At 38.4% G+C, this 142,371-nt stretch overlaps 6 protein-coding genes across 8 annotated transcripts; 3 read left to right on the top strand and 3 right to left on the bottom strand.

Annotated features, from left to right (window-relative positions):
- The first annotated feature begins 615 nt into the window (after positions 1–615).
- Positions 616–6,097, top strand: LOC125238711 (E3 ubiquitin-protein ligase RNF113A-like). The gene is given in 9 exon segments (XM_048146118.1): positions 616–883; positions 1,136–1,252; positions 1,255–1,280; positions 1,637–1,789; positions 2,586–2,713; positions 3,555–3,616; positions 4,592–4,695; positions 5,494–5,567; positions 5,809–6,097. Coding segments are annotated over 9 exon segments (927 nt in total). The 5' UTR covers positions 616–789; the 3' UTR covers positions 5,978–6,097.
- A 46,764-nt stretch (positions 6,098–52,861) lies between these two features.
- LOC125238972 lies at positions 52,862–79,082 on the top strand. The gene is given in 16 exon segments (XM_048146473.1): positions 52,862–52,951; positions 53,794–54,011; positions 54,852–55,376; positions 57,925–58,030; positions 61,280–61,437; positions 72,001–72,309; positions 72,535–72,831; positions 73,243–73,527; positions 73,753–73,996; positions 73,999–74,048; positions 74,461–74,745; positions 74,971–75,267; positions 75,679–75,962; positions 76,044–76,050; positions 76,188–76,484; positions 78,376–79,082. Coding segments are annotated over 16 exon segments (3,831 nt in total). The 5' UTR covers positions 52,862–52,944; the 3' UTR covers positions 78,838–79,082.
- Positions 79,083–80,143: 1,061 nt separating this feature from the next.
- LOC125238739 (E3 ubiquitin-protein ligase RNF113A-like) lies at positions 80,144–88,770 on the bottom strand. Of its 2 annotated transcripts, XM_048146161.1 has the most exons (9): positions 88,752–88,768; positions 88,567–88,675; positions 88,167–88,312; positions 87,657–87,809; positions 86,736–86,863; positions 85,834–85,895; positions 84,718–84,821; positions 80,674–80,747; positions 80,144–80,432 (listed from the first exon to the last, which is right to left on the bottom strand). In XM_048146161.1, the coding sequence occupies exons 2-9, from the start codon at positions 88,658–88,660 to the stop codon at positions 80,264–80,266; spliced, it is 930 nt and encodes a 309-aa protein (XP_048002118.1). In that variant the 5' UTR covers positions 88,661–88,675; positions 88,752–88,768; the 3' UTR covers positions 80,144–80,263. The 2 variants fall into 2 exon arrangements, with proteins under 2 accessions (XP_048002118.1, XP_048002117.1); XM_048146160.1 differs by having other exon boundaries at positions 88,567–88,770.
- A 4,552-nt stretch (positions 88,771–93,322) lies between these two features.
- Positions 93,323–115,713, bottom strand: LOC125238731 (chitin-binding domain protein cbd-1-like). Of its 2 annotated transcripts, none has more exons than XM_048146152.1 (6): positions 115,559–115,713; positions 104,490–104,593; positions 99,069–99,182; positions 97,195–97,333; positions 95,419–95,530; positions 93,323–93,587 (listed from the first exon to the last, which is right to left on the bottom strand). In XM_048146152.1, exons 1-6 carry the CDS (start codon positions 115,563–115,565, stop codon positions 93,416–93,418), a joined length of 648 nt encoding a protein of 215 aa, XP_048002109.1. In that variant the 5' UTR covers positions 115,566–115,713; the 3' UTR covers positions 93,323–93,415. The 2 variants fall into 2 exon arrangements, with proteins under 2 accessions (XP_048002109.1, XP_048002108.1); XM_048146151.1 differs by having other exon boundaries at positions 97,177–97,333.
- Positions 100,447–104,452, bottom strand: LOC125238732. The gene is made up of 2 exons (XM_048146153.1): positions 103,793–104,452; positions 100,447–101,419 (listed from the first exon to the last, which is right to left on the bottom strand). Exons 1-2 carry the CDS (start codon positions 103,941–103,943, stop codon positions 100,962–100,964), a joined length of 609 nt encoding a protein of 202 aa, XP_048002110.1. The 5' UTR covers positions 103,944–104,452; the 3' UTR covers positions 100,447–100,961.
- LOC125238730 (uncharacterized protein CG4449) lies at positions 106,107–111,244 on the top strand. The gene is made up of 2 exons (XM_048146149.1): positions 106,107–107,579; positions 110,903–111,244. The coding sequence occupies exons 1-2, from the start codon at positions 106,433–106,435 to the stop codon at positions 110,968–110,970; spliced, it is 1,215 nt and encodes a 404-aa protein (XP_048002106.1). The 5' UTR covers positions 106,107–106,432; the 3' UTR covers positions 110,971–111,244.
- Positions 115,714–142,371: the final 26,658 nt, after the last annotated feature.

A 142,371-nucleotide genomic window follows, 5' to 3' on the forward strand; every position in this document is an offset into this window, starting at 1 on the left:
CGGTCCCTGCCACTTATCGGCTTGTTTTTCCCAGAGTCCGGCTCCCGGCGCCTGCCACTTAACGGAATGTTTTATAAAACGACCGTGCCACTTATCCCCTATGCAACTTGTAGCTCCGCCACCTGAAGGGGTAGGTAATAAAATTCTGCCATCAACAAGTTTTGGTTAAATTATACCTGGCACTCCCAAATCCCAATATGTCAGTAGAAAAAAGTTGAAAGTTATAAAATGTGAGTGCAAAGTTTTGTCCTCGTAATTTGAATTTTGCGCCTTTTCTACTACAAATCGGGCGTGCCAAACCCGTGTGCCAAACAACCAAATAATTATTTTTCTAAACTACCTAATTTCTGCAAAAACAAAACGTTTTAATGACAATTTGACAGCTCGGACAACACCGTTCATAAACCAAAATATGTAAAATTTTAAACTATTCTTTGAACATAAATTGACATAAATAGGAACAAAATATTCATTTACTATTCATTGATTTAGAAATCTTATAAAATATGGAATTTTGGTTACATTTATAATGTGGCCAAGTTAATCAATAATAGTAAAATCATTATATTTATGCTCTGCTTATGTGAACTGTAGGTTTCCGAACACGAACGCTCCAATTAGCGCAAACACAGTAGTGTCAAGAGATATAATTAATTGTAAAATTGTAATAAAGAATAGTTATTGTGTATCAGAATCTGGTTTGTTGCGAATAACAAGTTTTAAATTCATACCCAGTGACGCTAAAAAATCATATAATAATAATAATTTCAATAGGTACTTCACATTGAGATGTCCGATGCAGAGGATGAGGTTCCTTCCACCTTTAAGAAGAGAACCATTAAGAATAGAGGAGGTCGAAAACGCAAAAACTCCAGCTCAGAAGGTAAAATGTGTCCTAAGACCTTATTCATAAGTTTTTAGTAATTTTATTCGTAAAATATTTGAGGTTATGTTTTGGTTTTCGATTTTGGTCTTTTGAAATGTTTTGAGTAGCACATAGGTTATGGAGAGTCCACCAATATCAAAAATTGTTATCAGTCATTCTGTCTTGCGTATTCTAGCTACAGAGAGTTCGATAACTTAGGTACTTTTGACACTTGACACACACTTTTTTTGAACTTTCAATTTTTTTTAGAAAAGAACAGTTCAGATTCCGATGAGCAGACAGTTGTTTTGCCAACTAAGAGGCCTCTGAAGGCCAACCCTAACATACAGTCTACAGGCACAAAGAGACAAAGGCCCGAGATTCATGCGTTGATAGCAGTGATGATGACGGCAAAGTAAGTTAAATTGTGGTTTGTAATATTTTTTTTAGGGTTGAATTTTAAAATCTAATATTTTCACAATTCTCATTTCTTAAAAAGTCAATTTTGAAAGAGAAGAGCCTTGAAATAAATACATACTACAGCTTACCCTTTCTGCACAGACTACAAAGATTTTTTTTTAGAAAACCGAGTCTCTTTATAGCAAAATTGAATAGGCTTACTACTATTGCCTTATTATGGTGTCTCCAAAGGTGTGATAGGGCAAACCACCCGTAAAATGGTAGTAATAGTGGTAATTGTTGTCCTATAATAATAAAATATAATGATTTACTTTCCACCCAATTATTTACTTTGTTTTTTTATATTTTCAGCCCAAGCAGAACCTGACACTATCGGTTCAGCAGCAGAGAGAAAACGCTACTGCCACGTATGAGCTAGATACAGAACGCGACCGGGACGCGCAGGCCATCTTTGAGAAGGCACAGAAGATCAATGAGGAGTTACAGGGGCAGGCTGATGATAAGGTACGTTCAGACTTTGGGGGCGTCCAATCACGTCATATGTTTTTGGCTTATTTAGAACCCATGGTGATCTTTAGGGATTTCTTCAGGACCGTCCTCCCCTATACAGTATGACGTGATTAATGAACCCCCCCTTTTGGAATAACAGAATTTCAACATCAGTCTGTTTCGATGTGTTTCCGCTTTATATGATAAGTAGCAAAAACTAAGATGTAAAATAGTCTCAGTTGGCCATAGTATTGGTTGGACTAATACTGTGGATGACATCCCTGATCTTAGAAAATGGACAGACTTAGGGTTGGAAAAAACGGTTTTTTTTCTGGCTTGAAAAAAAAACCAGTTTTTTTTCTGGAGTGTGTTTTTTTTTCTGGAGTGTGTACGAAATCTCAAAATTTGCAAATTCTTTTTTATACGATTTTTTAGACTTAATGTTAACTATTAAACGAATGTAATCAAATAACTTTAATTTCTGGTCTTATAAAAGTAACATTTAACGACATCTGTAATTGGTAGTTATCACTATATATTTACTGTCGGCCTCTACACGCTTTCGGGGATTCCCCAATAAACGTTTGTATACTGAATGTAAATTGAATTAAAATGTACGTTATTGTTATTGAATGAAACACGTTACAACTCACGAAAAACCATTATTGTCAAATTATTTGTTCATCTGAAAAAAAAAAAAAAAAAACATATTTAGAAAAAAAGCTATGGTGCTCGGTTTTCTTTTGTTTTTTTTTTCATTTCTATTTGCAACCCTAGACAGACTATACTAAATTGTGTACTGTTTGCTTAGGTGTACCGAGGATTGAACAACTACGCTCAATACTACAAAAAGAGGGATACAGCGGCAGGCAACGCTAGCTCTGGCCTAGTGCGAAAAGGCCCCATCAGAGCACCCGCTAATCTTAGAGCCACTGTCAGGTATTTGTGTTATAATTGTCAATTTTTTTTCTTTACTTAATCAAAAACTTGTTAACAGTACTGAAGTGCCGACTGAAACTTTTCAAAATTCTGAAATTTTCACATAGGAAAACTTTCCATACTTTGTATGGGCAATTGTATGGATGGAAACTTACCATTTCATAAATTTAAATTCCCTTTATTTTTCGTGAAAATTTCGTTAACTTTTCAAGAAATTTAAGATTCTTTTGGGAAGTTTCCGCAACTTGCACATCACTAGTTAACAGAGATGTAAAAATTTGTAAAATTTAATTTTCAGTACATAATGGTGCTTTTTTACGTACTAGTGCGAGAAGTGGTTCAATATATGCCAGGTCGAAACTTCGGAGGGCCATCTGTACTGAAAAACGTCGTACGATACATGTGCGAAAAGGAAATTCGTAACTCGTGTCGATTTAAAACACTCTTCGGTCGTGTTTTAATTTATCGCCTCTCGTTTCGAACTTCCTTTTTTTCGCACTAGTATCGTAATGTTCTATTAATCGCCACACGCTTCGAATATTTTTCTGGGCACTTGCATTGTAATGTCACACGTCACAGTATAATAAAGAGTACTATCGTACAGTATGGCCACTCCCGCTCCCCGCTGAAAGCGCCGCCCACCCCCTCTCGGTTACCTCACAGTTACCGCCTGTCAAAAACGCGAACAGTCGACCTGTCATATCTCACTCATACAAGCATGGTACGCGTTCACCTACACGAGCTTAGACTGTGTGCTAGGAACGCGCCTATTTCATATATTTGATCGCCAGTGTCCGAGGTGTGGTAATGTGTAGATTTCAATTTTTTTTCTTGATTACAGATGGGACTACCAACCTGATATTTGTAAAGATTACAAGGAGACTGGATTCTGTGGTTTCGGAGGTAAGTTGGTTTCAATTTAAGAGCTACTTATAGCTATACTAGTTTTTGCCCGCGGCTTCGCACGCGTTAGAAAGAGACAAAAAGTAGCCTATGTCACTCTCCATCCCTTCAACTATCTTCACCTAAAAAATCACGTCGATTCGTCGCTCCGTTTTGCCGTGAAAGACGGACAAACAAACAGACACACACACTTTCCCATTTATAATATTAGTATGGATTTATCCCTCTCCCTCTCTTATGTAAATTATTGAACACACCCCTTTTCGTCTGGCTCGATACTCATGACGTCTAGTGTCGCTGTCGAGTAGCGATAGTTCTAAATCCATTACTTCTACATGTCATGTGATTTAGTTATTAAAACAGATGTCCGGTTAACATATTATGTATAGTGCGATACAACATTGTGGAAAATAAACCAGAGCGCCACAAGGGACCGGAAAACCCTTTCGTTTAATTAATCCCCTCGATGCAGTATCCCTTTTCAAAGTTTTACCCTGACGTTATGGTTACCCTATGATTGGGTAACCCTATGGATATGGCAACATTTCTGGATAGGCTTAATCCTTTTCAATGTGATTTCCAAATAGAATGGGGTGAAGATAGCTTCACTTGAATATTTACCGCTTACCGATTAATAGGGTTACCCTATTCCCGTCTCTTTTCCGTGAAGGTACAACTCTATCAAATACTCGAGGTATTTCCAGTACCTGCTTTGATGCCTATATTAATGAACGTAATGAGAACATTTCATACTATGGATGAGAAATACTCATTTTCAAGGATTTCATATCCGATTCTTTTATATGGGATTTTAAAGTGTCTGTCTGTCTGCCTGTGGCATCGTAGCTCCCGAACGGATGAATCGATTTAGATTTAGGTTTCTTACCCATGTTGGATGGAAATCAGTCCACTATGTCGGGGGTTTTTCCAAACTGTAAATTTTGTATTGCGGTTATATCTATTATGATTTTACAGACTCCTGCAAATTTTTACACGACCGCTCGGACTACAAGCACGGCTGGCAGCTAGAAAGGGAAGAGGTGGCCCCCGAGGGGGGCGGGGGAGACTCCGATTATGAGGTACACCACTAATATAAAAATGTACCTACTAAGAAAAACTAACCAAAGCCTCCAGTTGCCCTGAGCTGGAATCCAACCAGCATCCACTGTTATCGCCCAGGTGGCATTCGACCACGGCACGATCACGATCACGGCGACACTTAGGTATTTTTACTTTTTTTTTGCTAGCCTATAATTGTGTCCTACTGCTGGGCAAAGGTCTGGTTCTTCCGCCACCCATCACGATTTGCCGCCTGCTCCGGTCAGTCGCTGCAAAATGCGTCGAGGTCATCCCGCCATATTTTCTTTGGTCTACCTCTACCCCGGCTAATCGATGGTGTCCAGTCGGCCCACCTTGCAGTGGCGGCTGGTGAAAATTTCTGCTAGGCAACACTGAGCTAAAAGAAACCTACCTTAACATTAGGTACTTTGCTAGTAAACAATTTTAGGCAAGCCGGTGGGAATCGGCTTGTATGGACCAGCCGCTGCACGCTGCTGCCACCTTGGCCCAATTTGGCCCACCGATCTGGATGCACTTGGGCCTTGCAGACTTAACACCCTTATGTATTTTTACTACTGGAAGCTTGTGTCGCAACTTGGCCACCTGAAGTAAAATGTTTCCTCCTTGTAATAAAATGAACTCAGGTGACTTCCAAATGCCTTGTACGGTTAAGGTTCGGTCCCATAACTCCTTGTTACAGAATCCTGCAATCATTTATAGCATTTGTCTGTACAATTTACCATACTCATATTTTTGCTCTACCCGTGTAACCTGAGTGCGTCGCTAGTAGAATTATAATAATTTTATCAACATTACAGATACATAGTGACGACGAGTTACCGTTCAGATGTTTCATATGCCGAGGCAGTTTCACAGACCCTGTGATCACAAAGTAAGTATTGATTTTTGACCATTCTGATCCTATCACAAAAAAAAAAGAAAAACTTGTTAATATCTTATCATTCAATCTGAAAGCTTAGAAAGCAAAGCAAAACACGCTCAGTTCAAATGAAATAAAAAAAATGTATGCCTTGTGTGAGATTTGAAGTCACGGCTTTTGGATCGATAATCCATTCACTCTATAGGTACATATTTATTTCTTTCTCGTTACTTGAACATCATTTGTTTTTCAGATGTAAACACTACTTCTGTGAGAAATGCGCCTTAGAGAACTACAAGAAATCAACCCGATGCTTCATTTGCAACACACAGACCAACGGAGTGTTTAATCCGGCAAAGGAACTGGAGGCCAAATTGAAACAGCGACAAGATGATGATGATGATGACGACGATGACGATTGATAATAAATTATTTTAAATTAGTGGCATTTTTATATCATTACATTCTGAATTCTATTTTAGAAATTAACGTGCTTTAGGGACCGATCCACACAATCCATACTAATATATTGGGAATACATACAACCTGTTTTTATTGAATTCCGTTAACTTTAAGGCAAGGTTCTTTAGATCAAATACAATTAATTTCTCTAAGAAACTAGAGTCTTAACTCTTACGGTTATCGAGTTATTAAAAAAATAAAGATAATTACTGTACACGTGTGTGACAACCTTTACCATAATTCCTAATGTTATTTGTTTTGACATGTGCCGTCAATCACTTAAAACTAACTTGAATGTTATTCTTAAGAGTCTCTCACACTAATAAATTCATTTATTATCTATGAAAATGATGAAAAAATTTGACTTTGCCGTAGGAAGAGGTAACCCTTTTCGTTTAAGCGGTTCTCGAAAGGGTAACCCATTCGTGTTTCGTATGCTAGTGATAGTTGATTACATTTAACCCCTCGTGTGCGGCCTGTTAATTTTGATCATTGAAATAGTGACCTTGACATTTAAAACAATATATTAAAATTCCCACGCACGGATCCGTGTCTAATCATACGAGGGATTAAGTTGTCCATTATTAAAACGTTGTCAGGTTTTGTAGCAATTGCTACTAATACGTTAAAAAAATTGTACGCATCAAACTATTATAAAAAAAAAATATTGATTTATTAATGATCTTGATCTGTAGGTAGGAGTAGTTCTCGAGACAATTAGGAATGTGACGGACGAACAGACAGAATCTTACCATAAGGGTTCAATTTGTACCTTTTCGCTACCTACCATCATGCACCTTTCGGTATGGAAATAAATGTGCCGTACTCAAGCAAAAGGTACCACAATATCGCTCAACCTTCTGTCAGGCAATATAAAAATACGAGTAAATGTTGTCCTAATGTTAAGCGACAATTGACAATGTTGTACCATTTACTTGACTTCGCTAATTATAGGATAGCCTGTAAAATTAGTGAAGTTAAATTTTGCATCATATAGATTTCGATTTATTTATTTCATAATATTAAATTTCAATATAAATTATTTTACACTAATCTATCCGAATTAATATTATGATCGTCAACAACTAAGGTAATACTTAAAATTTAAAATAAAATTAAAAACAATAATCTTATGTATGATACGAAATGTTTATTTTGTCAACAATATTAAAACGATTTTATTTTACAACAAAACCGTACAATATTACATATCTTCAGGTGTTCAAAATGAAATAAATTTGATATGAATATAAATTCGGTATTAATTTAAGTAGATCGTAATATAACATTTTGTTACTTTGTTACATTTTGTTACTTTGCATAAATGTAACAATATGGCCTTGTTTAAGCCACAAGTCCTTTAGGACAGAACCTAACACCTTAATTACCGTGGTTCAAGTATTTCAGCTCACCAAGATATAAACTTCTGATAGTGCTGTCAACCTTGTCCCAAGGCAGGAACAACTTCAAACCCTCCTTCGCTGGAGTACTTTGGACATCATCCCTAACACATCCAGCGTTGCAGATGAAATCGCAAGTCTTAGTCTGAGCATTGAAGTGTAGGCCTTCAGCGCATGTGACTAATACAGCTGTTTCTCCGTCGCATCGCCAGAATTTGTCACAGTCGTGTTTGTGAGCCCATGCGGGGACGTTGCAGGAATTTTTGCACTTGTCAGATTGCTCTTGACTGCCATTTTCACCACTTCCGTTTCCTCCAGATTCATGGCTGTCTCCGCTGCCCTCACCGCTCTCTTGACTCCCATTCTCACCGCTGCCGGATCCCTCACCAGAACCTTCTCCGCTTCCGTTTTCACAGCCAGCTTCTTCTGGATAGACGCATTCCTAAAAAAAAAGTATTTTTTTAACTATGTTCCACCAATACAGTTATTTATCAATCAAGCAATCAATATCATTTATTGAAAACCATGGTATTACATTAAAGATGTTGCAATACGAAGGTCGCATGGCACCCCGGTAGGGTATGACAATATATTCGACGGGCTGGCGGCAGAGCCAGGCGCTACGCGCACCTGATGCCTCCGCCGTAATGGGCTGCGCGGTGCTCCGGGGGAGTACCCGTGCCTAAACGCCCACGCGAATGGGGGTGCCTGCCCAACTGGCGCCCAAACTGCATGCGGCCAGTAGGCCGCCCGCCGGGGTGTACGTGGTGGAATGCTTATAGTGACCCTGCGACACTCCACCCAAGGCGGAGACGGAATTCGTTGGTGGTTTTAGACGGTAGTCCTACATTGGTTAGTCCGTCATCGCCACTGGTCCCCCGGACAAGGTGGCATGCGTAAATGCATTTCCCCAACGTTAAAAAAAAAAAAAAAAAAAAAAAAAAAAAAAAAAAAAAAAAAAAAAAAAAAGGGTATGACAATATTGGCAATTATACATGGGGTCTCATCCGGAACAGTGCAAAATTATTTCCAAATAGAAATCATAGATGGCGCTAAGTGTCACGATTGACGATTATTATTTTTTTATCAAATAGATTTAAAGGTATTTGAAGCGTCATAAATTAAGTACATTATAAATTAAATACAAACATCGATGACAACACAAATTTAATGCATTATTTTAGAAATTTTCAAAGAAATAATATCACGTAATATATTGCTACTGACTATGACGCAACAACGTGAACAACCTGCGCGCGACAGTATCGAGCTACCTAAATTTTATTGCATATTGTCACTAGATGGAGCTGTCACTATCTACAGTATACTGCCAACGAAACGGTGCGATTGTGTGCGTTCCGTTCATTGAGATATATGTACTACGTACTATAGGCGACGTTGCCAGACGGAAACTCTGCACAAGCTGACAAATGCGCGGAGTGCGCGAAGCGGTAATTTACGCGTAGAGTAGTAAGTCCACCATCAGATGTGACACATTATTATATTCCGCCTGTCAAAATTATTTATTTATTTATTTACAACTTAAAAAATACAAAGTAAGCGATCACTGCCGCCCATGGACACCCGAAACACCAGGGGTGTTGGAGGTGCGTTGCCGGCCTTTAAGATGGATGTACGCTCTTTTCTTGAAGATTTATCTTCTTCTTTAAAATACAAATATATACTTATATATAATAATATATATATATAGTGCGGTCAGTTTTTTGGACAAAGCGTAGGTATCCATTGTTCTCTTTTTTCATGACCAGGCCAAAGAAAACAGCAAAAAGTGAGCGTGCTAAAAATACAATTTTACTCAATAACTGTTAACAATCAATAAACAAATTAACTTTTTTTTTATATTATAGTAACATAATTCATAAAGTAGTAAGTAGTTACCTAATAATTTTCCAAATTGAAATAAATATATTTCGCAAATCTATTAGAGGTGAAACACATTAGTAGGAACAATGAAAATGGCACATCTGCGCGGTTAACTTTTTAGTCTATGATTGCGTCACCAAAATCGCGCAGCCTCGCTCCCGCTCGCGTGTTCGTAGAATATTCAGCTGTCAGCCGATAATATTTGTTTGTGTACGTTAATAATGTAGGTATACGTTTGTAGTAGTGTGCGTGACAAAAATGTCGTCTATTTCTATTAAACAGCTGCCAATGATCGAAATTCAAATTAGTTGAACAATTTCCATTGAAAAAAAAAAGTTTGTAATGCATCGGTCCGAATTGTGGATACTAGTTTTATCATCTTTTAGTAGATACAATTGAATGTAAAATTATTTATTTTGCCTGACACTCTTGAGTATTTTTTATGCCGTTATTTTAATTTTACAATATAATATTTGGAATATAGTGCTTATAATTATTAAATATAAAACATTTTTTAAATACTTTTTGATACAAAATCATACTTCATTGATTTGGAACAATGCTTTTTATCGGACCTACAGTCAACCAATTGGAACCCTAGGCCACTGTAGAACTATGTCATAGTAACGTTATAAATCAGATTGTAAGAAACCTCTTACTGCTTGTCATTTTGACATGGTTGTAGAGTGGCCTAGGGTTCCAATTGGTTGACTGTACATCCGACACTATCGGAAGCGTTTATCGGATGTAGGATGTCGATCTGACACCCGATATCGGATCGGATAATGTGAAAACGGCCTAAGCATTAACCGTTAGTGCGTTTTCACATTATCCGATCCGATATCGGATGTAGGACCGATATCCCATACATTGAAGCCGCCATCTTTGATTTTTGCCTTTGAAATCCTTCCGACATTTGCTACATGCACGACCGATGCGATGCATGCGAAATCAAACCTTATCGATATGGAAGTATGAGACGCGACGATTGCCGACTGGCTAGGATTTCCGAACGCACACGAATGCGCGCTCGGTCGCCGATTTGCGGCGGAGTGGGCCTAGACCTCGACGCGACGCCGCACTTGCGTCGCGCGAAGCGCAACAGCATTTTAAAACATTATTATTGTACAAATATAATTATTTATTAACCACATCAGCCCCCCCCCCCCCCCCCCCCCCCCGACCAAACCAAACCAAAACACACTACATTTTTGCATTTTTCCCCTCGCTAGGTCGGAAACACGCGTTTTGTCCTTCAATACCAGCAGGTAAAAACCCACTAGTGGATAAAGTAATTTGACCTTGAATATAGTCATATAGTGAATCTAGTGATGACGATATGTTTTACCACCTGTGGAACTCCTGGAAGCAGTGATAAACGCGTTTTTTGCGTTGTACTTTCCTCGCTATAGTGAGGGAAAATGTTGTTGTGTATCGTGGTTCAACTATAGAATACTTTCGCTTGCTCGTTTTTCAATTCCACACTCGCCGTTAAAATACAACTTTGCACTCTTGTATAACAAATAACTATGTATTTTATATTTTTGAATATATTTTTTCAGACTGGCACTTAAAAAGAGTTTAAACGTTTTTTTTTCTAAAAACCTAAATTTTTCAACAAAGGTTTTACTTTTCACTTTTCGACATCTATCAATGAGAAAGGACCTTTTGTAGTAAGAAACAATACGATTTTTTTATGTAAAAACGATAATGTAAAAACGGCCTAAGGGTTACCAAGGCTCGATCGGCGCGCCTAGTGGACGCCAGGCTTAAATTGTCTGGTCTTGGTGTTTTAATAATTTTATGTGTTTATAGTCGTAATTTATTTGCGAAGTATTAATTTTATATCTGTATTTTTAAATTACACTATGTTGTGGTACCGGGAAGCATATTTTAACTTAAAAGGACGTAATGACAACATTTCATACCATGTTTCAGAAAATAAATAGTTTCGGAGTTTAAATTAAGTTTGCAGTGTTTGCACAATTTTATGAATAAAAATATTACTCTCGAAAATGTTTTATCAAATACGTACTTTACATTTTGTTCATTATGTTTACTACATGTACATTCTTAGCTATTATACTTATGTATTTCTTACATAATAATATTCATTTCCATATTTCTAATTAACTACGCGCCTGCTTTAGAGTGCTTTAAATTTTAACAAATCAATGCATCCTTTGGTCGGGGGCTGGGGCCTCTCAACTCAAGGTCGCCGGCGCCGTGGTCGCGGGGCGCGGGGCGTGGGGCGCGGGGTGGGGCGCCGCGGATCTCGTTCATTCAATTCCGCTTGCATGTGTTGCGGACAGAGCGAGTATATTATACGTACGCGGCGAGCACACATACAAGCCGCACGGCAACGCCATCTAGTAATGTTCGACTTTAAACGTCCATGTGACGTTATAGGTTTAGTGCGTGAAAGCTAAAACAGATGTCGCAAGATGTTGCAGTTTGATGACTATTTCGACGTAGGATACTGATAAGAGTTTTGTTGGCCACGCGTGGCTACTGGCGCCATCTAGCTCTTTGAGTGTGGATTAAATTTAGCCTACAGGTCTAGAATACTTAGGACGGCGCCCATTTTTAACACGCTTTTATTAGGTCGTCGTGTATGTAACTATGTATGTAATGGAATCTAAGGAAGCTAATTTAACCATCTTCCAGGAGTCGTAGCGTAATGAAAATTGGCAGCTATATGTAGTTCCGATGACAATACAATAATATGGTACTGTTGAGCTGATCTGATGATGGAGTCGGAAGATATGAACTGGAACTACATGATGGAACATCGTATCATAGCCGTTTTTGGGTTTCTTAGAAAAGTCTTGTAATGAACTTTGACTACAATTAGGTTTCAAGGTCTGATGATGAAGCCGAAAGATATGAACTGGAACTACATGATGGAACATCGTATCATAGCTGTTTTTGGGTTTCTTAGAAAAGTCTTGTAATGAACTTTGACTACGATTAGGTTTCAAGGTCTGATGATGGAGCCGGAAGATATGAACTGGAACTACATGATGGAACATCGTATCATAGCTGTTTTTGGGCTTCTTAGAAAAGTCTTGTAATGAACTTTGACTACGATTAGGTTTCAAGGTCTGATGATGGAGCCGGAAGATATGAACTGGAACTACATGATGGAACATCGTATCATAGCTGTTTTTGGGCTTCTTAGAAAAGTCTTGTAATGAACTTTGACTACGATTAGGTTTCAAGGTCTGATGATGGAGCCGGAAGATATGAACTGGAACTACATGATGGAACATCGTATCATAGCTGTTTTTGGGCTTCTTAGAAAAGTCTTGTAATGAACTATGACTACGATTAGGTTTCAAGGCCTGATGATGGTGCCGGAAGATAAGAACAGAAAAAAGGGGGGGGCTCGAGGGGGGAGCATGAAAGAAAGGTCAACGTAGTATTTAAGATAAGTTGGGTTAGCGTTTTCTTGTGACCTTTAAGAGCAAACAAAGGGGGGCTCGGGGCGAAGCCCCCGCATGAAAGAAAGATCAACGTAGTATTTAAAATAAGTTGGGTTAGCGTTTTCTTGTGACCTTTAAGAGCAAACAAAAGGGGGCTCGGGGGCGAAGCCCCCGCATGAAAGAAAGATCAACGTAGTATTTAAAATAAGTTGGGTTAGCGTTTTCTTGTGACCTTTAAGAGCAAACAAAGGGGGGCTCGGGGGCGAAGCCCCCGCATAAAAGAAAGATAAACGTTGTATTTAAAATAAGTTGGGTTAGGGTTTTCTTGTTACCCTTAAGAGTAACGAAAAGGGGGGCTCGGGGGCGAAGCCCCCGCATAAAAGAAAGATTAACGTAGTATTTAAAATAAGTTGGGTTAGCGTTTTCTTGTGACCTTTAAGAGCAAACAAAGGGGGGCTCGGGGGCAAAGCCCCCGCATAAAAGAAAGATCAACGTAGTATTTAAAATAAGTTGGGTTAAGGTTTTCTTGTGACCCTTAAGAGTAACGAAAGGGGGGCTCGGGGGCGAAGCCCCCGCATGAAAGAAAGATCAACGTAGTATTTAGAATAAGTTGGGTTAGCGTTTTCTTGTGACCTTTAAGAGCAAACAAAGGGGGCTCTTGGGGGCGAAGCCCCCGCACGAAAGAAAGATCAACGTAGTATTTAAATAAGTTGGGTTAGCGTTTTCTTGTGACCTTTAAGAGCAAACAAGGGGGGGGGCTCGGGGGCGAAGCCCCCGCATAAAAGAAAGATCAACGTTGTATTTAAAATAAGTTGGGTTAGGGTTTTCTTGTGACCCTTAAGAGTAACGAAAAGGGGGCTCGGGGGCGAAGCCCCCGCATAAAAGAAAGATCAACGTAGTATTTAAAATAAGTTGGGTTAGCGTTTTCTTGTGACCTTTAAGAGCAAACGAAAAGGGGGGCTCGGGGGCGAAGCCCCCGCATAAAAGAAAGATCAACGTTGTATTTAAAATAAGTTGGGTTAGGGTTTTCTTGTGACCTTTAAGAGTAACGAAAGGGGGCTCGGGGGGGGCGAAGATCAACATAGTATTTAAAATAAGTTGGGTTAGGGTTTTCCCCCGCATGAAAGAAAGATCAACGTAGTATTTAAGATAAGTTGGGTTAGCGTTTTCTTGTGACCTTTAAGAGCAAACAAAGGGGGGCTCGGGGGCGAAGCCCCCGCATAAAAGAAAGATCAACGTTGTATTTAAAATAAGTTGGGTTATGGTTTTCTTGTGACCCTTAAGAGCAAACAAAGAAATACTTAAATTTTGTTTTGGGGGCGAAGCCCCCGCATCAAAAAAAGAAAGATTAACGTAGTATTTAAAATAAGTTGGGTTAGCGTTTTCTAGTTATTGTGACCTTTAAGAGCAAAAAAGGGGTATTTCTCTAAAAAGTATCAAATAAATTAATAGTTTAAAAAATCCGAACTTCCTGGCGAATGAAGTTGCATAAGAACATAACGTTTACATATGCCGCCTAAGGGTTACCTAAGAGAACCAAAGATATCTCGTCCACGAACAAGAACTCTGCATCCTGTCACTGTAGACACTTTCCCCTTTTGTACTTTGATTACCGGAAAAAAGCGGCGTTCTAAGTGTCGGTGACTGTCGACTCTCCTCGCTACTAGCGCAAATTTTGTCAGAGTTCGACAAACTGGTACCTACTTTGAACACTGACTTTTAATTGATTTGACTGTTTCATGCTGCAACTCCAGTTAGCGCGTCAATCTGTGTAACCTCCTTCCCGTAACATAGCATAATTTGATTTATCAGCAAGTTATACAAAATGTCTTTCCTGTTCCAGCGCCCCACGCTTTTACAATCAAATATTATAATTAAAAGCACATAGTTTTTAAACTTCAGCTCACAAATAGAGACAACTTGAACGATCCATAATTTATTATTGGCTTTTACGTGCATTTATAAAAGCGTGTTTTATAGTGTTTTTTAAACTATTAATTTATTAGTATGGGATTAGGTATCTGTACTAGTATTATTTGATCTGTGACTACACTCACGCTTTTACTAGCTCACCCATTCAACCCCTCACTCTCTAAGTGATTCCCTCATTCACTAATATTCTCTTACTAACTATTTTCGCTCAATGATCCAAAGTGAATCTTGACCTCCGAAATGAGAGATCGCCACCTGTCCCAATCCTGCGCAGCTTCTTGCCAGTCACTATTCTACTTTACTATACTAAAAATATTCTCTAATTCTCCTATAAATTTTCTTGTATAATTTTTTGACGACCGGTTTGGCCTAGTCGGTAGTGACCCTGCCTGCTACGCTGCGGTCCCGGGTTCATCCCAGTTATATATATAACCATCCCAGTAAGGGCATTTATTTGTGTGATTGGCACACATATTTGTTCCAGTCATGGATATTTTCTATGTACTATCTATTTGTATATTATATAAATCGCTATCTGATTACCCATGACACCAGCCTTCTTGAGTTTACCGTGGGACTCAATCAATCTGGGTAAGAATGTCCCATAATATTTATTTATTCATTTATTCTCACTCACTATTTTATTCACTCACTGACTTACTGATTCATTCAAACACACTCACGTGACCGGTATGCCCACCACCGCACCGTCACCACCCTTTCGGTCATAGAGAAATAAGTAAGTAACTCCATACATCAGTAAACGCGAGTTATTTGTAGAGGCATAGTTATAGTGACATCTAGCGACAATCACGCGTCAAATAGCGTGAATTATCAGTACCACTACTCGATACTAGGTGTCACGGTGTCTCGTCCTGCCAAATATTTAATATTAGAACAGTTTACATTACAACTTAGGTATATTACAAGCAGAAGGAATTGAAAACAGAATACTGATTTTTACTATTGTACCTAATGTTAGGTAAAAATTGGTGAGCATTAGACTCTTCGTTCGTCGCGACATATAGATGTCAATAGTGACAAGTGGCAGTACTGATAATTTACGCTAGTTGACGAGTGATTACGCGTGGTTGTCGCTAGATGTCACTTAACTATACAAATAACTCGCGTTAACGTATGGAGTTACAACTCTTTCCTTATATTACAGGGGCCATCTTGGATGTTTTTCCATTGAAATCCTTCCGACATCCAATATCGGATCAGATAATGTGAAAACGGACAACATAACGGGAGGAAAATCCCACTCATGCACTAAAAAATCACTTATTCACTCATCACTCATTCTGCCCTATGAAAATGTTTGCCATTAACTTATCTTGGTTTTACTCTGGAAGCGCTCCGCAAAATCTGCGCAGTAACATTTTAAAATTCTGATTAGTTGCCGAATTTCAACTAACGTTAAATGTTTTTTTTTTTCAGGTTATGGAGGCCAATGAATGCGCAGACAGCCAGAACTGAGGGAAAATGGACATATACTCTATCACACCATCTTTGTTAGTAGAAAAAAAAAACATTTATGTAATGTAAGACGCGAACGGTTGTCTCCGCAGAAATTTAATTTCGCGCTCTTTTATACGAAGAGGATGTGTCTGAATATTTGTTAATTGGAAAATGGGACCAAAAATGTTGTAAACTTTAATTATTTAGGCGCTAATGTCAAATTATAAATATTTTTTACCTACTAAGTGAATTCCAATAACAAATGAGCAAAAGTCAGTTTTGGATTTATACTAATTGACTAGGTACCTAATTGTATGCTGTTAAAAAATGGAGGTTTATTCCAAATAATATAACCTGACGTCATAATGTGTTGTATTGTTTTTAACACGTTCACTGCGGAGCCGCATTGTGAACTCGCTCTCAGTGCGTTACAACCCATGAGAGTCCTGTATTGAACTTTCTCTCAGTGCGGTACAAGTCAATCACAGCCTGTAAGAAGGGTTATACCTTTCATGTAATTTGATTTTTATATACAACAAAAACTTTGAACTTTGCACTTAATATTATTAAAAAAAGATTTATAGAATTTTTAGTAAATGGTGTACAGCAAGCAATTTAAACTTTTTACAATATATTTTTACGTTTAATAATGTTTAGCAAAATTGTAAGCGTTTTGCGTATAAAAGCGTTATATTGTATTAAACGAATTTCATTTAAAACAATCGAAACACATTTTTTCACCAAAAAATAACGTGTGGTTAAAAATATGGTAACAACACTAATGCATTTTGCACTTTGCTCCAGTGCTATACAAGGTCGTGCGTAACAGGTCATATAGGCCCTGTTCCGCACTTAATAACAAAAGTTGATCCCTCAAAGGGATAAGTTCGCCTTTGTACTTCACATCTTAATGTATGCTTTTTTTTTAATGTGTTTTTGTACAATAAAGAGTTACTACTACTACTACTACTAAAAGTTTAAATCTGGTGCGAACAGGACATACGTGACCTGTTTATTAATTTATATGCTGTCAAATAGAGTGTAAAATTACAAATATAAACGTATACTTGACTATATACAAATAATAAAATATCACAACGTTATGGACTTCGCACTAGGGTAAAGTTGCGCATTTCTGTCGCCGCACCAGGGGGAAGTCCAGAACAGGGTCAGATCGTTTCACAGTTAACGTGTTAAGCAATAAAATATAAATAATATTAAATTATAAACAAATTTAAACGCTGTCCCAATATGTTTAAGAAATAAACCCATTTTCGTATTAAAAACATATTATAATACTCGTATAAGAAAGGAAAATAAGTCGTTTTATGAAAACTTGCAGTTATTCTGAAGTCTTGTAGAAGAAAAGTGATATAAGAACATACCTAAAGTACAAACTAACTTTTGTACTGAATTTTATAGATTATAAGTCATATATTTTATAAATTATAAATTGTAAATATTTGTTCATATAAATACTCGTTTTTGGTTTGGATGCTTTTGCGTTAGCTTCTTAATTATCTCTTATTTTGTAATTTTAAGTGTTATGACAATGAGATACTATACAATAAATTATTATACTAATTGGCCAAAAATTATGGTGCTATTTATGAAAATAAAATAAAAAGGTTATATTTATGTACTTAGCGTTTTATTTTTTAAATCTCTTCATCGTAATAAGTAAGGGAAGAGTTGTAAATCCATACATCAGTAAATGCGGGTTATTTGTAGTGACATCTAGCGACAATCACGCGTCAAATAGCGTAAATTATCAGTACTGCTACTTGTCAATAGATGTCGCGATGAACGAAGAGTAATGCTCACCAATTTTTGACTAATATTACAATAGTATTAATCAATATTCAGTTTTCAATTCCTTCTATTTGTAATATAAGTTGTTAATTGCTTCTATATTTATATAATTTTTGGCAGACGAGACACTGTTGACACCTAGTACCGAGTAGTGGTACTGGTAATTTACGCTATTTGACGCATGATTGTCGCCAGATGTCACTAGAAATAACCCGCATTTAGGTACTGATGGACGGAGTTACAATTTGACCATTCCCTTAAATATTCCTCTATGGTCTACAAGGCTGGGAACCGGTTTATTTTTTACCGGTTAAAACCGGTTTATTTCGATTTTACTCCGAACTTTTTAAAGAACGCGAACGTTATGAGAACTTTATTTTAACCGAAATAAACCGGTTTATTCGACGAGCGGCGAGACGCACTTAAATACCAACGTTCACGCAGCGAGTTTTTTTTGGTTAGAACAGTATTACCTCATGCTGCGGAATAAACTGGTTTATTTTGTTCTAAACCGGTTAATCGAACGAAACCTTTATGAAAGAGTTCTCATAGATACCGGTTTAAAAATAGCGGTTTTTCGAGCGAAAACGAAATTTAAAGGTTTGTCCGCAAGTACATGATAACGGTTTGAAAATTTGACCGGTATCCAAGCCCTGGGTCTAAGCAATCATACTACAAGGTTTTTGCTAGAAATCCATATAATTCTAATTAATCTGGCTTAAGAGGTTAATTTGTAGACTAGTCGTGTTGCCCGAAATAGAAATCAAATATGAATCTTATAAAACGGATCACTGAAGTTGCAATCCTATTCACGTGTATTATGATCCTAATACGTAGTAGAACCAAGTAGGCAAGTACTTAGTGTGACTGGGAAATGCTTAGCACTTGCCTCTTGGACACTTTGGCCCTAAGCATGAGAGGAATATGTAAGGGAAGAGTTACTCCATACATCAGTAAATGACAGTTATTTGTAGCGACATCTAGCGTCAATCACGCGTCAAATAGCGTAAATTATCAGTAGGTACCACTACTTGACACTAGGTGTCACTGTCAACAGTGTCTCGTCTGCCAAAATTTTAATATTAAAACAGTTTACAACTGATATTACAAGTAAAAGGAATTGAAAACAGAATATTTATTAATACAATTATAATATTAGCTAAAAATTGTTGAGCATTAGACTTCTACCGTAAAACACGCGTCAACTAGCGTAAATTATCAGTAGCGCTACTTCCCTTACTTATTCCTCTATGCTGTATTAGACAATAACCTAATTGACGCTTCGAGCCTTTGGTCCTACGTGGAGCTCAGCCGTCGGACTCCGCATTTCTCGGCATTTAGTCGCTGTTGTTACTGTGTTCGAGCACTTTCGGCTTTCCGCGGAGCTCGGCCAAACTTTCGGACTAGCTGCCTAAACCACGTTTCACATAAAACATTAAGCAGGGTTGTGTTCCTGATATGGCCCATTCTCATTAATTAATAGGGAATATGCACGTAACTCCAAAATGGCATAAATATTTCGATTTGTAATATTTATTGCTAAAAAACATTTATTTACAAAATACTTTTGAAATTTATCGTAATTTAACAGTGGAATATTTTTAAAAGCGGGTTTTTTTCTGAATTCCTGCATAATTTTTAAAAACGCCCGTGACGTCATGATACACTTGACGTTTGTAAGTGGGAACGAGAAAGAGTTATTATTTTCTCGCTCCCACGCGTGTGTACGGGCACGGGCGTACGCGTGACGTCAGATTACGCTGGATCGAGCGCGCCAAAATGGCCGCGTTTAAATTGCCCGAAAACGATAGTCGTTTTAATCTTTATTTCTACTTTCTTAGTGTTTTTATCTCCTTTATTTATTTTCCTTCTTAAGTTAGGTTTTGTACAATATGAGTATAAAAGTAAAATAAAAATAACACTTACAAAACAATATAAAACATATAAACACATTATAAAAAACCTAACCTAGGGTGCCGCCAGCAGCGGGGCAGGGCCCAAGCTGCCGGTGGTTAGGGCTGCAGAGAGAGGAACCGTCGGACTATCCGCGCCGTGTCCAAGATCACCGCCTTCTGCATCTGGCCCTTGATCCATCCACCTAGCGAGAGTCTCTTAAGATGGTGGTCGAGACTCTTCGCTATGAAACCGTTCGCTGAAACGACTATCGGAACAATGATCGTTGAATCAACATCCCACATGGCGGTTATCTCGTGAGCCAAGTCTAGGTACTTACTGGACTTGTCCTTCTCGGCTTTCACGAGATTCTCATCATGGGGGATGGTGATGTCAACGAGCACGGCCCGGCGTTGCAGTCGATCTATTATCACAATGTCAGGCTTATTGGCTACAATAGTCCTGTCGGTGATAATAGATCGATCCCAATAGAGCGTGGCACGACCATTTTCGAGAACTGGCGCAGGTAAGTACTTGTAATACGGTACTTCGCGGTCCACAAGGTCGTATTGAAGATCAAGTTGCTGGTGAATAATCCTGGCTACGAGATTATGTCTGTGCAAGTACTCGCCGTTAGCTAGATGAGAACAACAGGAAATGATATGCCTGAGTGACTCTCCGGGACGGCGGCATGCCCGACAAATGTCGACCGTACCGTCCTTCAGGATATATTTCCGGTAGTTGTTCGTCATCATAACTTCGTCCGCGATTGCACAGGCAAAACCGTAATCGTAACCAGTTCACCGATGCGAGCAGATCTACATCGGGTCCCGTGAGGGCCTTGTAGAACCGCCCGTGTAGCTGCTTGCTCTCCCATACCGCCTTGCGGTCCGCAGTACTTAGTACCACAGGTTTGCGCCAGTTCTCTTTCGCCAAGGAGAGCGGCGTGAGGTTTCCGTCTACTGTCACCACATCACGATGCATCCCACACTCGTTGTTAAGGAAGTAATTCCTGAGATTGTACACCTCACGGTTGTGGAGATTTTTGGCGTTTAGGAAGCCTCGACCTCCGCACTTCCGTGGGATGTACCTACAATCTCATAACAGACGAGCGCGGGTATAACATACGGTGTGTGGTAAGCAGTGACCGGACCCTCCGATCCAGGGTGTCCAGCTCGGTCTGGGTCGACCTTAGTATGCCAAAGGAGTATGTGAGTAGAGGCATTACCCAGGCGTTAAAGGCGCGCACTTTATTGCCTCCTGACAAAAGACTGTTAAAGACTTTTGTGAGCCGACTGAAAAAGCGCTCCTTCACCGACCGTCTAATGCCAACATCCTCAATACCCAACGACTGTGACATACCAAGGTACTTATAGGTTTCTGATTCAGAGATAGATTTACAAGCAGTCAACAAGAAGTGTCATGTGGAGTGCCTCAAGGATCTATCCTTGGGCCACTTCTCTTCCTAATTTACATTAACGACATAAGTCAAATTGGCTTAAAAGCTAACTGTAAGCGACAGGCTCAGCGTCGGCCTCCTTGGTCTGCCAAGCACCAGGGAGGTTCGTCGGCAGCGCGCGCACTGGCCGTGTGCGCGGCGGCCGATTATAGTTTTTCTTTTGTTTTGTAGTTGTCAAAATTTTCTTCTCTAGCAATATACTGCTACGCAGCACTTTATGTTGATTTTTGTTTAGTTTTCGTCTTGCAAAAAGTTATTCCATATTGTAAATCTGTGTAAATATATATTGTGAATTGTGCCTAACCTGTGACTTGTAAATAAACTGTATATAGAACCTTGCGTGTATATAATTTTCATCACCCGCGGCCCGCACTGTCTACAAAAGTGGTCAACTTCGAACCGGAACCCAATGTTAAGAACGCCACCAGCCGCAGTGATGAAAACGCGTTCTGTTGCGCGTAAGGAGCTCGAACAACAAGTCCAGGTACCGAAACCAAACGTCCATCATCGCGTAGCACAAGGAAGTCTGTCTCTGTATCGACCTCCATTGAGAGCAGGCGCAAGCGGCTCGAGCTCGAGGCAGCGACACAAAAGGCCGCAATTCAATTGGAGCTCATCGAGAAAAAGTTACAGGCAGACTTAGCAGAGTTAGATGAAGAAAACCGTAGTAGGCGATCACAAGCGGCCTCTATTAGCGACGTCAACGAATGGCTCGACAAACACGAACAACCGCAGCAGGAACTGTATGAGGAGCAGCAAGACCACGCTCATGGGATTAACTCGGTCGAGCTGCGCCGCCCGGCGTGTGTCGCCGGTACTCCTGCCGGTAATAAGTCGTCTGCGAACGCAAATGACAACGTAGCCGCCGCCTCTGTAAGTAACATACAGCACCCTAATGACCGCCAGTCGGCGGTAGTCACTACTGACAGTGTCGCGATACTAGCGAGCGCTATCAAAGACTTAGCCGTCGCCTCTGCTAACAATAAACCGAATGCCAGCCTACTAAGTAGAATCAGCACTTCGCGAGACCTGCCTGTGTTCTCCGGAGACCCGATGGAGTGGCTGCAGTTTAAACAAGCATATATTGAGTCCACAGAGGTGTGCGGTTTCAGCCCGGCTGAGAACATGTGAAGGCTGAGGAAGTGTCTACGCGGTGCTGCAAAAGATGCTGTGTCAGCTCTTTTAATCAGTGCTTCCTCGCCCGACAAGCTCATCGCGACATTGGAACTACAATTTGGTAATGCTGATACTATTTTATATAAATTGATGCACGACATAAAGAAACTTCGCCCAGTATCGCCCGAGTATCACAACGATATAGTTTCATTTTCTGTGAAGATACAAAACTTTACTGAAGCGATACGCGCAGTCGGCCGCGAAGTTTACATGCATGATGTGACTGTCTCATCAATCGTACTGTCTAAACTACCATCAGTGCTGATTTCGAAGTGGTCCGATTACAGTTTTATACCGATAAAGGCTGGCATAAAACCGCGATTGGAGATATTGTCCGAGTTTCTTAGCCTGGAAGCGGAAAAAATATCGGCCACGGCGAACGCAAGTTTAATGTGCACTATGAATACTACGCAACACAATAGTACTAAACATGTTCCTCGGCCGCAAGCTGTACTAGTGCAATCGGACAGCCGGGTGGCTAGCGTAAACTGTCACTATTGTCACAAAATGGCACATAATCTGACCGAGTGTAAGAAATTCATGAAGGCGCTTCGTAAGGATCGCTGGCGATGTGTGAAACGTAACAATGTTTGCTTCAAATGTTTGATAGCTTGTCACGGGGCCGAATTAAGTGGATGCAAGACTTCGCAGAAATAAGCGTCAAATCTAGAACTACTGCTGTGGATACGGGCGTCCCTCAGGGATCCATACTAGGCCCAATCCTATTTATTTTATTTATAAATGACATGATACAGTATATGTACAACAGTTTGCCGTGTATTCAGCTAGTAGTTTTTGCGGATGACACAAATGCTGTTATTTTTGACGACACAATGATTGAATTGAGTGAGAGAGTAACAAAAGCACTTGATTTGTTCAGTACTTGGTTCAAAGAAAATAATCTCAGGCTCAACTGCAAAAAAACAAATGTATTACTTTTCCGAACCACAGCAAGAAATAATGATCTGCTGACTATTCATTTTGATAGTGCTATGATCGACCAAGTAGAGACTGTTAAATTTCTAGGCGTACATATTGACTCACGGCTTAGTTGGAAGCAAGAGACGACTTCGCTGACTGCCTCACTTAGTTCAGCTTGCTACGCACTCAGAAGCTTACGGGATGAGCTAATGTTGTGTCAACTTAAATCGGTGTACTTAGCGTTAATGGAATCCAGGATACGTTATAGTGTTAAACTATGGGGCAACAGTCTCAAGTGCAACGTACAGTCTGTTTTTATTTTACAAAAGCGAGCTATTCGAATCATGGCAAAAGTTCCTCAGTGGATCTCATGCAAAGAGTTTTTTAAAAGTTTTAAAATACTGACTGTGCCAAGCCTTTACATTCTGGTGGTTCTAACGGATTTGGTAAAGCAATTGTATGACATTGAATCTCCTGAAGAAAGGACCACAAGACTGGCCACAAGGCTCAAAAATTTGCCCCTTTCAATTGTTAGCCGTCTGAAAGTTGTGAAACAAGCAGAATCATACCAGGGTATAACTCTGTTCAACAAGCTGCCAATAGACCTTAAATCTGTAGCATGTACACATAAGTTTGCAAATAAACTAAAAAATATCCTGCTAGACCAGTGCCTATACTCAGTAGTGGATTTCATGGCGAGTACCTAATTAATGTTGTGACATGATTTAAATTTAATTTTAGCTGTAATGTGATTTGAATTTAATTGAATTGGATTATGTATTGGTATAAATAGTGTAAATACAAGCATGCTTGATCTAAATGTGAAATGACCTGTATAATAATAATCATGAAGTTAATGTACTGCTTGCTCTAGTTTATATATTTTTAGCATATACAAATTGTCTTATATTGTCTATTTTATGTCCGTGATTTCAAACACAATCATGTATTGTTTAATGAAATAAATGAAATGAAATGAAATGAAAATCCTGCTCCGCTCCTGTATGTGACGTAGACAACTGTGGCGGCGAACATCATCGGTTGCTGCATTTTATTGGGCGCAACAGCGATACTCCGCCAAGCACGGAGTCGACGGCAACTTCAACGACGGCGTCGGCTGCTACACCCACCGAAGAGACCGTGAACCACGTGAAGACGGCCGACACCACAGTGTTTTTAAAGGTAGTTCCGATACAGTTTCACGGCCCTAAAGGCGTTTTCAATGTGAATGCCTTCATTGATGACGGATCTTCAGTGACGATGGTCAGTCGCGAGCTCGCCGACCGCGCCGGGCTGCGCGGCCGCCGCGAGTCAATGCTCGTACGCGGTGCGTGGAAAGGTGACGACTCAGTGCATGACGCTACAGTGTTCGATATTAATATATCAAGTGAAAATGGTGAAGTGCATAGCATTAAGGCCCGTGGTGTATTAGATTTAGACTTACCACAACAAAATGTATCCCATATAGACTTTGATAAGTATTCACACCTAAAGTCACTTAAAAATAAGTTGTCACATGCTGTTGATTTGAAGCCCCAAGTATTGATAGGGCAAGATAACTGTCACCTGTTTATTCCTTTAGAGGTGTGTGTAGGAAAACGTAATGAGCCGTTAGCTACCCGAACACCCCTAGGTTGGTCTGTGCATGGTCCAGTCCCACACGTAAAAAGCTCAACTTCGCAAGCACACACGACGCTGCTCTTGACCGGCGCACGTGTGGCCGAATCGGAACTCGGCCTCCACGATTTGCACGAGATGGTGAGGCGCTCTTTTAGTATAGAGGCCATGGGTGTAGCAGGTAAGCCAAGGCAGAACAGCGACGACGTGGCTGCCCAGGCAAAGCTTGAGGAAACTGCGACGCTCATCAACGGTAGGTGGCAAGTAGGATTACCTTGGAAGGACAACAGCTGTAATTTACCAGAGAGCTTTCCTATGGCTTTCAAAAGGCTTCAAGGCGTTGAACGGAAAATAGCTGCTAATGAAGAGTTCGCACAGAGGTATCGCGAGCGCGTTAGTCACTTATTAGATAATGACTTCGCTAGGGAAGTGAAGGAGCCACAGCCGTCGCCAAAGACCTGGTATCTTCCTCATTTTGGGGTCGATAACCCAAACAAAAAGAAGCTCAGACTCGTGTTTGATGCGGCAGCTAAATGTGAGGGTAAGTCGTTAAATGATCATTTGCTCACGGGGCCAGATTTACTTTCATCCCTGTTCGGAATTATGATACGATTCCGTGAGAACAGAGTGGGGGTGACTGGTGATATAAAGGATATGTTTTTAAGGGTAAAAATTAGACCTGAAGACCAACCTGCCTTGCGTTTTCTATGGAGAGGTACGCCTGATGAGCCTGTAAAAACATATTCTATGACCTCACTCATTTTTGGAGCCAATTGCGCGCCATTCATTGCGCAATTTATTAAGAATAAAAATGCGCTACGGTTCGAGTCATCACATCCTTCAGCCGTCGCTGCTATTTGTGATCAGCACTATATGGATGACTACATACAAAGTCTACCGGACGAATCTACCGCGATTGACATGGTAAGGAATATCATTGATATTCACAAAGAGGGTGGCTTCGAAATTCGGAATTTTACAAGTAATAGCTTGGACGTGTTAAAAAGTGTGCCTGCCGCTTCACTAGGTGACGCTGCCGTAAAATTCAAAATAGGTCAGCAGTACGAAGGCGAACGAACGCTCGGGCTCCTCTGGTACCCAGGGACGGACGAACTTGGTTTCGACGTGTCGTTGAAGCGCGTGCCTCTTGATATATTGAAGGGTGAACAGAGGCCAACCAAAAGGCTAATGTTGAAAGTTATTATGTCGATATTCGACGTGTTTGGCTTTTTAGCACCTTTTATTATACAAGGTAAGATAATGCTTCAAGACACTTGGAAATTGAATGTCGGTTGGGATGACGCCATTCCTGATGCCATATATGTTAAGTGGCAAAAGTGGCTCGAGCTGTTGCAAGTAGTAAATAAAATAAAGGTACCTAGATTTTATCATCAGGCCGCGATAACAGGCAGCGTAGCACCGCTACGGGATCCAGACGCTACAAATGCTACGCAATCTCCAATGACAGGAGGCAACCTAAGTGCAGTTGCAGCAAATAATCTGCAGTTGCATACATTTTGTGATGCTTCTACTAAAGCAATGGCTGCCGTGTCGTACTGGAGATGGTATGATAAGTTTGGAAACATATGTGTTGCGTTAGTAGCTAGCAAATGTCGAGTGTGTCCAGTGAAAGCATTGACAGTGCCTAGATATGAGTTACAAAGTGCTCTCTTAGCTGCCAGATTGGCAGATACACTGTTAAAAGAGCATACACTCAAGCCAACGTGTAGGTATTTTTGGAGCGATGCCACTACTGTATTGCACTGGATAAAAAATGATACGCGCAATTATAAGACTTTTGTTGCGAATAGGTTAGGTGAAATCGACGAGCGTGGGTACGTACCTCCACTCTGAAGCGTGCGTAACGCTTCAGAGTGGAGGTACGTACCCACTAAGTTGAATATTGCTGACACAGCTACACGAGAGGCCTACGATGAAACCATTTTTCATAACGAATGGTTTAACGGTCCTGCATTTTTGTATGATGACGAATCAGCATGGCCGCAAGACTTAGTGGAACGAGGTGTCAATGTTTCAAATCTAGAACGAGTGACATTGGTTCAGGAAATTATATTTCACTCACCTGTTCTGGATCCTCATCATTTTTCTTCTTGGTTGCGGCTTAAAAGAGTTACTGCCGCAGTTCTGAAGTTTGTAAACAAATGTAAAAAACTTACAAATGAAGAGGACTGCAAAACCATGGAAAAGGCGGAGTATCTTATACTGAAACAAGACCAGCGAGCGTCCTTCCCACAAGAGATAGCCGCAATTAAAGCTGGTAAGTGTATAGATCGCAGTAGTAGAATACGTACCTTATCGCCATTTTTAGATGAGTTTGATGTGTTACGATGTGGAGGCCGAATCGACGCTGCACTTGATGTTTCACATGATGTTAAGCAGCCGGTCATCCTGGACGGTAAACATCATGTAGCGCAACTATTGGCCAAACATTACCACGAAAAGGTCGCTCACGGTCAACAGGAGACTGTAGTAAACGAGCTCAGGCAGAAATATTGGATAGTGAAGCTGAGGTCTACTGTCAAGTTAGTAGCTTCACGATGCATGGTATGCAGACTGAGGAAAGCAAATCCTGAAGTACCCAGGATGGGAGACTTACCAGCAGCGCGTGTTGCTCATCATCAGAGGCCGTTTACACACACCGGATGTGATCTGTTTGGGCCTATCGAAGTGACAGTGGGAAGACACCGCGAAAACAGGTATGGTGTTCTTTTTACTTGCATGACGGTAAGAGCCGTCCACATAGAAATAGTTCATACCTTGACAACGGATTCTATGATAATGGCACTTCGACGGATGGCGGCTCGAAGAGGTTGGCCTCGATATATGTACTCTGATAATGGTACTAACTTGCGGGGCGCTGATTCGGAGTTGAAGAAGGCCATACAAGAAATAGATGACGAAGTCTTGAAGAGAGAAGCTGCGAATAATGGAATCCAGTGGACATTTATTCCACCCGCTAGTCCCCATTGGGGTGGGGCATGGGAACGACTGGTGCGCAGTGTAAAGACTGCAATAAAGGTAATTTTAAAAGAAAGAGCGCCCAAAGATGAAACTTTGAGCACTCTTATAGCCGAGGTAGAAAATATTGTGAACTGTTGGCCCTTGACTCACGTATCTGTTGAACCCGGAAGTATTGAGGCTCTGACGCCAAATCATTTTCTCCTCGGCACGTCGTCCAGCTCACCTGTATTAGGTAGTTTCAATGAGAACGACTTACATCTCCGGAAACAATGGCGCAAGTCGCAGCTTTTGGCGGATATGTTTTGGCAGCGCTGGGTGAAAGAATACTTGCCAGCTTTGATACCACGGCAAAAGTGGAACCAGGAACAAAGGCCTTTGCAGGTAGGTGACCTGGCATTTATAGTTGATCCTGGGGCTCGCCGAAACGTGTGGTTAAAGGGCTTGGTAAGTCAAGTGTTCCCAGGAGCAGACGGTCGTGTGCGTATGGTTGAGCTTAAAACGAAATCGGGTTTGTTGAGGCGTTCCGCAACACGTGTTGCACGAATCCCAGTAGGTGCTGATGTAGGTGATGTAGGTGATGTAGGTGGTGATGAGTGCTGAGCCAGCACTGGGGTGGGATGTGTAAGCGACAGGCTCAGCGTCGGCCTCCTTGGTCTGCCAAGCACCAGGGAGGTTCGTCGGCAGCGCGCGCACTGGCCGTGTGCGCGGCGGCCGATTATAGTTTTTCTTTTGTTTTGTAGTTGTCAAAATTTTCTTCTCTAGCAATATACTGCTACGCAGCACTTTATGTTGATTTTTGTTTAGTTTTCGTCTTGCAAAAAGTTATTCCATATTGTAAATCTGTGTAAATATATATTGTGAATTGTGCCTAACCTGTGACTTGTAAATAAACTGTATATAGAACCTTGCGTGTATATAATTTTCATCACCCGCGGCCCGCACTGTCTACACTAACGTAACACTTTACGCGGACGATACTAGCCTTTTCTATTACGGCCGTTCCCTACAAGATATTATAGTCGTTGCTCAACGCGATCTGGACCTCCTCAATAACTGGTTTCAGAAAAATTTGTTAACCATAAACATAACTAAATCCAACTATATCATATTCGCTCCCAAAAACAAAAAATTGCCCGTCGTCGAATCTCTCACGCTTAATAATCAACCCATGAAAAGAGTTGATCAGGAAAAGTACCTCGGGCTCATTCTTGACAAAAAATTAACTTGGCGTCCTCATATAGAAAAAATCAAAAATAAAATAACTTCTCTTACCGGTTCCTTGCGAAATATTGTGCGATGTCTTTCTAAAAATGTGCGTTACACAATTTATAATAGTCTTGTCAAGCCCCACATCGAATACCTTATTGAAATTTGGGGGACCACCACTGCAAATAATTTGAAATTATTACAAATTGCCCAAAAAAAGCTCATTAAAGTTTTGTTTAACTATGATTTCCGTACACCAACTATTACATTATACAAGGACACGAATATCCTTAATATCAATCAAACTTACCATTACCAAACTTGCGTACTTATACGAAAAATACTACAAAAAGACCTGCATACTCAATTATCCTTCAAAAAAAAGGACACAATACAAATAAATTTATAGTTTAAAAAACTCTAGAAAAACACGCTTTTATAAATGCACGTAAAAGCCAAAAATAAATTATGGATCGTTCAAGTTGTCTCTATTGCTGGGATGAAGAGTAAACTATGTGCTTTTAATTATAATATTTGATTGTAAAAGCGTGGGGCGCTGCTGTCGTGCTGCAAGTCCAGTTAGCGCGCCAATCTGTGTAAACTGCTTCTCGTAATATAGCTTAACTTGATTTCTCAGCAAGTTATACAAAAAGTTTTTCCTGTTACAGCGCCCCACGCTTTTACAATCAAATATTATAATTAAAAGCACATAGTTTACTCTTCATCCCAGCAATAGAGACAACTTGAACGATCCATAATTTATTTTTGGCTTTTACGTGCATTTAGAAAAGCGTGTTTTTCTAGAGTTTTTTAAACTATAAATTTATTTTATACTTTTTAGTCGTTAATAATGAAATATATTTAAAATTTAAACAAAAATATTATTTCAAGTAGGCGAATTTCGAAACGCCATTTGTGGCTTAACACGTATTGCTACTTAATAAGAATTAATACCACCTGATGTATAGGTACCAAGTTTATCGCAATAAAGTCATTCATTTAAAAAAATCATAGTGCTGCGCTAATTTGAAGATTAATGCAATACAGAACTTGAGGATTTCATCTTACAGAGTAGGAAAAAGACAATCGGTCGCTCTCTAGTATATTTGCGTGGGGTTGAACCTGGATATGGAACGTGGACGCGACAGTTTGCTAAGCAACTAAAAGACTGATAGTGGCTCTGGGATCTGTAGACCTTCGCGACGTGCTTTAGCAGTGGCGTGGCGTGAAATTTTTCGTTGATAAAGCCCTTACTTTTGCCCCCCTTACTTTTGCTCTTAAGGGTCCCAAGAAAGCCCTAACCCAACTTATTTTAAATATAACATTGATCTTTCTTTTATGCGGGGGGCTTCGCCCCCCGAGCCCCCCTTTCTTTGCTCTTAAGGGTCACAAGAAAACCCTAACCCAACTTATTTTAAATATTACGTTGATCTTTCTTTTATGCGGGGCTTCGCCCCCCGAGCCCTACTTACTTTTGCACTTAAGGGTCACAAGAAAACCCTAATCTAATTTATTTTAAATATTACGTTGATCTTCTTTTATGCGGGGCTTTGCCCCCCGAGCCCCCCTTACTTTTGCTCTTAAGGGTCACAAGAAAACCCTAACCCAACTTATTTTAAATACTACGTTGATCTTCCTTTTATACGGGTGGCTTCGCCCCCAGAGCCCCCCTTTTGTTTATATACTCTTGAGGGTCACAAGAAAACCCTAAACCAACTTATTTTGAATACTAGGTTGATATTTTTTTTGCGGGGGGCTTCGCCCCCCAAATCCCCCTTAGTTTTGTTCTTAAGGGTCACAAGAAAACCCTAACCCAACTTATTTTACATACTACGATGATCCTTTTTATTGCGGGGGGCTTCGCCCCCCGAGTCCCCCTTTCTTTGCTCTTAAGGGTCACAAGAAAACCCTAACCCAACTTATTTTAAATATTACGTTGATCTTTCTTTTATGCGGGGGCTTCGCCCCCGAGCCCCCCCCTTACTACTTTTGCACTTAAGGGTCACAAGAAAACCCTAACCTAATTTATTTCAAATATTACGTTGATCTTTTTTTTATGCGGGGGGCTTCGCCCCCCGAGCCCCCCTTACTTTTGCTCTTAAAGGTCACAAGCCCTAACCCAACTTATTTTAAATATTACATTGATCTTTCTTTTATGCGGGGGGCTTCGCCGCCCGAGCCCCCCTTTCTTTGCTCTTAAAGGTCATAAGAAAACCCTAACCCAACTTATTTTAAATATTACGTTGATCTTTCTTTTATGCGGGGGGCTTCGCCCCCCTTTTGTTTATTTACTCTTGAGGGTCACAAGAAAACCCTAACCCAACTTATTTTAAATACTACGTTGATCTTTCTTTTATGCGGGGGGCTTCGCCCCCCTTTTGTTTATTTACTCTTGAGGGTCACAAGAAAACCCTAAACCAACTTATTTTGAATACTACGTTGATATTTTTTTTATGCGGGGGGCTTCGCCCCCCGAACCCCCCTTAGTTTTGTTCTTCAAGGTCACAAGAAAACCCTAACCCAACTTATTTTACATACTACGTTGCTCCTTTTTTATGTGGGGGCTTCGCCCCCGAGCCCCCTTACTTTTGCTCTTAAGGGTCACAAGAAAACCCTAACCCAACTTATTTTAAATACTACGTTGATCTTTCTTTTATGCGGGGGCTTCGCCCCCGAGCCCCCCTTTTGTTTATTTCCTCTTGAAGGTCACAAGAAAACCCGAAACCAACTTATTTTGAATACTACGTTGATATTTTTTTTTTTTTTGCGGGGGCTTCGCCCCCGAACCCCCTTAGTTTTGTTCTTCAGGGTCACAAGAAAACCCTAACCCAACTTATTTTACATACTACGTTGATACTTTTTTTTGCGGGGGGCTTCGCCCCCCGAGCCCCCTTTATTTGCTTGTAACCCAACTTATTTTACGTACTACGTTGATCCTTTTTTTTGCGGGGTGCTTCGCCCCCCGAGCCCCCCTTACTTTTGCTCTTAAGGGTCACAAGAAAACCCTAACCCAACTTATTTTAAATACTACGTTGATCTTTCTTTTATGCGGGGGTCTTCGCCCCCCGAACCCCCTTTAGTTTTGCTCTTAAGGATCACAAGAAAACCCTAACCCAACTTATTTTACATACTTTGTTGATCCTTTTCTTTGCGATGCCATGCCATGCCATCATGGAATGCCAGTGCCAATCTTCGGGCTTCATTATCAGACCTTGAAACCTAGTTGTGGTCAAAGTTCATTATAAGACTTTTCTAAGAAACCAGAAAACAGCTATGATACGAACTTCCATCATGTAGTTCCAGTTCATATCTTCCTAACCTAACCTAACCTAATCGTAGTCAAAGTTCATTACAAGACTTTTCTAAGAAACCCAAAAACTGCTATGATACGATGTTCCATTATGTAGTTCCGGTTCATATCTTCCGGCTCCATCATCAGACCTTGAAACCTAATCGTAGTCAAAGTTTATTACAAGACTTTTCTAAGAAACCCAAAAACAGCTATGATACGATGTTCCATCATGTAGTTCCATTTCATATCTTCCGGCTCCATCATCAGACCTTGAAACCTAATCGTAGTCAAAGTTCATTACAAGACTTTTCTAAGAAACCCAAAAACAGCTATGATACGATGTTCCATCATGTAGTTCCAGTTCATATCTTCCGGCTCCATCATCAGATCAGTTCAGCAGTACCATATTATTGTATTGTCATCAGAACTACATACAGCTGCCAATTTTCATTACGCTACGATCTTTGGAAGATGGTTAAATTAGCCTCCGCAGATTCCATTACATAGTTAGTTACATACACGACGACCTAATAAAAGCGTGTTAAAAATGAAACTAAGAAATTCTGAAAATCTCATACTCCGCGCTCCTCGAACTAGTTATGGCAAAAAGTGTATATTTTATGAAGGTGCGAATCTGTACAACAAACTCCCTGATAATATTAAAAATGTAAAATCAGATTCAACATTTAAAATATTACTTAAAAAACACATAAGTAGTCTAACGTAAATACTTAAATCTCAATCGAAAAAACTTTTTAATAAAAAATAAAAAAAAACTCATAAGGTATAAAATACTTAAAATAAAATTAACTCTATTTAAAACAATATACCTATTAGATTTATCCCTCTTTAAAATAATATTTAAAAAAAAAAAAAAAAAAACAAAGTAAAGTTTCTATCAACAATCTATGTAACAGTCTAACTACGCATCTGTTTCTGCAAGTCGCTTCCGCACGATTTATATCTGTGTTATCTTAATTACGTACTGTGCAAAGTACGCTCGCCCGGGCCTGCATGGTGCGCCCGCGCTCGCGTCGCGACAACATTGTAAACGAGTTGCTACGCTACGTTTTCATATCTACCTCCTAAGCTCATAATTAAGAAATTCTATTAATGCACCCGCTAGTTAAGTTTAAATAAAATTGCTACTACCAACGCTCTCACTAGTTAAGACTATATATAAGCTTATATTATATAAATGCATGTTTCTCATGTAAGTGAATTATTGTTATTCTTATTGAGAAATAAAATATCTTTAAACCGAGATAGATCTGAACGACATCGTCTCAGAAAGTTGTAAATTTTCTGAATTTACAACCTCCCCCGCTGCACATGCATGACCGCACACTTATCGACACCAAACTCCATTCTGATGGCGGTACTGAAAACTTCAGTGGTTTTCAGTAGCACCATCAGGTCTTGGGTGTTCGGTGCAAATAGTTTGAGATCGTCCATGTACAGAAGGTGAGAGATGACTTCACCCTCTCTCTCTCTTATTATTATTATAAATGGGCTTACTCTTGGACACAGACTATCCAAAGGCAAAGACGTGGCTTACGATGAGTGAGCTCGTCCTGAAGATGCATGTTCACTCAGTTTATATTTTGGATGTGTTATGATTATTTTTAGTTATGTAATAACTAGTCGAATTGTATAAAAAATCATGCATATACCCTATTGTTTCAAGAGTTATTTAAACAAAACGAAACGCCCAAATAATTAAATAAATATCTCACATTAGGTAACTGTACACTATTCCGGGATAGTAAAATGTGGTACATTATTCCGGGATACTTTGGTTTTTGTCGCAAAATAAGGAAACTATCAGTAAAATCTTAATTTAATGCAGTATTTTATTAACTATAGATCAAATAGAACCGAAAAAGTCGATTTTCGAATATGTATCATATCTTTTGAAGCCGTGAGGTACCTCCAAACGCGTCAGTCGCAACCACGCAGTGGTTTCTATGGGCGTGTTTGACGGTGAGCTTAACGCGGCAGCGGAACTTCTTAAGGGTTTACTGTGATGCGGGTAAGTTTATTTATATTAAATTTGTATCATAATTGTCTTATAGTTATTAAAAGACATTTATATCATCGTTTCAAATTAATTTAAAGCATATTTTAAATAAAATACCCGCTCCCGGAATAATGTACACCATTTTGACGCGATGTACATAATTGCGGGAGTATCACGGAATAACAGAAACACAGTCCGCAACGTTTTTATGTTTTATTACTATTTGCGGTGAAGTATATTTATATATTTGATGTAAATATATTGAGTAAAGATTACAGATTATAGTGACATAATTACGGTACATATATTTTTTAGATTTTAGTCTCATAATTGAGTACGAAATGTATACTCGTTGAGTAATACGTGCGAAATATTGGAGTGTGGCATCGACATTAAATTTGTTTTATTTCATAAAATTAAAGCACAAAGGTTACTTATTTCGATGTTTTGAGTATAATTGTTATATAATCTTCCAATGTACTAAGAAAAAAATCTTGTTTGTCTTTTAATATAGCCTTCGTTTTGACTGCCGTAATTAAGTACAAGACTTTATATGAGTGTATCTTATTTCGGTATGCCTATATTAAGTATATTAAAATATAAAAACACAAAATAAGGTATAGAGACCCGACTATTATGTTTTTAAGCTTTCTTAGTTAGCTAAAAATCTTTACACCGCATATTGGTTTGTCCGTCAGTCAGTCTGTCCGTCTACAATTTAGCTCAATCATTATTAGTACTAGAAAGCTAAAATTTACATGAGGATAATACATAATAAGATAGACATATATAAATATACAATAGTACAAATTCGTCGGACAATCAATCTGTGTAAGAACGGCCTATAATATTTATTTATTGAGTACTATCTATATAATATAAAGCTACAACCCGACTGACATTTTTCAAAAAATAGGCAGAAGGGGGATCTGAAGGTGGCAGTGTTTGGTGTGGTCGTATAGAGTTTGGTCCTGCGACCCCGGATAGATCAGACCGTCGGTCTACCGGTTCCGGGTAAAAAAATGTTGGACGGCCTGGCCAAACGGCTGGAGTTAGCCGGGGAGTGTTCGACCAAATGTCATAGAGGACCCTGGGCAGTTTTTGACGCCGCCATTTTTTTTTCAAAATGGCCGACTTTTTTTTTTGACGATTTTTCAAATTTATCGTGGAGTGCTCAAATTTTGGTCGTAGAATCTCCAAGCGGCCTTGATTCGAATGAAATAAAAAAAAATTGAAAAGTGCTACAAATGTGGGAAAACTGGCCACTTTTATTTTGTATGGCAACTTTTAAACCGTAAGAGATAGCCGGGGGTGCTCGACCAAATGTCATACAGGTATCCGAGTAGAAAAAAGTTGCATTAAAAAAAAATCAAAATGGCCGACTTTTTTTTTTGAAAATTTTCAAAATGGTCCTAGCGCGCTGAGATTTGGCACACGGGTGGACGGTCGGGCTAAGATTAGTATTCAAAAAGAAAATTTTGAAAAATTCAAAATGGCGGCCTTTGAGGGCCAATTGAAATTTGAATGGAGGTTTTTCTTTTAATTACCATAGCTCCGTAACGGTACAAAGAAGTGAAAAGTGCTCAAACAAATGTTATACAGTCACCCGAGGTACATCGAATGGCATTAAAAAAAAATCAAAATGGCCGACTTTTTTTTTGAAAAATTTCAAAATGGTCCGAGCGCGCTGAAATTTTGCACACGGGTAGACAGCCACCCCAAGATTAGTATACAAAAAGAAAATTTTGAAAAATTCAAAATGGCGCCCTTTGAAGGCCAATTGAAATTTGTATGGAGGTCCTTTTTTTAAATCCCCATAGCTCCGTAACGGTAGGGAAAAGGTTAATAGTGCTTGAACTAATGTTGTACAGTTATCTGAGGTCCATCGAATGGCATTTACAAAATTTCAAAATGGCCGACTTTGAAAATTTTTTTTTTATTTTCGGTCCGAGCGCGTTCAAATTTGGCACGTGGTAAGAACGGGGGCCAAAAATAGAAATGAGAAAAAAAAAATTTTGGAAAAGTCAAAAACGGCGGCGAGAGGGGACAAAGTCAAATTTCCCTACCAGTTTGTATGGAGGTTTTTTTTTTAATCCCCATAGCTCCGTAACGGTAGGAAAAAGTTTAAAAGTGCTTGAACTAATGTTGTACAGTTATTTGTGGTCCATCGAATGGCATTTACAAAATTTCAAAATGGCCGACTTTGAAAATTTTTTTTTTTTTTCGGTCCGAGCGCGTTCAAATTTGGCAAGTGGTAAGAACGGGGGCCAAAAACAGAAATGAGAAAAAAAAATTTGGAAAAGTCAAAAACGGCGGCGAGAGGGGACAAAGTCAAATTTCCCTACCAGCCTGAAGGAGTGTTCCACAGCCCGAACGTCATTGCTCCGGTCCGAAGTCCGAGCTGCGTACAGACAGTGCTCCCAAGCAAAAAAATATAAGTAAAAGTATCTAAAAAGCGACGCGGAGGTTCGAAACCCAGCGAAGGCCGAAGGCCGAGCTCCGCGTAGGGCCGAAGGCCCGGAGCGTCCCTGAGAGGGGCGCCAACTTCGCTACAACCCCCACAGTAACTACGCGGAGGGCCGAAGGCCGGAGCATGTCTGAAGGCTCCCAAGCACGCGAAGGCCGCAGGCCGAGCTGCGGTCAGAGAATCCTCCCAAGCAGAACAATAATTAAAGTGTCTAAAAAGCGACGCGGCGGGCCGGAGGCCCGGCGCGGAGCTTCGAAACCAAGCGAAGGCCGAAGGCCGAGCTCCGCGTAGGGCCGAAGGCCCGGAGCGTCCCTGATCGGCTCGCCGGCGGTCCGGGAAGTTGGAGCTTAAACACGACCCAATAGTAAAAGTGTCTTAGAGAAGCGAAACGACGGGCCGGAGGCCGCAGGCCGCAGGCCCGTCGTGAGCTTCTCAAGACACTTTTAATATTGGGTCGTGTTTAAGCTCCAACTTCCCTACAACCCCCACAGAAACTACGCGGAGGGCCGAAGGCCGGAGCGTGTCTGAAGGCTCCCAAGCACGCGAAGGCCGCAGGCCGAGCTGTGGGCAGAGAATGCTCCCAAGCAGAACAATAAGTGATGTGTCTAAAAAGCGACGCGGCGGGCCGGAGGCCCGACGCGGAGCTACGAAACCAAGCGAAGGCCGAAGGCCGAGCTCCGCGTAGGGCCGAAGGCCCGGAGCGTCCCTGACCGGCTCGCCGGCGGTCCGGGAAGTTGGAGCTTAAACACGACCCAATAGTAAAAGTGTCTTAGAGAAGCGAAACGACGGGCCGGAGGCCGCAGGCCGCAGGCCCGTCGTGAGCTTCTCAAGACACTTTAACTATTGGATCGTGTTTTAAGCTCCAACTTCCCTACAACCCCACAGTAACTACGCGGAGGGCCGAAGGCCGGGCGTGTCTGACAGGCTCCCAAGCACGCGAAGGCCGCAGGCCGAGCTGCGGGCAGAGAGTGCTTCCAAGCACACAAAGGCTAAAGCAAAAAAGGAAACAAGTAAAGCAAAAAAACAAACAAGCTAAGCAAAGAAACAAAAAAGCAAAAAAGCAAAGCAAAAAACAAACAAGTAAAGCAAAAAGAAAAACAAAAAAGCAACAAGAAAGACCGCGGGGCCCTCGGGCCCCGCGCACCTTTAAAAAACTAGTTTATTTATATATACATACTTGAATAACTTATCACCACCACATATATGTATACGGTGTAGCTCAATGATCACCAGTACTAAAAAACTGAAATTTTCACGAGTACCATGCAATTTTTATAACCGGCAATAGTTTCTGGATTCAAATAAAAAAAAAACCCCGACATTCTAAAGCGTTTTTCATCAAACATGGCTAAGAACACTCGACTAATTCAGCTTTCAAACGAAAAAACTAATCTAAATCGGTTCATCCATTCGAAAGCGATGCCTTAGACAGACAGTAAAACTTATAACACCCTGTCATTATACCATACAATCGTTATACCGTAAAATATCATATGTCCCATCCCACCCCAACCCATCAAACATTGCCAATTATAAAAAATACACTCTGTATAAGCATCTATCAAAATGATATGTGCATTTATATATTTATGTAAACAATATTTTTAATTCGTATTTTCACATTATGCTTCAACAACGTGGACTTTAAAGGTATCCCGTAATTACGTACAACGACTCCCGGAATTGAAGCCATACCAAAATTGTATCCCGGAATAATGGGCAAACTAAGGGTTAAGTAAAACAACGGTAATTTCTATAAATTAGAAGTTACGATGCAAAATAATGTCTTAAATCCATCGTAGAAGACTTATCCTTAAAATAAAATAATTAACAAGACTAGAAACTTCGCATTTTTCTTACAATCCTCACTCAAAGTAGGAAACGTCTTAAGTTCCCGTAATATGGGACAGTTACCTTTCTTACATAATTTGGCTCTTATCAAAATAATTTGTTTTAAATTTTGGCAGCCATATTATGAAATAAGTAGCAGCTGATTAGTAGTTTTAGAAATAAGATAAAGCTATACAGTCTGGAATTTTCCAAACTTTGCTAAAATGTATTGATTAGCGCTAATTCGCTTTATCAGCGATATAACATACATATACACACAAAATATAGTAAGATTTTAATCTTATACACCCTGTTTTTATTGAATTCCATTAACGGGTTAAGTTCAAATACAATTAATTTCTCTAAGAAACTAGTCTCTTAACTGTTAGGGTTATCGAATTGTTAAAAAAAAATTTAATTACTTAACACGTGTGTGGCATCCCTTAGCACTTCCTAATGTTATTTGTTTTGACATGTGCCGTCAAACACTTGTCAATGACTTTAATGTTGTGATTAAGGTTCTCTCACACTAATTAATCCATTTATTATGTATGGAAACGAAAAAAATAATTTTTTCGAATTTAACAAAAAGCGATATACATGGTGGTTCCTGATGATGAACCTAACTGCGTGTCGAATTTAACGAAAAACAAAAAAAAAACACGGTTTATGTATAAATAAAAGTGAGTTCCAAATTCATACATAACTAGTGTGCTACTCTGCGGCGGCGCCACCATAATGAAATTCAACTAATTATATGTTAAAATGATGTTCGTAAGACGTACAGTATGTACGTATAATTTTATGACTGTACCTATAGCGGGAAACGAAATAATGGGCTTTTATTGTGGCGCCGCTGCAGAGGATGCTCTGCAGCGGCGCCACTCAGTTCTCATAGATAGATATGACATCATCTACTTTTTTCTCATGGAAATTGATGTACCAATGCTGTTTATTATGTACGTATTGAAAAAATCACTATAACTTAGTAAATTTATGTACTTTCAGTAATTCCGCATTCCGCCTGAACGGTATGAGCTAGTATGTAAGGAGGTGTACCTACGGGTAAGCGAGAGGGAGATATGTTCCTTCCCGCTCGCTCCCGCGTTCGGCGCGTTTCGTTCTAGGTTTCAATAATTATTATTAAATTTATGCCCCTGTTGTACACTTTGCTTTTTACTTCGATTGCGAGGAATTGATTATATTTTTCTCGGCAATTTACACCACGAAATTGTCGTAAAGCGAAAGAACATAATAGGTAAGTATATAAGATAACCAATTCCCGCCAACTTTTTTTTCAACATGTGATCAGAGTTTCAGACGCTTGGTTTTTTGCCAAGTCAAAAATTTTTTAAACGATAAGTAATCGAATCCTATTTTATTTAATTTACTTAATTTAATGACAGAAAATACGGAATTCTAATAAATTACAGCAAAAATAAAATAACCTATCAAAGTTTTGTCACCTACACAATTTTATTGCTCAATAAAATTGTGCAATATGTTTTAACTGTTTGTCTCTTGAGACTAGGGCTTGCATTCCGGAATTCCGGAATCTCGAAATTCCGGAATTTCGGACAATTTTTCCGATATTACAGTTCCGGAATTGAAACACATAATCTCGAAAATTCCGGAATTGAAAAAAGATATATTTTTGGACGAAAACGTGTAATATCAGCCTGGTTATTTTACAAAACTACCACCGCGTCTATAAAAGATATGTAAATTCATTAAGTTATACACTCCTCGGATTCAGGTAGTGCCTATTTTATGACCAAAGGGTTGCATCCAAGGCTAGTTAAAGCGAGATAGTGTAGTTTTAACCCGCTAATATTATACCATTGTCACTTCCTGGTTTTGCTCTTAATTGTTTTAGCTAATAAGTGAAATATATAATCATTTTAAAGTAAATATTTGTTGTAGAAAGTTTTGTTTTGTGATAATTTAAAATTACTAGCCGGAAGTTGAGTGTTATGCTCGAATACTGAAGGACAATTAAACATAAATAAATAACATTAGGTACATTATTAATATTACTATTTTATTGGCGTTATTTATGCTCAATTTATTAGATCGAACTTAAAAAGTAATAATCTAAATTAATCGGTATTAAAGCGGCATAAACTCAAAATTTTACTTCTTTGCTCATAGCACTGAATATTTTAGGCATAAAGTCTTAAGTTCAGGAAGCAAATCGTAGTATTTGGTATTACACTCATTCACAAGCATAACGTCGTAGTTACTTTATACACTTTTCACAAAGACGTGTGCATATTTTACTAAACTCTAAGATCTAAGTCTATTACCACTTACCACAAAATCAAAAGATTTGAGAAGCAAATGTATGGAAAATGATGTATATAAAAGAATGATTTATTCTTTGGTACCTAGGAATAAATCATAAAATCTGTCTTTTTGGGCTAACTTGGATATCTTTTGTCCCTACTCGAGTCTGATAAAGGTAATTCAATATTTTTTTTATTACAGTTATGTGAAGAAGACGCTATGCAGTTCTTGTAAATTATTACTTATATGTATATTATTTCCATGCTCAATGGATAAAAAAATAACTTTAACGTTGACCACTATCAGAAAACTGGCACTAAAACCTCGTTTGTATCGTTAACTGTAGTTCGAAATACCTTGCAAGACCGATTTTGACGCAAAATGGGCTTGCCTGTCAAATTACTAAAATGAAAATTTCAGTGTTATATGCTTTTCAGGTACGGAGTTCTTGTCTTAAACGTCGATTTATAACAAATTTCAGTTTAACATTGTATTATTTCATCAAAAATCCACCAGAAAACCAAACCAAAAAAAATTGTTCAATTCCGGAACTAGTTCCGGAATTCCGGAATTGAAGTCCAATCTCGAAAACCAGTTCCGGAATTGAAAACCGTCCGATATTGCAAGCCCTACTTGAGACCGATTACCTTAGTCTTAGGCCGGCACGGCAACAGACAGTCTTAAAATTCATAATCTTAAAAAACAAGAGTGTGTGTGGACTAGGGCTTCCAAATACCGGACCTTATCCAATACCGGTATTCATTCCGGTATTGGCGATTTCAATTCCGGGATCCCGGTATTGAAATCGGGAAAATATAAAAACCAAGTAATTTGCTTAAAATAACAAATTTTATTCAAAATCTCGTTACTTTTCGTGCGTGTTATATACTACAGCGGAATCTTGCCAATCCGACTTAGTGAGGTGTCAAATCGATTACATTTCCAACTTCATAAGTTTCGATTTCAACCCAAACGGTTCGCAAACTTATGTGGCCAAGTCCGTTCAACTTCTATTGTTTTTAAGTATACATAGTTCAAAGGGCTACGCCCTGTGCTCTTTATTTTTGTTATGAGTCCTCAGTCCCAAGTACGCAGTATAAAAGCAAACGGGAAAGAGCGCCAGATCTCTACTCAGGTGATTCTGTAAGTTAGATATCGCCGCCATATCGGACATTTCACAAGAAGACGCGGCTATAGCAAACCATGTTTTCTGCCAAATCGATCTCTTTAAGCTCGTGCGGAATAGAACCTTTTACATTTTAATAATAACAAGCCTTTGCATATATAACCAGATGGTTCAAACGGCATCCTTGCGACACTTACGTTTGTGGCTGTACAGCCCAATTCGATAGAGGATCCCTCGTCCGCACACACGGCAGGTGTATGCTCCCCCAGATGAGCGGGGTTTAGAGGCTTGCTCGTGACGCCTCATGCGTTTATCATTCAAGGAGGAGAACCAGGCATTGTCGTGCTTGGATTGAACGTCATGGACAACACGGCGCCACGTGGTTCGGTCTTCGGCCAGTCGTTGCCACTGGTCGCATGGAATATCAAATGTGACCATGTCACGCTTCACGCAATCTTTAAAGCGCAGCGTTGGCCTCCGACCGGTCTTTTTGCATCTACAACATCTCCCTGCGTGGCAAACGAGTCCACTCCATTCGATACACATGCCCGAGCTACCTCAATCGCCTCTTCTTTAGTATGGCTGTGATACTAGGAAGCTGCTGTGGCTCATTCATGCTGTGTTACATTTTATAGTCAGTGTTAATGGTGTAGTTGTGCTGTAGGTTTAACTATAATATCACTTTATTAAATAACAAGCATTAAGAAGCATTTCTCGATTATAGTTTCATCATTGACTTTTGAAATTAGAACATGAGATGATTTTTTTAGAAACACATTGTAATCAATATCTGTGGTACAATTTAGTGGTATTTTTGTATTTCGTGGCGCTAGAGGCGCTAATGCACTAATAAAATAAATCCGCCAAATCATTGAACAATTAGCCAAAAAAGCTGAATTGTCCGACATAGATTATCAAAAATCACATTAAGAAATAATCTATGGAATCACACATTACTTTGCGGAAATCCATGATAATCAAAATCAAAAAGATTATCCGCGGAATAGGAACACTTAATTTACGGATTAGAAAAGTATTTTTCTTGATTTTGATAGTTAAGGAGTGATTTCCCAATTTCGGTACTAAGTATAGGGAATGTTATGTACGGCAAAGTTTTGAGCTAGATAGAGTTCAACACACTAACGCACACGCATAGTAAAAATAGAGTAGCTACGGTATACGTTAGTTCGTATGCATTAACCAATTTTTTGAAAAGTTATATCTATGATATAGATGCATCAAGGCGATTTGTTTACAGAGGATTTGTGTCCTGTTGCAACTACGTTTGATGTGTTGCTCCTCTGTCACACTTACGTGCGAATTCACAAGTGCGACAAATGTGTCAAAAAATGTTCGCGGCCGACTAGGGTTGTAAATAGAAAAAAAACCAAATGTTTTTTTTCAGAATTATGAAAAAAAACATGAAAAAAAACCGAGCACCTGGGTTTTTTTTCTAAATATGATTTTTTTTCAGATGAACAAATAATACGACAATAACGGTTTTTCGTGAGTTGTAACGTGTTTCAATAACAATAACGTACATTTTAATTCAGTATACAAACGTTTATTGGGGAATCCCCGATGCGGCGTGTAGCGTGGAGAGGCGGTGGTGTTGCCAACAGTAAATAGTGATAACTACAAACTACAGATTTCGTAAATGTTACTTTTATAAGACCAGAAATTAAAGTTATTTGATTAAATTCGTTAATAGTTAACATTAAGTCTAAAAAACCGTATAAAAGTATTAACTACTTTGCAAATTTTGAGATTTCGTACTTTAGAAAAAAAACATACTCCAGAAAAAAAACTGTTTTTTTTCACGGTTTTTTTTCATGTTTTTTTTCAAGCCAGAAAAAAAACCGTTTTTTTACAACCCTACGGCCGACCCTCCTCAATGAATGCTTTTGACACGTATCTTTAATTCTTTATCTAGCTAATCATCGAAAAAACAATCATTTTCATACAAATATTGCAAAAACACCAAACAGAGAATGTGTCAAATCGAAAAACGAGAGCAAGAAGAAGATTTACGCGTGTAGTAACCATCGTGATGCAGAAATTTAACGTTTTTGATGAGTGATTTACGTTCATTTGGTAGTTACTAAAAATACCGGGATCCCGGTATTACTAAATTAAATACAGGTATTGAAATGTGCCCAAAAAAAGGCGGGATCCCGGGATCCCGTGATACCGGGATCCCGGTATTGGAAGCCCTAGTGTGGACGGTCGCGAAATTGTATGGAACTCCGTGCACTCGATCTGATTTTTGTACTGATTATGGCTTCCCACAGACAGTCTTAAAAATTCATAATCTTAAAAAAAATTTGTATGCAAATTGACACTGACAGATCTGTCAGTGTCTTGTCAGTGTCAGTTTGAACTGTCAGATTGCATACAAGTTTTTTTTAAGATTATGAATTTTTAAGACTGTCTGTGGGAAGCCTATGACTTTATCAAATTATGAATTTTAAGACTGTCTGTTGCCGTGCCGGCCTAAGACTAAGGTAATCGGTCTCAAGAGACAAACAGTTAAAACATATTGCACAATTTTATTGAGCAATAAAATTGTGTAGGTGATAAAACTTTGATAGGTTATTTTATTTTTGCTATAATTTATTAGAATTCCGTATTTTCTGTCATTAAATTAAGTAAATTAAATAAAATAGGATTCGATTACTTATCGTTTAAAAAATATTTGACTTGGCAAAAAACCAAGCGTCTGAAACTCTGATCACATGTTGACTAAAAAAAAAGTTGGCGGGAATTGGTTATCTTATGTACCTATTATGTTCTTTCGCTTTACGACAATTTCGTGGTGTAAATTGCCGAGAAAAATATAATTAATTCCTCGCAATCGAAGTAAAAAGCAAAGTGTACAACAGGGGCATAAATTTAATAATAATTATTGAAACCTAGAACGAAACGCGCCGAGCGCGGAGCGAGCGGGAAGGAACATATCTCCCTCTCGCTTACCCGTAGGTACACCTCCTTACATACTAGCTCATACCGTTCAGGCGGAATGCGGAATTACTGAAAGTACATAAATTTACTAAGTTATAGTGATTTTTTCAATACGTACATAATAAACAGCATTGGTACATCAATTTCCATGAGAAAAAAGTAGATGATGTCATATCTATCTATGAGAACTGAGTGGCGCCGCTGCAGAGCATCCTCTGCAGCGGCGCCACAATAAAAGCCCATTATTTCGTTTCCCGCTATAGGTACAGTCATAAAATTATACGTACATACTGTACGTCTTACGAACATCATTTTAACATATAATTAGTTGAATTTCATTATGGTGGCGCCGCCGCAGAGTAGCACACCATAACTAGCCTAGTCATTTCAAAATTTGACATAGACAATTAGACGTAGAAGGGCATTTTTTTTTTCAAAGTTGTCCATCCCACTTTTTTTTAATTTTGAGATTTTTACGTAGTTTCTATTCAGAATCGCGAGATCTTTCAATTGTAATAGGTGTAAAAAGTGTCCCAAGGTTTTTTCCCATTCCGTTACCATTTTTTTAATACATTTTGTATGGCGGTAACGGAATGGAAGGTTCGAAAAAATGTATCGAAATCTTGGGACATGTTTTTTCTCCTATCAGGGGGCCAATTTTTGAAGCTCACGGCGTTCGAATTCAGAAAATTGACACTGAAAATAGTAGGCAATTTCGGTGACAATTTTCTGAAATCAAACGCCGTGAGATTCAAAAATCGGCCCCAGGATTGAAAGACCTCGCGATTCTGAGTATTAATCGCGTAAAAAATACCCATGTTACAAAAAAAAGTGGGAATTTTGAAAACTAACCTAACCACAAAATTAAAATTTTGAAAAAACCCCCGACTGCGACATAGTAGACCGATTTTCATGAAACATGGCTAAGAACACTCCCAACTAACTTTCAGACAACAAAAACTAAATCTAAATCGGTTCATCCGTTCGGGAGCTACGATGCCACAGACAGACACACACACTGACAGACAGACAAACAGACAGACAGACGGACAGACAGACAGACAGACACATCAAACTTATAACACCCCTCCGTTTTTGCGTCGGGGGTTAAAAATGGTCGGAAATGTTTTATTTAATATCACATTACAGTGTTTAAATTAAAGAAAGTGGAACAAATACCGTGATATTAAAAATAAATACATACATACATACATACATACAATCACGCCTGTATCCCATAAAGGGGTAGGCAGAACACATGAAACTACTAAAGCTTCAGTGCCACTCTTGGCAAATAAGGGGTTGAAAGAAAACGAAACTGTGACATTGCAACCCTAGCTCAGTCCCTATTGAAGGTCCATAAAAAAAAATTAAATATAAATAAAATTAATATATTGCTAAAGTGGCACTAAGTTGAGCTCATGTGCTCTTCATACCCCTTCAGGAACACCAGCGTGAGTTTAATGTATGACATATTTGATTTGATGGAGCCCGATGGAGCTAATTAATAATTATTTCAACTAACTTCGGATTTTGACAACTTTTACTTTTTGTGGTGATGGGTTAAGAATTTCTCCCCGTACTAGGTCGGAAACACGTGTTTTGTCCTTTAATACCAGCGGCTAAAAACGCATTTTATCCACTAGTGGGTAAAGTAATTTGACCTTGAATAAAGTCAAATTAACTGCTTTAAAATTAATAAAAGTAGGTGAATCTAGTAATAAAGATGATTTACCACCTGTGGAACTACTGGAAGCAGTGATAAACGCATTTTTTGCGTTGTAGTTTCCTCGCTATAGTGAGGGGAAAAGTTTTGTGTTACACTCGGGTGCAAATGTATTTTACTTCTCGTGTGTTAAAAAACTCGCATGTTCAGGATTCTATTCTCGAACCACTCGCTTCGCTCGTGGTTCAACTATAGAATCCTTTCACTTGCTCATTTTTCAATTCCACACTCGGCGTTAAAATACAGCTTTGCCCCCTTGTATAACAAATAACTATTTCATTCAACCCATATTCAACCCCTTATTTGCCAAGAGTGGCACTGAAACTTGAGTAGTTTCATGTGCTCTGTCTACCCCTTTATGGAATACAGCGTGATTGTATGATTACTTTTTGCTAGAGTTCTATATTGTTCATTGCACTGACTAAAATTATAAAAGGTATCTCTGTCATTCGATCAACAAGATTAAAATAATAGGTATGTCTAATTATGATTTTAATAATAATCTAATCATAATACATGGCTTCCGTTTAGATACTAGTCAGTAGTTATGATTGATTGTCCTATTATTTCCTGAATGTCGTCAAAGATGAGAAGAACAATACCAAGAACTTCCGCGTTCCGCGTATTTTACTTAATGCTGTCTTGTTGAATTGAAATGGTATTTTTTTATCGAATGACATCAAATTCATCGGAAACGCTCATTGATAAGTATTTAATCCCTTTTAAGTAAACACGAAATGTTGAGTCCAATTATAGTTCCGTCACAAAGACATTCACAGATAAAAAAAATCGACCAAGATCATGTCGTGCCATACTCGGTATAGGCACCCCATATAACCATAATCGGTCGCCGTTCCTACGCAAATCCTCCTATTTTGTGTACACACAGGTCTTCGGGTCTCAATGCTTAGTCGCAGTACGGTCGACGTTTAGTCGCGGCGACCCAAATGGGGACGATTGGTAACAGGCACAAATGGTCACAAAAGTGACAGAAGTGTGCACTACGCGTGCACACATTGTTACCGTTTGGCGACTACTTTCCCAAAATCATTCGTTCATTTCATTCTTTTCAAATGGCGACTGTCAGAGACGTCAAAGTAAAAAAGAAATAAAATCATTTGACATTAAAATGTAATGGCGTAAGAATTTGTTAAAGATAAATATTGTTTGCATTTGTAATATAATGTGGGCTAATTACCATGGCCAATTAAATTGCTCGAGTGATTTCATAAAATAAGTCTAAATTTATCAACGCGCCATCAATTTACCTCAGTTTAACCAGTAATAATATTATTGACTACTCGGTGTTTGCGTGTTATGTATATTGATTGGTGAAGTTTTAGTGCTCCGGTGCATATACTATACTGAAATAATAAAAATAATGCCTAGAAAACCAATAAAGTTGTTAAAATATGGATTAAGACGGTAATATTCCATGTAAAAAACAGTCGCCAAACTGTCACCAAACGGTCGACAAACGGTCGCAAAATGGTCGCAGCGTACACGCGTGACCGAAAGCAGTGAATATTTATTGGATTTTCAAAATGGCTAATGTATTCATTTTTTCCAGGTATCCTCAAACTTTATAAACAATTAAATATGCCGTCGTACTCAGTCGTCCTCACTAAAGAAGATTAAAAAAAAATTGAAACGTGCGTACCGAGCTGCTGGGTTGTAAAGGATCGGGGATCATATTATTATGGTCTTCTATAGAGCAACTAGTATTTTGCGGCATTTCACAATTGACACTTGTTGAAGTAGTCTTCATTAATATTACTATCAACATTCATTTCAGCGATCTGTACTTCTTTTGTCAAGATTTTTGTATAGATAAGTGTCTACAAATTTGTAATGTTAAAGAGACATAAATAAAACGTAGTAGAGTAAATAATGTGTTTTTTTTGTAACCCAAACAAAATACTTGTAGATACGAGTGCGGAAAAGAGGAAAATCGATACGAGTAGCGATAAATTAATACACGATCGAAGGGAGTGTTTTAAATCGACACGAGTTGTGAATGTCCTTTTCGCACGTGTATCGTACGACGATTTTCAGTACCTAAATCTAAGCTAAGAGTTTCGACCAGACAAGAAATGAATCATTGCTTGATTTGCTCGCACTACTGCGTTAAAAAAAGCAGCATCTGTACTGAAAAAAACTATCATTGCGCAACAGAAATTCTATTAATATCACAGTAAATAGGTACTCTATTTCATTTGATTCCTACTTTTATTGTGTAAAGCAACACTACACTTCATTTTTATCAATAAGAATTAAAAATTATATATTTAATACATTAAGTAACTATAAAGTGCTTATCTATTTATATTATCATTCTGCACTTTTCTTAACTTTCCCACATTTCTATAAAATGTCGAAGAGTGTTTAAATGGTCGTCGTCGTTTATTATTATTTAATTCGCTCATATTTAAATGATTCAAAGCAACCAGTCCACAACTTCACAAGACAGTTTGAGAAACCTTCGTATTTCAGATTGTCATTTGCGGATACAGTGGTTTAGGAGCAGTTCGGTAATCAGACCTACACATGTGTGTACAAATTCTGTCAATGTCACTGTCAGAAACCGTTCTGACAGTGACAATGACAGCCACAAATTCGTCCACATGTTGTTACCGTTATGTGTGCAAACGTCGACTAATAAAGTGTCGTTAAAAGTCATTCTGACAGTGATATTGACAGCCACAAATTCGTACACATTTTGTTACCGTAACGAGTGCACACGACGACTACATTTTGTTATTGTATCAATACGGTCGCATTGTTTGCACGACGTTACCACGCGTTATGTCAAATTTGACAGTTAGTTACTGATTTGAAGATTTTGCGACTGAAATGGTTGTATGGGACACCTCGGACACTGGCGATCAAATTTATGAAAGATGCGCGTTCCTAGCACACAGTGTAAGCTCGTGTAGGTGAACGCGTACTATGCTTGTATGAGTGAGATATGACAGGTCGACTGTTCGCGTTTTTGACAGGCGGTAACTGTGAGGTAACCGAGAGGGGGTGGGTGGCACTTTCAGCGGGGAGAGGAGTGGCCATACTGTACGATAGTACTCTTTATTATACTGTGGTATAGGTCAGTTATCTTATCCCTCTTATTTCGACTCCGCCTCGGCCAATAATTACATATGATCATGAGTAGGTATATAATCTAAACATATATTGACTGGGATATAGACCGTGATTACCTTTTTGATTTTTGCGCGCGAATGAGGGTAGATCGCGCGCTGTCTACGCAACTTTGACATCCACCCGCCTTCTTCAGTTTTCCGTGATTATGATGCATGCAACTGCGTCGAAATATCGGGAGCTCGACAAAAATCAAAAAGGTAATCACGGTCTATATCCCGATCAATATAAGTCTAATGAAAATAACCGTGAATCATTCAAAACTCTTATGTAATCTAACTATTTTGGCTCAGTGATCCAAAGTGAATCTTGGACTCCGAAATGAGATATCGCCACTTGTCCCGATCCCTCGCTGAATGCGTGTGTTTTTTAGCGTTCCATGTGGAGTAATTCGGTTTATTCCTGGTTGATCTCAGACCTAATCTAGACGTCTCTCGTTCCAGGACGCCTCCGCCACTTGTTCACGGCTTTCCCCTAATAAAGCTAGGTCATCTGGGTACCCTACCACCTTGTGCTTGCCGTTCAGCTCCACCCCAATGTTCAAGGCCAGAACCTTCCGAACAACATGTTCTAGGGCTAGATTTAAGAGCACAGGTGATAGAGCATTCCCTTGCTTTAGACCGGCCATAACCGTGAACTCTTCCGAGAGTTCATTCCCTACTCTGACTCGCATTCTACGTTCCCTGGTTGCTGCGGTGATTATGGCTACCAGTTTTTTGGGAATATTAATGTTGATTAGAATGGAGTACCTATAGAGGTACACCTCTGTCCATACCATAGAGGAATAAGTACCGGAAGAGTTACATAACTCTATACATCAGTAAATGCGGGTTATTTGTAGTGACATCTAGCGACAATCACGCGTCAATCACGTGTCAAATAGCGTAAACTTCTCACACTTGCCGGTTTTTTTACGCAACAGCTGGGTATTTTTTTATCATGGACTTCCGGACGCACCTGGCCAACGTCACTATCGCTTACGCTAATATCATTATCGTAGCCAGCTGTTTCTATCGCTCTTCGTATTTGCGCAAAAGAAGATTGTGACGTAGGATAAGAACCCTGAATCTTCATTCGGTGCACAGACCAACCCCTATAGACATCTATTACAAGACGACTCGCGGTCGCCAGCCTTCCTAGTATTTGCACTGATATAAGCGCGGGCGCTCGCCGTGCCCGATCAGTATCGACCAAGTAACAGACCCGAAAGCAGCGCGTGTTTTTCGCACAAAAAAATTGGAAAAGGGTATTTTGATGCCTTAAAGATGTCCACCTGTAGTGTGAAATGGTGTGGAAAGGTAACAAGAAGCTCAAATTTAAAAACAGACGGCATTACATTCCACAAATAAGTCATATTTATAATTTATTCAGAGCCGGCATAGGTCAACTTACATTGGCCACTTACGCGTCAGTAGAGGGACAGTCATACTTCTGTCCCTTTTCATCTGGCGCGACTGCCCGCCGTCCTTGAAACGGCCAATCACAGCGCGCTTAACACATTCCCCGCCCGCTCCTCGCACCCCAAACACTGGTGACTCGTATCGCGAACCAAATATACAAGACTGCCACTCTATAGGAGGTTCTCTGTGATTCGGTGACAAGATAACAAGATAACAAGATAACCTAACCTCAATTTTTTTTAACCCTCTACATAGTGGACCGATTTTCATGTAACATGGCTAAGAACACTCCCGACTAATTCAGCTATTAAACAAAAAAAGCTAAATCTAAATCGGTTCACCCGTTCGGGACCTACGATGCCACAGACAGAAACACACACAAACAGACAGACAGGCAGACAGACACGTCAAACTTATCGTTATTATTACTATAACACCCTGTCGCTTTTGCGTCGGGAATTAAAAATTGTTTTTTCTTTCAGGATATAAAGCCCAAGGGTAAGAGCGTGCGACTTTCAATCCGGAGGTCGCGGGTTCGAACCCCGGCTCGCACCAATGAGTTTTTCGGAATTTATGTGCGAAATGTCATTTGATATTTGCCAGTCGCTTTTCGGTGAAGGAAAAACATCGTGAGGAAACCGGACTAATTCCAATAAGGTCTAGTTTACCCTTCGGGTTGGAAGGTCAGATGGCAGTCGCTTTCGTAAAAACTAGTGCCTACGCCAAATCTTGTGATTAGTTGTCAAAGCGGACCCCAGGCTCCCATGAGCCTTAGCAAAATGCCGGGATAACGCAAGGAGGATGATGAAGATATAAAGTAGTTGTTTTGTTTGACCCAGGCCCCCTAGATACTGATATAGATAGATAGATAGATAGATAGATAGAATACTCTTTATTGGCACACCTCAGCAAAAGATACAGTGGAGACAAAACACATGATTATAAATAGAGGCAGACAACATGCGGTCTTATCGCTAAAGAGCGATCTCTACCAGACAACCTTTAATGATATAGATTTTAGATGCGGGCCGATTTTTGAGTCTCACGCGTTCGAATTCAGAAAATTGTCACTGAAAATAATAAGCAAGTCACCGTTTTCAACCGGTATTTTAGTGACAAAATCCCGTATGCGAGATTCAAAAATCGCCCTCTTGCTCGACAAACACGAATGTTTCCGAGAAAACGCGATAGAAAACTATTTATTTTATTTATTTATTTATTTTATTTATTCACAAGAACGGTTACAGTATACCAGTTACACTTGCTACTAAAAGTAAGATAAACATATTAATCGAATGTACTATCTCTCTAAATACCTAATGTACCTACAATCATTAATTTATCTTATCGATATTGTATCAAAAATAATTAATACCTATATAATGCGGAAATTTGCAATTAAAACATCAGTTTAGTTCTTACTCAAAGACACTTAAGTGTTATAAGAGCTGAAGCTTTTAAGAACAATATTTGACGTCACGTCCCATTTGACGCCAAAATGATAGGTAAGTTAAAAAAAACTACTCATAAGCAGGTTGGCGATTTTTGAATCTCGCATACGGGACTTTGTCACTAAAATACCGGTTGAAAACGGTGACTTGCTTATTATTTTCAGTGACAATTTTCTGAATTCGAACGCGTGAGACTCAAAAATCGGCCCGCTGTTGCTGGATTTCAAAAACATTATCTTAGATTTTCTGGAAACTTAACGAAAAAAATGCCTAGGGTAAACTCGCCTCATTCGGTGACACGCCTAATTCGGTGATACAAGCTTTGAAGCACTATTCCGAAAGACAATTTTTGGTTGTTTCACAGAATTAGGCGTGTCACCGAATGAGGCGAGTTGTGTTTAGAAACTTCTCGTTTCGATTAAGAATTTAACTAAATACTTATCTTAGACTGCTGACTAGTATTTTATTTAATATTTATATTTGAAGACCAAAAAAACACTGTGCCCGTGTGGTGACGGGTTAAGAAATTCACCACACCCTTTCTTCCCGTTGGTGTCGTAGAAGTCGACTGTGGGATATGGCTTAAATTGTGGCGTAGGCTGGCAACTGTCACTGCAATGTCACAATTACGATTTCTTTCAACCCCTTTTTGCCAAGAGTGGCACTGAAACTTGAGTAGTTCATGTGCTCTGCCTACCCCTAGGATACAGGCGTGATTTTACATTTATGTATGTGTATGTATGTCAAAAATCACTAATACGATCTCTACGAATTGAGAACCTAAAACAATTGCTAATTGCGTTCTATGGCTAAAGAGTGTGATGTACTTGTGGGAATTTCAGACAAGAAAGACATTTCTGTAGAGTCACAAATAATAGTTGTTTGTTTTTTTTTAGGAAAAATCCTTATCCTAGCCACGGTGGCCGTGGCCAACGCCAGACATGTTTTAGAGCCGGAGCGAGCGACGGTATCAAGCGACCGTTGCAAACCGGGCATTCACCATCTACTGCCCCACGAGTGGGACTGCACGAAGTTCTACTACTGCGAGTATGGAGAGAAGTGGGTCACCCCTAGAGACTGCGCTCCAGGGACTGAGTTCTCGTACGAACTTCAGGTGAGATCCGTTTGGGAATTGTACGAACTTCAGAGCTTACAGCAGTTATAGCGAACAAGCCGCCAGTGGACGTCTCGCAGTGGTTAGCTCATTGAACATAATGTGCACGCACATAACAGTTGTTAAAAAAAAAAAAAAAAAGTTGTTGTGTGCGTGCGTGGTGACACTGGTGACACGACTCGCTGGTCATTTGCATGTACATGAAAATGATGCGCGTGTATTGCACAATTATTAGCAATATTATCCCTATAGGAGCGTCCATAAATATGGGCATTTTCAGAAATAGTGACCCAAAATTAGTGACAGTTGTTAACAAAAATTAATACGGTGTCAGTTTTGTGACAATTTTAAGAATAAAATTTGTTTAAAAACCAACTTTTTTCATGTTCCAAACGTAGATTATTGCTTAAGTATAGTTTAATGTAATTAACACAAAAGCAATATTCTTAATTAAATTTCATGTTTAATTGTCGTCACAACACTGAAATAGAGTTGATTTTTGGTAACAACTTTCACTAATTTTGGGTTCCAATTTTTGAAAATGCCCATAAAAATGTGTGAGTTCAAGTACTTGCAACTGGTATATTCAATACAAATCGTCCGACATGTCCAACCTCCGTCCCTCCTTCTGTGATCCAATGACATTCAAAAAATTCTTGGAAAAATTAACTGAGACAACTCATATTTTTGTGAAGAAGCGAGAGTATTCATTTCCAAATTGAAAATATTTCTTGGTTGTTTTCTAAGATGTACGCGGTATCGAAGTACGAAACGAAACAACTAAAATGTTACTAAAGAAAACTCTATAAGTTGTACCATAACGACATTGTGTTCTTGCAGACTTGTGTCCACCCTGATGACGCTCACTGCACACTATCAAGAGTGCCTCCTGCATCCGGAGAGTCAGAAAGCAACGAGTCAGCGGAAACCGAGGCCCCAACTGAGGCCCCAATCACAGAACCTACAACTACTGAGGCCCCTAGCCCAAGCACGGAGCCAGCGACGCTAGAACCCGCTAGTACTACTGAAGCCCCTAGCCCAAGCACAGAGCCAGCGACCCTAGAACCCGCTAGTACTACTCAGGCCCCTAGCCCAAGCACGGAGCCTGCGACCCTAGAACCCGCTAGTACTACTCAGGCCCCTAGCCCAAGCACGGAGCCAGCGACATTGGAGCCCGCTAGCACTACTCAGGCCCCAACAGAGGCCCCTGAAATTGAGCTGCTACCTAATGGTTGCCCCGCCGACTTTGAGGTCTACCTCCTGCTGCCACATGAGACACGTTGCGACAAGTTCTACTATTGTGTGTTTGGAGAGAAGGTCGTCAGAGATTGCCCGCCAAATACTGCTTTCAATCCTGATAAACAGGTATGTTGACTTTTTAACACACTCGCACACTAAATTGAAAACTCGTTCTCCCAAGGGAGTTAAAAAATTTCTAGTACAATACCTACTTAACTTTTTTATATATATTTTAAGGGCGTTTCCTACGCCAATGACCTTCGATTTGAATCCATTGATATAGTGATTGTTTCTAAAGCCTATCATTATTAACAGCATAGTTTTAAACAAACTAGTATCTCATAATTACTTCACAGCTCATCGTTTCTGTGCTATTTGGCATCATAGTTGAACAATTTTAGGGTAAAAACTGGGTTTTTTGGTCATAACTTTTGTTTAAATTAGATACGTTAAAATTAAAATCTCTCTTGAATTTTTAGAAAAGTCAAAGGTGAATCCAAACATATCGATTTCATGTAACATCCTTTACTAAAATCAAATTTCGATAAGTGTTTTTTAGACCATGTTTAAAAATTTATAAGAAAATAAGATTTTTTTTTTTTAAATATGGCTCTTACAAATAGAGATAAAAGATTGAAGAACCGATGGCCGTTAGTCTTATAATTCTATCCGTAGTACAAATTTAGGAGTTTCAACTCAAAACTTGCTAAAAATCGATGAAAACCGTGTGGAGCCCCTTAATATTTTTGCATTGCTGAATATTCTAAGCTCGAATCTTTAAATCGCCATCGCTATAGCGTTACCAAAGTTATTATAATATCCTAAAAATAAAATAATAAACCACAAAAGAAAATTTGTCTGTTTTAAGGGACACCTGTGCAAATTCAATCGTAAATTTTTGATAGAGAAATAAATTTTGATAGAAAAGTTCGGTTCTCGATTTAAATTTCACCTGTACCATATTGTTACATCGGACTTTGTCTCTTTAAAGTCTTTAACAAAACGGAAACTCAAAATGACTGATAGGAACCTACGATATAGTATCAATTCAATATCTTCTTTTAATTTACGTAAGTAGATATATTATCAATAGTTTTATACAAATTACGTAAGTATTATTTTGCGCACTGATGTTTAAGCCTGATCGATTATCTATCTAAATAAATATTTTAATCTCTTCCATAGATAATCAACTAGGAAACGCCGATTTTGGATTCGTATTACATTTAAAATTATAATGAGATCATTAACCCTAATAAAATACCTAATTTCAGCGTACTTTAATAAAGAATTATTAACATAAAAAAATGCAAAAATATCTATGAACTAAAGTTTCCCTAGAACGGATTACATATCTATTAACTTTTTTTTTAATCATAAAAAATACCAAAATATGCCGGCGTATCATGCTTCTAATTTTATCACTTATCCACGTGGATAAGACGTCTGTCACGCTTTAGCAAGTATGTCAGTGTGAGAGTGACAGATGTCTTATCCACGTGCATAAGTGATAAAATTGGAAGCATGGTAGGCCGGATGGATTGGATATGTCAATGACAAAAATTATGTTAATTTTTTTTTTACACTTCTCCTCGTGTCACAACACACAACATCCTTTTTTACGCATTTGTATCGTAATGTAGGGTAAACTCGCCTCATTCGGTGACACGCCTAATTCGGTGAAACAACCAAATACCGTCTTTCGGAATAGTGCTTCAAAGCTTGTATCACCGAATTAAGCGTGTCACCGAATTAGGCGTGTCACCGAATTAGGCGTGTCACCGAATTAGACGTGTCACCGAATTAGGCGTGTCACCGAATGAGGCGAGTTTACCCAAATGTACTATTCTCGCGTTCGACCCTTGTGTCTTTATAAAATAGAATGTATATTAATTACGCAATCCATACTAATATTATAAATGGGAAAGTGTGTGTGTCTGTTTGCTTGTCCGTCTTTCACGGCAAAACGAAGCGACTAATTGACGTGATTTTTTAAGTGGAGATATTTGAAGGGATGGAAAGTGCCATAGGCTACTTTTTGTCTCTTTTTAACGCGAGCGAAGCCGCGGGCAAAAGCTAGTAATCTATAATAAAAACAATCACGCCTGTATCCCATGAAGGGGTAGGCAGAGCACATGAAACTACTCAAGTTTCAATGCCACTCTTGGCAAATAAGGGGTTGAAAGAAAACGAAACTGTGACATCACCATCCAATCCAACCATCTGTTCACCTTTATATGAAATCCCACCACAACGCAAAAAATTACGAGACACTTCGCAGTGTGGGATTTCCTGTTTATCATAAAAATGATGAAATGAAACTAACCAAAACAAAAGGAAAATACAAACGTCCGGAACACCTATATGTATACACCATTTAGTTTGCATAATGTACTTAATTAACATTTTGAAAACACCCCCGACCGCGACATAGTGGACCGATTTTTATGAAACATGGCTAAGAACACTCCCGACTAGCTCAGCCTTCAAACAAAAAAAATAGATCTAAATCGGTTAATCCGTTAGGGAGCTACAATGCCACAGACAGACACACACACAGACAGAGAAACAGACAGACGTTTTTGCGTCGGGGGTTAAAAAATAAAATGTTATCGAGGTTTGAAAGTCAGTTATGGCCCAACATACCCCAAATGATGGTAATAACTGTTTCCAGATTTGTGACGAGCCCGAAAACGTAGATTGCGTGAACGCCTCCGGATCCTCAGATTCTTCAGAAGATTCTAAAGAAGACATCGATGGCAGCGGTGAGATTGACATAGGTATTATTTGATGAAATTATTAAATAAAATAAAAAAATATTATAGGACATTCTTACACAGATTGACTGAGGCCCACGGTAAGCTCAAGAAGGCTTGTGTTATGGGTATTCAGACAACGATATATATAATATATAAATACATAGAAACATCCATGACTCAGGAACAAATATCTGTGCTCATCACACAAATAAATGCCCTTACCGGGATTCGAACCCGGGACCGCGGCGCAGCAGGCAGGGTCACTACCACAGAACTTAATTTAGATAGAAGAAACAAATTCATATATTTGTATAGGGGCCGAGCGTGTCAAATTTTGTACTGAAGTTGATTCTTGCCTGTAATTTTAAATATGTCTCAGGCTCTTGATTGTTCATAATTTTTGTGTTGTTGCAATTGAATATCACGTAACGAGGCATTTTTTATGTTTTGGTTGACTTCAACTTACAAAAATTGACACCCGAAAGCTGCAAGCTGCGAGTAAAGACGGACAACTCAGTGGATTTCACTGAGTTCATTTGACGTGCTAATTAGATACGTTTGCTTGATCTATGGTATATATGACATCTGTGGTCACTACTGACTGCGCCAGATCGGTCGTCAAATTATTCTGACAATCCCGAAGGTTAGGTCTGAGTGTACGTCTAGGTATTTTGGGCGTGCGGCTTACGTGTCAAACAATTGAAGTTCACACAAGTGTCCTGAGTCGAAGCTACATATCGTCACTACTTTGAAAAAATTTCGTATCTCACACTGCTCCTCAAAGTTAAAACGCTGTAAGTCTATATGCATTCCATACATACTTACTACAATTTTCTTTTCATTGACAGACGAAGATACAAGTTTTTAGGGTTCCGTAGTCAACTAGGAACCCTTATAGTTTCGCCATGTCTCTCTGTCCGTCCGTCCGCGGATAATCTCAGTAACCGTTAGCACTAGAAAGATGAAATTTGGTACCAATATGTATATCAATCACGCCAACAAAGTGCAAAAATAAAAAATGGAAAAAATGTTATATTAGGGTACCCCCCCTACATGTAAAGTGGGGGCTGATATTTTTTTTCATTCCAGTAACTTTAGAGTAGAAGTAGAACTTTATAAAGACTTTCTAGGAAAATTATTTTGAACTTGATAGGTTCAGTAGTTTTTGAGAAAAACACGGAAAACTACGGAACCCTACACTGAGCGTGGCCCGACACGCTCTTGGCCGGTTTTTTTTAAAGTAGTGACGATATAGGGTGGACGCACGCTCGCCCGTCCCACCGAATGCTCCGCTCCGAGAGGCTACTCAACTCAAGCATTACGCCGTGTCTTGCGTGGGCGACGGTCGCGCGATCATCGCGCGACCGTCGCCGTCGCGTCTCATACTTCCATATCGATAAGGTTTGATTTCGTATGCGTCGCATCGCCGTCGCGCGACCATCGCGCGACCGTCGCCCACGCAAGCCGCAGCGTTACACTTATGACGCTCCCTGACCCTGAACTAAAACAGAAAAGTTCCACAAGCCACAGCCTAAGTGCCAATCGTTGACGCTACATGACAATCGAAACGCAATCTGCCTCTGTCGGCCAACTACATAACCTATACAGGGTGTAAACCTAATACGGGCGAACCTCTTAACGGTGGTGAGTATAGGACATAAAAATTGGAATTAGATAATTTTTACTTAAAATTGAAATATTTTTTTTATCCATACAAATTAATTCGGCCCGCAACGTAATGCAAACACACTCGCGTTAAACGCTCGTTGACAGTTATTGTCATTGATTGTCATCGCAACCACGTTTACAGTACATTGCTGCTGGGATTTTTTTCAAAAATTCATTATGGGGTGAAAATTAAGAGTAGCTCAAAAACACCTCTTAATGAATGATAACAATATTGAATTATACGCCTGGTTTCATTTATCGCCCTTATTAGGTTTACGCGCTGTATATGGAGAGCCAGCTACATAACCTAACCACAAAATTAAAATTTTGAAAAAACCCCGACCGCGACATAGTAGACCGATTTTCATGAATCATGGCTAAGAACACTCCCGACTAACTCAGCTTTCAGACAAAAAAAAACTAAATCAAAATCGGTTCATCCGTTCGGGAGCTACGATGCCACAGACAGACATACACACAGACAGACAAACAGACAGACACGTCAAACTTGTAACACCCCTTCGTTTTTGCGTCGGGGGTTAAAAACGCTTTACGAAGCGTAAGCAACGTTTATTGATAAGGAGCCTCTAATCCCTTCGTGCTATTATCATATACTTGAAAATTTCGGTCCTTGCCGCCGTGACCATCAGATAGCTGAGCGGTAACGGCCCTACAAGCGGAAGACGCTGGTTCGAATCCTATTCTGAACACTGAAGGAAAGGGTTAGGGGCAAGCACGTAGTTGTTATTGGAAAGTCTAAGAGGGATTCAAAGAATAAAAACACACGTGAGCGTAGCAAGCACACAATTTGGGTATATGTAATATGTAGGTACCTATCATACAGAGACAAATTGGGACTGTGCTCTGCAGCAGCGGCTGCACTGAGAGAAAATACAACCAGTTTTCATGTTCGTTCAACAAGTTTTTTGGTTAAAATAGCGCCTACGTGCTCTTTGGTTCAAACAACAAGCTACTTGTCATTTGAATCGGCAATATATTTGAATCAACAAGTCGATTTTATAAAAACAACCTGACACATATTGTTTTAAACATACGTTTGGCTGATTCAAACGGATAAACCGCAACAAGTCGAACTTGTTAAATTCACAATGCAAATTTCTCTCAGTGTGGTCCATACAAGCCGATTCCCACCGCGGTTTGCCTAAAATTGATTAGGTACTAGTAAAGTACCTAATGTTAAAGTAGGTTTCTTTTTGCTCAGTGTTGCCTAGCAGAAATTTTCACCAGCCGCCACTGGTGCTCTGACAGCGTCGCATATGGTTTGATGACTCAGTCGATTTACTCCTTCCCCTTATATGTATACGTCCCTGGGCAGCGATAGAGTAGTAGTAGTATTAAGTAACTAACTATGTTTGTAACTTGTACTAACACTTTAGCACCTAAGTTTAAGAAACAACAGTAATGTGAAAGGGAGCCTATTCCTGCCAACAAACTGTTCTACAGTTTGGCGGAAAATATTATGTAAAAAAACTGTTTCACTTTTATTGAATAAATATTTTTTTTTTAGACGGAGGGGATAGTGGTTTACCCCATGACCCCTTCGTAATTTTCTTCATTACATTTATTGCGTTTCCGCCACAGGTATTGACGAAATCCTGCCCAACGGATGCCCAGCCAGTTTCGATGTGCTCAAACTGTTACCTCATGAGAGTGACTGCAGCAAGTTCTATTACTGCATATTCGGAGAGACTGTTGAGAGGAACTGCGCTCCTGGGACATACTTCAACCCTGCTTTGGAGGTAAGCAAACCCGACAACCCCTTCCCAAAAAAAAAATGAAAAAACTCCCGACATAATGGACCGATTTCCATCAAACATGGCAGCAAACGTATTCAAGCAACAAAAAATAAACCAAAAAATAAGCAACACACGGAGAAACTAAAAGCAAAAAATAATACGATTTATAGTCTGAATATTCGTACAGTAGTGAAAGAATGATCCTTTAACTCTAACCATTGAAGAGTGAACCTTCCATCATCACCTCAGCCACATAAAATCATTAACATCAGGCGTAAATACTGGTGTCGCTTTGAAAAAGCTTTGTCCAAACTGATGTTAAATAAAAAAAATACACTAAAAACATTACATGTGCCTATAACATTTGAAGAGTTATTTCCCTCGATTTCTCCAAGATCCTATCATCAAACCCCGACTTGGTGCCAACGGGACCATCTCGGGGTTATACCGGTACGATAAAAAAAAAATCGGTTCACAATTCTTGGAGATATCGAGTAACATACATATAAAAAAAACAGTCGAATTGAGAACCTCCTCCTTTTTTGAAGTCGGTTAAAAACAAGGTACAAAGACGAAATTATCTCTATGAGGTCTCTTTCAGTTAACCTAATGTAGTATTTTTCGGTTAATTCTAGTTTTTAAAGATTATTTATTTTACACTATCTCTGCAAATCGATAAAATGTCTTCTTGCAAGTAGATAAATACCAGAAAACAACGCATTTCAAACATCGCTTAAGTTATCATTGATTAGGTCTGATAAGTAATCGAATTGACTGATTATAGTATTTTATGCAACTGGTGGTTAAAAGACGACAAAAAAGGCGAGTGGCGTGGGTAACAATTTGAGGCGGAGCCGAAAATTGTTAATAAAGACGCCACGAGCATTTTTTGACTCAGTTAAACACCGTTGCATACAATACTTTTTCTACGACCAAGCACTTACTTTGAAAGAAAATTATAAATTCAATAAATACCTACTTTCAGTCATCTTAGTTATCTAGTGGACCACCTACCATTTCGAATATGCAGTTTGAGTGCAAACATGAAAATAAAACTGTCTATGGTACATGGTTCTTTGAAGCCTGGCCACTAAGACGAATCGAGTCGAGTTGAATCGAGTTCTCATACATTTGAATGCGATTCGACGCGTCGCCAATGATCGCAGCAGAAAACGAACGAGTCTCGACTCTGCGAATGCCAGGCTTTATCTGACATTCTAAGGTTGGCAACAATGTACCCATTTCATACAATATTTTAATTTTCTACGATGAAGTGATTGGTTTGTTAAGTTGGTAGCAATGTATTTACTGAACTGTAACAGCTATATCGTGCTACTGCTACTAAATGTTTTCAGGGTATAGACTAGATAGACTTGTCCTGACATCTTTTATGTAGGGTTTTAAAGTACTATGCACGACCTTGTAAGTCACGAATAACAGTACGGGAGTAGAAAAAAAGTATATCCTGGTAGCTGTCGCTACCCGTGTAAAATTAATGCCTACCTACTTACCTAGAATACTAAACAATGAAAATTATTGCAAGTCAGGTCAGCCAGATATTTTCGAAACGGAATATTTATTTATAAACTTTATTGCATAATCCATACTAATATTATAAATGGGAAAGTGTGTGTTTGTTTGTTTGTCCGTCTTTCACGGCAAAACGGGGCGATGAATCGACGTGATTTTTTAAGTGGAGATAGTTGAAGGGATGGAGAGTGACATAGGCTACTTTTTGTCTCTTTCTAACGCGTGCGAAGCCGCGGGCAGAAGCTAGTTTAAAATATTTAAGGCATTCTCTACCAGCAAACCATAGGGCAAAACAGCGTGCGTAGCCGAATGCAAACGCTAACGAAACGAAACGCTCGTAGATATCTATTTCTATCGCTCTTGCGTATTGGCGCGACAGAGCCAGACTACCTTTCACGGCGTTTCGTTTTCGTTTCGCGTCGTAGAAATGCCATTCGGCTACGGGGCCTGAAATATATGTATAAGAATATATATCGTCACTACTTTGAAAAAATCTCGTATCTCACGCTGCTCCTCAAATTTAAAACGCAGTAAGTCTATATGCATTCCATACATACTTACTACAATTTTCTTTTCATTGACAGACGAAGATACCAGTTTTTAACACGCTTTTATTAGGTCGTCGTGTATGTAACTATGTATGTAATGGAATCTAAGGAAGCTAATTTAACCATCTTCCAGGAGTCGTAGCGTAATGAAAATTGGCAGCTATATGTAGTTCCGATGACAATACAATAATATGGTACTGTTGAGCTGATCTGATGATGGAGTCGGAAGATATGAACTGGAACATCGTATCATAGCCGTTTTTGGGTTTCTTAGAAAAGTCTTGTAATGAACTTTGACTACAATTAGGTTTCAAGGTCTGATGATGAAGCCGAAAGATATGAACTGGAACTACATGATGGAACATCGTATCATAGCTGTTTTTGGGTTTCTTAGAAAAGTCTTGTAATGAACTTTGACTACGATTAGGTTTCAAGGTCTGATGATGGACCGGAAGATATGAACTGGAACTACATGATGGAACATCGTATCATAGCTGTTTTTGGGCTTCTTAGGAAAGTCTTGTAATGAACTTTGACTACAATTAGGTTTCAAGGTCTGATGATGGAGCCGGAAGATATGAGCTGGAACTACATGATGGAACATCGTATCATAGCTGTTTTTGGGCTTCTTAGAAAAGTCTTGTAATGAACTTTGACTACGATTAGGTTTCAAGGTCTGATGATGGAGCCGGAAGATATGAACTGGAACTACATGATGGAACATCGTATCATAGCTGTTTTTGGGCTTCTTAGAAAAGTCTTGCAATGAACTTTGACTACGATTAGGTTTCAAGGTCTGATGATGGAGCCGGAAGATATGAACTGGAACTACATGATGGAACATCGTATCATAGCTGTTTTTGGGCTTCTCAGAAAAGTCTTGTAATGAACTATGACTACGATTAGGTTTCAAGGCCTGATGATGGTGCCGGAAGATAAGAACAGAAAAAGGGGGGGGGGAGGCTCGAGGGGGAAGCATGAAAGAAAGATCAACGTAGTATTTAGAATAAGTTGGGTTAGCGTTTTCTTGTGACCTTTAAGAGCAAACAAAGGGGGGCTCGGGGGGCGAAGCCCCCCGCATAAAAGAAAGATAAACGTTGTATTTTAAATAAGTTAGGTTAGGGTTTCCTTGTTACCCTTAAGAGTAACGAAAAGGGGGGGCTCGGGGGCGAAGCCCCCGCATAAAAGAAAGATTAACGTATTATTTAAAATAAGTTGGGTTAGGGTTTTGCTTGCGTAGGGGGCGCGGGGGGGGGCGCATAAAAGAAAGATCAACGTTGTATTTAAAATAAGTTGGTTTAGGGTTTTCTTGTGACCCTTAAGAGTAACGAAAAGGGGGCTCGGGGGGCGAAGCCCCCCGCATAAAAGAAAGATCAACGTAGTATTTAAAATAAGTTGGGTTAGGGTTTTCTTGTGACCCTTAAGAGCAAACAAAGGGGGCTCGGGGGGCGAAGCCCCCCGCATGAAAGAAAGATCAACGTTGTATTTAAAATAAGTTGGGTTAGGGTTTTGCTTGCGTAGGGGGCGCGCGGGGGGGGGGGGGCGCATAAAAGAAAGATCAACGTTGTATTTAAAATAAGTTGGTTTAGGGTTTTCTTGTGACCCTTAAGAGTAACGAAAAGGGGGCTCGGGGGCGAAGCCCCCGCATAAAAGAAAGATCAACGTAGTATTTAAAATAAGTTGGGTTAGGGTTTTCTTGTGACCCTTAAGAGCAAACAAAGGGGGGCTCGGGGGGCGAAGCCCCCCGCATGAAAGAAAGATCAACGTAGTATTTAAGATAAGTTGGGTTAGCGTTTTCTTGTGACCTTTAAGAGCAAACAAAGGGGGGCTCGGGGGGCGAAGCCCCCCGCATAAAAGAAAGACCAACGTTGTATTTAAAATAAGTTGGGTTAGGGTTTTCTTGTGACCCTTAAGAGTAACGAAAAGGGGGGCTCGGGGGCTAAGCCCCCCCCCCCCCCCCCGCATAAAAGAAAGATCAACGTAGTATTTAAAATAAGTTGGGTTAGCGTTTTCTTGTGACCTTTAAGAGCAAACAAAGGGGGGCTCGGGGGGCGAAGCCCCCGCATGAAAGAAAGAACAACGTAGTATTTAAGATAAGTTGGGTTAGCGTTTTCTTGTGACCTTTCAGAGCAAACAAAGGGGGCTCGGGGGCGAAGCCCCCGCATAAAAGAAAGATCAACGTTGTATTTAAAATAAGTTGGGTTAAGGTTTTCTTGTGATCCTTAAGAGTAAAGAAAAGGGGGGCTCGGGGGGCGAAGCCCCCCGCATGAAAGAAAGATCAACGTAGTATTTAGAATAAGTTGGGTTAGCGTTTTCTTGTGACCTTTAAGAGCAAACAAGGGGGGATCGGGGGCGAAGCCCCCGCATGAAAGAAAGATCAACGTAGTATTTAAGATAAGTTGGGTTAACGTTTTCTTGTGACCTTTAAAAGCAAACAAAGGGGGGCTCGGGGGCGAAGCCCCCGCATAAAAGAAAGATAAACGTTGTATTTTAAATAAGTTGGGTTAGGGTTTTCTTGTTACCCTTAAGAGTAATGAAAAGGGGGGCTCGGGGGCGAAGCCCCCGCATAAAAGAAAGATTAACGTAGTATTTAAAATAAGTTGGGTTAGCGTTTTCTTGTGACCTTTAAGAATAAACAAAGGGGGGCTCGGGGGGCGAAGCCCCCCGCATAAAAGAAAGATCAACGTTGTATTTACAATAAGTTGGGTTAGCGTTTTCTTGTGACCTTTAAGAGCAAACAAAGGGGGGCTCTGGGGGCGAAGCCCCCCGCATGAAAGAAAGATCAACGTTGTATTTAAAATAAGTTGGGTTAGGGTTTTCTTGTTACGCTTAAGAGTAACGAAAAGGGGGCTCGGGGGCGAAGCCCCCGCATAAAAGAAAGATTGACGTAGTATTTAAAATAAGTTGGGTTAGCGTTTTCTTGTGACCTTTAAGAGCAAACAAAGGGGGCTCGGGGGCGAAGCCCCCGCATAAAAGAAAGATCAACGTTGTATTTAAAATAAGTTGGGTTAAGGTTTTCTTGTGATCCTTAAGAGTAAAGAAAAGGGGGCTCGGGGGCGAAGCCCCCGCATGAAAGAAAGATCAACGTAGTATTTAGAATAAGTTGGGTTAGCGTTTTCTTGTGACCTTTAAGAGCAAACAAGGGGGGGATCGGGGGGCGAAGCCCCCCGCATGAAAGAAAGATCAACGTAGTATTTAAGATAAGTTGGGTTAACGTTTTCTTGTGACCTTTAAAAGCAAACAAAGGGGGGCTCGGGGGGCGAAGCCCCCGCATAAAAGAAAGATAAACGTTGTATTTTAAATAAGTTGGGTTAGGGTTTTCTTGTTACCCTTAAGAGTAATGAAAAGGGGGGGCTCGGGGGGCGAAGCCCCCGCATAAAAGAAAGATTAACGTAGTATTTAAAATAAGTTGGGTTAGCGTTTTCTTGTGACCTTTAAGAATAAACAAAGGGGGGCTCGGGGGGCGAAGCCCCCCGCATAAAAGAAAGATCAACGTTGTATTTAAAATAAGTTGGGTTAGCGTTTTCTTGTGACCTTTAAGAGCAAACAAAGGGGGGCTCTGGGGGCGAAGCCCCCCGCATGAAAGAAAGATCAACGTTGTATTTAAAATAAGTTGGGTTAGGGTTTTCTTGTTACGCTTAAGAGTAACGAAAAGGGGGGCTCGGGGGGCGAAGCCCCCCGCATAAAAGAAAGATTGACGTAGTATTTAAAATAAGTTGGGTTAGCGTTTTCTTGTGACCTTTAAGAGCAAACAAAGGGGGGCTCGGGGGGCGAAGCCCCCCGCATAAAAGAAAGATCAACATTGTATTTAAAATAAGTTGGTTTAGGGTTTTCTTGTGACCCTTAAGAGTAACGAAAAGGGGGCTCGGGGGGCGAAGCCCCCCGCATAAAAGAAAGATCAACATAGTATTTAAAATAAGTTGGGTTAGGGTTTTCTTGTGACCCTTAAGAGCAAACAAAGGGGGGCTCGGGGGGCGAAGCCCCCCGCATGAAAGAAAGATCAACGTAGTATTTAAGATAAGTTGGGTTAGCGTTTTCTTGTGACCTTTAAGAGCAAACAAAGGGGGGCTGGGGGGGCGAAGCCCCCGCATAAAAGAAAGATAAACGTTGTATTTTAAATAAGTTGGGTTAGGGTTTTCTTGTTACCCTTAAGAGTAACGAAAAGGGGGGCTCGGGGGCGAAGCCCCCGCATAAAAGAAAGATTAACGTAGTATTTAAAATAAGTTGGGTTAGCGTTATCTTGTGACCTTTAAGAGCAAACAAAGGGGGCTCGGGGGCGAAGCCCCCGCATAAAAAGAGATCAACGTTGTATTTAAAATAATTTGGGTTAGCGTTTTCTTGTGACCTTTAAGAGCAAACAAAGGGGGGCTCGGGAGGCGAAGCCTCCCGCATAAAAGAAAGATAAACGTTGTATTTAAAATAAGTTGGGTAATGGTTTTCTTGTTACCCTTAAGAGTAATGAAAAGGGGGGGCTCGGGGGGCGAAGCCCCCCGCATAAAAGAAAGATTAACGTAGTATTTAAAATAAGTTGGGTTAGCGTTTTCTTGTGACCTTTAAGAATAAACAAAGGGGCTCGGGGGCGAAGCCCCCGCATAAAAGAAAGATCAACGTTGTATTTAAAATAAGTTGGGTTAGCGTTTTCTTGTGACCTTTAAGAGCAAACAAAGGGGGGCTCTGGGGGCGAAGCCCCCCGCATGAAAGAAAGATCAACGTTGTATTTAAAATAAGTTGGGTTAGGGTTTTCTTGTTACGCTTAAGAGTAACGAAAAGGGGGGCTCGGGGGGCGAAGCCCCCCGCATAAAAGAAAGATTAACGTAGTATTTAAAATAAGTTGGGTTAGCGTTATCTTGTGACCTTTAAGAGCAAACAAAGGGGGGCTCGGGGGGCGAAGCCCCCGCATAAAAGGGAGATCAACGTTGTATTTAAAATAATTTGGGTTAGCGTTTTCTTGTGACCTTTAAGAGCAAACAAAGGGGGGCTCGGGAGGCGAAGCCTCCCGCATAAAAGAAAGATAAACGTTGTATTTTAAATAAGTTGGGTTAGGGTTTTCTTGTTACCCTTAAGAGTAATGAAAAGGGGGGGCTCGGGGGCGAAGCCCCCGCATAAAAGAAAGATTAACGTAGTATTTAAAATAAGTTGGGTTAGCGTTTTCTTGTGACCTTTAAGAATAAACAAAGGGGGCTCGGGGGCGAAGCCCCCGCATAAAAGAAAGATCAACGTTGTATTTAAAATAAGTTGGGTTAGCGTTTTCTTGTGACCTTTAAGAGCAAACAAAGGGGGGCTCTGGGGGCGAAGCCCCCCGCATGAAAGAAAGATCAACGTTGTATTTAAAATAAGTTGGGTTAGGGTTTTCTTGTTACGCTTAAGAGTAACGAAAAGGGGGGCTCGGGGGCGAAGCCCCCGCATAAAAGAAAGATTGACGTAGTATTTAAAATAAGTTGGGTTAGCGTTTTCTTGTGACCTTTAAGAGCAAACAAAGGGGGCTCGGGGGCGAAGCCCCCGCATAAAAGAAAGATCAACGTTGTATTTAAAATAAGTTGGGTTAAGGTTTTCTTGTGATCCTTAAGAGTAAAGAAAAGGGGGGCTCGGGGGGCGAAGCCCCCCGCATGAAAGAAAGATCAACGTAGTATTTAGAATAAGTTGGGTTACCGTTTTCTTGTGACCTTTAAGAGCAAACAAGGGGGGATCGGGGGCGAAGCCCCCGCATGAAAGAAAGATCAACGTAGTATTTAAGATAAGTTGGGTTAACGTTTTCTTGTGACCTTTAAAAGCAAACAAAGGGGGCTCGGGGGCGAAGCCCCCGCATAAAAGAAAGATAAACGTTGTATTTTAAATAAGTTGGGTTAGGGTTTTCTTGTTACCCTTAAGAGTAATGAAAAGGGGGGGCTCGGGGGGCGAAGCCCCCCGCATAAAAGAAAGATTAACGTAGTATTTAAAATAAGTTGGGTTAGCGTTTTCTTGTGACCTTTAAGAATAAACAAAGGGGGGCTCGGGGGGCGAAGCCCCCCGCATAAAAGAAAGATCAACGTTGTATTTAAAATAAGTTGGGTTAGCGTTTTCTTGTGACCTTTAAGAGCAAACAAAGGGGGGCTCTGGGGGCGAAGCCCCCCGCATGAAAGAAAGATAAACGTTGTATTTTAAATAAGTTGGGTTAGGGTTTTCTTGTTACGCTTAAGAGTAACGAAAAGGGGCTCGGGGGCGAAGCCCCCGCATAAAAGAAAGATTGACGTAGTATTTAAAATAAGTTGGGTTAGCGTTATCTTGTGACCCTTAAGAGCAAACAAAGGGGGCTCGGGGGCGAAGCCCCCGCATAAAAGAGAGATCAACGTTGTATTTAAAATAATTTGGGTTAGCGTTTTCTTGTGACCTTTAAGAGCAAACAAAGGGGGCTCGGGAGGCGAAGCCTCCCGCATAAAAGAAAGATAAACGTTGTATTTAAAATAAGTTGGGTTAGGGTTTTCTTGTTACCCTTAAGAGTAACGAAAAGGGGGGCTCGGGGGGCAAAGCCCCCCGCATAAAAGAAAGATTAACGTAGTATTTAAAATAAGTTGGGTTAGCGTTTTCTTGTGACCTTTAAGAGCAAACAAAGGGGGCTCGGGGGGCGAAGCCCCCCGCATAAAGGAAAGATCAACGTTGTATTTAAAATAAGTTGGGTAATGGTTTTCCTGTGACCCTTAAGAGCAAATAAAGGGGGGCTCGGCAAAAAAGAAATACTTAAATTTTGTTTTGAATTAGTTGAAATGTGACAATATTCCACCAAGTCAAACAAAATCCCACTAGCTGAGAGCTTCAAAACAATGTATGGCGAAAGTATGTCTCTCTGTCTTCAAGAAGTCCGCGATGGCACATGTCTATATTGTCTATCTTTTACGGATAACTTACTAGGTATAAACATTTTTATGATAATACCGTAATAAGAAGGTAGCCGCTAGTTATTATTAAGTAGCAATTAGCAATAAGTACACGTTAAGCCACAAATGGCATGTAAAATCCGCCTACTTGAAATAAATTTATGTATAAATGTTAAAAGTATTTCATTATTAATGACTAAAAAGTATCAAATAAATTAATAGTTTAAAAAACACTATAAAACACGCTTTTATAAATGCACGTAAAAGCCAAAAATAAATTATGGATCGTTCAAGTTGTCTCTATTTGTGAGCTGAAGTTTAACAACTATGTGCTTTTAATTATAATATTTGATTGTAAAAGCGTGGGGCGCTGGAACAGGAAAGACTTTCTTGTAAACAAATACTAATCCGAACTTCCTGGCGAATGAAGTTGCATAAGAACATAACGTTTACATATGCCGCCTAAGGGTTACCAAAGAGAACCAAAGATATCTCGTCCACGAACAAGAACTCTGCATCCTGTCACTGTAGACACTTTCCCCTTTTGTACTTTGATTACCGGAAAAAAGCGGCGTTCTAAGTGTCGGTGACTGTCGACTCTCCTCGCTACTAGCGCATATTTTGTCAGAGTTCGACAAACTGGTACCTACTTTGAACACTGACTTTTAATTGATTTGACTGTTTAATGTAGAACCTACTAGTCATGCTGCAACTCCAGTTAGCGCGTCAATCTGTGTAACCTCCTTCCCGTAACATAGCATAATTTGATTTAGCAGCAAGTTATACAAAAAGTCTTTCCTGTTCCAGCGCCCCACGCTTTTACAATCAAATATTATAATTAAAAGCACATAGTTGTTAAACTTCAGCTCACAAATAGAGACAACTTGAACGATCCATAATTTATTTTTGGCTTTTACGTGCATTTATAAAAGCGTGTTTTATAGTGTTTTTTAAACTATTAATTTATTTTAAAGTAGTGACGATATTATGTGAGTATAGCTGTGTAAGTTTAAAGCTTGGTGACCATACTTCGAACGTAAATGGTTGCAATAGCTTTAAAATGTTCCGTTGAGGATATGTCTTCAAAAGACTCATTTAACCCACATCCACAAGACGCAAATCCTTAGGTACTAATACTTTTATGTGACAAAAGAAAAAACACAATAAGTGTGCGCGCTGACACTTAAGAGACTTAAGAGTTTTAACACCGAATGGTATAAAATGGAATCCACTATCCCAGTGGTGGACAAGGTACGGCCCACGAAAGGATACTATCCAGCCCTCCGCCGGTCCTTCAAAATAGTGTGTGATGTGATATAGCCAATATTGTATTGTAGTAAGAATATATTATGATTGTGTTATTCTACGTGTGATAATGCTAACAGTATTCTCACCTAATAAATATGTTGTCAATTAAGTAAATTAAGCAGAGGCTATTAAATTTTGTTTATTTTTCTAATAATCATTTTTTATTAAGGTCCCGGTTTTACCCCACTTTCCCCTAAATATGGCCCTACTCCAGAAGCATTAATATTTTGGCCCCGGATGGAAAAAGTTTGCCCACCAGCCCACCACTGCTCTACCCAGTCTTTCTTACATTCAATCAAACTCACAAAGAATTTAAAAACATTCCACAGGTATGCGACAGACCAGAGAACGTTGAATGCGCCAACGGCGGTAACGGTGGCAGCGGTGAAAACGGTGGCAACAGCGGAAACGGAAGCGGTGAAAACGGTGGTAACAGCAACGGAAGCGGTGGAAATGGTGGTAACAGCAATGGAAGTGGCGAAGGAAACGGCGTTTTGCCCAACGGATGCCCAGCTGACTTCGACGTCCACCATCTGTTGCCTCACGAAAATAACTGTGCCAAGTTCTATTATTGCGTGTTCGGAAAAAAGGTGGAGAGGTATTGTGCCCCTGGAACACTCTTCAGCTATGCCCAACAGGTGAGCCGATTAAGAAAATTTTATCAAGAAATAAGAAATGGACGTGTATACCAATGACCGACTCGCTATTCCTTATGAAAGAGTTTTGGTTATGGCTTAACTCATCATGCGACGAAACCCTTTCCCAATGCATGGAATAAAATTATTGAAATACTTTTAAATACTGATTTACTGGATGTTAATTTGTCAGTTCTGAATTGAGGCCTTATTTATAACTTTTTACAGGTATGCGTCATGCCAGCTGACTCTGAATGTGCCAACGGCAGCGGTGAAAATGGTAACAACAGTAACGAAGTCACTACCACCGCTGCCCCCAAACCTTATCCCACTACTTCTGCACCCATAACTTCGCCTACTGAAGCACCAGAAATCGAAGTGCTGCCTAACGGCTGCCCTGCTGACTTCGACGTCCACCTTCTGTTGCCCCACGAGAGTGACTGTGCCAAGTTCTATTACTGCGTGTTCGGAAAAAAGGTCGAGAGGGAGTGTGACCCCGGAACACTTTTCAGCGCCGCTCAACAGGTGAGTTGATGAACAAAATTGCAGTTAAATGTATTGATAACCACGACACAAAATTTTCAATTTTGAAAAAGTCCCTGAATAGTGAATGCATGAATCGCGGTGATTGTGATGATACCACCCTGACATATGACATATCTTTAAGATCATTGTACCTAACTCACAATCTGACATAAACGTTTCATTTCAGTGGACCGATTTTCATCAAACATGGCTAAGAACACTCCCGACTAATTCCGCTTTCAATCCAAAAAACGAAATCTAAATCGATTCATCTTTCGAAAGCTACGATGTCACAGACAGACAACAGATAGACATGCACGTCAAACTTATAACACCCCGTCGTTTTTGCGTTACGGGGGTTACAAAACTAAGTTTTCGTAAACCATAGACCAACATTACTTTATTTTTTAGGTGTGCGTCATGCCAGCAGATTCTGAATGTGCCAACGGCAGTGGTGAAAACGGATCTAACGGCAGCGGTGGGAACGGTAGCGGTGAGAATGGAAACAGTGGCGAGAACAACGGCAACGGAAGTGGCGAAGGAAACGGCGTTTTGCCCAACGGATGCCCAGCTGACTTCGACGTCCACCATCTGTTGCCTCACGAGAATAACTGTGCCAAGTTCTATTATTGCGTGTTCGGAAAAAAGGTGGAGAGGAATTGTGCCCCTGGAACACTCTTCAGCTATGCCCAACAGGTGAGCCGATTAAGAAAATTTTATCAAGAAATAAGAAATGGACGTGTATACCAATGACCGACTCGCTATTCCTTATGAAAGAGTTTTGGTTATGGCTTAACTCATCATGCGACGAAACCCTTTCCCAATGCATGGAATAAAATTATTGAAATACTTTTAAATACTGATTTACTGGATGTTAATTTGTCAGTTCTGAATTGAGGCCTTATTTATAACTTTTTACAGGTATGCGTCATGCCAGCTGACTCTGAATGTGCCAACGGCAGCGGTGAAAATGGTAACAACAGTAACGAAGTCACTACCACCGCTGCCCCCAAACCTTATCCCACTACTTCTGCACCCATAACTTCGCCTACTGAAGCACCAGAAATCGAAGTGCTGCCTAACGGCTGCCCTGCTGACTTCGACGTCCACCTTCTGTTGCCCCACGAGAGTGACTGTGCCAAGTTCTATTACTGCGTGTTCGGAAAAAGGTCGAGAGGGAGTGTGACCCCGGAACACTTTTCAGCGCCGCTCAACAGGTGAGTTGATGAACAAAATTGCAGTTAAATGTATTGATAACCACGACACAAAATTTTCAATTTTGAAAAAGTCCCTGAATAGTGAATGCATGAATCGCGGTGATTGTGATGATACCACCCTGACATATGACATATCTTTAAGATCATTGTACCTAACTCACAATCTGACATAAACGTTTCATTTCAGTGGACCGATTTTCATCAAACATGGCTAAGAACACTCCCGACTAATTCCGCTTTCAATCCAAAAAACGAAATCTAAATCGATTCATCTTTCGAAAGCTACGATGTCACAGACAGACAACAGATAGACATGCACGTCAAACTTATAACACCCCGTCGTTTTTGCGTTACGGGGGTTACAAAACTAAGTTTTCGTAAACCATAGACCAACATTACTTTATTTTTTTAGGTGTGCGTCATGCCAGCAGATTCTGAATGTGCCAACGGCAGTGGTGAAAACGGATCTAACGGCAGCGGTGGGAACGGTAGCGGTGAGAATGGAAACAGTGGCGAGAACAACGGCAACGGAAGTGGCGAAGGAAACGGCGTTTTGCCCAACGGATGCCCAGCTGACTTCGACGTCCACCATCTGTTGCCTCACGAGAATAACTGTGCCAAGTTCTATTATTGCGTGTTCGGAAAAAAGGTGGAGAGGAATTGTGCCCCTGGAACACTCTTCAGCTATGCCCAACAGGTGAGCCGATTAAGAAAATTTTATCAAGAAATAAGAAATGGACGTGTATACCAATGACCGACTCGCTATTCCTTATGAAAGAGTTTTGGTTATGGCTTAACTCATCATGCGACGAAACCCTTTCCCAATGCATGGAATAAAATTATTGAAATACTTTTAAATACTGATTTACTGGATGTTAATTTGTCAGTTCTGAATTGAGGCCTTATTTATAACTTTTTACAGGTATGCGTCATGCCAGCTGACTCTGAATGTGCCAACGGCAGCGGTGAAAATGGTAACAACAGTAACGAAGTCACTACCACCGCTGCCCCCAAACCTTATCCCACTACTTCTGCACCCATAACTTCGCCTACTGAAGCACCAGAAATCGAAGTGCTGCCTAACGGCTGCCCTGCTGACTTCGACGTCCACCTTCTGTTGCCCCACGAGAGTGACTGTGCCAAGTTCTATTACTGCGTGTTCGGAAAAAAGGTCGAGAGGGAGTGTGACCCCGGAACACTTTTCAGCGCCGCTCAACAGGTGAGTTGATGAACAAAATTGCAGTTAAATGTATTGATAACCACGACACAAAATTTTCAATTTTGAAAAAGTCCCTGAATAGTGAATGCATGAATCGCGGTGATTGTGATGATACCACCCTGACATATCACATATCTTTAAGATCATTGTACCTAACTCACAATCTGACATAAACGTTTCATTTCAGTGGACCGATTTTCATCAAACATGGCTAAGAACACTCCCGACTAATTCCGCTTTCAATCCAAAAACGAAATCTAAATCGATTCATCTTTCGAAAGCTACGATGTCACAGACAGACAACAGATAGACATGCACGTCAAACTTATAACACCCCGTCGTTTTTGCGTTACGGGGGTTACAAAACTAAGTTTTCGTAAACCATAGACCAACATTACTTTATTTTTTTAGGTGTGCGTCATGCCAGCAGATTCTGAATGTGCCAACGGCAGTGGTGAAAACGGATCTAACGGCAGCGGTGGGAACGGTAGCGGTGAGAATGGAAACAGTGGCGAGAACAACGGCAACGGAAGTGGCGAAGGAAACGGCGTTTTGCCCAACGGATGCCCAGCTGACTTCGACGTCCACCATCTGTTGCCTCACGAGAATAACTGTGCCAAGTTCTATTATTGCGTGTTCGGAAAAAGGTGGAGAGGAATTGTGCCCCTGGAACACTCTTCAGCTATGCCCAACAGGTGAGCCGATTAAGAAAATTTTATCAAGAAATAAGAAATGGACGTGTATACCAATGACCGACTCGCTATTCCTTATGAAAGAGTTTTGGTTATGGCTTAACTCATCATGCGACGAAACCCTTTCCCAATGCATGGAATAAAATTATTGAAATACTTTTAAATACTGATTTACTGGATGTTAATTTGTCAGTTCTGAATTGAGGCCTTATTTATAACTTTTTACAGGTATGCGTCATGCCAGCTGACTCTGAATGTGCCAACGGCAGCGGTGAAAATGGTAACAATAGCAACGAAGTCACTACCACCACTGCCCCCAAACCTAATCCCACTACTTCTGCACCCATAACTTCGCCCACCGAAGCACCAGAAATCGAAGTGCTGCCTAACGGCTGCCCCGCTGACTTTGACGTCAACCTTCTGTTGCCTCACGAGAGTAACTGTGGCAAGTTCTACTACTGCGTGTTTGGAGAAAAGGTCGAGAGGGATTGTGCCGCTGGGACTCACTTCAGCTTCGAAAAACAGGTGAGCTGATGAACAAAATTGCTATAATTATAACTAACTAATAAATATTGGGGGACACCTTACACAGATCAACCTAGCCCCAAACTAAGCAAAGCTTGTACATACTATGGGTGCTCAGGAACAAAATTTAGGGCTTGCATTCCGGAATTCCGGAATCTCGAAATTCCGGAATTTCGGACAATTTTTCCGATATTACAGTTCCGGAATTGAAACACATAATCTCGAAAATTCCGGAATTGAAAAAAGATATATTTTTGGACGAAAACGTGTAATATCAGCCTGGTTATTTTACAAAACTACCACCGCGTCTATAAAAGATATGTAAATTCATTAAGTTAGACACTCCTCGAATTCAGGTAGTGCCTATTTTATGACCAAAGGGTTGCATCCAGGGCTAGTTAGAGCGAGATAGTGTAGTTTTAACCCGCTAATATTATACCATTGTCACTTTCTGGTTTTGCTCTCAATTGTTTTAGCAAGAGAAATATATAATCATTTTAAAGTAAATATTTGTTGTAGAAAGTTTTGTTTTGTGATAATTTAAAATTACTAGCCGGGAGTTGAGTGTTATGCTCGAATACTGAAGGACAATTAAACATAAATAAATAACATTAGGTACATTATTACTAGTATTATTTTATTGGCGTTATTTATGCTCAATTTATTAGATCGAACTTAAATTTCAGTAATAATCTAATTTAATCGGTATTAAAGCGGCATAAACTCAAAATTTTACTTCTTTTCTCATAGCACTGAATATTTTAGGCATAAAGTCTTAAGTACAGAAGCAAATCGTAGTATTTGGTATTACATTCATTCACAAGCATAACGTCGTAGTTACTTTATACACTTTTCACAAAGACGTGTGCATATTTTACTAAACTCTATCTAAGTCTATTACCACTTACAACAAAATCAAAAGATTTGAGAAGCATATGTATGGAAAATGATGTATATAAAAGAATGATTTATTTTTTTACAAAAAATTAAGGTGTAGGTACATTACATGTAGGTACCTAGGAATAAATCATAAAATCTGTCTTTTTTGGGCTAGCTTGGATATCTTTTGTCTCTACTCGAGTCTGATAAAGGTAATTCAATATTTCTTTTATTACAGTTATGTGAACAAGACGTTATGCAATTCTTGTAAATTATTACTTTTATATTATTTCGATGCTCAATGGATAAAAAAATAACTTTAACGTTGACCACTATCAGAAAACTGGCACTAAAACCTCGTTTGTATCGTTAACTGTATTTCGAAATACCTTGCAAGACCGATTTTGACGCAAAATGGGCTTTCCTGTAAAATTACTAAAATGAAAATTTCAGTGTTATATGCCTTTCAGGTATGTAGTTATTGTCTTAAACGTAGATTTATAACAAATTTCAGTTTAAAATTGTATTATTTCATTAAAAATCCACCAGAAAACCAAACCAAAATAAATTGTTCCGGAATTCCGGAATTGAAGTCCAATCTCGAAAACCAGTTCCGGAATTGAAAACCGTCCGATATTGCAAGCCCTAGAACAAATATCTGAGTTCATCACACAAATAAATTCCCTTATCGGGATTCGAACCCGGCTTAGCATGCAGGGTCACTATCGCCACAGATCATACAATACTAGTATCTAAACAATTTATAAACTTAGAATGTACCTAAGTATGTAATAATGTGTGTAGCTATAATAAATTTAGGAATAATCTAGATATAATTTAGTAAATAATAAATGTATAATTGCCAATATTGTCATACCCTACCGGGGTGCCATGCGACCTTCGTATTGCAACATCTTTAATGTAATACCATGGTTTTCAATAAATGATATTGATTGCTTGATTGATAAATAACTGTATTGGTGGAACATAGTTAAAAAATACTTTTTTTTAGGAATGCGTCTATCCAGAAGAAGCTGGCTGTGAAAACGGAAGCGGAGAAGGTTCTGGTGAGGGATCCGGCAGCGGTGAGAATGGGAGTCAAGAGAGCGGTGAGGGCAGCGGAGACAGCCATGAATCTGGAGGAAACGGAAGTGGTGAAAATGGCAGTCAAGAGCAATCTGACAAGTGCAAAAATTCCTGCAACGTCCCCGCATGGGCTCACAAACACGACTGTGACAAATTCTGGCGATGCGACGGAGAAACAGCTGTATTAGTCACATGCGCTGAAGGCCTACACTTCAATGCTCAGACTAAGACTTGCGATTTCATCTGCAACGCTGGATGTGTTAGGGATGATGTCCAAAGTACTCCAGCGAAGGAGGGTTTGAAGTTGTTCCTGCCTTGGGACAAGGTTGACAGCACTATCAGAAGTTTATATCTTGGTGAGCTGAAATACTTGAACCACGGTAATTAAGGTGTTAGGTTCTGTCCTAAAGGACTTGTGGCTTAAACAAGGCCATATTGTTACATTTATGCAAAGTAACAAAATGTAACAAAGTAACAAAATGTTATATTACGATCTACTTAAATTAATACCGAATTCATATTCATATCAAATTTATTTCATTTTGAACACCTGAAGATATTGTACGGTTTTGTTGTAAAATAAAATCGTTTTAATATTGTTGACAAAATAAACATTTCGTATCATACATAAGATTATTGTTTTTAATTTTATTTTAAATTTTAAGTATTACCTTAGTTGTTGACGATCATAATATTAATTCGGATAGATTAGTGTAAAATAATTTATATTGTAATTTAATATTATGAAATAAATAAATCGAAATCTATATGATGCAAAATTTAACTTCACTAATTTTACAGGCTATCCTATAATTAGCGAAGTCAAGTAAATGGTACAACATTGTCAATTGTCGCTTAACATTAGGACAACATTTACTCGTATTTTTATATTGCCTGACAGAAGGTTGAGCGATATTGTGGTACCTTTTGCTTGAGTACGGCACATTTATTTCCATACCGAAAGGTGCATGATGGTAGGTAGCGAAAAGGTACAAATTGAACCCTTATGGTAAGATTCTGTCTGTTCGTCCGTCACATTCCTAATTGTCTCGAGAACTACTCCTACCTACAGATCAAGATCATTAATAAATCAATATTTATTTTTTTATAATAGTTTGATGCGTACAATTTTTTTAACGTATTAGTAGCAATTGCTACAAAACCTGACAACGTTTTAATAATGGACAACTTAATCCCTCGTATGATTAGACACGGATCCGTGCGTGGGAATTTTAATATATTGTTTTAAATGTCAAGGTCACTATTTCAATGATCAAAATTAACAGGCCGCACACGAGGGGTTAAATGTAATCAACTATCACTAGCATACGAAACACGAATGGGTTACCCTTTCGAGAACCGCTTAAACGAAAAGGGTTACCTCTTCCTACGGCAAAGTCAAATTTTTTCATCATTTTCATACATAATAAATGAATTTATTAGTGTGAGAGAACTCGTTAGTTACTCTTAAGAATAACATTCAAGTTAGTTTTAAGTGATTGACGGCACATGTCAAAACAAATAACATTAGGAATTATGGTAAAGGTTGTCACACACGTGTACAGTAATTATCTTTATTTTTTTAATAACTCGATAACCGTAAAAGTTAAGACTCTAGTTTCTTAGAGAAATTAATTGTATTTGATCTAAAAAACCTTGCCTTAAAGTTAACGGAATTCAATAAAAACAGGTTGTATGTATTCCCAATATATTAGTATGGATTGTGTGGATCGGTCCCTAAAGCACGTTAATTTCTAAAATAGAATTCAGAATGTAATGATATAAAAATGCCACTAATTTAAAATAATTTATTATCAATCGTCATCGTCGTCATCATCATCATCATCTTGTCGCTGTTTCAATTTGGCCTCCAGTTCCTTTGCCGGATTAAACACTCCGTTGGTCTGTGTGTTGCAAATGAAGCATCGGGTTGATTTCTTGTAGTTCTCTAAGGCGCATTTCTCACAGAAGTAGTGTTTACATCTGAAAAACAAATGATGTTCAAGTAACGAGAAAGAAATAAATATGTACCTATAGAGTGAATGGATTATCGATCCAAAAGCCGTGACTTCAAGTCTCACACAAGGCATACATTTTTTTTATTTCATTTGAACTGAGCGTGTTTTGCTTTGCTTTCTAAGCTTTCAGATTGAATGATAAGATATTAACAAGTTTTTCTTTTTTTTTTGTGATAGGATCAGAATGGTCAAAAATCAATACTTACTTTGTGATCACAGGGTCTGTGAAACTGCCTCGGCATATGAAACATCTGAACGGTAACTCGTCGTCACTATGTATCTGTAATGTTGATAAAATTATTATAATTCTACTAGCGACGCACTCAGGTTACACGGGTAGAGCAAAAATATGAGTATGGTAAATGGGGGATGTCTGAAAATTTTAAAATCGCCTGATATTTTTTCTGGTGATAGGAATAAGCATTTCTATTTACAGAAAAAAGTTACAGATTTTTTGGAAGCACCATACATTTTATAAAAATAAAAACGTGTTGCTCGACTGCGCGTACGACCCACTTCGGCAGTTATGAGATTTGTCTTAGTCTTTAAAAAAATTCCATTTTGAATCTGTGCTGGCCATAGACACTGACAGTTTGTCAGCTTGACATTTTTCTCGGAGAATTCATAACCATATCTGGTGAACTATTTATTACTGTTTTCGACTCATTTTCTCTCCCTGGCCTCTGATTTTGCCTCCTTCTACGACTACCTTCGCTCTCGAACCCCGGACGTTGATTTTACTGGCTTAAAACGACGACCTTTGATATTAACCTCTGGACCTGATTCTGCTTGCATTAACGAAGACGTTTGCTTTTAAACACTGGACCTGATCCTGCTGAACTGTTTACGATCCGTTTTGCCTCCCTGACTTCTGATTTTGCTTGATATAAGGACGATCATCGCTTTTAAGTTCCGGACACTATTTGTTATAATGAATGCAAGTACATAAACACGATATAAGGATCCCAAAACATGCTTTATACCAACTTGTTCTAAAACCAACCAGAAAAACCCAGATTTAAAATTGTTCATATTAAGAAAGGAGCTGAAGGAAAGTTGGTGTCAATAGGTTGGCAGGAACTGCCCAACCAGAGTGCGATTTTGCTGTGAAGACCACCTGAGTGTAAGATACCGTGTCTTGTTTACCAACCTTAAAATGCAGTTACACGCTGGCAATAATATCATAAAAAAGAAAGCCTTAAATATCTGACACGGTGGCATTTTATAAAATGTGTATTTTTTGGATAGACCAATAGGAAAAATATGGTAAAATACATTTTTTTTTATAATTTGCAATGTCCTATAATAAAATATAATTGATTTATTTTATTGTGTTGTTTTATTTTACTTGTGTGTGTCATGTGTGTCGAGTTACTGTCAAGTTACTATCAAATTCAGTCGGCTATGGCTTTCCATATTCTTCTATGGCCCTCCATACTGTTAAAGCATGATTAACAGCACTATAGTAGATTGTGTTACGAGGGAGCAAAATTGCATATTTATAGCGAGGATATAAATTGAATTGTGAACAAAGTGAAGTATTCTATATGTAATTGAATACTGAGTGTAGTGACTGGGATTCGAAAAGAAAGGGTTATTTTCTTCCCTGCACTGCGAGGAGGGTGCAAAGAGGCACTTTTCCTCTTTGCTATTAGGGACCAAAGTGATACTTTTCCCTTCAAGGACACATTTTTTTTACATGGTTACATAACATACCATTTTTTATGTTCATATAACATATCATTATATATAAATTTCCTAAAAGTTGATGTTAATATGTGTAGCAAATTTAATTCCACCTTGTGTCTTAACACTTGAATCCCTCACTACGCTCAGGATTAAATTTAAGAATACCTTGCTACACTCAAGATATATATCCCCTGAAACACAGGGTTTCCCTAGTTCGGGCAAATGTAAATCATCGATAATTTTAAGTATTTGTTGGATGTAATGTAAATATGCAATACTTGTTTTCAATAAAAATTATGTTTATGTTTATGTTTATCTCATTTTTCTCCCTTGTTGCACAATCTACTATTGCTACCATTTGACACTTTTTTTTTCATATCATATAAGCAAAATACTAATCAGGTCTGTTGTAAAAATATTATGCACTTAATCAACACAATTTTTTTATACATAATATTAAAATATGTTACAACATAAAAATGTTCTCATAGCAATATTATATAGGTATTAAGATTTATAAGATTGTAAGTATTAAGATTTTTAGTTATTAAGAACTATATTTGCAGTGCCCTTACAGGGTTCATAGCTGTGCTATACCTACTGAAATGTACCAACTTATGTACCTATGATAGCAATAAAGAATTCCTGATTACTGATTATTACTTATGTGCAAACACTTTCCGTGGCGTTAATATTTTATACAGGCCAGACAAAGTTATTGAACAGAAAAGTGTCACTTAATTCCCTCCTAACAGGGCCGAAAAGTACCCTTTCTGAATGGGTGATGTGAAAAGCAGTAGGCGTCACACCGCAAACTCATTTCCTTTTTGAGCACTAACTACTTAAAGCAGACAATAAACCAACAATCTAAAGTTATTTGTTTAGGGCACAGGTCCTTCTCTAGTTCTCATCTGTAGGCAGGTGCGCTTATGAATCACTACTAGGAGTTAGCCTGTTTTCACATTACCCGATCCAATATCGGATGTCGGAAGGATTTCAATGGAAAAAATCCAAGACGACGCCTGTAATGTATGGGATATCGGTCCAACATCTGGTATTAGATCGAATAATGTGAAAACGTACTTATGGGTGCTAAAATGAGTAATAATGTTAATATAGATCAAGACAAATTTATGTTTATTACACTCTAATAACATGTAGTTGCACTTTTCAAAATTAATGGGATACACATTCTCTGTCCAAAATATATCTGCATCTTTCATCAATTTCTTCTTCACAGGCATTGTTTGTCGCTGTTCCACATTTTGGCAAATTAGATGAACTAGCTCTTACAAAATCGCTAGTACCTATCCACGTTTTCCCAATTCAATGGGCTTAAAAATTGTAATCAGGTCCGGGGTTCAACGCAAAGGCCGTCGGCAGCAAGCAGGGCAAGCACACGTCTTCGTTAATGCAAGTAGAATCAGGTCCAGGGTTTAAAATCAAAGGTCGTCGTTTTAAGCCAGTAAAATCACGGTCCGGGGTTCGAGAGCGAAGGTAGTCGTAGAAGGAGGCAAAATCAGAGGCCAGGGAGAGAAAATGAGTCGAAAACAGTAATAAATAGTTCACCAGATATGGTTATGAATTCTCCGAGAAAAATGTCAAGCTGACAATCAACTGTCAGTGTCTGTGGCCAGCACAGATTCAAAATGGAATTTTTTTAAAGACTAAGACAAATCTCATAACTGCCGAAGTGGGTCGTACGCGCAGTCGAGCAACACGTTTTTATTTTTATAAAATGTATGGTGCTTCCAAAAAATCTGTAACTTTTTTCTGTAAATAGAAATGCTTATTCCTATCACCAGAAAAAATATCAGGCGATTTTAAAATTTTCAGACATCCCCCATTGTACAGACAAATGCTATAAATGATTGCAGGATTCTGTAACAAGGAGTTATGGGACCGAACCTTAACCGTACAAGGCATTTGGAAGTCACCTGAGTTCATTTTATTACAAGGTGGAAACATTTTACTTTAGGTGGCCAAGTTGCGACACAAGCTTCCAGTAGTAAAAATACATAAGGGTGTTAAGTCTGCAAGGCCCAAGTGCATCCAGATCGGTGGGCCAAATTGGGCCAAGGTGGCAGCAGCGTGCAGCGGCTGGTCCATACAAGCCGATTCCCACCGGCTTGCCTAAAATTGTTTACTAGCAAAGTACCTAATGTTAAGGTAGGTTTCTTTTAGCTCAGTGTTGCCTAGCAGAAATTTTCACCAGCCGCCACTGCAAGGTGGGCCGACTGGACACCATCGATTAGCCGTGGTAGAGGTAGACCAAAGAAAATATGGCGGGATGACCTCGACGCATTTTGCAGCGACTGACCGGAGCAGACGGCAAATCGTGATGGGTGGCGGAAGAACCAGACCTTTGCCCAGCAGTAGGACACAATTATAGGCTAGCAAAAAAAAAGTAAAAATACTTAAGTGTCGCCGTGATCGTGATCGTGCCGTGGTCGAATGCCACCTGGGCGATAACAGTGGATGCTGGTTGGATTCCAGCTCAGGGCAACTGGAGGCTTTGGTTAGTTTTTCTTAGTAGTTACATTTTTATATTAGTGGTGTACCTCATAATCAGAGTCTCCCCCGCCCCCCTCGGGGGCCACCTCTTCCCTTTCTAGCTGCCAGCCGTGCTTGTAGTCCGAGCGGTCGTGTAAAAATTTGCAGGAGTCTGTAAAATCATAATAGATATAACCGCAATACAAAATTTACAGTTTGGAAAAACCCCCGACATAGTGGACTGATTTCCATCCAACATGGGTAAGAAAATTCCCGACTAAGTCAGCTTTTAAACAAAAAAACCTAAATCTAAATCGATTCATCCGTTCGGGAGCTACGATGCCACAGGCAGACAGACAGACACTTTAAAATGCCATATAATCGGATATGAAATCCTTAAAAATAAGTATTTCTCAAACATAGTATGAAATGTTGTCATTACGTTCATTAATATAGGCATCAAAGCAGGGACTGGAAATACCTCGAGTATTTGATAGAGTTGTACCTTCACGGAAAAGAGACGGGAATAGGGTAACCCTATTAATCGGTAAGCGGTAAATATTCAAGTGAAGCTATCTTCACCCCATTCTATTTGGAAATCACATTGAAAAGGATTAAGCCTATCCAGAAATGTTGCCATATCCATAGGGTTACCCAATCATAGGGTAACCATAACGTCAGGGTAAAACTTTGAAAAGGGATACTGCATCGAGGGGATTAATTAAACGAAAGGGTTTTCCGGTCCCTGGTGGCGCTCTGGTTTATTTTCCACAATGTTGTATCGCACTATAATATTATGTACTATAATGTTAACCGGACATCTGTTTTAATAACTAAATCACATGACATGTAGAAGTAATGGATTTAGAACTATCGCTACTCGACAGCGACACTAGACGTCATGAGTATCGAGCCAGACGAAAAGGGGTGTGTTCAATAATTTACATAAGAGAGGGAGAGGGATAAATCCATACAAATATTATAAATGGGAAAGTGTGTGTGTCTGTTTGTTTGTCCGTCTTTCACGGCAAAACGGAGCGACGAATCGACGTGATTTTTTAGGTGAAGATAGTTGAAGGGATGGAGAGTGACATAGGCTACTTTTTGTCTCTTTCTAACGCGTGCGAAGCCGCGGGCAAAAACTAGTATAGCTATAAGTAGCTCTTAAATTGAAACCAACTTACCTCCGAAACCACAGAATCCAGTCTCCTTGTAATCTTTACAAATATCAGGTTGGTAGTCCCATCTGTAATCAAGAAAAAAAATTGAAATCTACACTAATGGTAATCCATACCTCGGACACTGGCGATCAAATATATGAAATAGGCGCGTTCCTAGCACACAGTCTAAGCTCGTGTAGGTGAACGCGTACCATGCTTGTATGAGTGAAATATGACAGGTCGACTGTTCGCGTTTTTGACAGGCGGTAACTGTGAGGTAACCGAGAGGGGGTGGGCGGCGCTTTCAGCGGGGAGCGGGAGTGGCCATACTGTACGATAGTACTCTTTATTATACTGTGACATTACAATGCAAGTGCCCAGAAAAATATTCGAAGCGTGTGGCGATTAATAGAACATTACGATACTAGTGCGAAAAAAAGGAAGTTCGAAACGAGAGGCGATAAATTAAAACACGACCGAAGAGTGTTTTAAATCGACACGAGTTACGAATTTCCTTTTCGCACATGTATCGTACGACGTTTTTCAGTACAGATGGCCCTCCGAAGTTTCGACCTGGCATATATTGAACCACTTCTCGCACTAGTACGTAAAAAAGCACCATTATGTACTGAAAATTAAATTTTACAAATTTTTACATCTCTGTTAATTAGTGATGTGCAAGTTGCGGAAACTTCCCAAAAAAATCTTAAATTTCTTGAAAAGTTAACGAAACTTTCACGAAAAAAAAGGGAATTTAAATTTATGAAATGGTAAGTTTCCATCCATACAATTGCCCATACAAAGTATGGAAAGTTTTCCTATGTGAAAATTTCAGAATTTTGAAAAGTTTCAGTCGGCACTTCAGTACTGTTAACAAGTTTTTGATTAAGTAAAGAAAAAAAAATTGACAATTATAACACAAATACCTGACAGTGGCTCTAAGATTAGCGGGTGCTCTGATGGGGCCTTTTCGCACTAGGCCAGAGCTAGCGTTGCCTGCCGCTGTATCCCTCTTTTTGTAGTATTGAGCGTAGTTGTTCAATCCTCGGTACACCTAAGCAAACAGTACACAATTTAGTATAGTCTGTCTAGGGTTGCAAATAGAAATGAAAAAAAAAAACAAAAGAAAACCGAGCACCATAGCTTTTTTTCTAAATATGTTTTTTTTTTTTTTCAGATGAACAAATAATTTGACAATAATGGTTTTTCGTGAGTTGTAACGTGTTTCATTCAATAACAATAACGTACATTTTAATTCAATTTACATTCAGTATACAAACGTTTATTGGGGAATCCCCGAAAGCGTGTAGAGGCCGACAGTAAATATATAGTGATAACTACCAATTACAGATGTCGTTAAATGTTACTTTTATAAGACCAGAAATTAAAGTTATTTGATTACATTCGTTTAATAGTTAACATTAAGTCTAAAAAATCGTATAAAAAAGAATTTGCAAATTTTGAGATTTCGTACACACTCCAGAAAAAAAAACACACTCCAGAAAAAAAACTGGTTTTTTTTTCAAGCCAGAAAAGAAACCGTTTTGTCCAACCCTAAGTCTGTCCATTTTCTAAGATCAGGGATGTCATCCACAGTATTAGTCCAACCAATACTATGGCCAACTGAGACTATTTTACATCTTAGTTTTTGCTACTTATCATATAAAGCGGAAACACATCGAAACAGACTGATGTTGAAATTCTGTTATTCCAAAAGGGGGGGTTCATTAATCACGTCATACTGTATAGGGGAGGACGGTCCTGAAGAAATCCCTAAAGATCACCATGGGTTCTAAATAAGCCAAAAACATATGACGTGATTGGACGCCCCCAAAGTCTGAACGTACCTTATCATCAGCCTGCCCCTGTAACTCCTCATTGATCTTCTGTGCCTTCTCAAAGATGGCCTGCGCGTCCCGGTCGCGTTCTGTATCTAGCTCATACGTGGCAGTAGCGTTTTCTCTCTGCTGCTGAACCGATAGTGTCAGGTTCTGCTTGGGCTGAAAATATAAAAAAACAAAGTAAATAATTGGGTGGAAAGTAAATCATTATATTTTATTATTATAGGACAACAATTACCACTATTACTACCATTTTACGGGTGGTTTGCCCTATCACACCTTTGGAGACACCATAATAAGGCAATAGTAGTAAGCCTATTCAATTTTGCTATAAAGAGACTCGGGTTTTCTAAAAAAAAATCTTTGTAGTCTGTGCAGAAAGGGTAAGCTGTAGTATGTATTTATTTCAAGGCTCTTCTCTTTCAAAATTGACTTTTTAAGAAATGAGAATTGTGAAAATATTAGATTTTAAAATTCAACCCTAAAAAAAATATTACAAACCACAATTTAACTTACTTTGCCGTCATCATCACTGCTATCAACGTCATGAATCTCGGGCCTTTGTCTCTTTGTGCCTGTAGACTGTATGTTAGGGTTGGCCTTCAGAGGCCTCTTAGTTGGCAAAACAACTGTCTGCTCATCGGAATCTGAACTGTTCTTTTCTAAAAAAAAATTGAAAGTTCAAAAAAAAGTGTGTGTCAAGTGTCAAAAGTACCTAAGTTATCGAACTCTCTGTAGCTAGAATACGCAAGACAGAATGACTGATAACAATTTTTGATATTGGTGGACTCTCCATAACCTATGTGCTACTCAAAACATTTCAAAAGACCAAAATCGAAAACCAAAACATAACCTCAAATATTTTACGAATAAAATTACTAAAAACTTATGAATAAGGTCTTAGGACACATTTTACCTTCTGAGCTGGAGTTTTTGCGTTTTCGACCTCCTCTATTCTTAATGGTTCTCTTCTTAAAGGTGGAAGGAACCTCAACCTCTGCATCGGACATCTCAATGTGAAGTACCTATTGAAATTATTATTATTATATGATTTTTTAGCGTCACTGGGTATGAATTTAAAACTTGTTATTCGCAACAAACCAGATTCTGATACACAATAACTAATGTTTATTACAATTTTACAATTAATTATATCTCTTAACACTACTGTGTTTGCGCTAATTGGAGCGTTCGTGTTCGGAAACCTACAGTACACATAAGCAGAGCATAAAATATAATGATTTTACTATTATTGATTAATTTGGCCACATTATAAATGTAACCAAAATTCCATATTTTATAAGATTTCTAAATCAATGAATAGTAAATGAATATTTTGTTCCTATTTATGTCAATTTATATTCAAAGAATAGTTTAAAATTTTACGTGTTTTGGTTTATGAACGTTGTTGTCCGGGCTGTCAAATTGTCATTAAAACGTTTTGTTTTTGCAGAAATTAGGTAGTTTAGAAAAATCAGAAAAATAATTATTTGGTTGTTTGGCACACGAGTTTGGCACGCCCGATTTGTAGTAGAAAAGGCGCAAAATTCAAATTACGAGGACAAAACTTTGCACTCACATTTTATAATTTTCAACTTTTTTAGGGTTCCGTAGTCAACCAACCAACCAACCAACCCTTATAGTTTCGCCATGTCTGTCTGTCCGTCCGTCCGTCCGTCCGTCCGTCCGTCCGTCCGTCCGTCCGTCCGCGGATAATCTCAGTAACCGTAAGCAGTAGAAAGCTGAAATTTGGTACCAATATGTATATCAATCACGCCAACAAAGTGCAAAAATAAAAAATGGAAAAAAATGTTTTATTAGGGTATCCCCCCTACATGTAAAGTGGGGGCTGATATTTTTTTTCATTTCAACCCCAACGTATGATATATTGTTGGATAGGTATTTAAAATTAATAAGGGTTTAATAAGGGCTTATGGGAGCCCCACGAGTCAAACCGGGGAACCGGCAGACCACGTCGGCGATGGCGGGATAACTTGGACTCCTTTTTGAAAGATTGGCCAGATGTTGCTCCAAACAAGGATGAGTGGAAAAAGAGGGGGGAGTCACGAGACACAGTTGCCACCTAGTATCGTGTAGTGGTACTGATAATTCACGCTATTTGACGCGTGATTGTCGCTAGATGTCACTTAACTATGCCTAATACAAATAACCCGCATTTAGTATGGAGTTACAACTGTTCCCTTACTTATTCCTCTATGGTACTTAGTACCACATTTTTAATATTACTAGCTTTTGCCCGCGGCTTCGCTCGCGTTAGAAAGAGACAAAAAGTAGCCTATGTCACTCTCCATCCCTTCAACTCCACTTAAAAAATCACGTCAATTCGTCGCTCCGTTTTGCCGTAAAAGGCGGACAAACAAACAGACACACACACTTTCCCATTTATAATATTAGTATGGATGCACGCAAAAGGAAATTAAAAATCCAACTTTGATTCTGCTTTTATTTCGATAAATTAAGGGCAATCAACAAAACTAATATATTTATTAACAAGTTTTATTATTTAAATAAACAATACAATAGTGAAACCAGTACTATTCTTAATACAAATGATTGCGAAGTGTAAATATTCAACAAAAATACAATATTCATCAGAATTTCTGAGTATAACATAGATATTTTGCGAATAATATGTACTCGAAATCATGGCTGTCATATTCTAGTTTTTCAATTTTTTGCACAAAAGCTTTTCTAAAAGTAAAGAAGGTAATTAGGTGTAAATTATATTACAATAAAAACATAGAAATAAATAAAATACTTCTAATAAACTATATGTGAGTGTGTTTAGTAAAACGTCCCACTTTGTCGGTTACCATTAAGGCAAGACTTACTTGTATATATCTTTATATGAATAAACTGACAAAGCGGCTTTACAGCAACCGACAAAGTGGGCCGTTTTCCCGTGCACACTCGCATACAAATACTATGGTTTACATCTAGCGTAAAATATTTGTTTTACATAGTATATTTTTGTACAATAAAATCAAAACTATATTTATGAATGCAGCCCCTCATCTGATTTTTAGATAATTTAGATATATCAAAGTTTCTTAACTAACTATATACTTAAATTGTAATATCGCCTATATTAAATTCATGTGATCATTCAGCGTTCCATATTTTCAAATTTATTTATTTTAAAATCTGAAAATTGGTCAAATAACATCTTTAAAACAATATTAAAAGATTCAAAAGTAATGAAAATACTAAATAATCACACAAACTCACAAGTATCTAGTTAGAGATTGCTCCTAAAGTATCGATAAGTTATATGAGGCTATAGAAGACCAATAGAAGTACATAGAATGCGAAAAGGGTTTCCTTCATATTTTTCCAGAAAAGTTCGTATTTAAGAGTTTTGAATGATTCACGGTTGTTTTCATTAGACTATTGCCTGCAGAATTAAAGAACACATTGCTGCAGTCAAAAAGAACGATACTCGCAAGTCTGCTATTGCTCAACATCTCATTGAGTCGGGTGCAAATCATTGGATCGAGTTGCATAGTCCTAAGGTAATTTCGACGGAACGCCACTACATACCGAGATTGGTAAGAGAAGCCATTGAGATTCACAAATATAAAAATTTCAATCGTGAGGATGGCTTCAAACTATCTAATGTATGGAATCCAGTGATTTGTTTGTGTAAAAAACCGGTGAAATCAGAATTGAACAAACGTAGTGACACTGTGAGTGTAGTGTGTTTGGACAGACCATCGAGTGTGAACGCGACCAGTGGTAACGCTGAAAGTGAACGCAGCCGACGCGCGCGAAGGAGGGTAGATCGCGCGCTGTCTATACAACTTTAACATCCACCCGCCTTCGTCAGTTTTCCGTGATCATGATGCATGCAACTGCGTCGAAATATCGTGAGCTCGACAAAAATCAAAAAGGTAATCACGGTCTATATCCCGGTCAATATAAGTCTAAAGTTCGTATTTGTCATGCTAGTTCAGTCAATGTCAGTACATCTTGTACTGAGACTGACTGAAATAGCATGACGCGTTCGTACGTTTCCGTAACAATACGAAGGCAAATCTTTTCGCACTACATCTGTATGAGAATCTGTTATTTTTAAAGTCCTTCCAAAAGCGAAATGAAAGTACTACAGTGGCCTAATTCACAATAGTGACAAATTGTCGCCCGCAAGTGACATTTCTCCGTTAATTTCCTGTTCAATAAAGAACTATCATCGATGAGAAACAATGGTACTAAAGATGCAACGAATAAATGTTTGGCCGGATACCGGATACCGAATATTCGGTCTAACCATCGGCCGAATATTCGGTATCCGGCCGCCGAATATTCGGACAGCAGAATTTTACCTACAATACCTACAATTTAAGCAGGGAACGGGCGCGTCGTGCAGGTTTTGATTTGTTTGGTAGGTAGCTTCGCGCGGAGTCCGTTTTTGTTTAAATGTTTATTTTTTTTAATAACAAAGGGCTATGATTATAAGTATTATAACATTTAATTTCTTTACCCCAAAATCATTCAATCAAAAATAGCACATCCGGCCGGATAGTACGTCACTATCCGGTATCCGGCCGAATATTAAAATAAGGGCCGAATAGGCCGGATACCGAATAGTAACCGAATATTCGGTGCATCTCTAAATGGTACTTTAGAAATTATCCAAAAGTAAACACATTAATCTTTGTTATTTTTCATTCTCTTTGCACCATTTTTACTTGTCTCTGTTTGGCCCGATGGTTGACTGGTAGAGAATGCCATTAGGCATTAAGTCCGCCATTTGTACATTTTATTTATTTATGTGCAATAAAGTTTAAATAAATAAAATAAAATAAATAATTGTCAGCGTCAAATGTCACTTTGGTAAAATAGTCCACTGATCATTAACACAGCTCGCGTTAAGTATAAGAGCGTTTTCAAATTATTCGATCCGGTATCGGATGTAGGACCGATACCCTATTCCAGGGGTCACCAAATGGCGGACCGCGGTCCGCTTCCGGACCGCCGACCTACCTCATATGGACCGCATTTCGTTGTCCTGCCATCCAGAACGGATCAATATGGTCGTTATTCTTACAATTAGGACCCCTGAAGAAACTAATCAGTGCCTTATGCATTAAAGGCGACATCTTAAGTCAACAAACGCTCTAATAGTCTCCAATAGGCTACTGGACTCATATCTAATTTGGCACAATAAATGATTGTCTTCTGTAATATTTGACATAAGAAACCAATTTAATGATTTTGGGTATAAAATGTGTACACAATGACTACGTATTTTTAATAAAAAAAATTAGTATTTTTTTATTCAATTTTGGCCACCGAAAACGCTGTAAGCGATGTATGTGACGTCATCGAATTCGAACCTTACTGCATGTTACAACAATCACTGACATATTGAACTTTATGCCTTCATACTTAAAAAGTCAGAAATTGTTGTTTTCGAATAGAATGACCTGATGCACAGAATAATGTATAGATTAACAAGACTGTGTTGTTTTTGCCTGATTACGTAAAATTCTTTAAAAATATTTTTTGCGGTTTTTGTCATAATAAAATATGATAATATTTTATTTCGGTTAATTGGACATTACTTAATCATATAAGACAGACTTTAAAAAAAGTTCAAGTAGCCTATTAGGAGTTTCTTCACAAACTAATGAGGGCCTTATGCATAAGGCGGCATCTTCAGTCAACAAACGCTCTAATGGTATCCAATACTGAGCCGAACCGAAGTTAATTCTCACTTAATGGTCTTCCAATCTCACATAACTTTACTTGTACTCTATAAATTCCCCGCCCAGCTCGTTATGTTGTACATCTGTACACTTGCTATTGGCTTCGAAGTCGCACTGTTGCGTGCGCTCGTTGAAGAACAGGCCGTCGGAACAGAAGTAAGCTTCGGGGACGCCGTTGGAGCAACGCCAGTAACGCTGGCAGTCACCTCTGGAAACAACCAAGTTACAATTTTAAATTAAAAAAAAAACCGACAGAGTGGACCAAAGAGGATCGAGTATTACAAAGAGTTACTGTCAAAGTAAAATGTGTAATTACAGTGCATAGACTGCCATCTCTCGACACAAGCTTAAAACTTTTGAACCTGTTTTGACAATTTGGTCCATATTCTTAGCTTGATATGTGTTAAAATGTCAAATATTAATATTAGCGCCATCTAGCCAAGCGTCCCCCAAAGGTGTATCGCCATCTAGGTCACCGTACTTTTTTCTGTATGGTTTTGAGGTACGTTTTTTTGTTAGACTTTATCTGCCTATACGGAGTTACATATGTCTTTTCAGTGGACCGATTTTCATCAAACATATTTAAGAACACTCCAGACTAATTCAGCTTTAAAAAACAAAAAAAAACGAAATCTAAATCGGTTCATCCGTTCGAACCATATAGGATAAGTAAGAAAAAAGTTGTAACTCAATACATCAGTAAATGCGAGTTATTTGTAGTGACATCTAGCGTCAATCACGCGTCAAATAGCGTTAAATTATCAGGGTGGCTAGCCGAATGGCACAATCGCTCACGAAACGAAGCGCTAGTAGATATCTATCTCTATCGCGCTTGCGTATTGGCGCGACAGAGCCAGCGGCGTATCGCTTTCGTTTGGCGTCGGAGAAATGCCATTCGGCTACGGGGCCAGTACTGTTACTTCTCAATAGATGTCGCGGATAACTGATTATTATTACACGACCAAATGGCAGGTTACATATCTAATTGTATTTGGTTGGTTAATCGACAAATGTTGTAAGGTACACTAGGGTAATTCCGAAAGTCGTCTAATTTTGTAAGTCGAACAAAAATCACCATTATTCCCATCATATCAAGATTCCCCTTTCGGAATTACCGGAGCATTTTTGTCATTCAGAATTACCCTAATGCACCGTAACTACCCGAAAATGTACAAATTACATATATGTTTACGTTCTTTTAAATACCTAAAAGTACAGAGTATAGTTATAGATAGTCAAACAAATCTTGTCACTAAAAAAAGGCGCGAAACGAAACCCACGGGAATTATACCTTTGCCTCTAAATTTTCAATCAATGAGGAGGCTCACTGACGTTTTATCCCGCCAGACAGCGCCTGTGCAAATGTCACTGTCATTCATATGTGCAGAGATATGTGTGAGAAAGAAAAAACCGGCCAAGAGCGTGTCGGGCCACGCTCAGTGTAGGGTTCCGTAGTTTTTCATATTTTTCTCAAAAACTACTGAACCTATCAAGTTCAAAACAATTTTCCTAGAAAGTCTTTCTACTTTTGTGATTTTTTTCATATTTTTTAAACATATGGTTCAAAAGTTAGAGGGGGGGGGGACGCACTTTTTTTTCCTTTAGGAGCGATTATTTCCGAAAATATTAATATGATCAAAAACGATCTTAGTAAACCCTTATTTATTTTTAAATACCTATCCAACAATATATCACACGTTGGGGTTGGAATGAAAAAAAATATCAGCTCCCACTTTACATGTACCCTAATAAAACATTTTTTTCCATTTTTTATTTTTGCACTTTGTTGGCGTGATTGATGTACATATTGGTACCAAATTTCAGCTTTCTAGTGCTTACGGTTACTGAGATTATCCGCAGACGGACGGACGGACGGACGGACAGACAGACATGGCGAAACTATAAGGGTTCCTAGTTGACTACGGAACCCTAAAAATATCTTCTCGCTCTCATGCATGAAATTCTTTATCTGTGCAATGGACTATGTATATCTCTATTTAAAAGCTTGTAGTAAAACTCTCTAATTTTCTCATACTAACCTGTACGGTAAGCGTCTGGCAGCCGACTCCGAGTTTTCGCAATCCAAGATGGTGCTGAAGGCGTGCGCTTCCGACGGTTTGACTGCGGCCTCGCTCAGCAGATGCATGAGACCTGGAAAAGGAGATCGTCATTTCAATCCCAACCATGATTTAGATTTAGATGTCTTTATTGGTAAATTTATACTTAATAACATTTACAAGTCAATAAAAGGTACAGTATAATAAAGAGTACTATCGTACAGTATGGCCGCTCCCGCTCCCCACTGAAAGTGCCGCCCACCCCCTCTCGGTTACCTCACCGTTACCGTCTGTCAAAAACGCGAACTGTTGACCTGTCATATTTCACTCGTACAAGCATAGTATGCGTTCACCTACACGAGCGTAGAATGTGTGCTAGGAACGCGCCTCTTTCATATATTTGATCGCCACTATTGCCAGTGTCCGAGATGTTAAAGGTGCTCTTATACGGGCAATTTTTGCCCACCGACACATTGCCGAAATTAAATATAAAATAACTTATGTACCTATATTACAAACAGAAGGAATTGAAAACAGAATACTGATTTTTACTATTATAATATTAGCTAAAAATTGGTGAGCATTAGACTCTTCGTTCGTCGCGACATCTGTTGACAAGTAGCAGGACTGATAATTTACGCTAGTTGACGAGTGATTGACGCGTGATGGCTATACAAATAACTCGCGTTTACTGATGTATGGAGTTACAATTCTTCCCTTTTTTTTCCTCTATGCCCGTACCCACATTTATAATATGTAGGTATGTCCCATCATACAATCTCCTTACCACAGATGTCATATAAACCATAGATCAAGCAAACGTATCTACTTAGCGTGTCAAATGAACTCAGTGAAATCCACTGAGTTGTCCGTCTTTAATCGCAGCTTGCAGCTTTCGGGCGTCAATTTTTGTAAGTTGAAGTCAACAAAAACATTAAAAATGCCTCGTTACATGATATTTAATTGCAACAACATAAAACTTATCAACACTCAAGGGCCTGAGACATATTTAAAATCACAGGCAAGTAACAACTTCAGTACAAAATCTGACACGCTCGGCCGCCATACAAATAAATGAACTCGTTTCTTCTATCTAAATCTAATTCTGTGCTCCTTACCAACATGGGCGTTGTCCTTCGGAGACAACGCAACAGTCCTTTATTCAATGTTCGCTTTTACCATAAACCATAGATTCAATTCATTCAATATAAGAAGATCATACCATCCCATACATTAAAATGCGACCGCCTAAGAACACGCATACACTACACCACACATAGATGGCGCCATAAACAAATGTCTTGCAGCTTTCGATTATACTTGTAGATGGCGTTAAGTGTCACTTTTGACATAGACTTATGGCTCGAAAGTGACACTTAACGCCAACCTACAAATAATTTCAATTTCATTTTTATTTCACAAGTAAGAAGACTCATACAATTTGTTAAGTAGTATACAATAATTAATCTTATCTCTAGTCTCTAGATGTGTTAGTAAATACAAGAAAAAACTAAACTAAACATGGTATATGCTGCAGGAAATGTGCATCTCACAGCAGTGCCTCAAGTATGGACAGTCATATCTGTCCGCAATTGAGCGCAGGATGGTGTTGGGGCTGGCATAATCGATGGCAATAAGGCATTTTTTGTGGCGTCATCTATGTATGGTGTAGTGTATGCGCGTTTTCAGATGGTCGCATTTTAATGTATGGGATGGTATGATCTTATATTTAATGTATGCCTAATTTTACTCCCTCACCAACATGGCCGTTGTCCTTCGGCTTCGGATGCCAGAGCTCTTCGCTGCTGTCTCCGGATCCTTCCACAGATTCTTCGCTGGAAGAATCGTCTTCCCGTTTGCGAAGAACGCACGAAGTAGCCCAGGACCAGTTGCAACCCTGAAAATTAGAATGCATTTGAGTAACTAAGGCTTTAAGTCCGCCATTTGTACCTAGAATTTTATGCCGTGTAATAAAGTTACGAGTAAATAGGTATGTAAATAATAGGTAAGGTACAACGGGGCAAATCTCGACTGGGGGCAATAGAGATGACGACTACATTAAAAAAATGGCATTCTGTTTAGTCCGTCCGTTAGGTCGTCCAAAAATACTGAAGACATATTTTTCGCTTTTTCTAATTAATGAAAAAATACAAAGATATGTATAGAGCATCACAGTTCCGGAGCGAGGGCTTGTGAATGGATGTCACTTTTAAGTAAAAATTGTACCTAGGCGTGACGTCACGCGAAACTTCAACGCACTGTACCGTCGTAATTTTTGGTTTACGAGAAAAAAGAAAAAATACTTGTCTAAAATTCTTTGATAATCTAACTGACTAATTCGTTTTTTTAGTCGTCTCGCCTATTGTAATTAATCCATTTTTTTCATTATTATACACTATGAATTTAAACATTGTAAAACATGGGAAAAATGGACCAGTTACATTTGCCCCCTGTCGAGATTTACCCCGCTGTATCTTACCTAGTTATTTGTATAACAAGGGGGCAATGTTGTTTAACCGCGCGTCCCAATATTGACACCCGAGCACGCGAAAGATTCCAACATTGAACCGCGAGCATAGCGAGTAAAATGTGGAATCTTGAGCGTGGTGAGGGTTTCAAGGCACGAAGGTTAAACAAATTTTGCCACCGAAACACAACATTTTTCACCACACGAAGAAAACAGGGAAATATTTATAAAAAATTCATAAACTTTAACATGTATGATTCAAATCAAAATCATCATTTTAATCTGTTTTCGTGTAATATGTGTCTTTGCTATTGCAACGAGAGCCTTTACCAGTTGGCGTGGTGAAAATATACACCCTGTTTTTATTGAATTCCGTTAACTTTAAGGGAAGGTTCTTTAGATCAATAGTTATTTGTTTTACAAGGGGGTAAAGTTGTTGTTTAACCGCACGTGCCAATATTGATACCCGAGCAAGCGAAAGATTCCAATATTGAACCGCGAGCGTAGCGAGTGGTTCAAAAAGTGGAATCTTGAGCGTTGCGAGGTTAAACAAACTTTGCCACCGATTGAAACACAAAATTTTTCACCACACCAACACGAATAGTGACTATAAAACATCAAAATAAATCTGATCCATCAATTTATTCAATATTTATGATTCAAAATTATCTTTTATAGGTAAATCTATTAGTCAGCTTAAGACATCAAGTTAAAATTTGTATAAAATTACTTTGCACTCTTGTGGATAAAATGCAATTTTGCTATCTGTTATCGAATAGCAAAGTAAGCCTTTAACAGTTGGTGTGGTGAAAATACTATTAATTTCTCTAAGAAACGAGCGTCTTAACTTTTACGGTTATCGAGTTATTAAAAAAAAAAAGATAATTACTGAACACGTGTGTGACAGCTTTTACCAATTCCTAATGTTATTTGTTTTGACATGTACCGTCAATCACTTGACACATGCTTGACACTAACTTCAATGTTATCCTTAAGGATCTCTCACACTAATAAATTCATTTATTATGTAAGAAAATGATGATTTTTTTGCGAATTTAACTAAAAGCGTTATACAGGGTGGTTTCTGATAATGAACCTAACGACGTGTCCAATTTACGGAAAACAAAAAAACACGGTGTATAAGTTTATCTTTGTTACAACTAACCTGTTCTACGAAATCAAAGATGGTTTCCGATGGGCAAACCACTTGGACCTCCTTCCCGTGATCGCATGTGTAGAATTTATTGCAGTCTTCGTGGTGAGGCAATAGCAGGAAAATCTAGAAAAATACATTTTTTATTATTATTATTATCAAGGATATAGAACTAGCTTTTGCCCGCGGCTTCACTCGCGTTAGAAGAGGCAAAAAGTAGCCTATGTCACTCTCCATCCCTTCAACTATCACCACCTAAAAAATCACGTCGATTCGTGGCTCCGTTTTACCGTGAAAGACGGACGGGAAAACAGACACACACACTTTCCCATTTATAATACATATTAGTATGGATTTACAATCTTCATACTAAGAATCGCACCTCCATTTTTTAGCGCCACCTATTAACTCTTTTTTTTTTACACAATTTCACACAATTCATTTTTTTAAATGTGTAATTGACATATTATTATATTAAAATAAAGAAATATGTTATTTGTTCTTATAAGAAATAAAAACACGCAAAATTATTTTAAACTTTTCACCGGTAGCGCCATCTATTGTTAAGTAGCAGTACTAATAAAATCAGTACTTGTCGCTAGATGTAGAATACAAATATAAAAGATAAAGCACTATCCTTACTTATTTGTTTTTTTTTTCAATCTTTATTTGGGGGCTTTTTCGATTCACGCTCTATGGTTTTATTGTATTCTGAGTGCGTTTTCACATTATCGGAGCCAATATCGGATGTAGGACGTAGTTCCAATATCATATATAATAAAGGAGTTGATTTTTGCTTCTTAACATCCTTCCTACATCCGATATCGGATATTATAGACTCAATATTATTATGAACAATAATTACAACAATAAATTGCTCTGATAATTAGGTTAGATTAAGATCATAATATATATGTAATGAACTATTCATAAGAGCTTGTAACTAGGCCTACATGAATAAAGATATTTTGAATTGAATTGAATTGATCGGGTAATAAATGTGAAAAGGCCATAAAGGGACAATCCATACTAATATTATAAATGGGAAAGTGTGTGCGTCTGTTTGTTTGTCCGTCTTTCACGGCAAAACGGAGCGACGAATCAACGTGATTTTTTAGGTAGAGATAGTTGAAGGGATGGAGAGTGACATAGGCTACTTTTTGTCTCTTTCTAACGCGAGCGAAGCCGCGGGCAAAAGCTAGTGATGAATAAACAACAATAAAACTTAATAATAATTTAAAATAATTTAATTTGAACGGTGTACCCCTTACATTTCATTAAAGTGTCGAAAGGGCCTCTACGTGTTGGCTTCGGCCCCGCGCACGCCTCCCAAAGGTCCGGAATACCATTGTTCCGTGATGGGAAAGACATTTAAAATAAAACACTGTAGTTTCTAAATACATTTTATTTTCTGATTGCCTATTGGTAATTCTGACAATATTTATCTTCATTATTTTAATAATTTTTTTGATTTTTTCCCCTATATTACTATTTACTAGCACTAGCATGAATGGACCTCTTTAGGCGAATTTTTTGCATTATTAGGGTTATCACAACATGAGATTCCTTTGTGTGCACAACTGGAATTTTGACAACCCTAACTAGCCAAAAGGTGTAACACAATCCCTAAATTGTCAAACTTCACTTTTGTACCATGATTAGACCACCACACACACATAAAATCTTAGTCCGTCTGATCATTATTTTTCTCTGAATGTGAGTTGTCTACAGATGCCTCTAAATCCGTTGAAAAATTTATCGTTGACGAACAACTTAATCTTTCTAACTTAGTTGCCACCATAATCTCATATTTAGACAAAATATTGCTCATCTCCAATTTAGCTGTAGCTCTCTCTATAGGCGGTAGATTCCGTAGAACTTCTTCAAGATGCCGACAAAACAAGTCTATATCATCTCCTTTTTTCTCTTCGTCTTAAAAAGGGTACTTCTTTCATCATCCCGTTTGTGCACATTAAGGGAATCATTGCCTTCTGGTATAATTTCCTCCATTGCATCAATACCGTTACCGTTACTTGAAATACCGAACATTTGCACATCATTGTATTCTTCTTTAATGGTTATATCAGGCATAAACTTTTGTGCATCTGAATCATTACTTAGTTCCGTATTTTGTTCTCCATGCCAATAATTTTCTTCTTCTAACATTTCTTGGTTGCATTCGTGAGGATCTCCCAAACCCCCTCCCAATGTTCTTGGTGTGGGGGGATAGGTATCAAGAAAGGACAGTAAAATATGTCTTTTATCTTTCGTTTGTTTTGGAACAATACCTGTAGCTCTGATTTTCTTTTTGTATCTGTGGTAGGTGTCTCTTATGCATTTCCATTTCTTTTTGCAATCGGCACCTATAAGCAAGAAACAACGTCTTAATGTAAACTGTATATGTTACTGTAAAAACACGAAGCAGGCTTCATATCATAGAGGAATAAGTAAGGGAATAGTTGTAACTCCATACATTAGTAAATGCGAGTTATTTGTAGTGACATCTAGCGATAATCATGTGTCAAATAGCATAAATTATCACTACTGCTACTAGTCAATAGATGTCACGATGAACAAAGAGTCTAATGCTCACCAATTTTTAGCAAATATTACAACAGTATTAATCAGTATTCTGTTTTCAATTCCTTCTGCTTGTAATTTAAGTTGTAAACTGTTAATATTACATTTTTGGCAGACGCAACACTGTTGGCACCTAGTGTTGAGTAGTGGTACTGATAATTTACACTATTTGACGCGTGATAGTCGCTAGATGTCACTACAAATAACTCTTCCCTTAGTTATTCCTCTATGCTTCATATAAGTGGGGCAAGCTTTTCATACATCTTTTCAAAAACTTCTGCCTGATACATTTTACCGACTGCCGCGGTAAGACCTAGGTTTTACCCAGTCAATGTCCGTAAAAGCCCGAAGTAAACAACTAATATTTCTCCCTTCGGGCTGTTATCACAGAATTATAATTAAACCAGAATGAGTAGTTAGGCCAAAAAGTGTGTCCACATGAGAGGTTAAAGTTGGGGCTGGTGTCCCTCTCGCACTTATTACCACTATCAAAATCATTTGAATGACGTCATCACTGTCATCATTTGGGGATACCAGTCAATATTCAAAGTTACTACCAAATCTACTAATACCCAATTAAAGGTTTTTAATAATTGCGCAATTTTTTGGTTTTATGGCTTCATAATAAAGATAAAGATAAAGATAAAGATAAAGATATATTTATTTGCGAAAATGTAGTGTTAACCATAGGTGGACAGAATTAATAATGTGCGTACATTTTGCTTGAAGAAGCATGCAAAATATTCTTATAAACTAGGTACTAAATCTAATCTTTATATACAAAAGTATGTTGTACAAGCCTAGTCTACACATATTAGACATTATTAATTCAATTATTCATATTAAAATTCTGATTACTGTTAATTCATATTATTATTAAAATCCTATTATTATTATATTATTCATTCATTTACAGATGCCAAATATTCGTCTATTCTATAAAAACATTTTTCTAAACAAAATTTATACAATTTACATTTAAATTCGGGCATGTCAGAGTTCCTTATATCTAGGGGTAGATGATTAAATATTTTAATTGTCATGCATAGTATGTTATTTGAAAAAAAAGCTGTCTTAGAGAGATAGGGATAACATAAATCAGAGCCGTGTCTAGATTGATAAATTGTGGTTGATGCCTTATTTTTGAATGAATTTATGTTCAATTTGACAAAGAGACTAATCTCATAAATATATAATGATGGCAATGTCAACACTTTTAACTCGTGGAAGAGAGGTCGACAGGGTTCTAGTTGATGCACACCACATATAGCTCGTATACATTTCTTTTGTAGCAGAAATACCTTTTGCATATTGCTACAGTTACCCCAAAGTACTATGCCATAACGCAAATTGGACATTACGTGCCCGTTGAAGGCTAATAATGCAGTTTTTTGTGACGATATTTGAGAGATCCTTCGCAGGGCAAATATAAACCTGTTCAACTTGTCAATGAGCATTTCGGTGTGTTCTTTCCAGTTTGTGTGGCAATCTAAAATAATACCCAGGAAACGAATTGATGACACACCCTCTATTGTATGACCGTCGTAATTTATATTGATATTCTTTGGTTTTCCTTGCGGTGCATAAAATTCCATAAATTTTGTCTTAAGGAGGTTAACCTTTAAATTATTATTAATTAACCATACATTTACATCCTCAAAAACTAATGACTTACCAATTCGTTACAAGGTATTAATACCCTTGCCTCGATATAATACGAAAATAATTTAAGTAGTTTATAAACTTAGTTATCATACAGGTAAAAATACTACTACTATAGTAATTTTTTAACACTGGTCACACGTGCGAGAGGGACACCAGCCCCAACTTTGACCCTCTCATGTGGACACACTGTTGCTAGTCTGTCAAGAACGCCTTTATGCGCCGGTGATAAGGTTCAATTTAGTATGGCAAAAAAAGTGTGAGCTCAGTCCCTATTGTAGGTCGATGGCTGTTATTGATAGGCATCGGTAAAACCTAGATATAACGCAAAATAAAACACAAAGGTAAACACAATTAATTTCACTTGTTTTGGTAGATTGAATAAAAGAAAACCTGTCACAGAAGTTTGGAGAAACATAGATATTTGACTACTTACACCCGTCGAACAATCATGTTTTTATTAACTTGCATTTTAGACATAAAAATAAACTTACCATTTCGATTCAACTCCTTTCCGATCTGCTTCCACACTTTGTCTTTGATTAAATTACTTTTATAATGTGCATGTGACGGATTATATAATATATCGTGAGATATAACCATTTTTATTAATTTTTCTTCCTCGGCGTCGGTAAACCAACCCATTTTTATCGGCAATTCGCTAATTTACATTCACTTATTAAGTTATTAACAAAACTCAAACGAGTAGACATTGCAATGCGACGCAATTGAAAAAGTGCTTTGAAATAAGCACGTGCATAAAGTAAATATGATACGCAATTTAGTCGGTTAGCAATCCAAAGGCTTTGACATTCTTTGACAAGTATCATAAGTAGGGATGCCCCATGCATGCCCAACGTCGACACTATGAATCGATTTATCGATGTTTTTTTGTAATCGAATCCGCTGTTATCATAGGTCAGTAGCTGGCTCCCTTCCAATATCTAGCCACATTGTACTAAAAATGAACTCTGCATAATGGGGAGAGAGAAAAAACAAATCATCTTCTCGCTCTCACGTGTGACTAATAGGGTACCGCCATCTGTCATAACCTTTGAGTGTGACTCATTGGACTATCCGTTAGTACAAAAAAGGTAAATATATATCTAGGAGAGAATGTCGGGGTTTTAGCGTTCGACTGCACTTGACAAAGGTCGCTGTGAGGTAATCTTTTCCAATTTTGATACATACCTGACCCAAAGGATCGCAGGCCAGCGAGTTGGGGTCCACACCATGGAAGCGTCGGTACAACGCCGTGGTGGCTCCCAGCGCCATCAAGAAAGTTAAATATCTAGCTGGAATATAAGAAAAAATATTTGGGTAAATAAACAGGTTTCGTAATGCTAGTTTTATTTATTAATGTTTTTTTTTAGGAAAGCCTGAAGAAAGGAAGTAGAAAACGTTGCGGAACTATGATGTTGCCACTTTTTAATTTCTACTTTTTTTATGTATTTGTAACTTCAGGGTCCTTATCTATAGAAAGGGATCAGTTATGATCTCTTTCAGTCAACCTTTGAGCTGCATTAGATACAGAAATACAAATGAATGTGACCCCTTCTGCATAAAATTATACAAAAAGCAAAGGCAAAGATGTTTTCTGTGTCTAAATGAGTAACTTTTTCATCAAAGAAGAACCATTATTGTTATGAGGGTGAGGTTATGGGTTGTGAATGAGGAACATTCTCGAGATGAAAAAAGATCATACAAACATCTTTTTGGTGGACTTTACATTTGATTTCAGTTTCACCTTAGTCACCCTCGGTCTTTAAAAAACCGGCCAAGAGCGTGTCGGGCCACGCTCAGTGTAGGGTTCCGTAGTTTTCCGAATTTTTCTCAAAAACTACTGAACCTATCAAGTTCAAAACAATTTTCCTAGAAAGTCTTTATAAAGTTCTACTTTTGCGATTTTTTTCATATTTTTTAAACATATATTATGGTTCAAAAGTTAGAGGGGGGGGGCGCACTTTTTTTCCTTTAGGAGCGATTACTTCAGAAAATATTAAAACAAAAAGCGATCTTAGTAAACCCTTATTCATTTTTAAATACCTATCCAACAATATATCACACGTTGGGGTTGGAATGAAAAAAAATATCAGCCCCCACTTTACATATAGGGGGGGTACCCTAATAAAACATTTTTTTCCATTTGTTATTTTTGCACTTTGTTGGCGTGATTGATATACATATTGGTACCAAATTTCAGCTTTCTAGTGCTAACGGTTACTGAGATTATCCGCGGACGGACGGACGGACGGACAGACAGACATGGCGAAACTATAAGGCCGTTTTCACATTATCCGATCCGATATCGGATGTCGGAAGGATTTCAATACAAAAAATCCAAGATGGCGCCTGTAATGTATGGGATATCGGTCCGACATCCGATATCGGATCGGATAATGTGAAAACGCACTAAGGGTTCCTAGTTGACTACGGAACCCTAAAAACACATACATTAGGTCCTCATTCAATCAATTATTTAGGGATTAAGCAAGATTATCGTGCATTAGATACAAATTGATAGCAGCATGACGCGTGACGCAAGTTTCCAAGTATCGCATCGGGCTTAATATGTCAGCGATTAACTTCGTGATTTATATTTTAATAAATAAATAAATAAAATATATGACGTTTCACTGCTATGTCTCTTTCATTTACGATATAAAGAAAAATACGTAAGATTATTAATCTGGAAGGCACACGTGCGTCGATGTTTTCTTTTACTATATTTTAATCTATAGAGAATGAAATATGAAGGAAATATATTTTTTTGCTAAGTAACGTAGATTTGTAAGTGAGTAGGTACCAATCGGTGATTCTATGTATTTATTTCCTGTAGAATAATTATGAAGTAGTTACGTGTATTTGTACTTTTTAATAATAAAAAATGGGCTAAAATTATAATTGTAAAATAATACGATTCCTTTCTTGTAGCCTCTCGAAATCGATATTTGCGCTCCCAAAACGTAAATACGTTCTCCGCACTAACGTCAATTGATATCTCTGGCAACTGACAGTTTAAAACTAAACAACCGGTTCGAGCTTGACGCTTGTGTTTGACGTACGTCTTTGTGATAATATACTTGCAATTTGTGTTTTCTACGATTGTATTATTTAAATAATTGTTTATAAAAATGTCGTCATCAGATTCTGAAGATGATAGCTTTTTAAATCCCACTCAACAACTTAAGTCCATGATGAACAATTTTAAAGCGGATACGGACTGCAACTTCAACGATTCCATACCACTCGACGTTATACCGACAACATCGCCGTCAAAACGCAATATACAGAACAAATCTCCGTCAAAGAAGAGAAAAAGATCTACAGATTCGTGCAGTAGTGATGATATAACCATAGAAGACTTCCGTGCTCTATATCCATCTTTGAAAGACACGAGACCCAAACGAACGACCAGAAGTTCAGCAAAGAGGAATGCAAATCCACAGAACTCGCCAAACTTGGCTGATATTCAAAAGTCATTGCCTAAACGTAAAAGTAGAAAAAGTAATGCGAACTCGTCTACCACTATGGATACTGAAATGGCGGGAAATTCGACTCAAACTGTTCAGAATGCTCAAGTGGCTCATATGGAACCACCGACGCCGCCATTACGCGGACGAGGCAGAGGACGCGCTCGTGCTCGAGCTAGGGGAAGAAATAGCACAAACAGTAGGCGTTCCAGGAATTCACACAGTATTTTAGACATACTACAAGCCATGATCCCCACCTACAGTGTCGGAAACACAGATGAATATCCCGACCAGTGTGACAACCAACAGTTATTCAGCAACCAAAAAACGAACGACGTCGTAGAAATAGAAGACTTAAATGAAACTCTAGAGGAAAACGAATTGATGTCTGTAAAAGTTGAATGGAGAAGTAAAACGATAGTAAAATTCGAGTTACGGAAGTATCAAAAATTGACGCCTATATTTGAGCATTTTAGTAAAGCGGAAAATGTAAGTTATGATAAACTGTATTTTTCGTATAGAGGTAAAATTATACAGCCTGAGGATACTCCAGACTCGATAGAATATAGTATTGCTAAATTTATTGAAGGTGGAATTGTTACTCAAAGTGTGGTTGCGGCGTCGAGTAATGACAATGAGATCAGAGACGGTATAAAACTGAAATTCCAGTGTCTTAATGTGAAGAAGCCATTTGAGATGATCGTTGGGCCGGACGACAAGATGGCTACGGCCATGTTGAGATGCGCAGAGCACTTTGAGAAGCCTTTTGATAAGCTTAAATTTGAATTCGACGGTGATATTGTTTCAGGTAAGTCAAAACTAATTTTGATTACTAGTAATAAAAAAAAAAAAAATAGAAAGATTGACTATTAGCACAGAATATATAATAGTACAAGTACAGAAGGCCCACTGCTTTGAAGTTCACGAAATGCCGCCTTTTTAAATACCTACAAAATGATTACAAAGAAACGAGCCGTACGTGCGCAGCGTCGGACGCTAGGGTTGCCTATGTATTAAAAAAATAATATTATATACAAGACTTGGGTACTTTCTACGTATATACAGTTTTTTTTAATCCCAACGTCACAAGCCTGATTGAACGTTTCCGTGGGCTATAAATGACATAATCAATAGTAGATCTGTGTAAGATTGTCCTATTTTATTCATAATGTTTGTTTAACTAAGCGTTATTAGCCATTCCACACGCGGATATCGCGTATGAACCTTTAATAAAACTCGCGACTTATAGTAACAATAGAAAGTGCGAACAAGCGTTCCGTGAGAATGCGAGCCACCCCTGATTAGGCCGCGAACTCGCGGCCGCCCGCATGTACTTATAGCGCGGCGATGGAATCGCGGAGTGAGCCGCCCCTGCTATTAGTTGCGTCTGAAAGTTGAAATGATTATGTTCAATGCATAAAGTTTATATGAATTTATGTACAGTCAAAAATAATATGTTAACAGCTGTGTTCGTGGCCCACAAAGTAGGCTTGCGCCGTTTCGTTCGTTGATCGGAGCGCTCCGATCTCGTTCAATCGCTCCCACGAACTAGTTCGCTCTTTTAGGTCTTTTGCTCATTTAGTTCAGCCAGACCAGCGACCACTGCGGTCGGAAAGATCAGAACGAATGGGACCGAATAGTGTCAAAATGATACGAATAGTCCACAGATAGTAACATTCCGGGCCCAAAGGTTCTAAGTAACCCAAGTTTAATATGAAAACTTGACGTTTTTTTGTTGTTCTGCTAATTAGCTCTCGCTCTCGGTCGGCGCAGTCACACACTCATTCTCGATCCAAACCGCTTGCGCTCGCCGATCCTATACTGAACTAAATGAGCCAAGACCGAATCTCAGAGCCTGGAAAGATTCAGTTCATTTCGGACATTGATGGGATTTTATTCCTAACAGTTCATAGTTCGTGAACGACACAAGCCTACGACAAAGTGGTCTCGCCGGAAGATCAGCGCTGACCCCTGGGTCAGCATTTATGCTGAGGCGGGACCATTTCGTGGTAAACCCGACATACATTATTTAATACCTATTAATTTAAAATTTAGGTAGATAAATATTGTGTTTACCATGAATAAGCTAACCAAGCGAAACCACGAGCCAGATGGTCGGACGACATCAAAAAGATGGCAGGGCTGACCTAGCACAGAACTGCCGCTTATAGAACAGAATGGAAATCCATGAAAGAGGCATATGTTCAGCAGTGGACGCAAATATGCTGAGAAGAAGAAGCTATAGAATCTTGAATTTAATATATCAATTTCAAATCATTCTTGGCTTGGGTAATCATCTCAAAATACACTTTTTAATAAAACCTATTGCTATTTAAATAACAGATGTCAGTTTCACTATCCCAGAAACCATTGTATGATTTGTAGGTAGTGTCATAAAAGTGTACCTCTGTTCAAGTTTTATTGGGCAACTTGGCCATTATCTTTGTAACCAGGCTGGAAATAACGGTCGCGCGATAAATGATAAAAACATCTGGCTGTCCCTATCGCACTTAAAAATAGTGGGATAGGGATGGCCTGATGCTTTATTATTTATCGCGCGGCCATGCTTGCCTGCCAGATGTGTTTCTCTTTTGTCTATATAACTTTGAAATTGTGGCTCTCCATTGTAAAAGGGTCCGTCAAGCGCAATACACATGTTGCTATTTCAAATTCCAACAGTAAATAATTCAATCAGACCCTTAGCACAAGTAAAGCCACAAATGTGAACCCAAGACGGTTCAGGGTTGTTAGCCTTTGTCAGTTGGTTGAATAATGGACACTCCTGTTCGGGCTACGCCGGTAACTTTCGGCTCGCATTGCTACATAGCAAATGTTAGGGTTTGTACAACATGACGTCCCTTTGCGTGCGTACGCACAGATTTGATAAATAAGTGAAATGAAATGAAATGAAATGAAATATTTATTTTCCAAGTAGGCATATTGTAATGCGCTTATGAACGTCAAATAAAACTACGCCGGCTCTAACCCTACGCCTCAGCCTCGAGAAGATTTCAGTCCCCCCTCAGTTGGAGGAGGGTATCCACTATGGGACCGGCAAGAAACTCGGCGGGCCACTTCTTTTCAAAACATTACATCTTATAATTAACATGCATTAAAAAAACAAGATACAATTTAATAAGCAAAAGTATTCATAAAAAAAAAAATATTAACACAAGAAATTATACAAAGTACAAAGCTATTATGATTATTAATAAGAGATGTTAGAGATGTATAGTCTCTAAGTGTCAAAGTACATCTAAAAAAATTATACATGAAGTGTGAATGTGATTCTTGATAACCCTAAACAGTCGAAAGGGATAGTGGACAAAGGGACAGCACGATTCGACCTTGAACTGCTGTCAAACTTCGGATTTGTAGGAAGTGTCTATTCTCTACGTAACTACTATAGACGGTCTAGCTTTGGCATTAAAAAAGGCGCGAAATTCAAACATTCGTTGGGAATTAAACCTTCGCCCCTACATTCTCAATTAATCTATTAATATTCATATTATCAAAGTATTTTTTAGGGTTCCGTAGTCAACTAGGAACCCTTATAGTTTCGCCATGTCTGTCTGTCCGTCCGTCCGTCCGTCCGCGGATAATCTCAGTAACCGTAAGCACTAGAAAGCTGAAATTTGGTACCAATATGTATATCAATCACGCCAACAAAGTGCAAAAATAAAAAATGGGAAAAAATGTTTTATTAGGGTACCTACCCCCCCTACATGCAAAGTGGGGGCTGATATTTTTTTTCATTCCAACCCCAACGTGTGATATATTGTTGGATAGGTATTTAAAAATGAATAAGGGTTTACTAAAATCATTTTTTGATAATATTAATAGTTTCGGAAATAATCGCTCTTAAAGGAAAAAAAAAAATGCGTCCCCCCCCCTCTAACTTTTGAACCATATGTTTAAAAAATATGAAAAAAATCACCAAAGTACAACTTTGTAAAGACTTTCTAGGAAAATTGTTTTGAACTTGATAGGTTCAGTAGTTTTTGAGAAAAATACGAAAAACTACGGAACCTTACACTGAGCGTGGCCCGACACGCTCTTGGCCGGTTTTTTTTAAATATATCAATATTATTAATTATGTGCTTTTATTTTAATTTTTTTTTTCTGCTTCAGGTAAAACCACACCAAGAGAATTGGACCTAGAAGGCGGGGGATGCATCGATGTAAAAATATTAAGTTGAATGAAGTTACAAATACATGTTATTTTATTTAAGTATGTTATATTTTGTTATTTTATTCTTGACATAATTATCATACTGGAAAAAATGTGCTCCGATATATATTATTTGATAGCAACTACACCATAGAGGAATAAGTAAGAGAAGAGTTGCAACTCCATACATCAGTAAATGCAATTGAGCAAAAACAAAAAGCTGATAATTCACCTTATTTGACACTTGGTTGACGGTAGATGTCACTACAAATAACTTGCATTTACTGATGACAACTCTTTCCTTAATTTGTTTTATTATCATGCAGAAACGTCTGCGAGCGATATTACATATTTTTAAATTAAAGGAAAAATGGAAAAATTCACACCTCCGGCAGGACTCGAACCTGCGACCTTTGGCCTTGCCGGGGCCATCGCGCTCCCAACTGCGCCACGGAGGCCTGCTGGATGTGTGCGAATTTATCCATGCCTTTCCTCAGAGATAACATACACTAAAGAATTTTCGACGGTTACCACGGCGGCCGGGTGGTCTAGTGGTAATGACGTTAGCCACGTAAGCTGAAAATCCGGGTACGATTCCCGGCTCGGCCACAGCTGGATTCTGTCGCAAATTTTTCTTTAGTGTATTGTATCTGTTTAACCCCCGACGCAAAAACGACGGGGAGTTATAAGTTTGACGTGTCTGTCTGTGTGTATATGTCCCGAACGGATGAACCGATTTAGATTTAGGTTTTTTTGTTTGAAAGCTGAGTTAGTCTGGAGTGTTCTTAGCCATGTTTCATGAAAATCGGTCCACTATGTCGCGATGTGTGCGTGTGGATTGAGTGAGCACCTTCCGAAAATAAAAAACCGGCCAAGAGCGTGTCGGGCCACGCTCAGTGTAGGGTTCCGTAGTTTTATGTATTTTTCTCAAAAACTACTGAACCTATCAAGTTCAAAACAATTTTCCTAGAAAGTCTTTATAAAGTTCTACTTTTGTGATTTTTTTCATATTTTGTTAAACATATTGTTCAAAAGTTAGAGGGGGGGGACGCACTTTTTTTTCCTTTAGAAGCGATTATTTCCGAAAATATTAATATTATCAAAAAACGATCTTTGTAAACCCTTATTCATTTTTAAATACCTATCCAACAATATATCACACGTTGGGGTTGGAATGAAAAAAAATATCAGCCCCCACTTTACATGTAGGGGGGGTACCCTAATAAAACATTTTTTTCCATTTTTTATTTTTGCACTTTGTCGGCGTAATTGATATACATATTGGTACCAAATTTCAGCTTTCTAGTGCTAACGATTACTGAGATTATCCGCGGACGGACGGACGGACGGACGGACAGACAGACATGGCGAAACTATAAGGGTTCCTAGTTGACTACGGAACCCTTAAAAAAATATGCTGATCATTTAGTAAAAGTTCTAAAACAATTGTAAAACGAATCTCTGAATTTGTAAAAAGATAAATCAATAGATACAGTCATTAACATGTGCTCACTCAGTTCTCACAAACTACCGACGAAAACAGTGAATGTATTCATTTAACATATAATATTTATATACTAACATTTAGTAAAAAAATATGCCAACCTACCTCTATAAATTTTAGATTACCCAGTGACGTATTTAATTTTTTACAAATAGTTTCTTATGCTCACTCAATCCTCACACTTTTGAAAAGCCGAATTTTGATGAAAAACATAAGATTTAGACCGCTATTATATGTGTATAGTTTAGTAAAAGTGAAATGGGAATTTGTAAAATACAAATCGAACCACTAACGTGTCAAGTTTTTTTATAATAATTTTTTGTAAGTGCTCACTCAGTCCACACGTTTTGAGAAAGTTAAAAATGTAAATATCTTACGATTTGTAGCACCACAGACACTCGAAAGTACTTCAACATTTAGTAAAAATTTTGACTAAATATCCACCATCTAATATTTTATATTCGTTGTCTGGTTTTAAAAATATTCAGACATAACTTTTCTCATACAAATGTATCAAGTAGGGTGACCACACTATGTTGGCTCCTGATTTTCCCCGCCTTCCCATTGTCATATTGAGATTGGGGAGTTTAGTTACCATAGTTATTCTTTTCTCGCTCCCACTTACAAATCCGGTTAACTATTATCAAAATTGAACGAAACTCCCCAATCTCAATATGACAATGGGAAGGCGGGGAAAATCAGGAGCCGACATAGTGTGGTCACCCTACTTGATACATTTGTATGAGAAAAGTTATGTCTGAATATCTTTAAAACCAGACAACGAATATAAAATATTAGATGGTGGATATTTAGTAAAAATTTTTACTAAATGTTGAAGTACTATAAGTTTGACGTGTCTGTCTGTGTGTATATGTCCCGAACGGATGAACCGATTTAGATTTAGGTTTTTTTGTTTGAAAGCTGAGTTAGTCTGGAGTGTTCTTAGCCATGTTTCATGAAAATCGGTCCACTATGTCGCGATGTGTGCGTGTGGATTGAGTGAGCACCTTCCGAAAATAAAAAACCGGCCAAGAGCGTGTCGGGCCACGCTCAGTGTAGGGTTCCGTAGTTTTATGTATTTTTCTCAAAAACTACTGAACCTATCAAGTTCAAAACAATTTTCCTAGAAAGTCTTTATAAAGTTCTACTTTTGTGATTTTTTTCATATTTTGTTAAACATATTGTTCAAAAGTTAGAGGGGGGACGCACTTTTTTTTTCCTTTAGAAGCGATTATTTCCGAAAATATTAATATTATCAAAAAACGATCTTTGTAAACCCTTATTCATTTTTAAATACCTATCCAACAATATATCACACGTTGGGGTTGGAATGAAAAAAAATATCAGCCCCCACTTTACATGTAGGGGGGGTACCCTAATAAAACATTTTTTTCCATTTTTTATTTTTGCACTTTGTCGGCGTAATTGATATACATATTGGTACCAAATTTCAGCTTTCTAGTGCTAACGATTACTGAGATTATCCGCGGACGGACGGACGGACGGACGGACAGACAGACATGGCGAAACTATAAGGGTTCCTAGTTGACTACGGAACCCTAAAAAAAATATGCTGATCATTTAGTAAAAGTTCTAAAACAATTGTAAAACGAATCTCTGAATTTGTAAAAAGATAAATCAATAGATACAGTCATTAACATGTGCTCACTCAGTTCTCACAAACTACCGACGAAAACAGTGAATGTATTCATTTAACATATAATATTTATATACTAACATTTAGTAAAAAAATATGCCAACCTACCTCTATAAATTTTAGATTACCCAGTGACGTATTTAATTTTTTACAAATAGTTTCTTATGCTCACTCAATCCTCACACTTTTGAAAAGCCGAATTTTGATGAAAAACATAAGATTTAGACCGCTATTATATGTGTATAGTTTAGTAAAAGTGAAATGGGAATTTGTAAAATACAAATCGAACCACTAACGTGTCAAGTTTTTTTATAATAATTTTTTGTAAGTGCTCACTCAGTCCACACGTTTTGAGAAAGTTAAAAATGTAAATATCTTACGATTTGTAGCACCACAGACACTCGAAAGTACTTCAACATTTAGTAAAAAATTTGACTAAATATCCACCATCTAATATTTTATATTCGTTGTCTGGTTTTAAAAATATTCAGACATAACTTTTCTCATACAAATGTATCAAGTAGGGTGACCACACTATGTTGGCTCCTGATTTTCCCCGCCTTCCCATTGTCATATTGAGATTGGGGAGTTTAGTTACCATAGTTATTCTTTTCTCGCTCCCACTTACAAATCCGGTTAACTATTATCAAAATTGAACGAAACTCCCCAATCTCAATATGACAATGGGAAGGCGGGGAAAATCAGGAGCCGACATAGTGTGGTCACCCTACTTGATACATTTGTATGAGAAAAGTTATGTCTGAATATCTTTAAAACCAGACAACGAATATAAAATATTAGATGGTGGATATTTAGTAAAAATTTTTACTAAATGTTGAAGTACTTTCGAGTGTCTGTGGTGCTACAAATCACAAGATATTTACATTTTTAACTTTCTCAAAACGTGTGGACTGAGTGAGCACTTACAAAAATTTATTATAAAAAAACCTGACACGTTAGTGGTTCGATTTGTATTTTACAAATTCCCATTTCACTTTTACTAAACTATACACATATAATAGCGGTCTAAATATTATGTTTTTCATCAAAATTCGGCTTTTCAAAAGTGTGAGGATTGAGTGAGCATAAGAAACTATTTGTAAAAAATTAAATACGTCACTAGGTAATCTAAAATTTATAGAGGTAGGTGGCATATTTTTTACTAAATGTTAGTATATAAATATTATATGTTAAATGAATACATTCACTGTTTTCATTGGTGGTTTGTGAGAACTGAGTGAGCACATGTTAATGACTGTATCTTTTGATTTATCTTTTTACAAATACCATTCGTTTTACAATTGTTTTAGAACTTTTACTAAATGATCAGCATATTTTTTTTTCGGAAGGTGCTCACTCAATCCACACGCACACTGTCGCGGTCGGGGGTTTTTCAAATTTTTTTTTAGTTTATAAGTAACACCAATGTATATAAGTATGTCTGGTAACACTTACCAATCATTATGTAAATCTATTTTCTATACTGGTAACACTAAACACTTGTAGTACAACACACTGGACAGAAAACAGTGAACTGTTCTCTACTGTCTGACGAAAAAAATCGTATCATTCCCTTTTATAAACTTTCAATCGTTGCGCCTATCGCATAAAAAAATTGCATACGTACTCAAGTGAAAAAACACCTTAAACCTTTAGATATAAAGACAGACATTTAGAAATAATATAGGAACAGAGGATTATTTGATATGAATTGATAAAGATTTAATGAGATTAGTGCAGTAGCTTTTCGGCATTGAGTATCGACAAGTTTAAGGTTTGTAATAAAAGTATGGATTATCGCGTAAAGTCAATTTATAATACCCGACTACAGATATAGGACGGGGGGAAATCGGACATGTGTATTGACACAGTAATAATAAAGATTACTATCGTACAGTATGGCCACTCCCGCTCCCCGTTGAAAGTGCCACCCACCCCCTCTCGGTTACCTCTCAGTTACCGCCTGTCAAAAACGCGAACTGTTGACCTGTCATGTCTCACGCATCACACGCATGGTACGCGTTCACCTACACGAGCTTAGAATGTGTGCTAGAAACGCGCCTCTTTCATATATTTGATCGCCAGTGTCCGAGATGTGGTATTGGATACCTACGACCAAGGATGATTTAAATAGGATTTACAATTTTCATACTAAGAATCGTACCTCGATTTTTTAGCGCCACCTATTAAATACTACCATAACTACACTGATGATGCCTACACAATTTTTTTTTCAAAATGTGTATTGACGTGATATCATGATATTAAAATAAGTAAATATCTCATTTGTTCTTATAAAAAATAAAAACACGCAAAAATATTTGGGGAAAATATGATTTTGGCCACTTCCAGGCTGCGATACAGCGCCATCTAGTTTTAAGCCTAAAAGGCCCATACATTTCAGGGGTACGCTTTTTTATATGAACTTTGTCTGTTCCGTATTATTTGGTCCTTGCTTGCTAGTCTTGCTACTAACTAGAGGTGGGCCGAATATTCGGCATATTCGGCAAGTTTTTCAATGTTCGTATTCGGCCGAATAATTCGGTTGCTTTGCCGAATATTTACCGAATAAACAAAGTAAAAAATAATGAAGATCTTACGTCTTCCTTTGGATAATAAGCTCCTATTTTAGTAGCTTTCTAAGGAACTACTAAAAAGAGATAATTGCTATGCGTCAAACTACAAGTACAAATACAAAGTTGAAAAAACCGAAGTTTAAAAGTTGAGAAGAGTTTAGAGTTGTTTTAACAAAGTTTTAGTTAAATCCAGTAAATCGTAATAACATATATAGTTCTAGTAGTAACATATGTAACCATTATCAATCATTTAATCGTTTTTTTCTTAACATCCGCTTTCTAAATATGGCGTAACCGAATATTCGGCCGAATGTTCGGTTCGGTAAGAGCTGAACCGAATGTTCGGCCGAATATTTGTATTCGGCAAAGTCCATATTCGGCCCATCTCTACTACTAACCATATACAAACTGACGGGCCAATAGTCCGGCGAAAGTAATCAGTAGGTTTTTTTTCTAAAATTGAAAAAAAAAATCAACGGTATACCTAGCACCAAAGACATATATAACTCCGTATAGACAGATAAAGTCTAAGAAAAAAACGTACCTCAGTACCATGCAGAAAAAGGTACGGTGGCCTTATAGATGGCATTACACCTTTGAGGTACGCTCAGTTAGATGCAGGCGCTAATATCGAGCTAAGAATATGGACCAAATTGTCAAAACTGAGGTTCAAAAGTTTTAAGCCTGTGCTAAGAGATGGCAGTCTATGCACTGTTATTACACATTTTTCTTTGTCAGTAACTCTCGTAATACTCGATCCTCGTAGCACGTATATCCGGATAGCGATGGATGTGCCAAAAAACACGGACATCAGAGAAGCCGATTTAATGTATTTTAATGGATTTACAAAATAATCGATACTATCGGAGAAATTTTAAGACGCATATCGATAAGTGCATTATAATATTATTGGCTGATAATCTGATTACGTAATGCAAGCGTTTTTAAGGAAATATCCTAAATTGGTTGTGTTGCTTACCTATAAGCAAGAACGATATAATTCAGGACAAAGCCCATACAAAATGTATGGGCCGTTTAGGCTTAAAACTAGATGGCGCTGCCCGCAGCCTGGAAGTGGCCAAAATCATATTTTCCCCAAATATTTTTGCGTGTTTTTATTTTTTATAAGAACAAATGATATACATATTTCTCTACTTTAAAATCATGATAAATAAATTAAAACAAAATATATTTTAGGACATTCTTACAGAGATTAGATTGACTGAGGCCCACGGTAAGCTTGTGAAAGGAAAGAAGGCTTGTGTTGTGGGTACTCAGACAACAATATCCATACTAATATTATAAATGGGAAAGTGTGTGTGTCTGTTTGTTTTTCCGTCTTTCACGGCCAAACGGAGCGACGAATTGACATGATTTTTTAAGTGGAGATAGTTGAAGGGATGGAGAGTGACATAGGCTACTTTTGATCTCTTTCTAACGCGTGCGCTTTCCCCGCTGTATCGCAATGCTGATACGTTGTGCGAGGAAGTCGCCAGCACGGGAAGCATGGTCGCGCGATAGACGATAAAATAGCAGGCCGTCCCTATCGCACTATTTGTAAGTGCGATAGAGACGGCCTGCTATTTTATCGTCTATCGCGCGACCATGCTTCCCGTGCTGGTCTTGGGTCACCAGTTACCTCAACCAGACGTTTCGCGATTTCTGTGAACAACTTGTTCGCGCTGGGATTCAATGGACCTAGAGTTTCTACGCCAAAAGGTAGAAAAAGGTATTCTTTGCCAAGACTTTGTATTTATTACGTTTCAAAATTTCGGCACTTTCTGCCGCTGCGCCCGCTTTTATCTTGGTCCGTTGGAGGTGAGACGGTGCCAATGTGTCTACGCAGGTAGCATCCCACACTAACATTCGTCCCATACTCCAAGGAACCAAGGACACTCCATCAGGGGGCCGATTTTTGAATCTCACGGCGTTCGAATTCAGAAAATTGTCACTGAAAATACTTAGTAGGCAATTCACCGTTTTCAACCGGTATTTTAGTGACAGTGAGACTCAATTTTCTGAATTCGAACGCCGTGAGACTCAAAAATCGGCCCGCAGGCCTATTGCCATCATCTCTTGTACATTAAGGTGTGTATACATATTTTTTCCATTTGTAATACATTTACATTTGCACTCGTGTGTAACACAAAACTTTTCCCCTCACTATAGCGAGGAAAGTACAACGCAAAAAACGCGTTTATCACTGCTTCCAGTAGTTCCACAGGTGGTAAAACATCTTCATCGCTAGATCCCCACTTTTATCAATTTGAAAGCAGAAAATTTGACTATATTCAAGGTCAAATTACTTTCACTAGTGGTTAAAATGCGTTTTCATCACACCCGCACTTTAAATGTGCTATTGCACGCAGGCGGAGCGTGAGTTATAGAAAAATCGTTTTTCGTACTTTTCCTAAGTAGCCGCCCTGTTTTAGTGGCATCGCGCTGTCACTTACTCCCATGCGAATAGACAGTGTACGCTAGCGTCAAGGTCATTGGGTGCTGTCAGCGTCTTAACCCACTTTTATCAATTTTAAAGCAAAAAATTTGCCTCTACTCAAGGTCAAATTACTTTATCCACTAGTGGATAAAATGCGTTTTTACCCGCTGGTATTAAAAAAAACGTGTTTCCGAGCTAGTGAGGGGAAAATAACTATTGTCACTTTGTCTATGTTCGCAGCTGTGTTGTTGACTGTAGATGGGTATTACATGCATGTTCGGTGAGGTGCTAGAATAGGTGACGACAGCATGGGACGAATTTAAGAACTCTCCAGAAAAACAAATCGGACTATCTAAGACTATGATGCCGAGTTTGTTTACAGTAAAGATAGAATTTTGAAGCAGACGGCCAATTAAGATCGATTATTATCAAATTATTAATTAAGGTTATAAACATATTAGAAATTAAGGTTGGTAATCTTGATAAATTAGTTTTTTTTGCAAATTCATGTAATTCAACAAAGCTGAGCTTCATATTCGTCATTCTCTTTTCCTAAGCCTTCGCCACATATAAAGCGTTTTCATAGCGTAGCGGAATGCGCGCGCATTCCGCTCTCAATCTCGCTGGGTGCAACAGGGTGCAACGCCAGCGTCTGACACACCGCTATCATTGCGCTCCGCTAATGCTATACGTAAGATATATTTATTCAATCCCATATTACTCTTCAACGGCTCTCTGAATTAGTGTGTGTTTCATACATGTGGAAGCACATTGTGAGCACTAACCTTAGGCAGTACTTTCACCCTCGAGTAAGCAGCCATTAGCTAAGGTAACGGACCCAATCATGGACAGTTTAAGAAAAAATTTCGCGTCTTTTTGATATTTCACTCATAAATGTAAAAATTCTACCGCTAAGCGTGTTAAATCTTGAATGTCCAATCCTTCTTTTACATTTCAAGCGTATTGCAGTATGGATACTCCTATTGGTTTCTTCATAGTTAACAAATTAAAAATAGGTGTTTTTTCTCCAATTATGGACGGCAGTTCTCCAGTAATGGATCCCCCATTATGGACAGTGAAATAAGTTTAAAATTTTACTTTTAAAGCCAACTGATACTCAATGAGTCAATATTATATACCATAAATGCAATTAGTTTGAGTTATTTTAACATAGGATTGTTTCTTGTAAATTTTGGTTTTGTAAATTGTTCCTTGTCCATCATAGGAGGTAGACAGTTTTTTGGTTCCAGTAATGGACAGTCGCAAAATAACGCCATTTCTTTATATCTTTGGAGCAACAAACTAGTATGTTTTATACCTTATCTCATGCCTAATGCAGTAAGTAAAACGCATTCAAGTTTACATCGAGTATTATTTTTTTATTATTTTTTACATGAACTCAACTCTCTTAGCAACATTACTAAGAATTCGTCTTGATATTTTTTTCAGTAAACTGATGAATTTTATCTTGTCGCCAAATCCTTCAGAAATAACCGAATTAATTGAAACTTCAAAATGAAACAGCTCTACAACTCTAGTTTATGGTACATAGCCGTCAGTTTTTAGAAACTAATTTTAGATACTTATTTTTAAGGATTTGTGTTTTTTTGTCCATAATGGCATCACCGTCCATTATGGGGTATTTCACCTTAGAACTGGAAATACACCCGCCAACCTGACGTCAGAATGGCGGGTGTCATTAATTTCTTAAATATCTCTGGAGTTCAAAGAGCACATTGCTCGAATTTTGGCGCACATTTGGCACATTGCTAGCACTAACTCCTGACGTATACCACACCAGGATTGCTTGATGTACACCCGCCATTCTGACGCTCACCTCTTTGCTACTATTCAACATTGTAGTCTGCATCTTTAGGTATTTAAATAAATGTAAAAATCTAACCATAAGCAGGGGCGGCTCACGATTCTATCGCCGCGCTACAAGTACATGCTGGCGGCCGCGAGTTCGCGGCCTAATCAGGGGTGGCGCGCGTTCTCACGGAACGCAAGTTCGCACTTTCTATTGTTACATTACGTAGCGAGTTTTTTCAAGGTTCATATGCGATGTCCACTTGTAGAATGGCTAATAATGCTTAGTTAAATAGACATCATGAATAAAATAGGACAATCTTACACTGATCTTATTGATTAAGTCCCACGGAAAAGTTCAATAAGGCTTGTGATGCTGAAGGCTGTAACAAAAATATATAAATACTGTATATATAGGTACCTAGAAAGTACCCAAGACTTGAATATATCATATAACTATTTATCTGAGAATTAATGCGTTTTAAACCATAGGCAACCCTATCCTCCGACGCTGCGCACGTGCGGCTCGTTTCTTTGTTAGAATTTTGTAGGCATTTAAAAAGGCGGCATTTCGTGAACATCAAAGCAGTGGGCCTTCTGTACTTGTACTATTATATATTCTGTGCCATAAGCCTTTAATGCATACAACTGAAATGGCATATCAGTAGATGTCAATTATAGACTTTTTTTTTAAACTGAGAATTGGGAAGAGATTATCCTCTATTATATCCACAACATGGACTTAACGCCGGGATGTCCCAGACTGTGACGCATCAACTCAAAGTTTCAAATGCAATGCATGTTTATTTTTGCACATCAGAACTAAAATAAAGTATACCATATAGGGTTAAAAGGCTCCTTAAACCACAGTTAAGCGTAAATGAAAAGATTATTCGACCCAACAAGGAGGTTCAAAACAGGTCGCTCAGTGACTTGCTTTTGTATTTGGTTGGTTAGCCAACTGAGAGTTCAAAGAGCACATTGCTCGAATTTTGGTGCACATTTGGCACATTGCTAGCACTAACTTCTGACGTATACCACACCAGGATTGCTTGTACACCCGCCATTCTGACGCTTACGCAAAGAGGATCGTGTATTGATAACTCTGCTACTCACCGCTAGATGGCGACAATGACAATTGGGTAGATAATTTTTTTTTCAGTACAGATGGTGTTTTTTTTACGCACTAGTGCGAGAAGTGGTTCATTATGTAACAGATCGAAACTTCGGAAGCTCATCTGTACTGAAAAACGTCGAACGATACACGTGCGAAAAGGAAATTCGTAACTCGTGTCGATTTAAAACACTCCCTTCGGTCGTGTTTTAATTTATCGCCACTCGTTTCGAACTTCCTTTTTCACGCACTTGTATCGTAAATCTTCAAAAAACTTTACCTAAGTACCCAATAGTCTGAACTCGCGCGAAATACGCGCAGAGGATCGATTTTTGAATTTCGAACGCACGATTTCGCCGAAAGTCTGTGGAAAACGACGTAATGCTATTTTTGAAAAAGGACGGCTAGTAATTTTTAAAACTAGTGGTAATGACCACTCGTTTTCGATTCTTTTAGTACCTAGAATTTAAATCGCTAGTAGTGGAGATATTATTGAACGAGTTTTACGAATGGCCGAGATTCAAAAATCCGTCAAGTTTGGCAGTCTAGGTGTAATTAGTCTGTGATTTTAGGTTGTTTGTGATCATTTTGATATTATTTAGATTCTGTGGAATATTACCGTATTCGTCATCGCTGGTCATCAATTTGATAATCAGTCACGTTATGAGTGATAGGCAGATTTTAATATAGCAGATTTCATGTGAAAACCACAATCGGAGATTGTGATCAAGATATAACTCATATTAATTAAGATAATCTTATTGATACGAGTATGTATACAATTCCATTATCTATGCTGAGACAGACAGGCACCAGCCATTTAAGGGTCTCCGCTAGCTGATGCGGATTACCAGAAACGGACCCCTTATAATTAGAAATTGTATGAACTCCAGGGTGGCTAGCCGAATGGCACAATCGCTCACGAAACGAAGCGCTAGTAGATATCTATCTCTATCGCGCTTGCGTATTGGCGCGAGCGCGACAGAGCCAGCGGCGTATCGCTTTCGTTTGGCGTCGGAGAAATGCCATTCGGCTACGGGGCCAGGCCTCGTAGCCGAATGGCATTTCTCCGAAACGAAAGCGATACGCCGCTGGCTCTGTCGCGCCAATACGCAAGCGCGATAGAGATAGATATCTACTAGCGCTTCGTTTCGTGAGCGTTTCGTGAGCGATTGTGCCATTCGGCTAGCCACCCTGGTGCCGTAGCCGAATGGCATTTCTGCGACGCGAAACGAAAACGAAACGCCGCGAAAGGAAGTCGGATTCTGTCGCGCCAATACGCAAGAGCGATAGATATCTACTAGCGTTTCGTTTCGTGAGCGTTTGTGCCATTCGGCTTCTGAATAGCGCGACGGACTTTTCATATTGGCGGGACCCGCGAGCGTGCGCTTGCGGCGGGAGTCCGCTAGCTAAAACTCTTGTTTGAAAAGAAATATTTGATGCTGAAAAATTTTCAACCCCCGACGCAAAAATGACGGGGTGTTATAAGTTTGACGTGTCTGTCTGTCTGTCTCCCGAACGGATGAACCGATTTAGATTTAGTTTTTTTCGTCTAAAAGCTGAGTTAGTCGGGAGTGTTCTTAGCCATGTTCCATGAAAATCGGTCCACTACGTCGCGTCGTCGGGGGTTTATTCAAAATTTTAATTTTGTGGTTATAGGTTATCAGCTAATAATTACTACAACCAGAATAGAGTCGAAAAGTGGTAAACCACTTTCTTGGCTGACCGTACTTGATACTCGTTAGTAGTATTTATCGTCACGGAAAACATAAGTTATTTTCGATTCTAGTACTAATACTAACCGTTTGGGGGCGCTGCACGCTGTTCACTTTCTCTATTACAATGTATGACGTTTTCCATGACTTTATAACTATCGAGAAACGTCGAAAACTCGTTAGAACTTAACTCTATTTTCAATTACTTCGGCTAATATTGGTTGTATAAACTTTTAGTTTAGACCATAGCGACATCTAGTGTTAAGTAGCGGTACTGATTTTTAGGTGTCAACTTCGTAATGCATTGCAATCGTAACTTGAGCCTTTTTAAAAATAAAGTCTAACGTATGCAAATTTAAAATTTTAATGTACTACCTATAACTATCTATGGGCCATTTTAATGTAGGTATATTGGCTAATAGTAGCCTGAATATCTTCAATCGATTTTCCTTAATTTCATAAACAAAAAACAATAGGTACACCTACCTTCGCAAATTGTTTTTTTTTTTCAGTTTCCTTCCCAATGATCAAATCGATAATTTTCATTATCTACGCGATATGGAAAGTCCAAATCCTTTTGCAGAAACCATAATACTTTATTTTAGTTTGTCTAATAAAATGATTATCAGTCTAATTTCGGTAAATAAAGATACGGTTGGATTACAACGACTAAAGAGTGCAAAAGCACGTGTTGATATCTAATGAATGAATGATCAAATTCATTCATAGTCATGTTTATTCTATCACCTATTCACATAAACCAAGGCTCGGAACCGGTTTATTTTTTACCGGTTAAAACCGGTTTATTTCGATTTTACTCCGAACTTTGTAATGAACGCGAACGTTATTTTAACCGAAATAAACGGGTTTATTCGACGAGCGGCGAGACGCACCAGGGGGCCGATTTTTGAGTCTCACTGTCACTAAAATACCGGTTGAAAACGGTGAATTGCCTATTATTTTCAGTGACAATTTTCTGAATTCGAACGCCGTGAGATTCAAAAATCGGCCCCCAGCGCCGCGTAAATACCTACATTCACGCAGCGACTTTTTCATTTGGTTAGAACAGTATTACCTGTCATGCTGCGGAATAAACCGGTTTATTTTGTTCTTAACCGGTTAATCGAACGAAACCTTTATGAAAGCATTCCCCTAAAACCCAATTGCCCCCCAGTCCAGATTTGTCCCGCTGTACCTTAGTCCTCAATTTCCTCTGACAATCTTTAATAGTTATTTGTTATACAAGGGGGCAAAGTTGTATTTTAACGAGCAAGTGAAAGGATTCTATAGTTGAACCACGAGCGAAGCGAGTGGTTAGAAAATAGAATCCTGAACTTGCGAGTTTTTTAACACACGAGAAGTAAAATACATTTGCACCCGAGTGTAACACAAAACTTTTCCCCTCACTATAGCGAGGAAACTACAACGCAAAAAATGCGTTTATCACTGCTTCCAGTAGTTCCACATGTGGTAAATCATCTTTATTACTAGATTACCACCTACTTTTATCAATTTTAAAGCAGTTAATTTGACTTTATTCAAGGTCAAATTACTTTACCCGCTAGTGGATAAAATGCGTTTTTACCCGCTGGTATTAAAGGACAAAACACGTGTTTCCGAGCTAGAGAGGGGAAAAAGAAAATACCTTCTCACTGTTATTCTACATTTCGTCTATTTGTTATTAGCTACTGTATATATTCTGTCTATGTATGTACTTAATCGTATAACTGATTGATTAGAACGATAATAATGGACATGGTCTAATACCGATATTGATACGAGTACATATGTTGTTTTGCTTTGAGCGTCATGATTTCTAGATAATTAATGATGATGATTTTATGGTATTGGCTACCTGCGGGCCGATTTTTGAGTCTCACGCGTTCGAATTCAGAAAATTGTCACTGAAAATAATAGGCAAGTCACCGTTTTCAACCGGTATTTTAGTGACAAAATCCCGTATGCGAGATTAAAAAATCGCCCTCCAGGGGGCCGATTTTTGAGTCTCACTGTCACTAAAATACCGGTTGAAAACGGTGACTTGCCTATTGTTTTCAGTGACAGTTTTCTGAATTCGAACGCGTGAGACTCAAAAATCGGCCCGCTGGAACTGTTCAAACTTTCTTTATTTCGTCTCGTAAATAAATAACCTACCCTCAAACCAACCCGACAACCCCCGGTCGTCGGCAACCCGAACCCTCCTTGGAACTTGTACTCTTTTTGCTGTGTACTTAACAGAGCAAAAGGGAGTGTACAAGCTTCTAATGGGTTGGCAACGCGCATGTGACACTCCTTGAGTTGCAGGCGTTCATAGGTTACAGTGACCGCTTTCCATCAGGCGGACCGTATTTGTCACCGACGTAGTATAAAAAAACCGGCCAAGAGCGTGTCGGGCCACGCTCAGTGTAGGGTTCCGTAGTTTTTCGTATTTTTCTCAAAAACTACTGAACCTATCAAGTTCAAAACAATTTTCCTAGAAAGTATTTATAAAGTTCTACTTTTGTGATTTTTTTCATATTTTTTAAACATATGGTTCAAAAGTTAGGGGGGGGGGGGACGCACTTTTTTAGGGTTCCGTACCTCAAAGAGGAAAAACGGAACCCTTATTTAGGGTTCCGTACCTCAAAGAGGAAAAACGGAACCCTTATAGGATCACTCGCGTGTCTGTCTGTCCCTCTGTCACAGCCGATTTCTCCGAAACTACTGGACCGATTTACTTGAAATTTGGCACACGTATGTAAACCTGTGGCCCAAAGACGGACATGCAATATAATCAAATGAAATTAAACGAAATTTAATCATAAGGGGCACTTTTGGGGGGTAAAATTGAAAATTAAAAATCAAAGTTATTAGAACTATATTGTGATACATATCAAATGAAAGAGCATTTTATAAGCATTTCAAATATATTTTTTATAGTTTTTATTTTGGTAATTTAGAAGTTATTTAAGAAAAATTACCATTCCCCCCCCTTATCTCCGAAACTACTTAGCGTAAAATTTTCAAAAAAATACACGAGATAGCCCTCTACCTGTAGATTACAGGAAAACCTATTAGAAATCTACAGTCAAGCGTAAGTCGGACTTAAGAGAAAAAAACTCAAATTGAGATTTTCACTCACTGCCGCTGCAAGTACTTACTACATGTTTTGAAATTTTGTGAGCGCCATGGACAGGTAGAAAAAAATTCATTTCTGTTTAGAAATTGTTAAAAATTTTAATCATTTGCCAAAATGACTTAAGTTCCTACTAAAAAAGAGGCGCTTAAGACTGTTTAGAACTGCACTGACCATAATATTGCCCTAATAGGTCCAACAAATGGTGTATATATACGAAAACAAAAAAATTGTGCCACCGACAACCAAAATCTGAAGTCTATTTGCTCTATCTCTTATAGTTTCCAAAATATACGCAAAATCTTTAAAGTACAAATCTAGTTGTACGTTGCTATCACATGTCGTCAGGCGCTCATGACCTTTTTGTATGGAAATGTCGAAATGCGACTCGCACTTTACCGATTTTCATAGAAAGTTGTGTTTTATTATAGTTTTGAAGGAGGTTTCTTGTTTTTAACCACCAACGCAAAAACGACGGAGTGTTATAATAATAATAGGTTTGACGCTTGACATGTCTGTCTGGCATCATAGCTCCCGAACGAATCAATCGATTTTGATTTAGTTTTTAATGTTTAAGGTGAATTCGTCGAGATTTTTTTTTGTACCACGTAGGTGGCAAACATGCATACGGTCCGCCTGATGGAAAGCGGTCACTGTTACATATGGACGCCTGCCACTCAAGGAGTGGCACATGTGCGTTGCCGAGTCGACTCATTAGAAACTTGTACAAACCTGTACTTAGAAGGGGCCTGGGTGCCGACGACTCAAAGGACCGAAGGAAGGAGGAGGAAGGAAGGAGGAAGGATCTATTGTCCTAATTACTTCCGTAGGTCCTCCAGTTGCGATACAGGCTGCCAACATTTTAATTACACTTTGTGCATTTTAATCTTTCGGGTCGCATGACCACGCCGTTGATAGTTCATAATTAATGGGAAAATACTTGAACAGGCATCCACGACTACTTTCCTAGGTTTAAAGATTGATCAGGGCTTAAACTGGGACCAGCAAGTAGATAAACCGTGTGGTAGTCGGGGCAGTGCGTGCTTTGCCTTAGGTCGAGTTGCAAAGTCTGTGGCTCCAGAAGTAGCCCGGACATGCTGTTTCGCCACTGTCCATTCATTAATACAGTACGTTGCGGAGGTCTGGTCTGGGGATGTTGTCCTGAATGGGAGAGGGTCTTTCGCTTTCAGAAACGAGCTGTCAGGATCGTTGCTCAGGTACCTGTAGACAGTAGACACTCCGGCCAAAGAACTCTTTAAAAAATAAGAATCCTTAAGCTAGGAACACACTACGCGGACGTCCGTCGTAAATCGACCGCGGACGGGGATCTGGACAATGAATATACACTTAACCGTGCAAACTATCGGTCGACGGACGTGGACGTGGCCTTGAGCGCATGGACGTCCGTTCGAAATCTGGCTCGCTGGATGTTTTGTTCCGTGCACACTGTTCGGTCGCGGTCGCGGTCGATTTACGACGGACGTCCGCGTAGTATGTACCTAGCTTTACACTCATTACACTGCCTGCAATAGTTATCATGCAGGTAGCCATTTATGTAAGAGAGAACTTGGCAGCATACAAAACCAGGGGCGGCTCACTCCGCGATTCTATCGCCGCGCTACAAGTACATGTCAACGGCCGCGAGTTCGCGGCCCATTCATTGGCGACGACCTTCGCGCGGCGCAATAATAGTTATTTGTATAATAGTTATTTGAAGAATCATGAACTTGCGAGTTATTTATAGAATCCTGAACTTGCGAGTTTTTTAACACACGAGAAGTAAAATACATTTGCACCCGAGTGTAACACAAAACTTTTCCCCTCACTGTAGCGAGGAAACTACAACGCAAGAAATGCGTTTATCACTGCTTCCAGTAGTTCCACAGGTGGTAAATGATCTTTATTACTAGATTCACCTACTTTTATCAATTTTAAAGCAGTTCATTTGAATTTATTCAAGGTCAAATTACTTTACCCACTCACTAGTGGGTAAAATGCGTTTTTACCCGCTGGTATTGAAGGACAAAACACGTGTTTCCGAGCTAGTGAGGGGAAAAATTCAATGTTGGCTGCTCGCGTGCGGTCCGTTTGTTAATGTAGGTAAGAATTTAGAATGGCGTCATTTTGTGAACATCAAAGCAGCCTTCCGTACTTGTACTATTATACATAATATATTCTGTGACAAAACTAATAACATGTGTTCCAAGTACAACATTCGAAATGCCGGAAAGTTAGTAGGTATCGACCGTAAATTGGCGAAATCCAATTTACGGTCAAATTAACACATGTGATGGACCCTGCCGTCTATAATAAATTGCCGCAATATGTGGTTGAAGCGCCTAGTGTGTCGAACTTTAAGTTTTTTTCCATTTTTTATTTTTGCACTTTGTTGGCATGATTGATATACGTATTGGTACCAAATTTCAGCTTTCTAGTGCTTACGGTTACTGAGATTATCCGCGGACGGACGGACGGACGGACGGACGGACAGACAGACATGGCGAAACTATAAGGGTTCCTAGTTGACTACGGAACCCTAAAAAACTAGGGTAGTGTTCCATAATGTTGAAGTAGAAGACATACATCTGCTACTCGCCGCTAGATGGAGATTCTGAATATGAGAAATAAAAACAACATTCAGTTGTCATTATTTTAATGGGTAAACATTCGGTTACGAACAATTGATCGGCTATCTTAGACTAGTCACTGATTATGGACACTCTACAAATGTATGTATACAGGATTTAACCTTTTAACCGCCTTAAAACTTAATTAAGACAAATGTTGGTGTAAATTCGTACCGGCAGGGATACATGCACGCTATGAGCCTCTAAAGTGTTAATCTTTTTGGGCCGATTTTTGAATCTCGGCCGTGCGATTTCATGAAATTCGTTCAATAGTATCTCCACTAGTAGCGATGTAAATTCCACCAAATTCTACTAACAGAATTGAAAACGAGTAGTCATTATCACTAGTTTTAAAATTACTAGCCGTCCTTTTTCAAAAATAGCATTATATCGTTTTCCACAGACTTTCGAACGGCGAATTCGTGTTTTCGAAATTCAAAAATCGATTTGCTTTGAATTTTTCATTGATTTCAATTTTGTTAAACTTTTTTTAGTAAATAGTGATAAATTTCCCTTTAGTCTGTTTTCGTAATTGAGATTTGGTAATTGACTACGAAAGAAGAATTTTCACCCTCGTCTTCGCAAGGGCCTTCGAAGAGATATTTCGTAAGTTTTGTAATATAATTTGAATAGTATAATCTAAATGGTAGAATTATTTAAAATTCACGTTTTTATCATTATTGTTCACTATACCGGGTTAATCGTGTCTTCTCCGAGATCCCAGGGATAAAAGCCGTGTTCGAAACGGCGGAGGTAAAATTTTACGCGATATTGTCGCAGTAGGTATTTAGAACAAGAAAAAAATGGCATTGCGAAAATTCGGATATCACGCATCTAGGACCAAATGAATTTACCTATAAGCTTGGCAAAAAAGAGTACAATTTAAACAGTGGCAAAATCGTACATCGTACCTATAAGTTTCGTTTATTTTACATCAATAAGCGTAAGAAAACGGGACGATACTACAATGTTGCCTTTATTTCTACTTTTTTGCCAGGATGTATTTATATGTCTATAAGTATGTATTTATCTATTTAAGTATGTATATCGTCGCTTAGCACCCATAGTACAAGCTTTGCTTAGTTTGGGGCTAAGTTGATCGGTGTAAGGTGTCCCCAATATTTATTTATTTATATTATTCCCAGCTTGCTAGCAATTAACTTTTAGCGTTTATGAATCTCATTAGATTACCCTGTATATTGCATACAGTTGTAAAGTGTCATACAAAATTGGCTTATCTACTTAGACCGTCGGCTAGTTAGAAAAACGGTATTTTATTCATTTTACAGCGTTTTTAAGGATATTACTTTTGGATTTGAAAGAAGTGTATTTACAATGTAGCCAGGGTTATCGATATAAGCATACGTCTCTTTCTAATAAAGAAGTGTGAAAGAGAGGATAGATTATATCGATTTGACATTGATACTGTAGTGATTGACTTATTTTTGAAATTATTTGAGACACATTATTAATTTATATAAGGACTTTAATGTCTACGTTGGAAGAATCAAACTCACTCAATTAATAACAACTAGTTTTTTAGTCCTCAAATAATTTCAAAAATCTTAATATTTATTATTCTTATTTGTATTCTTGAGATTTTATTTTATACAATTGAATGGTCATATTCTAAACAATGATTCATATAAAAATAAGTACAACTTATTAAAAATATATGGTACTCACAGAGAGATAGGTAAAAGTTAAAACAAATAAAGGAATATAAAAAAGGCATGCAACCGAGAAAAAAAAAAGAAGAACGATCCATTAGGTACAACGATTCTGATTGAGTTGAATAAAATATCCAGCAAAGCAAACTAATGCAAAATCGTAGTGAAATAAATAAACACAAAGTGCTCACTCCGTGGTCCTTCTTACCAACGCGGGTCGTTATTTATGTCGTCATCTAGCGTCAAGTTGCGAATTTATTAGTACTGCTACTTGTCAATAGATGTCGCGACGAACGAAAAGTCAAATGCTTTATATGTGCAGCTAATATTTTTTTATGTGATAGAAGGCAAACGAGCAGACAGGTCCCCTGATAAGTAAGCGATCATTGCCGCCCATGGAGACCCAGTGTAATACTAATTGTTAATTACTGTGCAATAGACTCCGTCAGTGGCGCCACCTAGTGTCAAGTAGCGGTACTGATAAATCCAATATTTAACGCTAGATGTCAACTACGAAAGTACTTTTTAGTTAGAAAACGTATAAATAGCACTCTATGCTTATTTATTCAGAATATCAAAATATGACACAATTTATAGAACTGACAACTCGAGATTTTTATTCTGATCTAAGTAATTTGCAAGTGAAATATGCTGGTCTCTTTCGAAAGACTTTTCGTTCTCTTTCTGTATTAACGAGCAAGATAGCGATAGATCACTCCAGAATTTATTATTTAAATCTAATTAATCTAACTACTTATTCTATAATTGTTTATAAAACTCCCCGCTTAGCCCAAATTTTAATAATTTAGAGTATTTACAAATAGCCTAGGAACCATCCGGTCTTGCTACTACTGGGAAAATAACTTAATTCTATAACAGTACTTTTTATGTCACCAAAAATTAAGTTTGGTAATTTAAAATAGTTTTTTTAGTTAAGCCACCAAAATTTGTGACAAAAAACGTATAATAGAATAAAAAAAAAATATTTTAATTCACTAAAAATCAGGCGAAAATGGAATCAGGACTTTTGTTTTAAATTCGACTACTTTAATTTATGACCTTTATAACACATTAAGAAACCACCTATTTTTGTGAATGATACTTTGTAGTAGCAAAAAGCGGACTAATTAAATCAGTTATGACACAAGCAATAAAAGGACAAGTGAAGTTATGGTTGTTTTGTATATACATTATGTGTTGAAACATTATGAAAACTGAAACCACCCCAAAAACAAGACGGATGTTCAATATTTTACTAGCTCGGAATAACATTCACGGCAAAAATTACATAAGCAAAAAAATTGGAACAGACTTTTCGTTAGGATCATAATAAAGAAGAATAAAAATTAATCCACCTTTAAATGCTCGCCAAGAAGCGCTAAAACCACATACGTACGTACTGAAATAAGTATTTTCATATTCTTCTTGCCTACAAACTCTCTACCATTGACGATGTAATTTCCTGCATTATTTCAAAAGTGACTCATGTGTTCAACCGCATTTTCATTACATCATGGTATAATAATATATTTCGTCGCCACTATTATCGCTTAAATAGCTCAGGTTGTACTAGCGTAACGTAAAATGACGGACGGTCCTGATGTCGTGGGTTCGATCCCCGGCAGTCGAAATGAACTTTTTTTGGTTTTTATTTTTATTTTATTTTTCTTTTACCGCCTTTTTACCCCCTTTATTTAAAATATTGTTTTTTTTTTTGTTGTAAATAACATTTTATTTAATGCTGTGAGTAATTTAGGTACAGTCAAGATATTTAATTCCCTAGCCATTTTAAAATGTTATTAGACACATGTAATGCAATAAGGTCGAAAACTGTATTTCAGTATTAGTATTGATTGAAGGTAACCTAAGGTTCAACATCGTTCCTCCCCGCAACCGCAATACTCTGTCTTAGCTAACCATCGCTAGACGTTATGCCCTTGTAATAAGGATTACAAATGTACAGTGACAGTTGTCCCGGTATGACTCATAGATTTATATATTATTAAGCTAGATTGAGGTGTTAGGCCAAAAAGTGTGTCAACATGAGAGGGTAAAGTTGGGGCTGGTGTCCCTCTCGCACTTATTGCCACTGTCAAAATTATTTGAATGACGTCATCACTGTCATTATTTGGGGATACCAGTCAATATGCAAAGTTACTACCAAATCTACTAATACCGAAATTAAAGGTTTTTTTAATTGCGCAAATCTTTGGTTTTATGGCTTCATAATAATGACTTACCAATTCGCTACAAGGTATTAATATCCTTGCCTCGATATAATACAAAAATAATTTAAGAAGTTTATTAACTTAGTTATCATACAGGTAAAAACACTACTACTATAGTAATCTCTTTAACACTGGTCACACGTGCGAGAGGGACACCAGCCCCAACTTTGACCCTCTCATGTGGATACACTTTTACTATCCTAATAAGAACGTTTTTCTGCACCGGTGATAAAGTTCAATTTATTATGGCAAAAAAAGTGTGAGCTCAGTCCCTATGAAAGTCCATGGTATGACTCAATGAAAAATTGGCTAAATAGTAATCGGAAAACAAGCAAAAAGGGTAGAATATATTTCTATAAGTTATTTCGTTGGATTACATTACAAAATGAATGTATAATACTCGTTGTAATTGTATAGATACTATAGATTTAAATAAATAATTTTATTAGTTCAAATTAATGACCGTCAAGGAACAAAAACTAATTGAGTCGCTATTAGACCGTTTTCACATTATCCGATCCGATAACGGATGTCGGAAGGATATCAATAGATGAATCCAAGATTCCGCCTGTAATGTATGGGATATCGGTCCGACATCCGATATCGGTTCGGATAATGCGAAAACGCACTTAGGTCTACATTTTACACTTTTGAAAACCAAGATTAATTAGAGTCAGTTGTATGGTCGGTATGTAGTGTAAATAAAAAGTCGAAAAGTAGTAGGTTCTTTCTATACTTTTTGCTATGTATTTTATATTTCAATAGGCAGGCTTCTGTACCCATATTACAGTACTTTCAATATGTGCTATCCTATAATTAAATTCGGACACTCGCGTAGACACTTCTAATATTATTTGAATGGCATTACCAACATTAAATCTCCTTTTGAAAATAAATTTTAAAGAATATCCCACTATCAGATCAGAGCCACTGGTATTTAATTTAAAACAAATGCCTATAATAAATAAATCCGATTAACCTTTGGGTTGTCTGCTGTCGAATTTAATTATTTTCATAGAAAATATTTTAATTTGTATCCTTCCAGCTCGAGATTCTTGGAAGCCCTGTAAATTTTTCTTTGTGACAACTAGATATGACATGTCAGGAAATTTACACATACATACATTACATACATTTATTGTAATAAACGTATTACAAGTGACCAAGATAAAGATGATACAGTAGGGTATTTTTAAAGTTTATGTAATGAAGAAGTAAAATTGCGGCCTTTTTTAGGTATTTCTATACTTATTATATATTGGTAGCGGCTCCATTCGTTCAATATTCGTTCGCAATTCATTTTGACATTTAAGTCATTTGAGCATATTATGACAAAAGGTATTTTGATAAAGAGTTTTTAGTGTGTCACAGTTCTATTTGCAATTTTGATACTTAGGTCTTTATACACTAAGTTGGTTATGGCATGAACGATTTTTTTCCTAAGCAGATAAGAAGTTAACGTTATTAGCATCAACAAGAATGGTATAAATGCAATTTAGACCCAGATTTTTAAAACATTTTTGTTATGAATTGTGCGTCCTTGTATTTAATGTCATTGCAGTAGCTTGTACTTATCAACTTATAATATAAATAAAACATAAAAAAAATGAATTAAAAAAGCTGTAATATCCGCACCTACGTATGCGACGACTGAGATTTGAACCCGTGACCTGTGGCTTGTAAGTCTAACGATAATCGCCGGGGCTATACCTGGCCGTGACATATGGGTCGAAATTAGACTTTGCATAGCTTTCGCGTGTTTGTAACAAGCGTTGCTTCAACGATTCTGAAGAATGGAAGAATACATTTCACAAGATGACGGAGATCTGTCAAATGGTAGAAGAGAAAAACGTGAGATAGATGTATGTACTGACAAGTATATACTCTTTTCGACGACTGTCAAATCGCATGCCTAAAATAAATATGTAATTTTTTAAATTACTTTGGACTTTACTATCGGTGGGAAACGTCTGTTTTTAATCTACCTAAAATATTACTTATGTAGAAATAGGCATGTAATGAGGAGGAACACTCAAAGGATACGACAGATGGCGCCACCCTATTAGTCCGTGAGACGTGAGAGCGAGAAGCTGATAATTATGTTTTTTTTCTCTCTCTCTCTCACATATGAATGACAGTGACATGCCTAGACTCTTGCATAGGCACCGCCTGGCGGGGTAAAATGTCAGTGTGCCTCCTCATTTACGTTAATGTGTAATAGAAGAACAGAATAAAAAGCATGCGACACGGCTCATCACCTACTCTCGGCCCAGTTCCACTGGCGTGGTGGTTTGCCATATGAATTCCTAAATGTAAGACACTAAGGTCCAAACCAAGCCACGCAAAAAATGTAAATATATTATTAAATTAAAGTATTAAATAAAGGTCAAACTTATTGGATGGATTATCATGCTGTTAATATTGTTAAATAGGGACAGTAAAAGTCAACCTCGTACTATTATCTGTTCCTAATTTGCCCGGTCAAATATTTAGATTTTTTTATTTCCATATAAATATATTGGTGGTTTTTATATGCTAAATATCTGAAATATTATGTGCTATTCATTTCTGCTTAAAAATATCTGTTGTTATATTTGCTCTAGAGCACGTTAGAAAAAATTCAAAAATTCTATATCATTAAAAAAAGTCTTATTTCCCGTCATATATTTAGGTGCCTTCGGGTTGTAAACCTTAAAACTGATTTTTTTTTACATGTGTCCACCATTAAATTACTGTGAGGTATTTTGCCGAAAGAAAACGCTTATTTTTTGGGCGTAGTTTTTTTTAATATCTTCCATTCCAAACTATTGGTGGATTCGAAAATATAGGTTTTTTAAATTGCGATTAAACGCTGTATATGAAAAAAAACTACTGTTGTAGAATTATTTTCAAAAATATCGCACCGTTCTTAGGCTAAAATACTTTACATTTTCTTTGACAAAGTAAGGATGTAAAGCATGAAGAATTTCGTACATTGACCCTGAGTGGAACAGAAATATAATTATGCGAGTGCGAGAGAGATGGAAAAGCCATTTTTTTAGTTGCCTCTGACTTTTTTTATTTGGTTTTTTGAAATGGATTTCTACTCACAATGGCGATCTCTTTCGGTTCTAAATAAATGGACATAAAAGTGCCCCAAGCTTTTTTTCTCATTCCTTTGCCATTTTTCCATAGACTTGGAAATGGCAACGGAATGGAAAATTTGAAAAATGTCTTAGTTTTGTGATTGTTTATAATAGTATTAGAATCGAAAGGGCTAGAAAAAATCTAATTTAACCCATGTTCAAAAAAATGGCCCAGAAACAAGTGACTCTGTATGTTATTGTTGTCAGTAAAGTAAAATACACTTATCACGATGAATTTCGTACAATAACCCGCCTTTTTTCAATCTCTATCGCAAGAGAATAATACAATTAGGTACAATAATCTGGAACAAATATGGTTCTCTACAGAAAACGGTACGGTCCTATTTAATGCTTTATGTTCAAAACTGACTCATTAACATACATCGGGGTTTTGGGAGCGGGAATGATTTTCACTAGCCCAAAAAGGGTGAAAACGATGAACAACAGACATTACTATATCATTTCTAGGTACATTTGGAGCCAGATACATAGTTTAATCTATATTTCAGTAATTCAAGTTACTATAAACAGAGTTATAAATACACGAATTCATTCCCGCTCCCAAAACCCCGATGTATGGTCATTAATCAGAATTTACAGCGGAATTTCAAAAGGAAAGTACCATGCACTTCTGGCGCCCATAAGGACCCTTCCGCTACGAAAAGTCACTTAAAATATTACGGGTATTTTTTAAACATAATCATTACATATTTGTGAGTGTGTTTAGTAAAATGTCCCACTTTGTCGCTTATAAAGGGGCATATTTTTATTTTCTTGACTGTTTTACTTTTTCTTCCAAATGTGGGAATTTTTGTACTTTTCTACTCAGAATCATGAGCTCTTTCGATTCCGCAGGAGAGGAGTTACAATTTCTCATACAACTTGTTTGATCGTAACTCAGAGGAAGAAAAAAAAAATGTTGGGACGTTTTTTGTCTCCTAGTAGAATTGAAAGAGCTAGAAAGAGAAGAGAGAAAGAGAAATAAAAAAAGTGAAATCGACAACAAAATAAAAATATGCCCAAAGACGAGATTTGCTTGTATCTTTATACTAATCATACAGAGTGTAACAAAAATGGTGGTGATCCGTTTAAGGGCGTACTCAGTATCGTATTCTTATCAGGAAAAAGTAGAAGAAAATTTTTTTTTTCGCTAAAAAAATTTTCACTTTGTATATGAGCCGGGCCGCGCGAATCGGTCGAATCTCCATACAAAGATAAAAAATTTTTTGCGAAAAAAAATTTTTATCCTACTTTTTCCTGATGAGAATACGATACTGAATACGCCCTTAAACGGATCACCACCATTTTTGTTACACTCTGTATACGAATAAACTGACAAAGCGGCTTTATGGCAATCGACAAAGTGGGACGATTTACTAAGCTCTCAAATTTGTGATATCTTGATATTCCAAGATTTTTAAGAACAATGTTTCAGTAGTCAAAATTATATTCTAAAAAATAAGCACCTGCGTTTGCGAGGAAAACTTAAATCTAATTAAAATTAAGTAATAAAATATTTTATCATGTAAAACAATTTCAATATTTTATGTACAATCAATATTTAATATTAGAACAGATGAAAAAAATGGTATCACAAAAAATAAAACTTTATTTGTCTGTGTCATGCAAAATAAAGGAATACAAAACAAAAGTAATTAATTTTTATAAAAATATTTCAGCTCAATTGGAATTCGGGAAATGGGTCAATTTTAGCTTTCACGATTGATAACACGGGCCGTTTTTTTCAAAGTTTTCCACCCCACTTTTTTTGTAACATGGGTATATTTTACGCGATTCATACTCAGAATCGCGAGGTCTTACCATCCTGATAGGAGAAAAAAAATGTCCCAAGATTTCCATACATTTTTCAGACCTTCCATTCCGTTACCGCCATACAAAATATATGAAAAAATGGTAACGGAATGGTAAAAACCTTGGGACACTTTTTTTCTCCTATTAGCATTGAAAGAGCTCGCGATTCTGAGTGGAAAACACATAAAAAATTCCAAATCAAAAAAAGTGGGGTGGACAACTTTGAAAAAAAAAAGGCCCACATACAAAAAGGGCAAGTAAAGACGAAAGGAACATCGCACCAAAACTGTTTTTTTCATATAAACATATACCCTAAGAGTTTTGAATGATTCACGGTTATTTTCATTAGACTTATATTGACCGGGATATAGACCGTGATTACCTTTTTGATTTTTGTCGAGCTCCCGATATTTCAACGCAGTTGCATGCATCATGATCACGGAAAACTGACGAAGGCGGGTGGATGTTAAAGTTGTATAGACAGCGCGCGATCTACCCTCCTTCGCGCGCGTCGGCTGCGTTCACTTTCAGCATCCACCCGCCTTCGTCAGTTTTCCGTGATCATGATGCATGCAACTGCGTCGAAATATCGGGAGCTCGACAAAAATCAAAAAGGTAATCACGGTCTATATCCCGGTCAATATAAGTTTAAACATATACCCTATTTTTCTTCTGAATATTGATAATTTGGAAAGTTAATATTACACAAATTTATGTAATGTAACCCATAACACCAAGCTATGCCATAAGTTTTATTATTTTCCACTGTATTTCCGTTTAAAACTCGGGTCTTTCGAGCCCGGTCATTTATAAGGCGTGCGTGGGGATATAGATCCAACACGTAGATGCCGTTTGGAGAGCTTTGATCTTAACCCATAACTCCAAGCTATGCCTTAAGTTTGATTATTTTCCATTGTATTTATTATAGTAACAATTATGAACAAAATAGTACATTACGACACAAGTGCGTAAGAAACACGAATTACGAATTTCCTTTTCGCACGTGTATCGCACGACGTTTTTCAGTACATTTGGCCGAAGTTTCGACCTGGCAAAAAATGAACCACTTCTCGCACTAGTGCGTAAAAAAGCCCATCTTTCATGCAAAATTTGCCAAAAAAATGTTCATGCACTGAACTCATAATAAACGAGAATTTAAAAAGAAAACTTCAAAATATGGCAATTCGTCATGATCTAGGTAAGAAAATGAGCATTAATTAGGTTCGACAGTCCCCTATATTCATAAACAAGAGCTTGTAAAAATTATATATCGTTCAGTTAAAAAAACAACGATAAGAAATTTCCTCATTTTCTTTGACCTTATGTCGCCAGTAAAATAGGTAGGTGACTGATTGCTTTAAATACAGTCATAACATAAGTCATAACTATTATTAATATCTTTATTTTGCGTCTTACAATGTCAGATTATTACAAGTAACTATATGAGTCAAGAGATAAAACAAAAGTAATGACTAACCACGACAAATCACCTATCCTAATCAACAACATACCTATAGAATACGTAGCAAAATATGTATATCTGGGAAAACAGGTTTCATTCAACACAGATAGAAACTTAGAAGAGGTAGAGCGGAGAATTGCAACCACGTGGAAAAAGTATTGGGCTCACAAAGATATTTTCAAGTCTCAACTGCCCCTCACGTCTAAAAAAATTGTCATGGACACGGCTATACTTCCATGCCTTACGTACGGGTGCCAAACATGGACGTTTGACACCAAAGTCAGGAACAAAATTCAGACCACTCAAAGACGAATGGAAAGAAGCTGTATGGGACTAAAACTCAAAGATAGAGTGCGAAATGTTGACATCCGCAAGAGAACCAAAGTCACAGACGCTCTAACCTTCGCACTAAAGAGCAAATGGAAGTGGGCAGGTCACATCGCCAGGTACGAGGACAACCGTTGGACTAAGAGAGCGGTAATATGGCCCGGACCGGCAGGAACAAGATCGAGCGGCCGACCGCATGCTAGATGGTCAGACGAAATAGCAACAATAGCAGGCCAAATTTGGCCCAACACAGCCAAAGACAGAGAAAAGTGGCATACCTTGGAGGAGGCTTTTACCCGAAGGGGGTCCATTCGAAAATAAAAATAATAACAAAAAAAATATATTAATAAGTAACTAATTAATTAATCAATAATATGTATATTAAGTAATCAATGCCAAATGTAATTTTATTGTAATTTATAATTGTAATTTTTTAAATGTATTACTTTTTTTGCATGGACAAATAAAGCTTTATTATTATTATTTATTATTATATGAGTCAGCAATATAGTTCCAATCGCTAATTACACATGAGTCGAGTGTAGTTTTATCTTAACCCTTAAATGCATGACCTTGAGAAAGATTTATTCAAATTTGAATTTTGACACGCTGTCAATAGTCAAAAATGCGTGATGCATATATATTGCATCAGTATGCATTTAAGGGCTAAGGCCGTGGTCTTACTAAAAGCGAGTGAACGATGAACTGTCCAGCGATGAAAACGAAGAAAATATTGTCGCTCCCGTGTAAACAAAACCGGCCAAGAGCGTGTCGGGCCACGCTCAGTGTAGGGTTCCGTAGTTTTCCGTATTTTTCTCAAAAACTACTGAACCTATCAAGTTCAAAATAATTTTCCTAGAAAGTCTTTATAAAGTTCTACTTTTGTATTTTTTTTATATTTTTTAAACATATGGTTCAAAAGTTAGAGGGGGGGGGACGCACTTTTTTTTCCTTTATGAGCGATTATTACCGAAAATATTAATATTATCAAAAAACGATCTTAGTAAAGCCTTGTTCATTTTTAAATACCTATCCAACAATATATCACACGTTGGGGTTGGAATGAAAAAAAAAATATCAGCCCCCACTTTACATGTAGGGGTACCTAAACATTTTTTTTCCATTTTTTATTTTTGCACTTTGTTGGCGTGATTGATATACATATTGGTACCAAATTTCAGCTTTCTAGTGCTAACGGTTACTGAGATTATCCGCGGACGGACGGACAGACAGATATGGTGAAACTATAAGGGTTCCTAGTTGACTACGGAACCCTAAAAAAGAGCGTGAGCGATTTATAGTTACTCTTATCTCATTACTCACTTTTGGTGGGACCAGTGCCTTAACGGCTCAGCCACGACATTGGTCTAAGCGCGACAGCGGCGAGCGGCAGCCATACGTGCGAAAGAAAAGTTCTATCGCTGTGTCTCGCTCCAATGTATGGCCGCCGCTCACCGCTATCGCGCTTAGCGCACAGCGCACCAATGTCGTGGCTGAGCCGTAAGGGTCTTTATTTTTAAATAAGTAGCTCCATAGATGTTCTTCTTTACGAAACGCAAGTTTTACAGTCGACATCTAGCGTCAAGTACCGAATTTGTCAGTACAGCTACTTGACAATAGATGTCACTACGAACTACAAATTGAAAGCTCAATCATTTTTAGGTATATTTGTTCAGATAGACAAATCCCTTTCATAATTTAAACTGTCTGATATGCTACTATGGACGTGACGTCACAATATGTTAATTTATATGATATAAAAGATATATTATAAAGTGTAAAAAAAACGGTGTTTCCATATTTCTATTAATAATTTGATGCTTTATATCATGCTTCATGTAAAATACTTATGCAATTGTTAATACGCTCGACTCACTACAAAATAAATATATAATAACATAATATTACTAAGATTAGATATTGATTGCACATAACATAATCTTTTAATACCAAGCTTAGCGCAGCGCCCTTTAAACACGTCAGTAACGTACTGAGATTATTTTATATGACGTCAATAAAGATATTATGAGTATTGACTCCATTTTCAAGGATTTATTTTATTGAGGACGGAAAAGTCGAGTGGTATCGAAAACATACAAGACTTTATACTACTCCGTCGAATGATCGCTATTAATAGCAGATACTTTAAAGCCTCGGCTAAACATAGGCCGTTTTGATAGCGTAGCGGAATGCGCGCTGAATGCGAAAGTATCCAAAGCTGAAAAAGATCCGCTCTGAATACGCTCGCGCG

This window comes from Leguminivora glycinivorella, chromosome 24, assembly GCF_023078275.1.
Source record: "Leguminivora glycinivorella isolate SPB_JAAS2020 chromosome 24, LegGlyc_1.1, whole genome shotgun sequence".
NCBI lineage: Eukaryota > Metazoa > Arthropoda > Insecta > Lepidoptera > Tortricidae > Leguminivora > Leguminivora glycinivorella.

Coding starts and splice junctions, on each gene's coding strand:
- LOC125238739 (XM_048146160.1), bottom strand. CDS start 88,660: ATGTCCGATGCAGAGGTTGAGGTTCCTTCCACCTTTAAGAAGAGAACC. Junction 85,896..86,735: donor AATCTTAGAGCCACTGTCAG/GTATTTGTGTTA, acceptor TCTTGATTACAG/ATGGGACTACCAACCTGATA. Junction 80,433..80,673: donor ACAGACCCTGTGATCACAAA/GTAAGTATTGAT, acceptor TTTGTTTTTCAG/ATGTAAACACTACTTCTGTG.
- LOC125238730 (XM_048146149.1), top strand. CDS start 106,433: ATGTCGTCATCAGATTCTGAAGATGATAGCTTTTTAAATCCCACTCAA. Junction 107,580..110,902: donor CGACGGTGATATTGTTTCAG/GTAAGTCAAAAC, acceptor TTTCTGCTTCAG/GTAAAACCACACCAAGAGAA.
- LOC125238732 (XM_048146153.1), bottom strand. CDS start 103,943: ATGGGTTGGTTTACCGACGCCGAGGAAGAAAAATTAATAAAAATGGTT. Junction 101,420..103,792: donor AAAGGAGTTGAATCGAAATG/GTAAGTTTATTT, acceptor TCTTGCTTATAG/GTGCCGATTGCAAAAAGAAA.
- LOC125238731 (XM_048146151.1), bottom strand. Junction 97,334..99,068: donor TCTTTGATTTCGTAGAACAG/GTTAGTTGTAAC, acceptor TCTAATTTTCAG/GGTTGCAACTGGTCCTGGGC. Junction 93,588..95,418: donor GCCAGACGCTTACCGTACAG/GTTAGTATGAGA, acceptor GGTTGTTTCCAG/AGGTGACTGCCAGCGTTACT.